Source organism: Agelaius phoeniceus, chromosome 1 (assembly GCF_051311805.1).
Source record: "Agelaius phoeniceus isolate bAgePho1 chromosome 1, bAgePho1.hap1, whole genome shotgun sequence".
NCBI classification, from domain to species: domain Eukaryota; kingdom Metazoa; phylum Chordata; class Aves; order Passeriformes; family Icteridae; genus Agelaius; species Agelaius phoeniceus.
The window spans coordinates 137,189,866-137,313,263 of NC_135265.1; the positions used below are offsets into that span (position 1 = coordinate 137,189,866).

The following is a 123,398-nucleotide window of genomic DNA, read 5'->3' on the forward strand; positions in this document are numbered from 1 at the left end:
CTTATAAATGCTGCTGTGAACATGTTTGTGACAACATCTCCAGAAGAACACCCACTGCTACCTACAGTACCATTCCTCTGAGTTACAGGAACACAGAGGACCCAGAAGCTGCCTGTGCAGTGGGATTTATGCACCACCTTTGACCATCCAATCTCCTCTATGTCCAATACTGAATAATCACCTGGGTGTTGAATATAATGTAGACCTTTATTCACATGATCTCTGTGTGGGTTCAACCTAGATGGTACTTCTACACTGAAATGATGAAGTATACATGATGAAGGACAGGGGAAGTTGATGTAGATGTTTCTGTCTGCCAGTGATTCCTTGCTTGGATCATATTTGAAATCTGATGTGTCTCCCCACAAAGGAACTGAGCCAAACAAAATCCATTTATATTCTCCAGCTACAGAGTCAAATAAACAAACACTTAGGTGACTTAATCTGGATTTTTCCCAAATGACACATATGAATCATCCAGAAAGTTCCTTTCCATATGCAACAAAATCCCTAACAGGCGAAACTATTAAGGTGTCAAATATAGAAAGCAGGCAGAGCATCAAAAATCCATCATTATGGGAGATAACATAGAGCAGCAGAAGAAAGGCACTTCTCCCTCAGCAGTATGAAAGCTGGTATACTAAATACAAGGCAATATGATACCAGCAGGAGTCTGCACTGGGTGGATGAAGTAACAGCAGCAGTGAAAGAAGAAAAGATCAACAATGGCAGGAGCAGGATATGCTGAAGACAGCAAATGCTGAAATGACAGCAAGGTCTCTTTTCTTCTTCACACAGAAACTGAGTATGCCTGATTTTACCCTCAGACCACTAATCTAACCTTGGATAAAAAACTATGAACAAGACAGGGAAGGGAAAACCTGGTATGTTAAAAGGGTACTTACTCTTTGGATGTCTCCTCTGAGGGTGGGGTGTCTGAACAAGATCACAGTGTAGAGACAGGCATTTCTCTCCTGTTCATCTACCATTACTTCTGCTTTCCTGAACTACTGGTTCATTTTTTTGCCTTACTATATTGCCTTTGAGGTTAATTTTAAATATTGAAACTGAGCCTATTTTTCTTACAAGACTATAAGGCAGAGAAGTGACCATAAATGCTGAGGCATTTTTGGTCAAGAATCATTACTTCTCACATTTGCTTATTATGTTTAGTATTTGCATACAGTATTCTTCTGCTTTTTAAAACAGATTTACTACTCAAAATTTCAAACTGAGAAACACAGACTTGGATCCAGAGGAAAAGCAGTAGACAGCAAAAAACTACACTTTGGTGATGTAGGGATTTTCTCACTCAGGTTCAGCAGAGTGAGACTTGAGATTTCACTTGAACGAGGCTCTCACTATCCGGCCCTTCAGGGGCTGCGGTGGGCGCCAGTTGTCAACAAGAGGGCTCATGGGTTCATTCTCAGGGTTCTTGGAAAGGCTACGGAGCTTTGCCATCTGCAAGGAAGAAAAATTCAAGCGTCCATGTGGAAGCACTGTGGACCTTACTGCCTAGGACAAAACTCTGAGATGCAAAAGGAATTTTCTTGCATAGTCACAAGCACATAATGACAACGATAGTCGCTAACAATGCTGAGATTACTGATAAAGATTGCTGCAGCCCAGGAGCTTGCACTTCTTCTGTGGATCTTCACACTCCATCCACAGAACAGTTCATCATCTGACCCTTACCTGGGCTTCTTTAGGATTTTTCTGTGATTCACACCCACAGTGTGGAAAAAGAATAGGGCCAGCTCCCAGCTGGAGCTGGACAGCAGGCAAATGCCTTGTGAAAATACAGCTATCTGTGAAGGAGGATCCAGACCTATGTCAGTGCAAGGCAGTGATAGAAAAAGCTGGTGCAGAAGTTTGTATTTTGATCTGTAAGGCAGAGATACGCCAACTGGATTATTAAGTTGAATCATGAATTCAGCACTCAGCTGCTGTTATTCAAATTAACCTAATTTCAGTGTTGATAATTGTCGTTAATTGTTACCATTTCATCCAAATTCAAAATAAATCTATTTTGAAAACAGCCATTTCAGTAGAAAGGATATACCCTGACTTGTGTTGCTGAAGCAGAAAGTGGTATAAATAGCCAAAATTTTTGACACAAGAACTAAAAACGTCACCTTATCCAGACAGGCCTTTTTTTTTTCTTCTGTAAATGCAAGTGGTACATTAATTTGTATGAGTGTTCAGGTTTGTAGGTTGCAGATTGTTTGATCTTGCTCACTGATAGCTTTTAAGAAGTCAAGGTCTGGACCAGCAATTTCTTAAACCAGGAAACCAGCTAAATATCAGTCTCACTTTCCACTTGATTGTAAAGCATGTAGAATGAACTGAGGCTTCCATGATGGCTGAATTTTGTTGCTCAGGGGCACTTCTGCCTTAGCAGCCTTTCTGGATCCCAAGAACACCACTGCTGAGGCTGTTCCAGGAAGTGTCCTGCAAGAGCACCTGGTTCTCAGGTCACTTTCACAGCCCATTTCAACAGCCCATTCTGCAGGCAGTTTCTCACTGTCCATAGCTAAAGCTTCCCCTATCAAAAAGTGCAAGTTAACACAGGGCTTGCAAATCATCACCCTGGCATACTGAGACACTGCTGAGAACTGGAAAAGGAGCAGCAGAACTGGCTGGAGTTTACCTGGTCTGAGCTGACTTCAATTGGCTCCCGCAGGAGAATCCAAGTGATGCACTCCTCACAAGGGGGTGTGGTGAATGAACCGTGGTAGGTCCAGTAGTCACGAGATTTGGGGAAAAGAATTGAAGGATCAAAGTGCAGAAAAGGAGCCTCCTTCCCCTTAGGGAAACAAAAAAATTCTCTGCAGTAACTCTAGAGATCTGCATCTTAAAAGTCATCAGTATCTACGTTATTATAAAGGAAGCAATTAAATACCAAGATTCATGCAAGAAATCAATCTCCTTTTCTTCTTGTCAAGCACTATCCCAGAAATCAATAACTGACATTTTGATTACTTTCATAAATTAAAAGAAGTTACAAACTGAATTGTGTGGGATTAAAGCAAGCTAATTTTTACATTTTTCTATTCTGGAATTATCAAAATTGTGTTTTATTTTGGGCCATTGGGATAAAAGTTAAAGCCTGTGGCATTGCTGGAACTGTTACCCTTTTTATCCAACAGGATAATGGCCAGGCATTTATCCCAGACTCATTACAGTCTCCTCTTCTGTCTGGAGGAATTTAAATCTGCACCTCTCTCCTTCCAAGATTTTGCTGTAATTATATATTCATGGTGACACTCTCGGTCTTTTTGTTGGTGCTATTACACTTAGTAAAAAATTAAAATATATCTTGTAAGAGTACTGGGTCCTAAATATCTTACAATTCAAGGTGATTACTACCAGACAAGGGAGAAAGCAGACATGAGACAACACTTCCTGCTAAGTCTGCCACCAAATAGGATTGTAACTCCACAGGACTGTGATGAGTATTCCTTGTTCCCTCTGGGCAACAAAAACTAACCAAGGAAGCAGTTCACTTCTCTATTGATATTTTGGATACAGTTCTGAGAAGGAAGACATATTATTCCTATTTCCCTCTTCTATCATGGAGAATCTTCTCTAGATTAGAACAAAGTGAGTGGCAGAAGCTGAAATTGTTTCCATGCATCATTGCACAAATTAAGAGTAGAAAGAGTGACTCCAATTGTATCCTCCTGAAAAGATTATGCTGTAAGTTCAATATGAATTTGCAAATAAATTCACAAAATTGTGCTTTTTCAGTAAATACAGTACAGTGACCAACTCCTCTGCCTGTAATGCATCAGAGCAATTGAAACTGCATGTGTGATAAATACACCAGCAATACCACCCATTAATTTTTCTGAAAAATAAGTAATCTTGGGAAAATGTCTGTGATGGCAGAAAATAAATAAGAGATAAAATACAACATGTGATCCTTTGCATATGCACTTATATTTCTCTGCTTTACTTCAACTGTTGCTTTTTCCAGAACTGCTACATGTAAATGGCCAAAAAAATTATATAGTCATTATGAGAGAAAGCTGAGGTAGGGGCATGGATAGGGTGAAAAAAAATAACCTTCAGTTGCCTCAGCAGAAACAACTTAATTGCATTTGAAAACTGAGTTGAAAAAATAAAATTAATATGACTCTTACAAAGGAGAGAAGAGCAGTCAGGCTCAGATCTGCACATCAATGGCAGCACACACATACATGCATTAAATGCAAGGAATTCTGGCAAATTTTTAAGAAAATGCCAACAAATTTGGTGATCTGGTAGCATGTTCAAGGTGAAGTAAAAAAAAAAAAAAACAGAAACAACAACTTTTAGCATTACTAGAATCACAAAGTTTATCATGAAGTAGAATTGCTAAAGTATACCTAGAGATTAAGTTTATTGTAAATGACAATGCTAAGTGACAATAGATGCAATATTGCAGTTCTCTGCAAATAACTCGCTTCAGCCACTGCATCCATGCAATAGGTATGGATTGGTGCCTCAGATCATTATTTTAACTGAAAAACAGTTTGGAATATATTTGCAATGCTATTTGTGCTTGTATCATAGGAAGAGAGAACTCAGAACTGGGCAGGAACTGCACCATGTAGTTCCTTTTATAAACACAGTACCTTCTTAAAACTAGTAACATTTTTAATCTCCCTTTCACTGACTGGGAGCCTGTTCCATAATTTCTACTAGTTTATTCTCATTTTAGGCTAACTAAATTTCTGACTCTGCTATGTGCATTTTTTTTGGCCACTGTTGTCTTCAAATTCAAAAAGCTTTTAAGTTCTTCTTGGTATTGGCCCACTGGCATATTTTTACAGAGCAGTACCAATAAGACTATCAACTATGTATGCAAGGATTGATTAAAAAATCATCTTCAACAAGAATACTTGCAGAAGTGAGGAGTTAAATATTTAATTAAGCAAAAGAAAGTATCATGCCCCACAGTAAAATGTATCATCTCTGGTGCTACGGTTTGGTGTCCAAACTATGCCAAAATATGAATCTGAACTACTGATTCCTGCTTCTGTGGCTTTCCAGCTACATTATATCACAAAAAATTGTTTTGATACCTTAGTCTTAATGTTTTCAATTTCTTCAAGAATTCTCTTCATCTCTGGTTTGGGAGTTTGCCCAACCTGTAATGCAAAGCACAAATACTCTATGTTTTTCATACTGTATGTTTTTCATCATGTTCCACAGTATTTGAAATAAATTCAGCACATCCCATCTGCCACATTAGGCAACAGCAGTCTCAGAGAATCGAGTAGGGACTGACAGAAAATTATGTGTGTTCAGAGAACATCCAAAATAGCAGACTCCAGTAGCTGGCTTTGCAATTTGGACATGTGTTGAAGGACCCTACAAGGCATCCTGCCTGTCTGAGGAATGGACTGCACACTCAGTGTCGCTACCCAGGGCTTAGCCCTTGGCTCCTGCTTCAAAAGCAACCCACAGCCCCCGTGGGACGTCTGAGCACTTGGCAAAGTCTTGATGGCCTGAAGGGCTGTAGTTCCTGCAGACACTTCCTTCTGCAGCACACACACACTCAGATCAGACTTGATGTAAGACATGTGATGAATTCATGTCTAGATGACCTCAAGCTATAAGGTAAACGGGTAACTTTATTGCTTGTGTTCATGACATTTAGCACTTCCAAAACCTTTGACATCTCAGAAGAGTGAAGGCAGTATGAGTAAGATGTACAGTTATTGCCATGTCTTGTTCCAAAATAGATTAACTTCAATTTCTCAGGAGATAATTCAATGCTGTTTTAGTAGTATCCCAAAACCCAGTAATGGAACATGACAAATTCAGAGAAAAACAACAGCTCCTTCATCAAAGAGCAAGAAGGAAACAGGGAAAGAGGGCCAGAGAAGACAATGATACTACTTACTTTTCTAGATCTTTTAGCTGACCTTAGCATGGTTAATAGGAATATAGTGATGTGCTTTTTAAGTTGTGTTTGACAACATAAAACTTTAGCCTAAAATAGACCAAAAGGAATTACAAAAGAATTGAAGGACATAGTCATAGGGGAGAATCTGGACAGGTGCTGACCTTCAATTTCGACTAACCACAAGAGAAAAGGTCAGGTTGGCTCACAGTGTAATAAAATTAAAATTACACTGCATCTAGTCTGTTCAGGGACACTGTAGCAAAATTAATTACATCCACTTGCTCTTGCTTTTACAAATGCCACTTCCTAGTGATAAAAAAATAAAAGGATACCTATTCCCTGATGGTGTGTTCAAGCTGAAATGCCCACCTGCTGCTGAAAGGACTAAAGTTTCTGTACTTTATCACTATTAGGCTTTGTGCTCGTTAGCATTTCTCAATGTCCTAAACCACACGTAGATCTGATACGAGGATTACTTTCTTTCTGTTGAGTTTATAGAAAATCAATCTGAAAATAGTGGTAGAGTATTATTTTGTTTAAAATTTTCTGTATTTCAAGGTTAGAGTGTTGAGTGGTCTTATTTCATCATCAATTCTTTCTTTTTGGAGTAGGTTCATTGAACTCATTTTGATTCCTAGCTTGTGTGGGAATCAATGAAAGACCAGAGAAGGGAATCAGTCAACATAACCTTGCTGACAGGCAGATACAACACCTGCTAGCAGCCAAAAGACACAAAAGATGAGAGGAAAAAAACCAGCCTATGCAGACCCTCCTCCTCACCAGTGCACACCACAGGAAGAGGCTGCAGGGCAGGAAAAAACAATGGTAACTTTTCTCCTGGCACTAGAGAAAGAGGAAAAATACAAAAAAATTACAAAGACTGAATATTTAATACTTACTTTCAGAAAAATTCCAACAACAGCTACACCATCAGGTTGTTTTAAAGCTCCAGCAAAATTACCGTGTTTTGGGTTCCAGTGCACCATATGTAACTAAAATCATAATTAAAAGTCAGTTCAATAAAAATCAACTAAAACTCAGTTTTAAATACAAGAAATTGTCAACTGCACAATCTGCACTTTAAATTAAATTAAGAAAATATTCTGGTTCACAGTAAGTAAAGGAATGGACATGAAAAAGAAAACTCTATGTAAGTATTTCTTACTGCTGTTCCCATGCTTTTATATGCTTATGCTTTCCATAAAGCATTGCTTTGCATCTAATTGAAGCATAGAACAAAGAAAATTGAGTTTACCACATAATATCAGACAATGCAACTATAAATAGTTTAATCCAAGCACATGACACGCACACATGCAGTGCATAAAACACCTACTGACATGCACTTCATCTCAAGTACATTTTTAGATCTTCAGGTTATGCAGATGTCAGCTCAGGGATTTACACTGGGTTGTATGCAATGCATACGTTACTGGTTTGTACCTCTTACTGCTCTCAGCACATTGTACTGGAAGGGAGTGGGGATATAATGTGACATTTCTTTCTCATATCTACTGTGGAATATAATGTGACATTTTTTTTCTCATATCTACCTTCAACAATGCTGTATTTTCAGGATATATTTCAAATTTTTCAAAAAATTTGAAAAATATTTTCAAAAAATATTTCAAAAAAATCCCTGTCCAGAAAATCTCTAGCTCATGCATAAAGCTACAAATGTGTGCAATCTCAGATTAAGCAACCAGCAGTGTGCAATCTCAGATTAAGTAGTGTTGGAACACAGTCATACAGGGGGAAAAGAAAGTATTTTTTAAAAAGTTTATTTAAAATAACAAAAAAATTGTCTTGAATATGAATTAATAATTAATCTATTGTTCTCTGTTTCTTTTCTCTTGAGGATAAGGATTTTAAAGCTAAGGATAAATCTGGAGCAACCATATATCTTTGGTTGAAATGTAGCTAAAGTACATATATTCCAGGCTTTCTTCTCCCATCAATGAGTACTGCTAACAAAAGTAACATAAAAAGTCTGTGCTTGAAGTAGCCAAGAAATAGTTTGAGGAAGCAGACTTTTTCTCTTTAGCTGACCACAGAAAGCAGAATACCAGCAAAGATTAGCTGTGGTTAAGAAACGGGAAAAAAATCCTAAGCCATCACCCACAGTCCTCTCTGTGCACATTGACTCTGAAATTATCTGCCTCAGTTTTGTCCTGTGAGAGGTGAGCAATGCTTCTCCAGGCTCTGGGCCTTGAGAGTGTAGCTGGAAGGCAGGAAAACAGTACTGCAGGATTTTTGTGGGCATAGGTATGTATTTTGAGCCTTTTCTCAATAAGGTAGAGGAAGGAGGCAGCCTTTGCTAGCAATTCTCTACCCTCAGTAGCTAATTCACTTACATTTAAGACCTGAAAAAGTCTTCGGGGGTCTAAAGTATTCATGAATTTTAACAAACTAGGACAACAGCCCTAGAGTGGTTTACATTAAAAAAATTAAAAACCAAATAAACAAACCCCAAACATTATATTTTATGTGGTTCCTGAAAATAAACCCAGCTATTTTAAAGCAGAGATGTTCAGAAACTAAAACATGCTCTGAATCAGTTTTAAGATGGATCTGATTTTGAATGTCAGCTTATAAAATGTGCTTTTAGTGAGTTTTTCTATTCTTTTTGAAACTAACTTGGTAACTCAAGCCAAAAAAAAAACCCCAACACTTCAGCAGCTCTTCCTATTTGGAAATAACAGATTTGGAAATAACAGATTGCTTTGTCGCAAATATTTTTGAAACATTGTAAGATACCAGCAAAAAAATCTCTGGCGTGAAGAAATCCGTGTTAGTAGATACTTGCAGGGATACATTTGTTGGCAGATGCGACTTTATCCCACTGCATGTTAAGCAGCATCCACGAGTTTCACTGGCGCAGAAAAATTAGTAGCTCAATACTTCCAAGAGGGAGCATGGTTAATGTGTTCAGATGATGCAAAACGAGTCAATTCCATCACGGAAGGCCGCTGTCGAGAGCCCGTCCTACCTCCGCCGCGTACTTGACGCCGTCTATGACGTGCTCGGAGCCGTGCTGGTCGCAGGAGCCCCAGTGCAGGTGCAGCTGGCGCAGGCGGTAGGCGCCGCTCAGCGGGCCCCCCCTCAGCACTGCAGTGGGGACACGGCGTCAGGCACCGCCAGCGCCCCCGGGTCCCCGCCTGCAGCCGGCCCGCCCCGCCCGCCAGGGTACCTGGCTGCGGCTAAATTGTGCTACCGGGAGCTCTGTTTGATGGGAAAACTGGAGCGGGCTGTGAGTCAAGCACAGAGTCAAACCCCAGCTGCCCAACCTTCCCTTTTCTCCTGGCAAGTGGACACACTACAGTTCCTGGTATGGAGAGAGAAATGGGGTGTTCACAGGTGATTCTTTTCAAGAAAGGGTCTTTGTAAAAAAGATTGGTGTTGGGGCCACTAAATTAACCAAAAGGTGCTTCAGAAAGTACTTCCAGTCCATGATTGGCATACCTTTTACAGGTCACCTTGTGCTGCCCAAGGTATATCCATGAAAGCCTACTAATAAACACCTACTTTATTCTTTAGCTCCGTGTAGTCTCTGTTCTAGGTCAGCCTTCACAAGGCATCAAGACAGCTAAACAATGGTTACAGACAGTTTGCTGTTTCTCAAAAACATATTAAAAATTTTAAAATTATCTATATTCTTGGAAGTGAGGGAAGACAATAAAGTTTAGGTCAAGTGAGTTAGAAAATTGTTCTTGAGCCACCAACAAGGGAAACTAAGAAGCTGTTACTTCTGCTGTGCTTAGCTAAATAATGCTGACCATGCATCAGTCTGACAGTTGACATCAACTCTGACTTTCAAAACATCACACCTGCTCTTTCAGCCTGGAGATTCTTTTGAGCAGGGACTGCTTAGAGGATAAGCTCTCAAATGTATTTTTCATTCATTACCTAAGGTTGGAATGAGTCGTGTTTCCTTACACAGAAAGCTGATAATGTAATTCACAACTGCTGTGCCAGAAGGCCTTGTTTAAATAGCATTCAAGTTTGAACTTCTACCAATAGCTTTGAAGTTCAAAGTTAACATTGAAATCCTCTTTTGCCCAATGGTCTCAAATGAATTCTTGATATCCTACAAGTAGGAATACCTACACAGAGCAAAAGGTTTAACTTTGCAGTTTCTCTTTTTAGTTGGTAGGTGTCACAACCATCAAGAGGAGGGCCAGAAGAAAAGCACTTTTGAGACTTAAGCATGTAGCTCCTCTTACTTCTCTACTTTGTTCACACATAAATAATCATAACTCAGTATAGCATTGAGTAATATTGAGTAAAACTTCTGTAGAAGGCTTCAATGGAAAAATATTTACATTGCTAATATTATTTCACCTTTAAATATGGGACAAAAAAGGCATAGAATCTAAGGCCCAACTCCTCAAAAGGATTTGGTCACCATTTTACAGTGGAATCAATGGGAGGCAGGAGTTGAATTTATTGTGATCTACCTACATTTAAAAGCTAAATCAGTATCAGGTTTGGGAACTCATATACCACTCATTTCTTACAGGTAGCCCTTTCCAGAGCTAAAATACTGTGATGCACTTGAAAACAGCACTTCATAACAGCATACAAATCTCTCTAGCATAAAACAAATCATCCTTTTAACATCCAAATGTGTTTGGAAAAAAAATTATCTTCAACTATATTTCTTTTTCCAATTAAAATGGAATCCGTGACTATTACTTATCCTCATCTCTTAGCACTGCAGAAGCCAACAAATGAAGGTAGTAAAGTGGTCTTTCAAAATTCTTCCTCATGGTCTTTCAGAACTGTCAAGTATTGTATTTTATTCTGATCATACATGTGCCTAAGAAACAACTGAGTCCTAAATTACTGCCCAGCAACCTGCAGAAAGTAAGGGCATCCAGGAGTGACTGCACACACTGAAAAAGCAGAGGTGACTGGGAGGGGAGAGACAGGGAAGAAATGTAAGGAAGGTGATTTAGAGGAAGCGCCACACCAAGGGCTGCATTTGGTTTGGCCAAACTGGAGGCAGACAACTTCCTGAGCAGCCTAAAACATTTCAGCCTCTAGGAAGCTGTAAAGAAGATAGAACAGAACCACCATGTGAAAATGTTCATTACCAATTTCCTTCCCGAGCTTTCAGTTATGGCATCTATTTTATGCAGAACTTTTGGAAGGGCATTCTGGCTTTTAAACAGAACTTGTCACAAGGGCAGGTAGTGATAGGGCAAAGAAGAATGCATTCAAACTGAAAGGGAGTATGGTTACATTGGATATTAGGAAGAAATTTTTTACTGTGAAGTTGATGAGGTGCTGGAACAGGTTGCATGAAGAAGCTGTGGATGCTCTATCCCTGGAAATGTTCAAGGCCAAGCTGGATGCATCTTTAGGATCCTGGTCTAGTGGAAGGTGGTGATGGTATGGTTAGAACTAGGTGATCATTAAGGTCACTTCCAATCCCAACCATTCTGTGTTTCTATGGTAATAAAAGTGCAATTTGAGACCACTGTGTAGAAACTGTGCTAGTGAATACTAAAGGACCATAAAAATACATAATTTAGGGACAGTCCTCATTCTAAACGGTTGAGATTATGTCTGAGAGACATGGAACAATAACAAGTAGCTGTAATGATAAATAAAGAAATCCAGGAAACAAGGGGCTCATCAAGATAAGCAGGAAAGTGATCTTTCAATGTACTATGGATATATTTCATTAGTGATATAGCTGACTATGAACAAAATCTCAATACAAGTGCCATCAAAGCAGATGCACAAAAATACAATGGAAAGTAACTGTTTTCCATTAGATTACTTTCCTTCTTGGTGAAGGACCAATCAATACTGTATGCTTTTGAGATGCCTTTGCATTATATGATATTGTGAATTTATTATTCATTTTGACAGTTGTTGCCTGTCTGCATCCAGAGCTATACAGATAGAGCTCTACAATCAAGTTTTGAACAATTGAATTTAGATCTATGAGATTGTTTGCTCTAATTAAATAACAAAGCCTTTTCATAGTTTTCCAGAAACTATAAAATGCTATTTACATAAACGCTATTTTCATAACTTTTTTAGGCTCTGAAGTATCTGAAGAATTACCATGCAGAAGAAATCAAGATCATAGTCAGCAGAAATGCATATACAAGTTTTTGGTTTACAAAGTGCCTCAGAGCTTTCTAAACCCCTCTGGGCACCACTCTTGTCCCTTACACAAACCCTGAAGATGTGGTGTCTGTGTTGAAGGAGGAGACATAGGGAGAAGTCCACCATCCAGCAGAGTATGTATTTCAGGGGTTCCCCTGCAGCTAACAGCCTTTCTGTCCCACTTCAGATCCACCAGAATAAACTCCTGGAGCACCTTTTTTACGTTCCCAAGTGACTTTTCTCTGCTGGCCTGCACAGGCTGGATACTAAAGGATGCTTTTTGATACCCGGCGCTTTGCAAATCCTAACAACCCCCAAAAAATACAAACCGACCTGATCGATCAAAAGTGTCGTCGAAGACGACGCGGCAGGTGCGCCCGTTGTTCAGGATGGTTTTCGCTGCCCCGGGGTCATAGCTGGCGTGCCAGGAGGCGAGAGAGGAGTCGTGCTGCACGTCCTTGCTGTTGATCTCAATGGGCGACTGCTTGTCGCCCTTGGCCAGGGGGTAGTTTTCGTGCCAGCGCTCGGGTCCTGAGGGACAAAGACAAAGAGACGTCGCCCCTGCTCAGCCGGGCTCATGCGGCCCCGCGGTGGCCCCGAGCGCGCTCACCGTTGTCGCTGTCGTAGCCCCACACGGACTGGGCCATGGCGGCGCCGCCCGCTCCCCGTGCCGCTGCCGCGGTCCCGTCCCTCCCGGCCCCTTTGGGGGGCTTTTATAGAGCGCCGCGGCTTCGCGTCCTCCCCGCGGGGCTGGGCAGGGCAGGGCTGGGGGCGGCCGCGGGGCAGAGCCGCGTTCTTCCCCGGGGCAGGCAGGGGCTGCCGGCGGGACCAGCCGCTCCCTCCGTGCCCGTCCCGCTCAGCCCGGGGACACAGCGAGCCGGCGGGAGGGCCCCGCAGCCCCGCAGCCCCGCAGCCCCGCAGCCCCGCAGCCCCGCAGCCCCGCAGCCCCGGGGCCGTGGCTCCCGGCTCGGGTGAGGAGAGGCTGCCGGCAGCGGACGGAGGGAGCTCGATTCTCCCTCCGCGGACAGCGCCGCGGGCGTGAAGCAGCCCCCGAGATTCTGGACGGGCTCCCAGGGCGGGCAGGCTCCCCCAGTGCCGCTTCCCTGCTTTCACAAATGCTCCCGTGCAACAGCTCAGACAGGCCCTATGTCTGCCTGGAAGGATGTCTCACAGCCAGCAAAACCACTGAGCAAAGGGACGCTCTGCCAAATGGAGGCCATTGCAGACCATTGGCTCAAGTCTGGGTTTGATGTTGTCCAGTCAGTTCTTCACACAGGGAGCTTTACACGGAATATATTTCTCATGTTAGTCAACTTAGCAGTGGGTATTTTAGTCAGGAGAGCATTTGGTTTTCAGATGATGGGGAGTTAGCGACTGAATGGTTGTGTTAGTTGGCTTTGTCTGCACATCTATTTTGGACTCTCAGAGCTTTTCTCTCAAATGCCAGCTTCACTGTGATCTCCCATAGCTTTGTCAGTCCCTGCTAACCCTGCTGCAACTCTGTCTACCTTGAGCTAAAAACTCAAATACATAACTCAAACTAAATAATATTCCAAGATAAATATTTGAGAGTCAGTCAAAAAGCATCACAAACCATGGAGGTGCAGTGAACTTGTTCAAATGCTCCTTGTACCTATCAGCACTGTAATGCAGCGTGGAAATAAACCTGCAGCTTTGAGAGGTTCTACCCTTTGTGTTGGTGAGGTACAAGAAAAAGGTTGAGAAGCTGCAACATGCAGAGCTTAGGACTAACTTGGTCCTATTTGATGTCCCAAAACCAGATGGAAGATACAGTTTCCCCTTCTAGCTGTGCTTTGTAGCTAAATTAATAAATATCTAAATATGGACTTTGTTTAGCATAACTAAAATTGCTTTATTAAATTTGTTTAGTAAATACTTCTTGCTCTGAGTATAATCATAAGTAGATGTCCTTAGTCCATTAAGACAAAGGTAGGACAGGATGTCTCTCTTAGGAATCTGCATTTGAGAAAATTTCTGTAGTGATGTACATAGTATTTTTACATGGAGAAGATACATCACATTGAAACTCAATGAACCTTAGCAACGTACACAATATTGGAAGAGGCATCCTTTTACTATCTTTAAAGGAACAGAGATGCGTTCGTCATCAAAGTAGCCTTCAAAACATGTAGTTCCTCATATCTTCTTTAGGCAGAATTCAATTAAGAAAATACGAGGAGGTGACTTGGATACAATGGTATGGAAGAATACATGGTTTTGATTTCAAAAGAGAACTTTGGGATGAAAGAAAAAAACATTTTTTTTTGCTCTGTCATCAATCAAATGGATAATGTCACGTTTATTGGAAGGGCAGGCATGTAAAATTGACACCTGTTGCAATTTTAATTCAGAAAGCTTAGACATTAATCCTTTTGAATTGGTTTTTACCTCATCTGCCTAGAGAGAAACACTTGTGAGCTCATAAAATTCAAATTGGAGCAGCTCATTTTCTGTCTGTATAAGCAGACAGCTTTAGTGGGCATGTTCATGGAAATCTCAGAGAGACTTCTAATCAACTTCATACACACAAAGAATGCTTATTTGAGCCCTTTGTGGAGGTGAGGAATATGATTTTTATTACACAGCAAAAGATGCAAGTCAGTTCTTCCCCTAGTATTTAAATTCATTTCTCAGTGTGAGAATTTTTACAATCTTTATTAGAGAGACCCATCCAACAGTGAAAGTCTTCATATTTTAGCTTTCCAGTGAGCTGGTCCTGTTGCACCCAGAGGAGCATCTTTTTGTCAGGTTCTGCACATTGTGCCTTCCAGGCAGTAACTTCCACACAAGTGACAAATGTTGGTACTTGCAGTCAGCCCCAGGTGCTGAGTCATCCCACAGTGCCTCACCAACTGCTTTCTTTTCCTGCTGCTTTCCTCATCAAAGGTAGAGCCAAAAGCAATAGTAGCATTACCTGCCTTAAGAGATAATCAGAATAACATTATTTTTGCATTCCTTAGGAACTACCTTTATTCTTTTCTTTTGATATTGTCTCAGAAATTCATTATTATCTAACTTGTAAAAAGTTGCTTTTCCAAGAAATAAACACTTCTGTCATAGAAATGCCATTTTAATTAAGAAAAGATCACAGCTTCAAACATTTAAGAGTGGTATTATCTAGTGCATTCACAACTTTATTACAGTGATTTCTTTCTATTTTGTAAACATTGGATATGTAAAAGCCATCAGCCATCTGAAATAGAAAAGGCAAGAGCATAACAAGTTCAATCTATACCATTCATGAAGAAGTTCAGGATTTCAGTAATTGCAGAAATGGTCTTGCCCAAATCTGGCACCCAGTCACAGAATGACAGTTGGGTGCCTGATGATAACAGCTTATTCAAAAGATTATCAAAATAGGTAAAACAGGGTGGTACTGTTGGATACCTAACACATAAGGTGCTCTTCATCCAAAAGAAGAGTTTGTACATTTGTTACCTAAATGAAAATTTGAAACAGAGGCTTCAGTCCAAATAACACGCTACACCTGTGGAACACCATCTGTTGGATGTGCAGTTCAGATGCTGCATCTGCTTCTGCTAAACAAAAAACATAATCATGCTTATCTCACTTACAAAAATACCTTACCTTAAGTCATAGAGACTTTCTTTTTCGAGAATGGAAAGCAGGAATAAGCAGAGTCTGGAAAATGGCTCAGAGCCATGGCTTTACCCAGAGCACACAAAGCATGGACAGGAGAATGATGCATGGAAAAGTGACTGGCAGCAGTTTTGAGCTCTGCCAGCCATGAGTGACTTGGCCAATAACTTGAAATAACTAGAACAACCAAAATACTGCTTCACCTCAGCATGCCAATTTCCAGCTGTCTCCAGGAGCCAGCATGAGAGCTAGGAATGTCTGACTGTGAGGGAACACACAGAGGTAAAAATGCCAGCTGCATGAAATTCAAGGATGCCTCTACTCGAAGCTAAGGTTTTCCAAGTTTCCCCATGTCCAGGGATATTTCCCATGGGTGATTTCATGCAAAGGGCTTTGCTGGAGCACAGAATGTGCCCACATTGTGTACACTATTAAATGAGCAAAAGCATTTGCTCAGTGCCTGTGGCCAATCTAAATATAAAATATATTCTACTATATTTAATAGCTTGTGGAAGAAAACAGTACAACAAAAAGGAATCTGATAATACACAGTATGGAAGGGGCAGCAGTGCTTTTTGACATATTGCACATTGCATGCCAGGCAGTGCAAGAAAAGCATGTCACTCAGTGCTTTTGATTGAGGGATGCCATGGTGGCATGCCACAGCCAAAAAGCCAAATTGTCATATGCCTCCACTGACATGCCATGCTATGGAAAACACTGTAGGAATGAATGGAAACCCCTACTGACAGCCAGATCTTACTGGAAGATCTGCCAAAGGAAAATAAGAAGCATATTGGGTTGGTTTTGCTGGTTTTATACAAAATGAGGTTTTTAGCTACATTAACACTTTTATTTGTGTAGCACCTCTAGACAAATGTTAGGCAGACTTTTACTGCATGTTTCCAGTTCAGAAGGTGTGTAACTCAGCAGTCTGCAGTTTGGACTTTAGGACCTTTCCCATCATCCTTCTGTTGTGGTTTAGAACTTGCATTAGCATTTGCAAAACTTAATATTTAGTCTGTGAGATACAATAAACATGAAAATAAGCCAGACTGTAGATTTAGCAAAAGGAACAAAAAGATGAACAAGCTTTCCTTGTAGCAGTCTACTCAAATGAGCACAGATTGAAGGACAAGTACTAGCATTAAAAAAAAAAAAAAAAGAAAGAAAAAAAAGAGTAAATTTATTATTTATCACATACAAATCTGATACAACAAAATTATTGTGTGTATTTCAGACACCTCTTCCAGATCTCAAAAACTAAACAGATAAACTCTGCAGGAATATGAATCTCCTCTTGATTGCCATAGGGCTTTTCTTGTATGCACTCATACCGAAATCCAAATCTGAGCTGGGCTGTCTACTTTTATGTGCATGAAGTCTGACACTGGCACAGTCTGACTTGAAATAATCCAAGTACAGAGTTTGACCTGTACTGTTTGCTTTTATAAGGTTTGTATGTGCCTGTTTGGAAATTCAAGCAGATTGGCAACTCTTCTATATTGAGGTAGAGTTTTATGTATGACCTTTATCTTGCATGATACTCTGGCAGTAGCATTTGCCTGGGAACAGTCCTAACCACGCCACAGAAATGCTAACATGGCTGGAGGAGTTCAGAAAAGTCCTATAAGAGGCATCTCAATGAAATATATCGTATAATTAATGATACACCAAACCAGAAATACTTCATGCATATTTTCCAGTGAGATACATCTTCCTCAAAGAGAATTTTATGAGAAAACCATGTGTTTCCAGCCCTTGAAATATGGTCTTTGCCGGCAGAAGAGTTTTCATCTCATAGATATTTTCCAGAAATTCTGTGAGATGTGTTTCCCAGAGTTTTCAGAAAGTCAGTCCTTCTGAATCCATACAATTTGTGCTCCTTTTAAAGGTCAGAGCATAACATCCCATTTCTATCAATAACTGTGTTTCACTTCAATGGAGTCAACATTGCACTCTGAGACCACAAAGCCCCTTTGAAAGAATCATCTGCCGATAATGAAAAGGTAACTGGATGTGTGTAAGTATAAACATTGTTATGTGCATTGCAAGTTAAGCGGTATGTAATAAAAAAGGACTCGGTATTAGAAAGCCCATGCTTGTTACACTTACTTAACAGCAGGTATTACCAGAAGAGAGGGGAAACAAAACTGTAACAAAAAGCCTTTAGTAACCTAGAAACAATATTGGCTGGGAGTGTTAACGTTCTTTCCAGAGCAGTGTAAGAAAACAACAATCTGATTCTATCATGAATTGACAGAAGCAGATTGAAAGAGTGATATGCAATGATCCTAAGATCTAATCTTTAAAAATCAATCTGGCAATACAATAATAGAGCAGTACCCCATTTTGCAGTTGGTAGTACATTACAGACAAAATCCTCAGATTCCATCTTCTGCATTCTAAGTCTCATTTATCTGAATTTGTACTGATGGATCTTGATGGACCCCAATGCAATATTCAGCTTTCTCTAATAGAACCACATACAGGCTTGGGCTATGGATTCTAAAATACATCTCTATTTTAAAGATGCAGTGCATCTAACAGAAATGTTGTTTGTCTCACAGTTTAGCACAACTCAGAACAGAGATTTGTCAGACCAAAAAAAAAAAGGTTCTGCTAGTTTGTCTTTCACTAGTCCTACCTTTCTCTGTCTTCATGTTCCTCAGCTTCTTTTTAAAAATTTCTCTGTGGTGTTACTCTCCATTCTCTACAAATGCGTTGGTTGCTTAATGCATCTTTACACTATGTATTTTGAAAAGAAAAACACAATCCTACTCTTTTCTTTTAATCACATGAATGGATGCCAAGATTTCATGGCTGGTTTAAGATTGATGCCAGACATATTTTAAGTGATCCAACCAAACATTTTCATTCTCATAGTAATTTCAGTGAACTTACTCACATACTCACGGCAGTGCTGAGGTACAGAAATATGTTTGAAGTACAGGGACAAAGTATTCAGATGTTTTCAGAGGTAAGTTCTTTACACTTGACCTTAAGGAAGCTTCTGAGTATCTATAAAAGCAGTCAAATATAATAGGCCAGTTTGAATATTCTGAGGGGTGTTTTTTTGTTAGTAAGCCTTTTATGTCATTGTGGAACTGTTCCTCCTAGGCAAGGACAGAATATTTTCCAGCATGAATTCTCCTATCTTCCTAACTTCCTAACTGTGTGCAAGGATTAGTAAGGGCTTTGATATGACAAACTAGAGGTAAATAAGGCAATTATGCTTCATCCTTGTAACAAAGACAGTGATCACTGTTGCACTGGGCTGCACTTCGGACTTTTTTGAAAACACTATCTGCATCATACCAAGGAGTGACTCTGAGAGGGGCCCACTGATATTTGCTATTTTACTGCTACTGCAATAATGGTCATGGCTTATAATCCAACACATAAAGAATTCAGTAATAGTGAACAATTAAATGCCTTTTATTATCCTAGCTTGGAGCTGCTAACCCAGAGCACACTGGTAGCCATCTGGATCTACAGACTTTGGCCCTTCCAGCAGTGGTGATTGTACATCCTCCCCAGATTGTCACAGGCACAGATCCTGGTCACTGTCATTGGAAGAGAACATGTTTTTGCCTGTGGAAAGTAGTTGAGAATATAAATAATTCTCTTTGGCTCTTCACATTTGCTTGGTGCTGGCTTGATGTCTTTCCCTCAATTCTAGTGATGCCAAGAAACTCTCCATATAGTCCACCATTCTAGACTTGTAAAATGTTTTTGATTTGCTCTGAACTAAGATCAATGTAATGTTTGTGTTCAGGTGCATTCTCTGAGGACATGAATAACGCACCAGTTCACTACAGCACAACCCAGGTACAAAATGAAACAGACCTCATTCGGTAGTAGACCTTACTGGTTAAGTTTAATAAATATGCTCAGCTGAAATGGAGAAATAAGGATTAAATATATGATAATGAAGAATCACAGATCAGGAAATGCCTATAAGAAGTCTCAAGCCCATCAATCCTGGCAGCTTGTATAGTCAATCAGCATCTCCCAATTTCTCAAACATCCCACATGGATAGAGGAAAGAATTCCTATCTATTAAAAATACAGATTCCTCCAGGACAGCACAACTGTAATGAAAGAGATATGACAAAAAATGAGGAGCCATTAAATTTAGTCCCATCTCAAACAGTTATGTCCTCTGAGGAGCTGTGGTTATTCACATTGCTGTAGCCATGCAGAGAGCACAGCACCCTATTCTCTACCTCACTGGACTGTGTTAAAGATGATTAATATGATTCTTGCAAACTGTTATTCATCAAAACAGCCACACGAGTGCTAGATGTTAGCTAACTACTCATTACAGGAACACCTTTATTGAAGGGGTAAATTTGGCCTATTCTGAGTGTCTCCATTGCAAAACATCACCAATCTATTTCATTATTTTCCTGCAGAGTAGTAGTTGGTAAGCAGCATGCTGGATGGAACAAACAGCAGATCAAGCACCCACAACAACCTGAAATACTTGTCAGTTTGTGTCCCTAAACACTGGTGTTTGTAAAGTTAGTTTTGCTATTCAGTCTTCTTCCATGTGCTTCTGGCTGGGCATTCCAGGTTTAACCACGTGCTTTTTGCAAAGGTTCTCTCAGAAACTACAGCAAAGTATTTTAAGGCATTAGACATGGAACATATTTTTCTAACCTTGCATCACTATACCTTTTTTGAGAGGGGCAATGAACCTAGTGTTTCAATTATAGGTCTTACACACACAATTGGGCAACAAGCCAACAATTTTCATCTGTGTATTTCAAGACCAATACCATTTGTTTAGCTATAAATTTGTTTAGCTATGTGTTCAGAGATGCTGAATGCATTGTATTTTTACTTTTCTGAGCTCATTAAAGGTCTGAGTTTGACAATGTCTTAGAGTATAATAAAATAATAAATTGCAATCTTGTAAAAAACACCAAAAATTATTTATTTTGGTAAAATAACCCATAATATACCCAAATCACAAGGAAATACAAAGAATTTTACTTCAATAGCTGGATGCATAGTCCATGAAGTCAAGCAATCCTTACCCAACACAATTTCTGAGAGTTTAAGCAATCTCATGTGGGCTAGCAATGATCTAACCGAGTGTCTTTGTTTCATCACAGACAGACAACACCTTCATTAAGCCCTTCCGGATTTATCAGCTTTGACAGCAGTCTTATGCTTTTGGCAATATTATGACTTTTCTTTTCTGGGTGCTAGTACACAGACTAACAACTAATAACACTGGCTGCTAAACATCCTGTCATACTGAAATACAGACATTCAGGATGTGCTTTTCCACATTAGATTTATATTTTATATAGTCAGTCATGCTTATATACAGATCCCAACAGCAAGAGTGAAGATAAATATGAGCCGTTTTGTTTTACAAGAGTTCTACTGTTTTTCAGAAAAATGATGCATTGGAAACTGATGTCTTTGCTTCAACAGCCACCACTATAGCTTTTGTGCCTCTGTGAAGACAAGACATCTTCCTGTGGAAGGAAACCTCCCTATGGATTACAGATAGAAGCTGTATTTTATATCATTCAAACAACTCTTAGCGGTGACTCAGAAAGACTAAGATTTGCTAGACAGTCAAATATTCAGTGAGTCACTTGCTTCTATGGCATAAGAGCTGAAGCTTTCATTTCTGTAGTACAATGGGGGAGGAAAGAGGAGTTCAATGGACCAGTAATACACTGTAGCAGTGAGAAATTTGTGCTGTATAGGACAAAGTGGTTGCAAGACTTTCCTCTGCCTCCAAACTGCTGCTGGACCACTAAGTGTTCTCTACAAAAGCCCAGCCTAACCAAGAATTTAAGCACATGAAGGACTTAAAGTTCATCACCAGGTCCTTTGTTTTAGCTGGAGTGCTTATACTTGTACACTTTATAGACACAGTTCAGGTAAATAACATCTTTACTTACTCCAGATATTGGAGGTTTTTTAAAATAGCAGTTATCTGTTTTTAAAGTCGCATAAAGCTTTGCATTTGAAGAAACTATGTATTTATTTAAAAAATTAATGTAACTTGGTCTTGTTACTGAAATAACTTACCAGATGTTCTTTGGGTGTGCTGGGGGAGACGTGGGAGAATCAAGCCTGAGCTTCCCTGTTTAGTCTATGGATGTCTCAGCAAGGCACTCTTTGCTCTCTGACAACTCTAGCAGATGGTAGAAACTGCCTGTCCTTTGTAAGACAGCATTAACCATACTTCTGAAAAGCCTTGGCATTGCTCATAGTCCTCCTTCTTCTCGGGTGCTTCCCTCTGTTATCCATGTGTTGACAGTAAAGGGCAGGACACATTTGCTGGCTCTCTGTGAAAAGAGAGAGCTCCCATGCTCCTTCACTTATTCTCAGTCAGGGTTTGAATCCTTGCTTATTTGCAGACTTTAAAAACTCTCTACACACAGAATAAGATTCACACAGAAGAGACACAGCCATTCTTCCTCAAGTTTTTATGTTAACACATGAATATTTGTAAACAATAAATAAAACAGCTCTGAAATCACTCCTGAGAATACTAAGCTTGCTTTTACAAGACAAAGGATTCTGTTTTTTTTCACCAACCCATCTGCCTTCTTCAGAATTTACAGCACAATCTAGAGATTAAAGCATCATCTATAAGTATGTAAATAAAATCAACATAACTTGGTGACATTTAATTGCGATGTGTTTGTTATATATAATAAGTAAACAGTCCTTCAGCAATCACAGCATCATTAAAGGAAAAGTATCTGTTCCAGAAAGTTTAAAAGATTGCTCTGAAATAATTGAAGACAATACTGTTTGTTTAAGATTTGTTTTTCTTTCTGTACTTACTACATGATATGTGATCTCTGAATGGTAATGCACTTTGGAATGGAAAATCCTCAACAGTTTAAGTTAGGCCTTTGGGAAGTATTAGCTAATTATAGTTTTTATAATCCACTTCATTTAGATCTAGTCTCCTGTTTGTAATAACTCAGATCATCCCCATTTTGCAACATCCCACACCATCACTTACTGGATACTCTTTTTATTCTGTAAATATACATGTCTGAACTCTCAATTTTATTAGTTTATCTTAACAAAGTGATAAGTTTTGGACTGCTGGCTGTTTCACTTTATTCACATGATAGTTTTCACCAAAGATAAAAATTCAGAGAACAGCCATTATCTATGCATGTTCTAATCCAAATTAATGAATTATAAAAATCATTGCCCATCCATGTTCAAAATTCCTAAGGCAATGCCCACATCTCTGACTCATTCTTCTTGTCATTAATTCTGGACATATTCTCTATACAGCACAATCTAACATTCCTGAATCTGTTCATAGAAAATAAATTGAATAAACAGGAACTCAGTAGCCTTATCTAGTGTTACAATATTTTTTATAGTGATAGAGAAGTATTTTATAACATTCCAGTCACAGAACCATAAAAAGACTCAGATTAGAAGGGACATGAGACAATCATCTAGTCCAACCTCCTGCAGAAATAACAACCTAAAAATATCTCACATGTATTTCAGAAAATATAATAAAATAGTTTATATTATTTTTACTTTGCATAAGAGCTGCTTTCATAATTAATTCTTAAAATGCTTGCTAAAATTTAATTTCACTTACTGATATAAAATTGGGAAAGAAGTAGAAGAACCAATGTTTTCAGTGGTCTCCGGATGAAATGCACTTTCAAAATGGTTGGCCATGTAAAAAGAAATATGTAGGGGTTAATGTATATGAACTATTAATGTACACAATATGCTGATGTTCAATAAGAGTAAAACAGCAAGGGAAAATAACATATCAGAAGTCCAAAGTCTTGAATTAGACAAGATTAGCCTTCCTGCAAGGACAGCAAGTTTTAGTGCAAAGGCAACAATAGCTTCATATAGCCAACTAAAAAAAAATTGAGAGCAGTATTTCTGTAAGAAAAACAGTGAACCCAAATTCAGTGGTTGCTGTATATGGCAGAGAGCCATACAAAGATGACAAAAAGAAGGGTCATCCTTCATAGACAATTAGTATCTCCATCAAAGTACAGAAGGATTAATGTAAAGGACAGAAGCAATTTGTTTCTGCCATCAAGCAAAGCTATGATAACCTTTTTCTGTGTATACACATTAGAGGTACTCAAGGTGTACAAGTGAGGCAGCCACAAGCTAGAACTCTGATCTCACCAGGCTGTCCTAACATACATTTCATTTCCATCTTCCCACATCTTCAGATCCAGCCTGGTCCCATATTATTCTACACAGATATTTTCCTATAAATCCTCCATTTCTTGCATCTTACAGCCTCCTCTTCACTTTTTTTTTTTTTTGTTCGGTTTCTAAAACACAGAAGCCAAAATATCTTTATTTAGATCTGTTTTCTTGTCACTTCAAAAAGCTGTCAAAGACTGATGTTATTGAGATCATCTGAGTGGTTTTAATCTTCCACTAAAGAAACACAAGGGTATAGTCCTTTCAAATAAAGAGTGGGCATTTTTCAAGACACTGTTACTGAGAAGCATGAAATTGGGGTAAACTGCAAAGAAACAAACAGAATATTAATTCTTCACAAAGGCAAATCTTTTTTTTCTTTAAAAAAAGATTTTTTAACCATGTGTCCTATCAGGTAAAGATGTTCTTCAGAGCTGAAGTGAAATGGTGGGGAGAGTCCTTCATGGTCTCTCACATTCCTGCTCTGTCAGCCTGCAATGGGATGGACAATGGCCAGGGAGATGGTAAGGAAGAGGGAGATTTTTTCAACATTTCTTCTTTTCTGAATAGGTAGGAGCATGAATGTGCAGGAGTGCCATCATGCACCTATCTCCATTCAGCAACACTCTTGCTTTCTGTCTCTTGTCAAACTGAGATCAACTCCTTGGCTGCTTGCCTCCATCTTAAGTCTGTTCACGTTGTTTCAGGTTTTCAAGGCCATCTCTGAGAAGAAAACAGATGAAAAAACTTACTTTAATCTGAAAGGAGACCTGCAGCCTGCTCTGTTGACCTGTTACTCACACAATTCACTCTGATGCTTTGGCAGTATACCAGAGTTTATTTTTTTGTACTTCTGTGAGAGAAGTAGGATAACTAGGGAGTACAAAGTGTGTTTTCATGGTAGCAGGGAGCATGGAATATGCTAAACTGCAGCAGAAACTCAGGGAAACTGGGCTAGCATGCCATATTTTTTGACATTTTGAGACACATCACAGTTTTATCAGAAATTTCCAGAAGCAGATGTTCATTTAAGAATAGAAAAGCTATCATGATTAATCGATTAAAAACAACTAATTCTGCCTCCTGTTTAGGAAGGGAAATCACAAAGATAGAGAGTAGGCATCACAAAGCTCACTCACATCCCAGTGGGATGCCCACTGTTGAAGATGGTTATGGAATATGTATGATTTCTTGCAAAAAACTTGTTCAATTTCTCTACAATTTTCATTAAATCTTGATCATTCCTTACATTCTCATACTTCAGTTTACACACTAGTATTTCCCAACTGGGATTCTTGTTAGTTGCACATCTAAAAGAACTCTACCCAGGGCTAATGTGGAGGGGCTTTTAGTGCAAATCCAGAAATGGAGTGTCTGTAGGTGAAAGAGTTGGTCTAATGTTTCTGGGGTACTTGTGAATTCTGTGACATTCCCAAAGCTATTTCTGGTTCTTAACAAATATGATTATTCATTTGCATATGCAGTAGATTTCAAACATGCCCTAGCGAAAAAGGAAAGGTACTAACAAGTCACATTGGGCCAGACTGTCTATGCACCATCAAACAAGTGGATACACTTATCATAGAATCATAAAATCACAGAGTGTTGGAAGGGAACCTTAAAGATCATCTACTTCCAACCCCTGTGCAATGAGCAGGGATATTTTCATCTAGATCATATTTCTCAGAGCTCTGTCCAACCTTAAGTTGAATGTTTCCAGGGATGGGGCATCTACCACCTCTCTGGGCAATTTGTGACAGTTTTTCAGCACTCTCTTTGTAAAGAACTTCTTCCTTTTGTCTAATCTGAATCTACCATCTTTTAACTATAACATTACCCATTGTCTTACTACTACATGCCCTACTAAAGAGTTTATCCCCATCTTTCTTATAGGCCTCCTTAAAGTAAATAGCTGTAGTGAGGTCTCCCTGGAGCCATCTCTTCTCCAGGCTGAAAAAGCACAACTCTTTCAGCCTTTCTTCATAGGAGAGGTGTTCCAGCTCTCTACTCATTTTTGTGACTTCCCTGTGTTAGACTTGCTCCCACAGATCCATGTCCTCCATGTGCTGGGGTTCCTAGGGCTGCACTCCAGTCTCCAGGTGGGATCTCATGAGAACAGAGGGGTACAATCACCTCCTTGCTGGCCAATCTTCTGATGCAGCACAGGATATGGTTGGTTTTCTGGGATGTAAGCGCACATTGCTGGGACATTTCCAGCTTCTCATCCACCAGCATCCAACTGTCTTGCAGTTTGGAAACTTCTCCAACTTTCTTGGCAAGACTGCTCTCAGTCCCTTCATACCCCAGTTTATATAATCCTAGGGTTTGTCCTGACTTAGGCACAGGACCTTACACTTGGCCTTGTTGAACGTCTTGAGGGCTGGCTTCTCAAGCTTGTCCAGGTCCCTCTGGATGGCATTCCATCCTTCAGATGTGTTAATCCTACCAATCAGCTTGGTGTCATTTGAAAACTTGTTGAGGGTGCACTTGATCCGTTAGCCCATGTCACTGTTAAAAACCATGAAACCGTACTTGTCTGCATATGGAACCCTGAGGGACACCACCTGTTTGTTACTGACATACATCAGGATATTGAATCCTTGACCACTGCCCTCTGCATGGTACCACAGCTCCACCAATTCCTCACTCAGCAAATAGTACACCCATCAAATCCATCTCTCTCCAATTGAGAGCTGGACGCTGTGGGGCACTGTCCCCAAGGCCTTACACAAGTCCAGACAGGTGACATCCATGGCTCCTCCCTTGTCCACTGGTGTAGCCAACTCCATCACAGAAGGCCACTGTGTTTGTCAGGTGAGACTTGCCCTTGGTGAAGCCATGCTGGAGGTTGTGATTCACCTCCCTGTCCTCCATGCAGCATAGCTGCCATGAAGGTCTGTTCCATTATACTCCCAGGTGGTAGGGCTGACAAGACAGTAGTTCCCAGGATCCTCCTTTATGCCCTTTAGGAAAACGGGTGCGTTGTTTCCATTTTCCAGTCACTTAGGACTTCACTCGACTGCCACAATTTTTCAAATGTCATGGAGAGTGGCTTGGCAGCTACATCAGCCACTTCCCTCAGGACTCTGGGATTTATTTCAACATCCCATAGACTACTGTATATTCAGGTTCCTCAAGTGGTCACAAACCTGATCTCTAACCACGAGAAGGATTTTACTCCTCTAGTTCCTGTCTTGCAGTTTGGAGACTTCTCCAACTTGCACTACGCTTGTGGAGTTTAACGTGGAACAAAACAAGAGAGAACACTGCCTGTGTAATAAAATCTTAGAATGGAAATCAGCTAAACTACCACTGCAATGCATAAATATGCTTATTTTCATAGGTACAAATCTGAATTTTACATTTGTAACAAAACTTTAATGTGTTGCTTGTGAAGGTGTGTTTCCAGCAGCTCAGCAGCTCAAAGAGAAAAATAGTTTAGAGTAGCAGCAAACTGAAATGATGATTTTTTCCCCCTGTTCCTTTGTTATTAAGAATTCTATTTGAGAAATTGTGAAAGAAGCACTGTATCCCTCACTGGCTCATAGATTTTATTATTTGTGACTATCATCAATGTGGACACTAAAATTAAAAGGTATGGCAAATTACAGGCAGAATAGTCAGCCAATAATATAGACAAATAAGCTTTGAATTAGCTTTTAAGCAGTATTGGATAAAAAAAAAAGGTTCATCAATAATAAAAAGAACAATAACCTTTCCAGTAACCATATACTTTTTGGTTTTCTACTTCTGTTTTGATAGAAGAGTTAGTATTTTTTCTACGCATTGTTTCAGAAGAAATAATGAATTTTAATGCTTCATCACTGAGAAAAGAAAAAAATCCATCTCAAAAGTTCTGTTGCTCCTGTTTCTCACTGGTGAATCTCACAGGTGACGAGAAACAAAAAATATTCTTAGCCACCAGATGCAATTTACAATGAAAACTGAGTTAAATATTCTGTAGCATTTTGACAAAAAATTCATATCACAAAAATGTTTTGGACAACAAATTTACCCTATAAAAATAGTTATGTTAGAAGATGTTTTTGAACTGTTCCATTTTACCCATGTTTCAGGTCAAAAGTATTCAGGCTGCAGCTTATTGCTATTCCTTCACTGTGCTCAAGCCAACAGCAGAGGGCACAGCTCCCCACTGAAAACCTCCAAGCTGGAGATAGTGTGACTCTGCCTTATTCTGATTAAAATACATTGTATCAGGAACAAAGTTTTGATTAAAACAATGCAGTTTCAACAGTCAGTGACACCTCTGAAAGAAGGCATTTCTCTTGCTATCTATTCAACAGTCAATTCTGTACAAAATAATGAGATTTAGTTAATTCCTAATGCAACTTCCAGAATAAATGCTATCACAAATCACTGAAGTATCATAGAATTATGGATTGGTTTGGAAAGAACTTTAAAGATCATCCAGTTACACGCCCCTTCCATGGGCATGGGCAGGGAACCTTCCACTAGACCAGATTGCTCAGGGCTGCATCCAACACTTGGCCTTGCACACTTCCAGATACTCACAACCTTTTTGGACAGCTTGTTCCAGTGCCTCACCACCCTCACTGTAAAAAATTTCTTCCTAACATCTAATCTTAACCTACCCTCTGTTAGTTTACACCCATTCCCTTTGTCCTGTCACCACACACCCTTGTAAAAAGAACTAAAATTTTTGGAACTACAAAAATTGGATACATTTGATTACCTTGCACAAAGATCTGCTCCATACATACAGTACCACAGATACAGCTCAAATTGATTCTCAGGCAATAGCAGTGACATATATATATATATATATATATATATATATATATGTACATACATACTTGCCAAAGCTATGTTCAAACTCATCCGCAGTTCCAGCTGAAGTGTGCAAATCATGAACATGTGTCATTCAAGCAACAATTTTCAGCAAAGTTCTGACACACAAATATGATTTTCAACTTCAGATCCAAAACTCTGGGGTCTGTGGATTCTTTTAAATGTGAAAAACAAGCAAGAAGAACAAGCCTGCTGGGTGAAAACCCCTAATGTAGGGAAGGTAAAATATACCAACATAACAATCTGTCTTTCTCTTTCGTATGTTATAGCTGTAAATCTGTGAGTCTGTTGTCACTATATATGACGTTTTCATGTTAAGATACAAAGTTAAAAGGAAAAGACAAAAACATAGAACTACCCTGTAATTTCTAATATTGTTTAATGTTTTGTCAGTATAATATACTGCAAAATATTTTTTTAATTATAATTTCCTGTCCACCTACAAATCTCTTCTGTTATCTAAACATACATATTAGTTGCAATTAAATATATTCCCTGAATATGAGGTGCATGATGACAACCATAAAGTTTTGTTGTTATTTGCTAGAAAATATGGACTAATATTCCTAGTACCCAGTTACAAGAAAAGATTATGAATCCTTCAGTATTTGGACACAAGTTCTTTCCTTGCTTCAGACTTTGGCTGTTCTTTTAATTGGGACAGGGAGTTACAGGCTGCAGTTCTATTGTTTTTATATATATTGATCTACTATATTTCCCAACTTAAAATATATGCTCAGTTAGCATTAAAAGCCTACACTATAGGCCATAGAAGATAAATTCCCCAGCTCAGAAGACACTTTCCCTGACACAGAGGAGCCAGGTTTGATCCTACCCACAATAGCCAGCTGTGCACACACAAACTGAGCTGTATTCTGACATCAGCAAAGCCCAGTGCATGCAGCAGGTGTGGGGTAATAGTAGGCAACAGCTCTTCCATAACTATCAGGGCCCTATCTCACACCTTTATGCCATAGACCAATGTTTACTACGACTTATTTTATTTTTGAGGTGATCCTTATCTCTTGCACCAGGATGGCCAGAGCTTCCTCAGATCAAGCAGTGACTGGTTGCTTGGAAGCACCCTCCTGTTTCACTCCAGAACTTTCATGACTTTGCAACTTTTCCCCACTGGTTACAATAGCTGTATGGGAAGATTGTCTAATACAATATTTAATTTTGACCAGACCATTGAAAATAATGGTATCTCGATTCTCTATAAATGTTAAATAAAAAAGGTCACTACAAGAGCTAATGAAATATTTAGTAAGAATATTTGCAGAGTTTTTTTCACAAATCAATACACTATTGAGATATGTAGTATCTGAAAATTAAAAAATGAAAAAATAATTTCAATGTAAATATGATAATATAATATAATATAATTAATATAATATTTTTCAGAAGAGCTTTCTAGGTTTTTTCTTGACTAGTATCCTTAAAATAAGACTATTTTTCATTCATTTCTATACTATGTTCATTTTTAACTTCACACTCTCAAATAACATCAGTAGGTGTCCTGCTGTGCATAAAGTTAAACACATCTATAATGTTTTGCAGGTTCAGAGCTTTAGACATTAAAATTTTGCACACATTCATCCAGAAAGCCAGGGATTGACTTCTATTTATACTGTGAAGGCTTTGCCAAGGCTATCACATTTCATTAATCCCAGTTTCCTGGAAGGGTGCTGACAATTTCACTGCAGAGTGGGGTAGCCTAAAATGTGTAGACAAGGATCAGTGGTTGATGGAATACAGGGCTGTGTTTTAAGAAGTGTATTAGCATTCATTATCCTCAGCCTTTCTATGCCCTGTGCTACTGGGACATTTTTGTGGCTTCTGTCTCAGCAATTTAGTCCCATAAGTTCTAATGTATTGGAAAAACATGACATCTGGACTACAAGAACAGTGGAGGAATGCACAAGAGCCACAAAAATAAACTGCTTTAAAGCATACTATTTTAACTTAAATTTTTTTAAAAATTGCTTCCATCCCTATGGCAATTTACAAAAACCTCTTATTTTTGGAAAAAAGATTTCAGTGCTCTTTGAGTTCAGGGTGAAGTTGCTGTAGAAAAAGCCTTGAAATGAGTTTTGTCAGCTAGATAAGGGATCTGAAAGAGGTTTCCCAAATGAAAGAGCTGTGCAACAAGCAGTAAGCTTTCAGCCACCCTTTCTAAGTGCATTTATTAGGACCTTCTTTAAAGTCAAACCAAATTTCTTTGCCATCTGGAGAAATCTGTGCCTATTGCACAGCCACACTGTAACTTCAAGAATTAAAAAAAATTGAGAAGTCTGTTCAAAAAAACACTGGACTCTTTTTCTTTGAATCCTGGCTCTTGGACTTTGCATGAGGTCAAGAGGTCCTTCATAACATTAAACTTACTCCCTGCATTCATACAGAAGAAAAATGAAAAGGAGTTGACAGAGAGTTTTTTATTTAAAGTTCTAAGAATCAGCAGAATCAGAATTAATTTTCTTTAATTAAGAAATACTTGTGAATAAATATTTTAACAACAGTGATAGGATCACAGCTAAAAGCTGAAGTGCACTTAAGGATGTAGAAACAGAAAACAGTAATGGCAGGAATCATAAGCCAGTTGTGTTGGGTTTCAAGAAGCAAAGCAGTTGTTGTGTCAGTCACACACAAGCTGCTGCATTAAACCAGGGTCTAGAATTACTTTATAGCCAGGCTGATGTGACAGTGAAAAGGTCACAGTTCCGAAATCTTGGCTCCTCTTCCCAGAGATCATTTTACCAAATCTCTGCCATCCTCACCTCGTACAGAAAGAATATTTTTCATAGTCATAAAATTGACATTGATTATCTGATCAAGCAAAAGAAATTGTGGTAATATTTCCATATTATATTCCCATTGCATCTGTATAACAAGATAATATTTATATTTCCTTTGGTATTACTCCTAAAACTTCATTCCTCTCTTAGAAAAATCAAAATTACCTTGCCTCACTCTTCTGTATTCTTTGTCACTGAATTTCTTTGTATTATATTGTCCATCTATCATGCTGTAATGCACCATCTGTTTCATACAAACCATAAATACATTTTCAAATCTCTCTGGGTTAGTCCCATCAAACTAGTCACTTTCTTTTTCAGTAGTTCAGCTGATAGTTCTTGACTGCAGGCAGAAGGTCTTTGATAACTACATATAACTCCACATATAAAGTTATAGATAGATATATAACTATAGAACTTTTATAAGTCTATATAATTAACTCACAGTAACAAACATAGTCTACAGATAACTGATGGCAGACAAGAAACTGAGGTGTCTCTCTCACCCTGCCATGAGTGTGAACAATTGCAAATTATTTGGTGCTCTAACTCTCTTAGAAGTGAAGGAACTTATCTCCTCCATTATTATCAGGAGCAATGATAATTGATATCAGATCTGGTCAAAAGTCAAAATTTCTGTTCTGCAAGATGAACATTCTGTTTCAAAATGGCTGATATCAGTTTAGTAATCTGACTTGGATCAGAGACCAAGCAGTCGAAGCTGTCTTTCAGCAGACATTTGTGGTGTTAATTTTTCTTTGAACATTTTCTATTCTGATGAAACAGAATTTCTGAAGAACCCAAAAAAAAGAACAGAAAATTGCAATCCACCTATGACTGAGAGGTACCTGAAAGTTGTCATATCCCTAATCATCACTGCAACAAGTTTTACAGGTTAGAACACAACTTGCACAATGGTGCCTGAAATTCCTGACGTCAGCTGCGGACATCTGCAAAGGCAGATATCAGTAGTTTCCCATTACTGAGAATAGCCTGTAAGAAAAACAGGAAAATGTCAACAGGTTCCAGTTTTGCAACTCAGGATGACAAGGCAAGCCTTACATAATCTATGATAAACTTTATTTTATATAGAAATAATTACTCCATACACTCTGTTCAAATGTTTACAAATATAGATAATACCACAACTACTTAACTACACTGCAGCACTTATCAAGTACAAGGTCCCAAAAGTGCAAACCTGCTTTTAAGTATGCATGAGACAGAGTTTAGCCAGGCAAAATACCATATGTGCTAGCAGAACTTAGCTTTAAAACAGCCAGGTATCAATCCCCAAAAGATTGCCTTGAAGATTCCCAGCAGTACAAAAATGGCATGAGATCATTCCCAAAACATCTGAAGCTGGTAGGACTTAGTAGGTTTTGGACCTTCTTTCTAATTAAGAGCATTGCTGGTTGTATTACTGTAGTATTTAATAATATATTGACCATTTTCTTGAACACTGATTGTTGTTTACCACCACTAAGAGCTACGGAGATTGACTATTTTTTAGTGATTTTTCAAAATCAGTATTCTAAAATCTTCATATAAATTTCTTAAATCACTGACATGGATTTTAAAAAAGGCTGAGCATCTACTGCTTTCTTTGTAGTTTTCGTTTTTATATCATAATTATCCTTTGGGTTATTTCATGTAAAGGTCTTTCGATAGTATATGAACAGTTAAAATTATTTGTATTTTAATTTGGCATCTAACTCACATCTCTTTTAGTATTTGTACTGAATCAAAAAGTAAAGATTTTCTGTAAAGATAAGGAAACCACACTGTTTCCTTATTACAACCTTATTACAACCTCTTATCATAGTTTCTCATGCCATTCTGAAGTCATGTGAAATCAATAAAGGCTGGTTAGAAAATGCTAATGTCTTTACTGTTTGAGCAGACATATAAAAACTGTTACATAAGCTAGAAATTCAGAACAAATTCAAATCAGAGCTCTTTCCTTAACAATTTTCATTGGCACCAGTAGCATTTTTTAAAAGAGGACAGCACCTTGCAAGGAGAAAAAAAAGGCAGGTTTGAGCTGCAGTTATCAAGGCAACAATGGTAAAAGTAATCTTTAACAGAAAACCAGATTTTTTAATAACATATTTATTTATTTTAATTGTAACAATAATAAGTTACATGGATTATATATCAAGTACCTTTATTATGTATACAATTCTGTGGGAAAGTGACATCAATTTAGTACTCGTACAGAATTAAAAGCAGAAAACTTCAATTACTTATTTTGCCTGGGACCTGAGCACTGGCACATGTTATACTCCATTGCCAGTGGAGACCTTCAGTCTCCTACAGATACTAAAGCTAAATATGTAAAAAAAAGAGCTTCTGTGCATCATTTGGAAACCTTCCAGATGCAAAGAGATCATCGGTGTTGGACTTTCATTCCACATGAAATTTAAGGATAAAGACAACCCCTTGGGTTAGTAAAAAGGGGACCTGAAGAGGGGGATACAAGATTTCTTTTTTCATTCTCTTTTTAAAAAAATTATATAGAAAGACTATTTACTTTTCAGGAGTACTTATATAGATTAGGAAATGCTTTCTAATTCTGTTGTACTAGTTGGCAACACCTTTTAAATGTCAGAGAAGATCCAACCTACTAGGACATGTTGGCAAGTGTTCTTGTGTCAATGGTAAAAGGTAATTTCCCAGTAGGAAACCTCCAGGATACTCACTGGTTTGGGGAGGGGAACACAGGAGGAGACTTTTTAAACATAGTTACTCAATTGTGACTTTTTTTTTTTTTAATCTATAGCTGGAGGTTTATACATATGCAAAAGTTACACTATTAACCCATATGAAAACACTCTGGACTCAGGGTTTTTTTTCTCTTTGGAGAGTCTTATTACTTTGATAGCAAAGGAGATTTCTTTCTGCAGATGTGTGTATTGCAAATGCAACTTCAGGTACATATTTCTAAGCATCATGCACAATTACAGGTGCCCATCACTACAGTGGAAATCAATACACTTTTATGTGCTTGTAGGCAAGGAATTAATGGTAATGACCAAAAAGCAATGTCAGTAACAGCTGAGTACACCTGGGGCAGTTCATACTCTAAATTCAGAAAACATCAAATACCTATAAATGTTACCTCTGTGAAGAAATAGACCTTTAAACCACTGTGATACTCTCTGGAGTAGAAGATGTATTCACATATATTTCACCTGAATTTGGAAACTGTGTCAAAGAGACTTTCAGATTTACTCTGACTGATGCACTCATATACATACCTAGAATTAAAACCTTCAATGACTTTGTCTTAACTGCATAAACTGTCAGGTTTTTTTCTCTAGATACTTAAAAATAATCTCATGTAAAAAGTGTGAATAGAGAGAAAACTGCTCTCACAGTATAAAAATCTTTGAAATCTATAACTTGGCTGTCAGGAGGACTTTATTGATTGATAAAGTTTTTACCATACTTCATGCAAGGCTGACTGGAGGACCCCTCCCTGGATCATAAATGTTGCAGCAGTTTCATTTCCATTCCAAGCTAATGAGCAAGGCTCAGAGCACACAGTGGATGGAAGGAAATATGCCTCAGAGGCAATGAAAGAAAAGACAAAGTCAAGTTTTTAAGGTCTGTTTACATATATCATCCATAGGAAAAAAAAAAAAAAGCATTTTCAGATAGCTTTGGTAGTTATTTTATTTTACAGAAGCAATACCGTCCCTGCATGTGCAAAGTTGACCTTGCAAAAACAAATTGGGCTATGTTGACTTTGCTTATTAAGCTAAATTTAGATAATCTAATCCATATTTAAATAGTGAAATAGGGCTGTAAGGTACAGGTATAAAAGTAAATAACCTCTGGTAGATGTTTGAAAGGTCACTGTACAAGTACATTGAGCTTGATACTACATCATCTGCTTTTCAGAGAGCCTGATCACCCAATGCCCCACTATAACTGTGGCTGGAGCTCCTCAAAGCTACAAGCATGCTGATCACTGCAAAGTGGAGACCTTCAGTCCTGGTTTGGTCCTCCTGGCTGTTCAAGGGCAGCAAAAAAGAAGGCAGCACAGAAGAAATTAATGAAGCAAAGAGGGGAAAAAAGTTATCTAGAAAGAGCTCCAGCAGCTGTTCCAGTACATTAAATGTATCTTCAGATAATAAAGCAAGGTCTGTTTGACAAAAATTTAAAACCATGTCTAAAATAACAGGTTTTTTTTCCAGTGCTTTAAAGTCCTGCTAATAGTCATCAGCACACACAAATTATTCATGTTCATTCTATGTAATGTTATCTTTGGCAGCTTTTTAGATTTTATGAACATTCCAACATGAGAAACTAAGGACATGGATTATACATTTTTCATCCAGGATTAGGAACACACGTCCAGAACTATCTCCCTTTTCTCTTGCCAGAGTGATCAAGTTATCTCACTTGATACAGGCAAGATAAGAAAGGGGTGTCCCCTTAGAATTGCTTTCAGTTTTAAAGAGATAGTGCACTTCAGCTGTGTATAAGCAGTGCATGATTCAGTGTTTAATAGTTAACTGTTTTGAATCAATAGTTTAAAGTATGTTGAAACAATAAAGATGTTAATTTGAAAATATAGCAATTCAGATTTAAAATTAAATGGAATTAGAAACAAAAAGGCATTGAAATCAGAATTTTAAGATTATGTCTATTACATGATAATTTCCATGTTCTGTTTCTATATTTTAAAATCTCCTCCTTGTATTTTAAGAAGATTTTAAATTTTCTCTTGTGATGTTGCTGAAACATTATACAAGTAATTCAGGACTAGTCTATTGCCATTACTAAGAATTGCTAAGCATATTCATTGGTGAGATGGCACATTTAAAGAAATTCTTATGCTTTCCAAACTGAGAGTTCATATTCCACAGAAAAAAAAAAGGGGAAAAAAAAAGCTCAAGATACAATAATACAATATACAACACTAGGCTAAACAAAATTCCTTTAAACTCTATGACATTCATGGCCATACCATCAATATTTTGCAGTAAATGGGACTATTGTGGGTAAATATTACACCATGTGTAACAAAGTGGTTGCACTCCTCAAAATGCTATTTATGTGGTACATTTTTAAAGGCATGCACTGCAAACTGTTAGCAGCAGAGTTAGAAAAATGTCTGTCTTTTGTAAGCTGTGCTTGTCCACATCTCTGTGTACTTACCCCTAAGTCTTCAGGAATCCCTGCAGTTCTGCCTACCCAAGGTAAAGCCTGAGTGAGTCCTGACAATGCCAGAGCAATTCAGCTGACCACCATAAATCTGCAAGCATTCACAAGCACATTCTCAGGTTCCTCAGACCCTAAGAGTGCAGAGTGGCTTTTCTATTTCTCACTGATTGTGGCATTCCTTTGTAATAGAACCAGCAAAATTGATACCGTTAATTGGTTTTTAGCTTTATCTCATTCACTGGAAGGCAGACAAGAATTTGAATGCAGCTGAGGTTTTCAGCAAACTGGGTAGCTTGGCAATTGTCACTGTTTTCCTGGAGGCTGGTTACTGACATACTGAAAACAAATATCTTTCTCTTCCCTTTCCTTATCATAGCTGTGATGATGAGGAATAGAAAAAATCCACCTTCGTGTTAAGCAGATGGAGTTGACTCATATGTTGATACAGCAAATATTTCCACCTTTGCCCATGCTTCCAGATGGATGTTTTACCCAAATGCCCATTTAAACCACAGACCCCTCAAGAAGAGCTGTATTTCAAAACATGGATGCTAGTGAACTTGTGTTGTTTCATTCACTTTTGTAACAAGAAATGTTGACACCTTTCATGTTTGTTTTCCACCTTATTTACAACAATATGGACTTTCTCAGACAGACTCCACAAGAACAACATAAAGCATTAGGAAAGAAATTAGATTTCTAGTCAACCCCACTATGTAATTTATGTGGGTTTTGTTTGAAATTAAGTACCTGCTTTAAATTATGTCAACAAACATCATCTGTTAGGGTTTTGCAGCATGTGTTGCTACAGATAGAGCTGCTTCTTTTACATTTGCATGCCTCTGACTATATGGCATTGGTGTAAGCATTTACAGTCTTCACACTTCCCCTATAAACTACAGAGAAATTTCAAATTCCTGTTCCAAACATACTTGAAAGCTGAATTGTTTTAAATAGAAAATAGCACCTCTGCTGTAATAAGCTTCATTCAGTGAGCCATACTCACAGGACCACCTTTTCAGCTAACCAACGTGTGTAGCCAGCAACTGGATCACCAAGGCCTTGGTCAGAGACTTGCTACCACAATGTAGTAGCAACAAGTATATCAGAACCTGTGAAATGAATGAAATTGTGTTATACCTGGTTGACTTGTGTAGCACTGCTGCCCTGGGCCATTAGCTTGTTAAGCATGATGACAGAAGTCAATACTAACTTAATTCAATGTTATGCATTTGTCAGAAACACAATGGAATCATACTGTGCCCTGTCTTTATTCCATTCCAAAACAGGCACTATTTTATGGGTAATTTTTCATATGAAACAGATTTTGAGATATCACAAGTAATTTACACCTGGAAAAAAGAAAAGGAGAAATCATTTAGTCTTATTCTCCTGGTTTGGAATTAAAGAAAAAAATTGTTAATTGAAAATGCAGAAGAGAGAGCACAAACTGCAGATAAGCACATAGCAGCTGAAATGCAATAGTTCAGCTTAGCCTTAGACCTCCACCTTGATGAAGGAATATTTCCCTTTTGTCAAAAAAGTGTATTTTCCTAATAACATCAAACTCTGATGCAGAATCATGAACAAAATGGGAGCTTATCCATGAACATGGGAATGAAAAACTCAGTATTCATAAGGATTCTCCACTTCTATGCTAATTAAAAGGCAGACAAGTAACATTCAGTCAGATATTCCTGCAATCCTCATCCCATTACCTTATTAAGCAAAGCTAGTAAAATACCTCTTTCTGTTCATAAGAAAACATAATAAAACAGTTATGAAGAGACCCATAATTCTCTCTGGTAACTGATATCTTCTTTATGAGCAATCCTGAAACCACAGTGCTTTACTCTGCCTTGCAGCAGCATCATCCCTTTAACTGCCATGAACCAAAGAATAATCATTTTCACTCCTCTCAATTCTTCAGAAAAAAAGCTGATGGTGCTTGTGGGAAAAATGAGAACAGGACACAGGTATATCATTTTGGCTGGTTTCAAAGCAATTACCTTCCTAATGATGGCAAAAAAATTAAACTTCACAAAGAGATCACAAGTGGAACACCATTGAGAAATGGGAACAAATTTGTTAGGCAGAACAGCAGCTTTCTATACAGAACCGTTTAATTTATAACCCCTTTAAAAATGTCTCTAACTGGCTTTGTCCAGTAATTTCTCAGATTTAGAGTGGACCTGAGCTGCAGAGCTGTGGGTTCAATCATTTGAAAACCTTTGCATGCTTGCACAAGGCTGACAGGAAGTGGGTAGCTGCACCTACTGGTTTGTCTCAAGTATTTGTCTCATTAATTTCCAACATAAAGACTTCACACTTCATCCTTAAGTGTAACTCCTTCAGAAATGACCTTTAATAAAATACAAGTGCAAACATTAGGTAGAAACAATTTTGAAAATCAAATAGACATGATTATGACAAAGAAAATGAATAAGTGATTGAGAGCCTAGGAAATAGTAAGGAAAAGGAAATGTCCTTAATTTGATCAAGAAAAGGCAAGCCAATTTCACAAAATGTCCAGACTTTGACTCACAGAGTAGATTATTTATGAGCATAAATCTCTTATTTAAAAGAGATAAAGTCTCTTATCTTTATAGCAAAGAAGGATAATAAAACACAAACAGGATTGCAGTTTAGGACATAAAGCTATCACTATATTCACATCTAATAGGACTTACTGGCAATATAAAAGAGTAAAAGAGATGGAAAGGGAGATTACCCAGTGTAGTAATTTGAATGGGAGAGGAGAGGAGAGGAGCTGGAAAAATACCACCAGGATTCCCAGTATACGACTGCCTATGTTATAGTAATGCATTTTAGCTTCCTTGCAGGCCTTATCAAAGTTTTTCTGCATTAGCAGAGAGCTCAAAAAAAAAATGTTTTTGGTGTTTTTTTTGACTGATTAAGTCTTTTGTAATGCTCTGAGGTAACCAAGAGAGCACACTGTAAAAACTGCAGCCTGAAATGAGCACTTCCCTTACCACCAATCTATTGCCACCTGATGATCCCCTTTCAGATATCCATTACCTTCACCTCCCATTTTTTCTTTCGAGAGCTACTGCTCACATTTGACAAATCTGTGAAATCTAGAAGCTGGAATATCTTAGAATCATAGAATGGCCTGGGTTGGAAGGGGTCTTAAAGATCATCTATTTCCAAACCCCCTGCCTTGGCCAGGGACACTTTCCACTAGACCATGTTGCTCAGAGCCCCATGAACATGGCCTTGAACACTTCCCAGGATATCCATTATGTCTCTGATATTCGTTGTGTTGGGCGATCATAACTTTTGCTTAATTTTCTCATACACATACACACATCAGGGTGGAAATCTAAGACTGAGCTGGGAAAAGTCCCAGACCAGACATAGCAGGGCAGGGGAGTAGCATATATCTGCCAAAACTCTGCCACACAGCCATGGTGACCCAGGCCAGGCCCACAACACCGAATTCAGCCACAGCGGAGCCTGCTGGGCCCACCCTGTGGGGACCAGTGCTGACTTTGTCAGCACCAGGTGAGACAGTTTCCTAAGCACCATTTTTGACCCTTTTGGTCACAAAAGCATCAACTATTGACAGAAAACCCGGTGGCAAAAGGACGTGCTTTTCTGAGGCCACAGATGTGATGCATGGTGCCGATTTGGCCTTATTGCCAAGAAGGAATCTTATTGACACTGGAGTTTTTGGCAAACTGCTCGTTAGCCTCAGCTGAACAGGATAAAGAAGTGAATGGGGCCGAAAGATTGCAAAAATCTGGCATGACTAATGCAATTAAATATTAGGTGAATTTGGGACATTCAGCATCCAGAGCAATGCAATAATGTGATTCGCTAACGGTTGGAACTTGCTGGTCTTAGAGGACTTTTCCAACCTAAATGATTCTGTGATTTTAATATGAAAGACCAAGACATGCACTGCCAATACTTTTAGAAGTGGCATCTCAGAGGATAGCTTCTCCTACCCTGCTAGAAACTTGATCCTTCAGCTGGAGGGTGTTAAGCAGGAGACAGCTGAGGCCTGGGGCAATCTGGTCATCTGGGCTGTCCCTTGAAACCAAACTGCTTCCTCACGATAAGAAGATACTAACCCTTGGCACCCCTGCAACGTGACATCAGGAAATGTTTAGATTTACATTTTAAAAATGTGTTAGGACAGATTTGGTAGTAGTGGCGCAAAAAGCTGTCAACAACTGATGTGATAGAACCACCCGTGTCTTATCAGGAGGTTCCCCATGAGGAAGGGCAAGGAGGGGACACCCATAGCCCTTTCTGTGCATGTGCTCAGGCTTCCTGAACTCGTCAGGGGAGGCCAGATCTGCATGTCCCCTCTGTCCCTCACCAAACTGTGTACTCTTGCATTGATCTGCACCATTGTAAAGTGTGGTCTAATAGCCTCTCAAGGTCCTTTATTCTTAATTATCTTCATGGAATCATCCAGGTTGTTTCTGCTACATATTTTGGAGTTATGGTCCCATGGATCCATTGTGTCTTCTGTCTGTAAAATGCATGTATTTAAGAGAAATGCCTGAAACAGCCACCATCCAGCTATTCTGAGTGCTTTTAGCCCTTGAACAAGTCCTGCAGGGTTAACGTTAAGGCAGGATTTCCCAAGGCTGTCAGTCAACAATCTAGTGGTTTGCATTTCTTTTACATATCCCACAACAAAGTTTGTAGCATGAATTCTTTTGTTATTGGGTCAAGAGAGAGAAAGGTTACAGGGAAAGCCTCCGGACAGCTTTAGATAACTATTGCAAACGAAAGCTCCGCCAAGACCTACAGAATTGTTTCCTATTTCACTCACTGTACCCTGCTTCACCTCCTAGGTTCCCCTGGCATGAACGTTGCTGTCCTATCCTGTGATCTTTTAGTTCTGCTTCCAAGCATTTGCTGTAGACATATTTATTTCCTTAACTGACATTTTAACTCATTCGAGAATATCTGATTGATGAGAGAGAGGTGGAGAACAGGTACTTGGCTCAAGCAGTTGCAAGACCAGACCCTTATGTACAGGAGATCAAGCTCTAGATATACTTCTGAAATCTCATTTCTGTGATACTACAGCAAGTTGTGTCAGTTGTGAAAGGAACATAGCTGGAATTCAAATAAATTATTCAACAGTACTATAATTACAAAGGACTATATATTAAGACTTAATTGTATTAAAGGCTGTGACATATATTGTGCTCTTACTCATGTTCTTCTGTATATCTGCAAACATACAGGGATACAGTTATTCCAGTGAGATGGTTAGACTAATAATAAGATTCAGCAGCTACTCCTGAGCTCTTGTTCTTAAAGGTTATGCCTTAAAATCTCTAAACACCATAACAGAATTGATCCATAGGGCTGGAGCTTCTGTTAATTCAGAGATCTTCTAGGTAGTCAGTTCTTCAAGGAAATTAAAAGCTTCTTTTTAAATGGCTAAACAAGGAGTTAAGTATCCATTTGAAAGTACTGACATAATGTGACTCCTGCAAAACCACAAAGAAAAGTGGTGAAAAGTTAGAAACAGAAATGAATTTCTGCACAAGGCTCTAATCCTAGACATGGCTCAGTCCCCTGGAGCAGACCTACCATTAAAATACAGCATTCTAAAAGCACCTTTCAGTGCTCTCTCTAAAACAGGTATGTGACCTGTGCTGGCATATAGTCAACTACCTCTAAATATCCAGTTTTCCATGCTGCAAACCTTTGCCCAAAGAGAAAGAAGAGGGGACTCAATTTCTAATCCTTGGTCTCACCCTCATGCTCCTGGCTCAGAGCACAGGATCAGCTCTTTCTAGTTTGACTGCATGCCTCACAAAGACAGTGGGTAAACAGCATTCACATAAGTGCTGGCTTCTGTGACACAAAAGCCACGAAAATCTGGAATTTCTGATGAAAGACAACATGAATGATCACATGCAAGACAACAGTGAACAGGACAAGCATTAACGCACCATTTTGCAAATAAGGAAAGGCACAAGAAAACGTTCAACAGGTTCCAGAAGATGCATTTTGGCACCTGTAATGAAAGTTAGGATGAATGCCAGTGGCTAAATTCAGTAGAGAACTCCAGAAAGCAGACACCAGGCTGCCTCTCTCATTTATGAGATATCTAAATACTGCTGTTGTGCAGGAATGCCACGCGCAGCCAGCTTGTGGAGACCCAATGTCCAGACAGACTGGGAACAAGGTGTCACACAGCCAATCCAGGGGGATTTAGAAAGAAGAGAGGTGGTGGTGAAGGCCTGCGTCACACTGCTCTACATGGCACCCTAAGAACATGTCAGAAATGTTAGTTGTGCCTATACTAACAGCTGGAGAAAGAAGGTTTTGGCCATGGTCAAGTAGAAGCTCCCCAGTGTGGTTTTGGCAAATGTCAGCTAGAGCTCTCTGCAAGAGAGCCTAAATTCACTAAACCAAGTGAGATGATGGTTTCCAATAGATTGTACGGAATAAAATATGCAGAAAATTCAGCTGCACAAACTCAGGACATGTTATGGGCCTTATTCCAGGACCAGAAAGTGAGTCCTGATTTGTTTTATTTGCCCTGAGAGGCACAGATAGTAAGTTCCCTGCAAGGCACAGCAGACACACTTGATTCCCCTCTGAAAAAGGAGGGAGTGTTGGTAGCTAGCACATTAATTCAAGAAGTAGGTGGCTCTTCCCTGCTCAGCCTGAGGCATCCCTATTGCCTCTGCAAGAGCCTTGATGGGCAGCCTTTGGAACAGCTACACTGTTTTTTAACAGGAACTGTTAAAACCCTGGCTTTTTGTCAGTCAAGACACTGATGTAACTTGGTAGTACTTACATGGTGAGTGTGATTTCATGCCTTGCTGTAAACTCAAAAAAAGTGTCAGCAAACAAGAATATACAACTAATTATAGTTATTTTTAGCCACCTAGCATCTCTTTTGGTTAGTGCTTTTATTTTTGGCTTAAATAGCTTTTCCATGGCCAAATGAGAAAAGTAACACTTAGTGCCAGTGAGAAGCATTAGCTCATGTGTGTTCCATGCCTGCCACAGTGCTAGGGAAAAGTGCTAGGTACTGGAAGTGAAGCACATCTTAGTACTCAAAGATATGCAGGCTGAAGTTGTCCCAGGCTGAGATGGCTACTGATTCTAAAGGGCCTTAAGCCATAAAAGAAAATTAGTTCACTACAGACATATATATAACAGTATGTAAAGCACAACTAAACAGGAATACACACTTTCCAGAAAACTAAATGGAGCTTTCTCTATTACAATAATAAGCCGTTCAGTCAGTCATGTTTTCCTCCTGCATGAATTACTGGATGCAAGATGCAAGAGACCTTAGTTGAGTTGTTTTTTTTTTTAAATCTCAACCCAGTTTATCAGGAACTTAGTGGGAATGCTTCTACAGGCACCTCTGAACACAATGCTGGGATGCAATGCACCAGTCACTAGGGAAAACTGATGCACAATCATGAGACTTCTGTATTATTTATGCAATATCACTCCTAAGCAGCATGTTTACCCAAGTGCTGTTCAGCTCTATCTTGGGTGTTCCCACTTGGCCATGGCTGCACTGCAGGGGTAGATTGCTAGATTACATCCTGATTGCCATAACCCAGAGGTGGGGGCCATGTGGGCTGTGTATACCCTCTGTATGCTGACACGAAGGAAGAAATCCAGAGCAATATAAATGACAGATAAGCAAATAAATTAAACAAAGAGATGCAGCCAAGGACACATTTGGCTTTCTGGGCTGTGGGTGCACATTGCCAGCTCACATCCAGCCTCTCATTCATCAGGACCCCTAAATCATTCTTGGCCAGGCCACTCTTGATCTGTTCATGCCCAGCCTGTGTTGATACCAAAGGTATCAACCTGCCCTGACACAGGTGCAGCACCTTGCACTTGATCTTACTGAACCTCGTCCACTTCTCCAGCTTCTTCAGGTCCCTCTAGGTGGCATCCCATCCTACAGCTGTGTCAGCTGCACCACTCAGCTTGGTGTCATTCACCAGCTTACTGAGGGTGCACTTGATGCCACTGTCTGTGTCATTGCTGAAGACACTAAACACTACTGGTCCCAGTATAGACACTCAGGGACACCACTTGTCACCGATGTCCAGGACATTCAGCCATTGACCAATACCCTCTGCATGATATGTGAGCTATTTTTCATCACTGAACAGTCCACCCATCCCATCAATCCCTCTCCAGTTTGGAAGGGTGTTGTGTGGGACTGTGTCAAAGGTCTTACAGAAGTCCTGAGAGATAACATCCATGGCTCCTCCCTAGTTCACTGATGTAGTCACTTCAGCCTAGAAGACCACTAGTTTAGTGAGGCAGGATTTGCCCTTGGTGAAGCCATGCTGAGCATCTCAAATTGCCTCCCTGTCCTCCCTGTACCTTAGCAAAGCTTCTAAGAGGATCTCTTCCATGACCTTCCCAGAAGAGAGGTGATGCTGACAGGTCAGAAGTTCCTGGGGTACTCCTTTCTACCCTTTTAAAAAATGGGTGCAATCTTTCACTTTTTCCAGACACCAGGGACTTCACCTGACTGATGTGACTTTTGAAATACCAAAAAGCTCTTTTAACACACATTTACATTCACATTTACAGTGTGCTTGTGTGAACCAAGGAGCCTGCCTTGAGTCCTTACAGTGATATTTAAATATAACTGAGAGAGACAGGTAGAGAAACCCTTTCTGGAACCTCATGCAGAGAATGAAGCAACAATGGTGCCATGGCTGAAATAGCACCACCATTCATCTGACTCAGAAAACTGAAGCAGAATCTGGTTTAAATAACTGATCAGATTTTCCATATGAATCTTGACTGAACCCTTTTAAAAAACCCCACAACTGGTTAATGATTATTACCTATGTTCAGCTGTATTTACTGTATGTGTGAATTTGTCCTTGCCCTGAGCTTGCAGCCAGAATTTAAGGCACTGGCATAGTCTGCCCTGCTGCCCATGATTTGCCCAATGGCTTTCCATGGGCTCAGGGATGTCCAGGTAAGCCAGAACGTGCCAGACCTACAGAGCCTGCTTGGTAGTGCTGATGTGGCCATGCACCATTCAGGCTCCCTGCACACAAATGACTGATTTCTTTTTTTCTTTTAATGCTTGGGGAAATTTCTGGCACGTGGCTTTTGGCATGTGTGAAACTATGTAACAGCAATTGCTTATGGAAAACAGGGGAGCATTTAAATGCACAGGTTCACATAATTATGTTTGGTTTTTTTTAATCTGAGTATCTTCTGTTATGCAAATTTTTTTTTTTCACAATCTTGTTTCACTTTTAAGAAAGGAAGTAAATCACTATCAACAGCACATCCTTAATACATGAGTTATATTGCATACCCTTCTTTCACAGGCTGAGCCTTCAGGACAGCATGGGTCTCATTCAGGATGCTGTGTCAGTGGGCAGGTGACCATTGCCTTATTCACAGTGACATCTATTGGCAAAAGCAATGTGCAAAGGGCCTCTTTTCCTATCAGAAGGCTTTTAGAGTACCTCTTTTATCTTTAGCGTTTTTCTTTATCTTCTCCAAATCTCACCACTCAGTTTTTCCTAGTCAGTTCAGAATTTTAGATTACTTACTACAGCTTAGTCTGTTATCATTTTCTCTAACCCAATATCCCTATTCTCAATCAATCATCTGTTTCTGACAGGGGAAGATTTTATATTATCAGCACCATTTGCCGGTTTATTAATGAAAATATAAAACATAAAAAAAGTTGAAGCTTCAACAGGACAAAGGGAAAACATAAATCAAGAAAAATTCTCAGAAAAACACCAAGAATGACTGGGTTCATTTTTTCCTCAAAATCACCAAAGTGCTGCTAAATAAGAAATATTGAGGCCACATTTCTGCCTATTGTTCATACAACTGTAGAAAGGAAAAGAATGGAAGTAGTTTTGACATTTAAACAGCTGATACTTCATTCAAAATATTTACAAACCAGAGACAGAAAAATAATTAAATCAGATCTTCACAAAAACATATATTTTTTCTACCTATTGCACGTAACCTATATGATTTTCATCTGATGAATGAAACTGTCAGTAGTATCTACAAATTACTCATATTTATCTACCCAAGTATGTGGGTGAAATTTGATAAAATAGAAACAGACACAGAAATCGACAGTGCAACATATCATGTCTGTTAATCAGAGGCCGAGAATCTTTGTTTTCATATGACAATCCAGTAGTCTCCTGTCAGAGATATTCCCTCTCCTCAAATTCTGCTGCACAGGAGAAGAGACACAGATCATACATGCAAATGTTTCACCACAGTAAAAACTTGTGCTTGGCATAAATGATGGAGAGGTTGACAGAAACAGGAAAAAAGCCATGAATTTAGAAACATTTTTGTTTCAGCATTTCAGTATCATCTCCTGTCTCACAAAAAGAGCAGACACACAGAGAAGGTCCCCTGTCATGAATCAGTTACTTCACAAATAAGATACACAGAAATAAGAGTATCTAAGAGATTAAATCACTGACCAAATCTCTGTATTTTGCATCTCTAACTAGAAAACAAGATCAGATTGGGTGGGAGAACAAAAAAATGTAACAGCTAGGTCAGAAGTTAGTTGCAGTCCATTTAGTAGCAGAGTGATAAGGGAAATTGTCACCATGGTTTTTTTAGACTAATTAATAGACAGTAAAAGAAAGAAGCTACATCTCTTGAGCAAGATTCCTCTGGTATTCATACTTTTATACTGAGCTTACAACCTAAAGATGCTGCAAGTTTCTCAATTATTTGCAGCTTTTAACATCTGAAGATTTATCTCATAATCTGTCCCTTGCCTATTTAAAGTTACAAGAATCTAAATCCAGAATTTCCTTTCCATTAAGTTTATAGAAACTGTATAACATATATATGTTTCATTGATGTTGTTTTATTCATGTCATATTCCACTTTTTTTTTTCTGTGAGATTTATTAATTGATGACTTGGTTTTTTTTTTCTTCAAATTCATTCTTAGAATTCCTTTAGGTCACATTTCATGTCTGGAAGCAACTGAGAGACAAATCTCTAAACCAGCAGAGAAAACATAGGTACATAGCAAATGAGTGTATGGCATCAAACAGATGTCTGGTGTATCTTCAGCCCGCTGTACTCCAGAAGGGAAGAGCGGTACTTCTCAGGTTTTTGTTTGACATAAAGAAAATTCCCAGCTGATGTTAAACATGTGCAACATTAAAAACATCATGAGAATGACAGCAAATGCTATTAGCATAGCAGAGCAGACTGCTTCCCTCCTGTGCCAAAACCAGCAGAGCTGACCCCAGGGCTCTGCTGTGGTTTATTTAATTCTGAGAATAAGTTTATGGGTGATCAACCTTCCAGCAGTCCACAATTCTTGACAGCTACTATTTTCAGCAAATACACTCTATGTTTTTTTTGGTCACTGAGCATTTCGTTCTTCTTAATATAAAGGCTTCAAGTGTGTGAGAGAGTTAAGAGTTGATCAAAGGGACATGTGGCTGCAGGGGTTTGGTGGGGTGACAACATATTTCAGCCTCAGTTGCTGTAGAGGACAATATGGAGCTCATACTTGAGATAAGATTCTCTGGGAGCAAATTGAGTGGTCTGTTTGAGGTTCAGTGTAGCTTGGGCACACAGGAAATTAGTGACTGAGGGTGCAACCAAGTGCTCAGAGCTGAGACTGTGTCCAAATTCTCACTTTACGGTTGTAGGGGATGGATAACCTGAGAAGCTGTTCCCAAAGAATTTCAGGTAACCTGAGAAGCTGTTCCCAAAGGATTTCAGGTAACCTGAGAAGCTGTTCCCAAAGGATTTCAGGTAACTGAGCATTTCTACTCTTTTTCAAATGTCACCACTAACTTTCAGCTAGGCCAATCTAACATGAACATGGCATCTCCACAAAAGGGGAATTATTTGAACGATGACTTCCTCTAAAACTTATCAGCATAACTATAAAAATCATCAATAGTTCAAAAATGCACTATCAGAAACTTGAAGAATGGATTACATGTCTTACCACTACCAAAAATATTTTATTTGGAACATAAAGACATACCTAATACTACACTACCCAAAGACAGACTTCAAATGATGGGTGACCATTTTTTCCAAACCTAAAGCTGCAGCTGTTAACTATAAAAGTATAGACTTCTCTGTAAAACTTTAGGTTCTTCAATAGAAAATACAAGACACATTCATAAAATCCATATTTTATTTTGATAAAGCCCTTATAAATATAAAAGAATTAATCAACTCCACTGTTTACAATATGTAAGAAATATGTAAAACTTCTGTTTACAATATGAAGAAGTAGCCTTATTTCTTTCTCTTTTGAGACCAACAAATCCTTTGTATCCTTCCTGCAATTTGTGAACATTTTTTCCACATTCTGTAGCGACTCACATAACAGGGAAACATATGAGATCCAATCCTAAGTCTAAAAAAGGGAGTGAAAACATACAACACACTCTCACTCTTCTTTTTAGTGCTGCTAAATGCCTTTTTTTTTCTTCAATGGTCTGTTTGTGTTCTTTTCTTCAGAAAATACTCAAAAGGCATTGGGACACCTTGCAGAATATAATAGCTATATTCTGGGGAGGAGAAAACAAAGAATTCCACATATCTTCAACTGAGATAAAATACCTATATCACTATGTCTAATTTATTGTTCTAAAACAGCATATAAAGTCAATCCCAATTGTGATTTCCCTCATGTTTGTTCATCTAAGATCAAATGACCCATTAAGGTAAAAGGCAGAGCATATAAAACCTATTTAAAAATTAACTAAAGGAGAGCAGTTATGGAAGATGAATTCCTCAGAAGTACTACAGAGACTGGTGTTAGTTGCTGACAGTAAAACCTCTAGCTGCCTCTTTCAGGTATCACTCACTTGATTTAACTATGTAGTTCTCACAGTTTGAGAGTAAATCTAATTCTATCCTAAGCTACATCCTATGGCATGTTCATTAATAAAAATATTTCGTGTAAAAAAACCCCAATTTTATTCAGATAAAAAAGGTTCCTGAGAGAAACGCTGGCTCAAGTCAACTTATAAAGACAGAAGTTTCAACGTATTGCTACTAAGGGCTGAGCTTTTTATTAGATGTTGACATGATTCCAATTTCTTTGGCTGTCTCTGACTATTCTCTTTGGTCTTGGAATACAAGTGCAACCACTGAAGTTCACCTATGACAGCAGAACATGAGCCAGCACCTTGACACATTCTACACCTGGGCAGTACTGTGCTCCACAGTGAGATGAGAGGTAAGCAGCATGTGGTTCACACTGCAGTGTGCAATGGTCTGGAACAACAGCTACCCCTGCCTCTTGATTTTAAGGGGCAAAAGTCTGATGCTATAGTCTGATGCTATAGGATATAGTGTAATAATCCCTTATGTTTCACCAAGTGCAACAAACTGGATTTAGGCACAAACAGCTCCCTCTACGCCCTTCCACCTTGCAGTTTTCAGGTTTCAGGACAATTTCATCTTGTGACATTGTGAAATTCAGGAATACCTACTCTACCTGACATGATCTTGCAATATACAAAATCCTTACTATTTGCTTTTTTAAAAACTATCAATCAGTACATGATTACTGCTATGAAGCAGCCAGAATAACAGGATCATATAAATATCTGTCTTACTTAAATGCTACTAGTCATTAGTACTTTTTGTAGGAAAGTAAATATGGTATTGCAGAAGTCAGCAATGAAATTCCATCATCCTTGAAACTTTTTTCCTTGAGAACTGCAATGTGAGGTTTATACAGAAGCTAAATGTTATGTGAGAGACCAGAAGAATAATCCCAAAACATCCTATACTTGATCAATAATACCAAGGATCCTGTTCAGTAATTTGGTGGCAAAATCTGGGCAACTCCTTCACCATTTTTGTCCCTTATGATTAGCAGTGACCTCTGTGTATGCAATGCTGATGGCTCAGTACTTCCAAGACAATGCACTCAAACCCAGTCAGACCTGTTAACATCAATGAACCTGTGATAATTCCAGACATACGTGTGTGAGAAATGACTGCATGGAAACCACTAATAAAACAACACCTATTGGTTAAAAACAACTCACAAAAAGAAATTAAACATCACAAAGTATAATAACTATTAAAATAAATTTGGCCTTTGGTCTCTGAGGGAGCCTACTCTGGATTTACTCCTTCAATTCCTTCTGACTTCTCGTCCCCTTAGAGGCTGGGGAGGCCGGAAGTTTCTCAGCAAGCAGCAGGCGGCCTCATCCTCAGCAGTGCTCAGGAGGCTGCGGAATTTGGCCAGCTGTAACCAAAAGACACATAAGGTTCAGCAGAAAACCCTCATGCAAATACTCATGAAAAAGCATGCAAATAATAAAGACACTTGTCACTTTTTTCCACCTGAAAGAACAGAACTGTATTTTATTAAGTCATGGGGGAATGGCAATTTCACAATTTCTATCCTTGTAAATGAAAAGGGGGATTACTACTGAGAAAATATCCCAAAATACATGAAACTGTGCATGAGGATTACTTGTTTCCTTTATTCACACTTTATCTTCCACAACCTGATCTAAACCAGGGGGTGTTTATACCTTTTTAGCTGGATTTCATAGTTTGGAGATTCTGAAATGTTTTTTGCCAAAAGATAAGATTATGTTTCTTATCATACAAGCATTCTGTGTATGTTTCCTTCTTCAAAGAGGATATTCACAATTAACCTGGAATTGCAGGTGTGGTGCTACAGAAAGCTTCTGCAACTAGCACTTACTCAAACCAAGAGAGATTCCAAATTCTTTCCTTGTGAAGAACTTATTCATAACTTCCAGGACCAGCACTTATTCATGACTCAGCATATGCTGATCTCAGCAGAAACCCCATCAGAGCTCCATGTCTAAACCTTGGGAAATCTGAGGATGATTTTTGACCTAAGTATAGAATTTTGTTTAATTCCTAATCTTTCCAATAGTTACTATTTCTATATTTCACTTTACTTCCCTCCTAGGTTATCAAAGGTAGGACATTACAAAAACCATTCCATCATAATACAGCATTTAGTTGTAATTGCATCATAATGACATTAAGAGCAAAAAATGCCAATGCTACCTTGCTTCACCCCATTCAGAAGCTAACGTTTGTTATTGAGGGTCCTGTAAGTTTCTAAAAACTTAAAAGCTGTTTTTAATTTCTTTCTACCTGAAAAGTGCAACAAAAAGTCTGTAGTAAACTCTAAAGCCCTAAAGAAATCCAAACTTGAGGAATAAAATTAAATGGTAGAACAATATCAGTCACAGTGCTGACTGAACAATCACAGTGGTGGACATTACTGGAAACAAACACTTTAGCTGCATGCATGTTTATATTGATAAGAATATAGCAATTTCTACTGTAATACATAAGATATAGCTAAAGTTTATAAAAAAATACTAATAAAGGATCACTATACTTAACACTTTCCCACACCATGTTCCCTGAGCCTGTTGCATGGCTGTTTGTATACAGAATTTCACATTTTAGAATGTATTTATTACAGATTTGCCCAAATAAGAAACTTTTAACCTGAGAAATGGTTTATCTTTGTAAAATTGATACCTTAAACAGGTTTCCAATCCTAGATCCAAACAGTTGCAGCAAGCCTTACAAAGCCAGATTGAGGGGAGTAAGGAAGAGATATAGATGAGAAAAATAAACACATTGAGCAAATAAATTACTTCAAATCCGTTGCAAACAGAAATTCGAGGTTTCCCAACAAGCAACCCATTCAGGGAACTGTCTTAACACTTAAAGCAAGGACTGAAGTCACCATTTCTGCTGAGTACATGTTCTCTACTCAGAAAAACCTTACACCTAAGAGGATCAGCCCGCTGGGTGTCACTGTTGCCAAGTTACGATACAGCATGAAGCTTTTACAAGAAATGCAAATAGACCCTTTTTTGTGGAATCACAGCTTTCCTAAAACCCCCACTTATTGCAACAGTATTCCCTCTTCATAATTCTAGTAAATTCATCAAGTTTTATGTATTTAGAATGGAAGAAGACATTTACTACTTGTCTGCCAGATAAAAATGCCAAAGACGAGGTTTGAGCAGGATATACAAATAATTAAATCAACTGGAATTCCAGAATTTCTAAGCATCACCAGAACTCTTTTTTTAGGTTCTGTATGGATTATTTTTGTTTCTTAATTGTTAGTGTATGCAGATTCTTTTTTTAAATGAATAATAAATAGCTGTTACAGCAAGAAAGGCAACTAAATTTGATAGACAAATTTTGACTTTTGAAAATCTTGTAACATCTGCAGTGCCAAGGTCTGCAAAAACCCATAATATTGGGTGGCATTTACAATTTCCATTCTTAAAAAAGCAACACTTCTATAGCAGTGAAAAATCCAAAGATACCTGTTCAGAACAAACACTTATGGGCTCTCTCAGAACAATCCAGATGACACTCTCAAGAAGAGGTGGAACAGTGAGAGAGCCAAAGTAAGTCCAGTAGTCCAGGGACTTGGGAAGCAGACAGCTGGGATCAAAGTTTGTGAATAGTGCTTTTTTTCCCTGTAAAGAAATAAAAGAAAAATACCAGGGCAATATTATTTAAAAGCAAGAGGCCAAGGTAAATAATGCCAAAGGAGGTAGAGCTTGTTCCACTATCAGGTGGGCTGGCAGCATCTTGGGTGATGACAGGAGGTCCTCATCACTGCCCTTCTGATGAGGTCTTACCTCAGAGACAGCTTTGCTGTGACTTTCCTTGAAGCCAGCAGGACACCATGAGAGGTGTCAGGCTAGAACAGGCTTCCCTAAGTTACAGATGACCATGAGATGGAAGTGGTGGGGAGAAGACAAAAGATGTTAGAATTTCAACATGGTCTCTGTGAGGCTGGCAGACTAACCCCACAGGTTACTGCCACTTGTTTCCCTCCTCACTCCTCCCAGGAATTACTTCTCTTTCCCCCTGTACTGGATACCAGACCACAGATGTCTGTCTGAACATCATGTTGGGAGTCTGGATAACTTCTCTTGCACAAGCAATAGGTTATTTCTCACCCTCTACCTCAGCAAAACAAGGAAGGAAGTATTTTCCTCATCTTTTTTACAGCTTTCCATAAAGTATGTTGTTTTTCCCCTGTTACTATCCTCATAGCAACAGATTTATCAGAGACTGGGTTTTGTGAGGAATTAGCTGTTTCCTCTGATCTTTTGCTGTGTTAAAACTATGCTTTGTCTACTTAGTTTCAACTTAAACAGAATGCACATAAACTGACTCAAATCAGGTATCAATCACTGGGGATAAGGAAACATGAAGGTACAGGGAGTAGCAGCCATGTTTCAAAAAATAAAAAACCTGACCAACAAAAGCAACTACCAATATTAGCTAGTATTCTTTTAGAAGCACTTGCTCACCTTGATTCTGATGGTGTCCAAGCGGTCAGTAATCTTGTTCAGCTGAGGGTTGCATTCACCAATCTATTAACACCAAAGAAAAAAGAAACACTGGAGCTCCAGAGAAAAGCAACAAAAATTAATAAAAAAGCAAATGCATAATGAAACTGCTTTATATAACTGGAGTGACTGAAAGATCTGATGCATCTTCTGTGCAAGCCTGTGACTAGCTGGTCCTTAGAAATAATACTGGTCATAAAGAAGATTCACTCCCTTGCTAATAGTATTCTGGCTACTCATAGTAATTACTTCAGCTACAAAAGAATTACAAACTTTTCACTACAGGGGTATAGAAACGATTTATCTTTCCTGTTTTAATATGTGGGACATTAAAAGTTACAGACTAACATCAGAAATTTAAACTGCTTCTAACATTGAAAACAATGTTCTTACGTGAGAACATTCCAAACTGAATTTGTGTGCTAAGAAATCCAGTGACACTTCCTCTGAGTCATTGTAATGCCAACTGGAAAGATGGAATTACTGAACTGCTGAAGCAGTTCTTTGCAACTGTTGCATGGAATGGCTCTCTGACTGTGCCAGCACCAGTACTAACTGTTCTCAGGAAGCTTTGTCATCCACCAGAAACCACAGAATTTACCAAAGCCCTATCTTTTGCCATAGATTGTGAGAATTCCCCATCTGCTTCTTCATACAGAATTCAGTGGAGCTGTTGCATGAATCTAATCTTAGAACAGGGAGAGAAGGCAAAAAAGGTATAAAATAATTATTAGGAAATTCTCCAGTTTCTGGCTCTGCATTATTTAATTATTATTATTTTCTAGAAGAAACTACCAGCTCAGAAACAAGCCATTAAAAAACCATTTAAATCAAGCTGTCCCCCTAAATGAACATGTTAGTCAAGAACAAGTTAGTGGGATCCAAATGGGGGCAGCTGAATTAAGTTCCACATCTAATGTTGTTTGGGCTTGCAGACTAGGCAAACTGATAAGTTTCACTGTCTTGAAAAATCTATTAAGCTGATATTTTTATTCTTAAAGAAAGCACAGCTTTCTATATTGGCAGCTAAACACTATGAAGGAAATAAGTATAAAACAAGTTTCTCTTTAGCAATACTTACACAAACCATCACTGTTATCTCTTTGGGCTTATAATGCAGATTTATTATGAGGGCTGAAGCATTCTCTTCTTACCTTCAGAAATACAGCCATGACTGCCAGTCCATCTGACTGACAAGCTGCCTCAACAAAACTGGAATACTTCTCTGCATTCCAATGGACCACATGAAGCTGAAAAGCAAAAGACACAGACAGCATCAACTCTCACTGAACTCAAGTAGTGGCAAATAAATATTACAACTTTACTGGGTTTGACACTCTCTTTCACTCTTTTGTATGCAGAATCATTCAGTGTTCTAAATGCAGATAGTTCATGAAATCAGTAAATATGTAGTTCACACAAATGGCAAAAGCATTTCCAATGGCTATGATTATTAAAAATTTAGTAGCAATCGGCATACCACAGTGCCTGTGAAATTGCTGTTGGGTCCCCAGATTTTGAACTGAGAAGTTAAGACAAAAAAAAGCCAATGGTTATATAACTAGAGGTTTAAAATCCATTTTTAGTAAAGCTGATTTTTAAAAGTGATTGGAATTCATGAGGATGTCATTAGTATTTTACTCTTTTTCTTTAATCAAGCTTTCAGCAACATTAATCATCCACATAAATAGCTAGAAAATAGGCAAATACACATTAAACTTGCACTGACCCCTTTTCCCTTGTTTAGCTTAAGGGAACATCAGCATTTCATTTTTGACACTTTTCAAATGTTATTTTCTATGACTACCAGTAGTGATGCCCTTACAAGCAGCTTGATTATCTCAGGTTTGAGCATTTGCATTTCCAACATGCATTATTCTGGAAGTGTCCTGTCATATTTGCCTAAGAAGCTTAAACACCACCCATCCAGGAGGGAAGAGGAAAAGCTTGTGATGTCTATTTCCATGCCACTTAAGTTTAAAAATTAGGTTTTGTAATTCCTGACCACGCTTCATTTACGGGAGCTCCTGGTTCCCAAGAAGTTCCAGGTTGTTCCAGCCTTGAGCAATGGTCTGACTGCCAAATGGAGAGAGCACACTCATACAGCACTTAAATCTAATGACTTCACAAACATTAATTACTTTCACAAATCCTCAATGGATTAGTAAATCTTATTACACGTAATTTTTAGTTAAAGATGCTCAGAAGCATGGCATGAGATTGGCTTCCCTAAAATTGGTGACCATCATTTCAGATTTTGAACTTCAAGAATGAGGAAAAACAACTCATTGAATGACTTAAACTGGGATGAACCCATGAAAAAAAGGACTTCTTTTTGGATTACAGCACCTACAGGACAAGTAAGAACAATTTAGGAAAACTGAAATCTGCTTTAAAAGATTTCCACATGAAGCAACATAGCTGCATGGCTGAAATAGGGATCTAGAAGTATGAAGATTTTTATTCTAAATATCAATCCTTGCTCAACTTCTATAAGTTTCAATTTTCCATATCTATAAAATGGAACTCTTACTTGGTCTTACATGACATCAATATGTTAAGCATTTGGACTCTAAAGTGCTGAAACATTACTTGCAGCAAGTAAGGAATCCCACTGTCGTCAATAATAATACATGTACAGCTATGATGACACCCATGCTGTCTCACAGCTTTAGAAATCCTTGAAGGAAAGTTGCTATGGATATTATACACTAAGCCAACAGGAGAACATAGTCCATTAAACCTTTCTCAAGTGCATTAATATCCTGGAGTTCATAGTGTCTGCTCTGCTCCCTATTACAAATTCACAGAACCTATGCTGAACAACTTTTAAGCAATTACATTTTTTCATACACAAAAAGGAAACAGATACTCTCAGTCAGAAATTACCTTTATTGTGGATTTGAGAAAAAAAAAAACACCATCAAAAACAACCCAACAAAGAGCAAAAAGGAAAGTTCCCACAGCTACTAAAAGCCCACTCCCACTCCCTTATAGCTTTGCCAAAAAAAAACCCAGAAGGTAACCCTCCAAAAACCAGAGCCCCCAAACAGAGTGTGAAACACTTCTGGGCACAGACCCATTCTCAATGGCTTGTGACTTCTCTAAGGAATATATCCTGTCTTACCACCGCGGTGTCACTGCAGCTTGTGAAGAGACCTTGATCAGACCGTATGTTGTCACAGAGAATGGAGCCATGGATCCCTTCTTCTTCCTGGGGGGCTTAAGGGCCAAACCTTGCAGTCTTCTTTACCTGTACATGAATTCTTTCTTCAATTCAGTCGATGCTTTTTCTTCAAACCTTGCACATCTTCCTTACAAAGGTCAGCACTGAAAACATCTTCATGTCTCCTTCTGAGGTATTTTCTTTTGTGTGAACAATATTCAGAAGCCTTGGTTTAAATTCTGAGTTTCTTATCCCAAAGCCAAAGTGACATCTAGAGAGCTTCCTGTGGACGGTTACCCAACCGACAGGTAACAGAAAGGCTTTTAGACTGGCTAGAAATTCAGAGATATTTTCTCCTTCCATTTGGTTTCTTAGATGGGAAACATATATTTTCTCAGCTAGAAATTAGGGTTTGGTACTTAATGGTTTTAAAGCACCTCTATTAATTCTTTATATTCCATCTCACCTGGTTCCTGTGGAAAACATAAGCCTTTAAACACTGCAAATGTCACTTTTCCCCATTAGTGTTAGAAAATCAATCTTTTTTCCTGACCAGTATCTCTTATAGCATTTCCAGTAAAATCTGATCACACCACAGTGCATACATTACATTTTTTTCTTCTGTAGTATTATGCCTTTTATTTGGCCATTTATTTTTACACTTTTTACTTCTTTTTAACCCCAGAAAACTCTGACACTGTCTGAATCACATGTTTTTAAAGATCTCAATCTCCTGAAAATATTCCATGGTAGTTCCATTTGCAAAGAGGAATCTCATACTGAGAACTTCCTCCTGCAGATTACTCAAATACAAAGGAGACAGAGCAGGAGTGAATGCTCTATGCCAGAGCAGATGGTGCACTTCTCTCTTTGGCACACCACCTCCACTGAAGCACAGTACCCCACAGACAGCAGGCACCCCACAGATATGAAGCCATGGTTCTCAAAGTCATAACCACCACATTGCTAAGTGCACCACAAAATGCAACATTCCTATGTCTTGCATAAACTTTACACTACATAGGCCCCAAATCCAATAATTCTGTGGTTTGTCACTGAAGATGACTTTGAAAATATTCTCCAAGGAGGAAACAATGAAAGACAAAGTTTAAAATAACTCTTGAACATTAAGTCTTGCTCTTATCGAGCTCTTGTCTTCCGTACTCCTTTTTTAATCCTCTGCAAAGCTTTCATAGAGGTTCTCCTTTGAGAAAGGACTAAACATGCAACACTTCAGGAAGACCACTTTTCAATAAAACGAGGGGAAGATAAAAAGCAGGAAGAGGAAGGGCAATATTATTCTTGTAATGGAAAACTAGTCACAAGCTTAGAGGTACAGATGACTCCATGTAAAGCCTTACCTCTGCCGCATACTTCATCCCATCCACCGTGTGCTCAGAGCCAGCTTCATCATTGGATCCCCAGTGGAAGTGAATCTGGCGCAGCCTGTAGGTCCCGCTGAGTGGCCCCCCAGTCAGCACTAGAAACCCAAACAGAGGAAAAGGCTTCACTGAGAGAATGGAGTCTCCATCCATATCCTCTAAACTCACACCAGACTTCAGTCTTCGGACACTCCTCTGCTCCTGCTCATAAGTTGTCTCAGACGGCTTTCCATTTCTTGGAAGTGCTACAGAAACCCTCACCTGTCGAGGATATGACTGTGAAAATTGTATTTATGGGCAGATTAGTGGGTTATGGCCCACTAAAGGGTATGCTGTTATTGTCAAAGTTGGATATTTCTCAGAGAATGGGAAAATACTTCTATTTTTCAACACTCAAGAGTTTCCTCTCTTGATTATATTCAAAAGAATCACTAAGAAATTAAGCTCAAAATATAGGTTTTATGGATAAGGAGCAGGATCATAAAAATTAATGTCAGCAGAATTTATTTTCATCTTTGAAATTTGGTGGAAAATAGGAGAAGCTTAAATTTTCAGAGCTCTTTCCTTCATTTGCAACTAGATCCAGTTATATCAGATAAAAGTCTGAGGAAAAGGAGCTTATACTAACATAAATAAAATTAGGCATGTGCATTGCACAACTGCAATATTACAGAAAATTAGCCAGGGCTGGAAAGCATGTCCTATGAGGAGCAGCTATGTACTTTGGGTTTTTCTAGTTTTGAGAAAAGGAGGCTGAGGGGTGTCCTCACTGCTCTCTGCTTCTGTGGAGGGGAAGCAGAGAGGGAGCTGCAGGTCTCTTGTCTCAAGTATCCAGTGACAGGACTCGTGGGTAAGGCTCAAGGCTGTTCCAGGGAAGATTTAAACTGGATGGTAGGAAGCATTTCTTTACCATGATGATGGTCAAACACTGGAACAAGCTTCTTAGAAAGGCTGTCAAAGCCCCAGGCTTATCAGAGTTTAAGAGGCATTTGGACAATGACCTTAACATCTTTTAACTTTTGGTTAGCCCTGAACTGCTCAGGCAGTTGGACAACATGATCATTGCAGGTCCCTTCCAACTGAAAGAATTCTATTCTATTCTATTCAAACTAACATGCATATGGGTGGGCTTTTCATTATTTTGCTTTTGCAAGCACTCACAATTTTCTTGTCAGACTTAGAATCAAAATATCTCTTCACAGAGCCTGGAATGTGAATTACACCCAGAGAGATTTCTTATTCACAGCAAAACAAGTCACTCCACTCACCCAGCTCTGTATGACCTCTGAGTGTTTGGGAATCAGTCTGGAATAGTTTACTGGCTCATTACAGAAATTTTAAGGGGAAATGAGGGTAGATTTAACCAGATTTTTTTTAAATTAAGAGCAGAAGGGAGGACAATAGCAATTTTTTCTCTTCTAGATGTAGTGCTAAACCTACACTTTCTTAGGAACAAAATCCACCAAATAAACATGAAAGAAGAATTTTTTAAGTTGCCTATTTGCTAACACAAGTAGCTTGGATAATGAAAAAGAAGTGGGACTGTTTATTCTGGGGAAAAATATTTAACTTCCTTAACGCTTCAACTCAAAAAACATGCATTTCCACAGCCTATAAACTTAGCAAACAGAGGAAATGGGGCAGTGGCAGTTTAAAATTCTTTCTTTTAAGGACTGTAAACTTCGATGCAAATGATCCCAGAAAAGTGTAAAGATCAGTGTTCTAACTGACTGAGAAAAACTAATTTGTAGAAATGCACCAGCATGAAATACTTATGCTGAAAACTGTGGAAAATGGCCTGTTGATCTATTTGTGCTGCATCACACAGTGATGGTAAAACCATTTAATTCCAACAGTAATTAAGGAAGAGGATACTCAGAAGTTTTTAAGGAAAATATCAGTATCTTGAATTTTTAAAAATATTGGAAGAAGATCAATAGAGCAATTTCAAAGAATGGAGCTAATGTGGTACCAAAGAGCATAAACAGACTTACACAAACAGTTACAAACTTGGCCCAGTTCCAATGTTGACCAAAGTGAGGAAATAGTTCATATGGGAATCAGTTAATAATGCATTAGAAGATGCTAATGTATTTAGTACCAATCAATTTGATTTTGTTTCCATGAAACCAACACATGGCAGGAGTTCTTACTTCACAGAGGTGCCCCAGAAGCCAAATTTGGGCCCTAGAAAATTCAGTATTTTTTGAGCAATGACCTGAAAGAAAACAAAAACAATACTGATAAAGTTTGTCAGTGACAACTACTAGGGAAAACAGTGAATTACTCAATTTATGTTTGTGGACTGAAGAATCTGGTCCATGCATAGAAGACATGGAGTCTACTGAAGGAGACTGGGTATTCCATCTGTAAATTATCTGATCAACATCTGTCAGTGCTTTGCCACAATATGAGCTACATCCATGGAGATACAGCCTGGGGAAAGCAGTGAGAGGAGGATCGCATTACTATTGCTTTGGTACCAGGAGAAGCCTAGAGAAACGTTGCTCAGGCCCTGTCACTTCATGGAAGGAGTTAAAAATGTGGAAGAGGTTCTTGGTGTATTCGCATTCATTAACATTTTTTCTTTTAAACTGTGAGGGTAATTAACAATTAGAACAACTTACCAAAGGCTGAGGTAGGTTCAGCATCGCTGGAAAATTTGAAATCAAGATTGTGTATTTTTCTAAGAGATGTGCTTTAGTTCACCAGCATCTACTAGGCTCGAAGCAGAGATTAATTCTGGGAAGTTCCGCAGCATCTGACACAAGGTCAGACTGATCATTGATGGTCAGCTGGTGGCTTTCAGGCAACATCCAGTGTTGACAGAAAGTTTAAAACTAAGACTGTTCAGGAAACAAAAACATGATGCTGTCTCCATCTATGTCTCTCCCTCTTGCCACTATGAGCTAATAAGTCCTCAGGACTAAGGGGTCATCAAAAAATTCGTCTCTCTCTGGCTTTGATGCTTATGAAAGCACCATGGTCTTGAATCCTCAGCTAAGCCTCACACAGCCACAAAATGATTTTATTGCTTGAAGATTCTGCACTCCTACAGCTTGAAGAGGTGCATGCTGCCTTGCCCAAAATCCAAGAGAAGGTTTCAAAGATGAAGGCAGTAACATTACAAAGACTATAATACATCAGAGAACTTCTAAATAAGAATTATTGTTTGCAAAAAGGGAAGCTACATACTCCTGGAAAAGACTTGGGCAATAATACTTTTCAGAGAAGAAAAGGGATTACTTGGGATCTATTTCACTTGTTCTGTATTGGCTCTTACTTGTCATAAGAAGGCTGAGTATAGGTCATAAAAAAGGGAAAAACATATAACCAAACCTGCAGCTAAATTCAGATAAGAGATTTGAGCGATTCGGTTGGAATGAACCTGTAATGAGACACAAAGGATTCATCTGCAGTGAGAAAGAGAGAGCAGCATTTGAAAAATTGTACACAACACTGTTCAAACAGGGAGCTGGCACTATCCAGCTGGTGGGGGTGGATCAAACCATTCCTGTAAGTAGGGAATCCCAACACTTTCTGAGAAACACAACCTCGAACTGGTGTCCAAATATGTTCCCACACTGCACCATGCTGAAAGGCAGGGGAAAAGGAATCTCTCATCCAGAGGAGCAAAGCCTTACTGTTTATTAGGAGTGCACATCCAACAGTAGACATGTTCAGGGTGTAGGCATTCCATTTAGGAATTGGTGGAGAAAGTTACAGCGCAAGAGTAAAGGAACAAACCTGATTTGTTGACGGTGTCATCAAACTCCACACTGGTGGAGTGCCCGTTGTTAAGGATGATTTTAGCAGAAGCTGGATCATAACTGGGATTTAGAGGACGGAGGGAGGGATCATACTTGGTTTCCTCAGTTTTGATGTCGATGGGTGACTGACGGTCTCCATTAGCGACAGGAAAAACCTCCTTCCAGTGGGCAGGCCCTGCAATGCATTGGAGGAGAAGTCTAAATTGCTGACAGCAGCCTCATTGTTACGAAAGAAAACTCTACTTGAATTGTCCTCATCTGCATCTTCTAAATTCAAAAAGGATGCATCAGGAAAACACAGATCAAAACATTCAGCTACTTTTGTTGCATCATATTGCAATAGCAGTTCTCCAGATCCCTCCATGTACCTTGCATGCACCTTTAAACAAGGCCACAGTATGTAGATAATTATTCCCTCAGTAAGACTCAGCTATGCACAAGACACATACAACAAATGCTCACTCAAATCAGGCATCCTGTATCCAATGGGCACTATGTCCCAATGAATTTCTGACATGCCATTTTTGCCTAATATCATGTCTCATTGTGTCTTTAAGGATTACCTCTTTTCTAGGCAGAATTTTTTATGCCTTATTCATTTACTGCAAAAGACCTGAGAACACGTCTTCCACCGATCACTCTGAATGAGATGGGGAGATGTCAAAAACTGTTGAGTGGTTCCTGGAGCCTGAGGGCAGTGCCTGGAACCTAAACCCTGCTGCAGCTCTGATCACCTCCTCCCAGCCCACCAACTGTGCACACCAGCTGTCACAAGGAAGAGAGACTGCCACCCTCTAATCATGAAGTGTCCATGCACACATACACACACACACACTAGTGTAGCACTGCCAAAATCAAAGCACAGGAACACTCAGGACAGTGGTGCCTGCATGAGGTTTGTATTTCTACTGCCTTCAGCTGATGAGAGTAGATCTTCCAGACACAGAGCCATTGACCCAACTTAGGTAGAAATTATAGGACTAAAGAAACTGTTAATCAATACCAGTCATCTCAACCTTCCTCTCTCCAAGCAGGATAAGCCAAATGTCACATGAAAAATTAATAAATCAATAATATGGATATGAGAAAATAGCAAATAACATCCTAAAACAGTAAGAAAAGCTTCACTGATAAGATGTGTGAGTTATCTGTTGTTACCTACTAAGCATCAGAGAGTTCCCAATAATTCACAATAAGAGTATATGTGCCATTGTTTAACCATATTTGGATAAGAGGGTAAAGAAAAATATGAACACCCTGGGGAATATATTCTATAAAGACAGAAAATAAGGTTTAGGATGAAAAGGAGGGGAGAGCAAGGGGAAAGAAGAAAGAAAAAAGAGAAAGGTGAAAGTCTGCAGGGCAAATGATCCTTCAGTATTAAGAAGAACACAGAACTTGTTTTCCCCCCAGGCTTATAATGGGTAAAAAGCAAAATAAATCAATTGAGAGACTGGATATATGAAATACTTAATATGAGCATCAGAACCTGGTCAAATAAAATCTGCATCACTGGATATCCTCATAACTAACTCCCTACACTGAAGATAACTGACCGCAAAAATTGGGTTTGGGTCTTTCTGCATGGCTTAGCACTTAAACAAAAATGATGACAAAAACGATGAAAACGTATGATGCAGTGGTTAATAGCCTAACATCAAGAGCTGTCAGGTATTTTTCTTTCTTCGACTTCTATTGAAATGAAACTCACAGGTGCTAAAAGCACCCATGCACGCCTGCAGTAAATCAAGGAGGAAGCGCCCACAGCCAGGGGCTGCAGCTTGCACAGCAACTGGGCAGAGAATGATTCCCCTCTGAGCAGCACAGAAAAACAGAAGGGGGAAAACTTGTAAAGAATAGCCTAAGACTTTAACCTCAGAACAAAGACAAAGGCCTTCAGTCTTGATTTTTAAAAAAGTACTTTTGTTAATTACTTCCTTAACTAAACTCAATAAAGAAATAGATTCTAAGGCAGAAGATAAAAATCCTACTGGTTTGAAACATAACACTGTTTAAACCTCATTCCTATCAGTTCACAAATGGTCATCAAAGCTATTCAATACTCTAACTACATACAGTTTAGAATATCATTTTAATTGTGTTTTGATCCTAATACCCTGTAGTTAGGGATGCAACACAAAATTTTATTTGAAGAAGCCTACTCCATAATTTATACCTCACTACCATGATTTGGAACTCCTAGAAAAAGTTTATTGCTACTTAATTTTAATAATTCTAACACTCCTTAACTGAGAAAAGCCAAAAATATACTTATGTGCTTAACTACTTGGTGTCCTATTGCTCTGTCTCAGAACTAACTATAGTTATTTGAATTAAATAATATGGATGACTTGTATTCAGAAATAATACAAAGTTGCCAAAAAGAGGACCCAAGGCTGTGATTCTGTCACTGCCTAATTATTTAACAGTAATATAATATTCAGTTCTAAAATGACATTATTGCTGGTTTGGCACTTGTTCTTGGCTCAGATGACCAAAATACTGGTTTGCTATGGTGTTAAACATCTACCAGTGACCAAACTACCAGACATCTGACCTTTCAAAATATACAGGAATGTATCAAGAAACTTCAGCTCATTTTATACCACTAGGTTATATCAACAACTATTACTTTCTAAGTAATCTACCAGCAATCTACTACAATTATCATGCTTTTGTCCCTCTAGGAAAACTGTGACTCAATTCATTTCTACAGACCCCAGCCCAATGCAAACTTTGTGTATGACTGTTGTAAAAAAAAAGCCATTGCTGTTGAAAGAGATACTCAAATGCATATCATACAATCAGATTAAAGCCAGAGGGGTCCCCAGGGTGAAATTTTTTTCTGAATTAGATGCCTCCATATTAAAATAATGTACACTAAAGTTTTCTAAATAAGCACTTTCAGGGAGTATAACTCATTAATTCACCTCTTTTCATTTTTTCCTTTACTGAATGAAAGTGATTAATATACCAGTTTTTGAACTTATGAAATCCTCTCCTGCTGTTGGGAAAATGTTCTCTTGCTAGAGGCAATTTTCTAGTAGCTCTTAACAATCAAAGCTATTGTGACTGAGATTTATGACTAAAAACTGAAGCATCTGCTCTGAAGATTTCATGCCTTTATTTTGGACACACCATTACCACAGGCAATGAATTGTCTGACACTTTCAGGTCAGACTATCGCTGCACGTACCACTCACCAGCATTGCACACAGCCAATTCATGAAACAGGTCTCACAGGGAAGGCAGTTAGGAATTTGGCAGGAAACAGAACTAACTATAGCACCTCACAGTGCTGCATTTTGATCTAGCTAAAGCTAAATATTAAAAATTTCATCAACAGGACAACTTGAGGCAAGCCTAGTGAACATACTACAGGATACAGTTGAATTCTAGTGAGCCTCTATATGTGCATAAATGGAGCATGTACAGGTGAAAAGGGGTTTGGTTTTTTTTTTCACAGTTTGTTATTATATATAGAAAATTCATTATTTTCGAATGGTCTGGCCTTGACAGGATCACATCCTTGTTTTGTCGCAGACATATTTTATGAAAAATCCTTTTGCCAGGATCTTTTATCCTGAGAAGCTGAGATGCTTCAGCTTCTCCATGTTTTGCTGCTTTGGAATGTGATCTGGAGAGTTGTTTACCCAGCATGTGAAATTGCTTTTACTTGATGACCAATGACAGCCACCTGTGTTGAGGCTGTGAGCAGTCACAAGATTTTATTATCATTCCATTCCTTTCCTTGCTAGCCTTCTGATGAAATTCTTTCTTCTATTCTTTTAGTAGTTTTAATATATCATTTTCTTTTAATATATATCATATAATATATATAATGAAATGATAAGTCAGCCTTCTGAAGCATGGAGTCAAGATGCTCATCTCTTCCCTCATCCTGAGACCCCTGTGAACACCACCACATTGTTTATTTCTAAAGAGAATCCATTGCCCAGTTTATCAATCACAGAGTGCTTAAATTTATAAACTTAGGTTTGCAAGTAATTTGATTGCATATTAGGTTACAGTAAGATGAGCTCAAACAAAGGTAATTAAAAATTCATTATGGGTAAAATTAAGCACCTTTTAAAAAGCAGATAATGAAATTACATAATTATTCTCAGAAAAAACAAGTATAAGGAGTTCTGGCTCAACTGAATCCTCTTAAAGGTCATTTACAATCTAAATGATTCTATGAATTAATATCCCTTTTATTTATAAAATGCCTCAACATTACTGTAGTAACTAGATCAAGAGAAATTTTTGCTGTAACAGACAATACATGTAAATAATTACTATATATTTCATTAAACAAATAGTTAACTAAAGTCAATTGTTTTCCCACTGTGGTCCCTTCCAACTTTACTCATTCGTTGATTTGCCTTTTAACTAAAGCAATTCCCATGTAAACAAAACAGGACTCAAGGGGCAAGAATATTCCCATCCTGATAGGAACCTTGAGCAACAGTGAAAAGCATGCATGATACCACACTGAAGCCGGTCTTCAAGATTTCAGTATTATGCCTCTACATATAAGCAACATCAAAACTGTGAGGTAAGAAAAGTGGCAAGAAAGCAAAGGCCAAGGTTTTCACAGAAATAAAATAATGCCTTCATGCATTTCAGAAATAGGTGCATCAAAGTAACCAAAGTAATCAAAGTAAAGAGAACTTCTGCATTAGGTGTGTGTGACAAGAGACTGGTAGCACAGAGGCTGCAGGTGTGGCTTGTGTGAGAAGCTGCTGAAGCTTTCCCCATGTCCAATAGGGCCAGTGCCAGCTGCTCCAGGATGGACCCACTGCTGGACAAGGCTGAGCTCATCCATCAGGGACAGTGCTATCACCTCTGGGTAACAGATTTAAGAAGGGGAAAAAGTTACTGTGCAACAGCAGCTGAAAGAGAGGAGTGAGAATATGGGAGAGAAACAGCTCTGCAAACACCAAGAGGAAGGGGAGGACATGGTTCCAGAGCCTAAGCAGATTCCCTGCACCACAGTGAAGACCAGGGTGAGGCAGCTGTGCCCTGTATGGAGGTCCACAGTGAAGCAGAGATCCACCTGCAGCCCAGGAGGGTCACAACTGGAGAAGGTGGATGTGTCTTGAAGGAAGTTTTGACCCCATGGACAGCCTACACTGGAACAGGCTCCTGGCAGGACCCCATTGGAAGCCCGAGCTGGAGCAGGTTTGCTGGCAGGACTTGGGGCCCCCTGGGGAATCCACGCTGCAGCAGTTTGTGAAAAACTACAGCCTGTGGGAAGCCCTCACACTGGAGAAATTAATGGAAGGCTGTTTCCATGGGTGGGACCCTATACTGGAGCAGGAGCAGAGTGTGAGTAGTCCTGCTGCTGAAGAGAAGGGAGAGGCAGAGACAATATGTGATGAACTGACCACAGCTGGTGCAGGAGAGGCCATAGAGAAATCCTGTGGAGTGAAGGAGTGAAGTTGGGCCTGTGATAAAGGGAGGGTTGGAGGGAAGGTGTTTTATTTTCTCATTGCCTTACTCTGATTTGATAAGCAACAAATAAAACTAATTTCCCCAAGTCGAGTCTATTTTGCCTATGAAAGTAACTGGAGAGTTACTTAACCTCTGAGCCTTTTAGTCTATTTTCTCTGCCCTGTCCAGCTGAGGAGTGATACAGTGGCTTTGGTGGGCACCTGGTCCAGCCAGTGTCAATCCCTAAATCTTTTAATTCTTTACCTAACAGTGAGCCAGTGTCCTTAATCATAGATATTCCATATATGCAGACATGTATGTTTTAATATTTGCCAGTTTACTTTATGCACCTAATGATTTATGTTGTGACTGTTGCAAGTAGCAATTGTAGAACTAAGAGTGAACACAGATGTCTTTTCAACTCTTCAGGCAGTCAACCACACTATATAACTGCACCACATTTAATTTATTTCACTTTATTTCTGTCTGAATTGAAAAAGGTAATCTTTGTTTCAAAGAAACTATTTTCAGGGCCACGAAGGCAAACAAAATTTTCGAGAATCAGAGCAATTTCCTTCACCTGCTACTCAATCAAATGACAATAACAAGAAAAATCAGTAAAATAAATGCAGTAGAAGAGAAAAAGTTAAGAAATAAAACTGATGCTAGGGAAGAGCACTGAAGTGTTTGATATCCATGCCTCCCTCCTCTAATGTCCTGGAAAAGGTGTGGTGAAGGGCATGGACCCCCACAGCTGCTGTGGGGCTCCAAGTAAGCAGTGAAAGGCAAACTCCACCTCAAATATATTACCATGCAGGCAGTAAATAGAGTTTTATAGGAGAGATAGGGCCCCAAGCATGGTCCAGGGCCACCCCAGTAGAAATTCTGGTGGCCTCCCCTCTCTATAGGTTGAGAATAGCAAACAAGAAGAGACAGGATAAGGGAGGGAAAGTGGACTTCTTATCTGGGCAGTGCAGGTGAAGCTCAAAGCATAGAAACATATGGAGAAAAAAAATTGAAAAACAAGACCCATTTACGTCTTCAGGGGAGGGGTAGGGTAGACTGCACAACAGCAGATAACACACCCAATCATTGCAACATCCCTGTGATCCACCACCACTACCCAGTTTGTCAGGAAAAGTACATCCATCCAGAAAAGATGGAACAAGAGGGCCAGGAAGGAAAGGTAGTACTTTCTATGCACAAACAGTATTCCAAAGTCTAAGTAATATGCACAAAGTCTAAGAATATGCACAAAGCATATTCTTATAGGCATTAGTATATGCAAATATATAGCTGTCTCACTTTACTGTCACAGCATTTCATTTCTTTATGTACAGACAATACAAGATATTCCACGTATTTTATCAGAGTTGAGCCTACAATTTACAAAAACACTTTTATTTCTACTTGCATGACTTGTGGGACCGTCTGCACACTGGAGCAGCGTTTGCATGACTGAAGATGCAAAACAGAGCCAAGTCTTTAAGCCTGCAGATGAGCCCATCTTGGGACTTCAAAGACTGACAAGATGAAGGAAACCACTGAACAACTAAAGTCCAAAAGCATCTCCTCTTAGATGCATAGTTATATATTTAAATAACCCAGTCAAGTAACTAGGATTTCCCACCGTGTAGTAGAAACAGAACAGAGTTGTAATCAGAAAAGCACTGCTGGTACAGCAGTTCCGATCAGTGCAGCTGTCAGCCACGTACTCGATCTGTGCACGCAACTGTTCAGCTGAAGGAGTGAACGAAATCCCAAGCGGGAACGCGGCACACCGGACCCGGAGCCAAGCCCGGCCCGGCTCTGCAGGCGATGCCGCACGCACGGACACCTCTCAGCCGCCTGCCTTGCAGAACACCGAGACAAAAATCGGCTCGCTGCAAAGCATTTCAGCTCACCCAGCTCTCCGAGGGCGCTGGGCTGCCGAGCCCAGCGGCGGCAAGTGCTGCCCGCAGGACCCCGCTGCCCGCCCCGACGGCCCCGGCCCCTCTTCCCTACCGTTGTGCTCGTCGTATCCCCAGTGCAGCATGGCTCTGTTCTCCTGCCGGCTCGGGACGGCACAGGACAGGACAGGACGGGCTGGGATGGGACGGGATGGGGCGGGAGAGGCGGCTGCGCCCGATTTGAAGGCGACGGGGCGGCGACGCCCCGATCCTCGGGCGCTGATAAGGAGACCTGCAGCGCTCCGGCCTCCTGGCCATCCGTGCCTGTTGTCGCCTCAAGCCCTTCGTCACCTAGGCTCTCCCCAGCCTCCCCCCAGCACCGTCGGGGTGGCCCGGGGACGCAGTGCCATGTCTCAGGAGCCCTCTCCAACAGAGGGAAGGTGGCTCCACCAGCCCCCGTCCCGCCAGAGCACGAATTGTGCGGCAGTGCCCATTCCTGGGGTCACCCCCGCCACTCCAGAAAGTAAAGCCAAGTCCACACCGCTGCATCCCCTCCCGTTTTTCTCCCAGGGGTGTAAACCAAATTCCCTTTGGAATAGGTCGCAGGAAGATTTCACGTTTTCCCAAGCGGGGCCGTGAAGGCAGAAGGGTGTCCCACAACCCACTGGGAATCTATACAAGCGCCGCGTGTGCCGGGAGCTGCCCGTGGCAGATGCTTGTGGCAACGCGGAGCTTTGGACTCAGCGCTTGGCCTGCGGGCACGCGCCAAGGAGCTCTCAGCCTTCCCGTGCTGCAAAAGCTGGCTGCGAAGGCGCGGGAGAGGCAAGCAGGGCCGGGGCCGAGGCTGACTCCGGGACCGGACAGGGACAGGGACAAGGACAGGGACAGCACCACTGCGGCACTCCCGCTCCCCGGCGCGGCTCCACAGCGCCCACCCGAGGCGGCTCACGCCCCCTGGCGGCCCCGCGCGGCTCTGTGGGCCATTGGCGTCACAACGCCGTGTGACGTCACCCGCCCGCGCGCCGCCGCTGCCGCCATGGGTAAGAATCGCGGCGGGGCCGCCAAGGCCGGCAGCGTGTTCCGCATCGCCCGCAGCGGCGTCCTCAAGGCCAAGGCCAAGGGCAAGGCGCGGCCCGTCACCTCCGGGCTGAAGCAGGTGAGTGCCACGGCGGGAGGAGGCGCTGGCCGGGCTGCGGCAGCGCCTCGCCACGGTGCGGCCCCTGCCCTCCTGCGGCGCCCGCAGGAGGCCTCGGCCTGGCGGGGATTCCTCCCCTTCGACCTCGGTGCGCGGCGCAGCAAGCGCTCGGAAGTGATTAAATCGGGCTGGTTTAGGGGCAGTGTGCCTCCGGGCACAAAACGGCAAAGTTGCATGATTATCACCTGAAAATTAGGTTTGGATGTGGATATCATCTGGAAAAAGAGGATCACAAGAAGTTCATTTGACTAATCCGCAGGCATATGGCACAGAAGGCATCGGGCTGTGCTTGAGGGGTGTCGTTTGGGAAGTGTCTGATAGTACCGCGCCTTGTCGTCGGGAATGCGATGCTAAAGGGCGCATCAGCAGTTCAGCGAGTTCGCGTTCATTGGACTGCATTCACTGCGTCGCTGAGGGTGTAATTCAGGGTAGAGTTTAACAAAATGCCTTGATCCAAACCGCTGGGCATAGTTAGTACTACTAACAAGGAGAAGTCCTGCTCCTTTCCATCACGTTCCTTGTCCCAGGAAGGGATCCTTGTGCCAGGCTCTGGGCTACATTCCCACAGCTCTTTTTGATGCTGGCTCAGGAACTCTACGCCCACTAGGTGACTCAACTTGCTAAATCAGCAGCGAAAGGCATTAAAAGTACATTTTGCATTTTTATGTGCTGGGTTGGTGAGTTGAACAAACGTAATTATGAATGAATGAATGCAGAGAGAAGCATTTTGGTGGGGAAGAACCAGAAAGGATGGACCCTTTTCTGATCCAGTAGCTGTTTATTTGCCTCAGCTATCAAGTAAAACTGTCAGTGAGATGCAGTGAACATAGCTAGGAGTGTGCACTGCTGGATGTTTTGCTCTTAATTCCCCTCTGCCCCTTTTTTGCCCCTTATATAGCTGTGATGCTCTGTAGATGCTTCTGTTAGCCAGTTTAACATAATAAAGCAATAGAAGAACAGAGAAGCAAAAATAATGTTGTTATTTTGGTGTCTGTAGAAGAGCACAGCCCAGAAGAGGGAGAGAGTGGGTCGTGGAGTAGGGAGCAGTGCAGGGCAAGAGGGATGGGGGTGTTTTCCTGTTGAGAGCAGTGAGTCATTATATGGTATCTTCTCAAACCCTGCCTCCAGCCTGCAGTGTGTGTTCTGGAAGAGTTCACCTGTCCCTCTAGAAAAACATCTGGTAATAGAAATAATAAAAGCAAATAGTGGCTTATTTTCTCCATTTGATGCAGTTGCAGTCTGCTGGAGAAACACAAGTAAATGGCTTTAAAAAAAGAAGGCCATTTCTGATTTTCTCCTGCAAGTTCCACTTAACAGATTAATCTGGTGGACAGACAGGAACAAACTCTAGAAAAAACAATTTCATGTTGCTGGCGTCACATCTCCTCTTAGTCTAGACTGTTCTGTATAATAAAGGGAGAAACAGGTTTAAAATCATATTCATGAAATGTCTGAGTTTTGTGGTCTTGAAAAGCTTATTAGGAGTAAAATTTTATTCTCTGTGTTTGAAGCTGTGTTCTTTAATGCATTAAGCCTTTGGGTTTAATGTGATTTACTTATCGTTAAGCAGTATAAGAAGATGCTCAGAAAAAAAAGTTGCTAAAATAAATTTACTCATTAATAGCTATAAGCTCATTGTAACTGTTCAGACAACTTTTGATGTAGGTACCCATGCTAGCTATAGAGCCTCTTTCTGTGGAAAAGTCCTGCCTGACTACTTGAGGATATCACTATTAAAAGTGACTGGAACCTTCTAAAAGCCCTGTGAAGCTGGAAGATGGTGACAAGCCCTGACTGAACACATGGTCTTTGTACATCATGTTACCAACAGTCCATCCACTCTGATCAGAGCTGGGGCTGTATTTCTTCAGTCACTGTCCCAGTGAAAGTGTTCATCTGAGCAGGCCTGTTCTATCAGCCTCATTGCCCACTGCTTTCTTAATACTGGTTTTTGTGGTCAGTCAGAAGGGAATTGTTACTGTATAGGTGCTCTGGAATTATGGAGGCTTTGAAAGTAAAATGAATGCGTGTAACCATTCACAGTTTGCTTCTGCCTGTTTAAATTGCTCAGAGATGAACTATGGGGGTGGCCATTGAAACAGCAGTAGGTATGCTGAAATTTGGGGTTGCCTGAAGACCTATGAGCATGCTTCTGGAATGTTTGCAATGTAATAGGTTATTACCTGGCTGTGATCCTGTTCCAGACTTTGGAAGCAGCAGGTGCTAGGGCTCAGATCAGCTGAATCTTATTTTGCTGCAGTGGTGAGAGTTTATGCCCTCTTGCATCCACCCTGCTCCTCTACCACAGACAGTTGTCCCCAGAGTGCAACACATGTCCATATTCTAGCACTTCCTCTTTGAAAGTAAAACCTTTGATGAAATAACTTATAAAGGCAGACTTGGGCTAAAAGAGAGGCTGAGGTGCCCAGAGATAGACATTCTACTCTGCTACAGCTGCAGAGTTTCTTTAAATACTGTGGCAAAACCTGCTAGACGTTGTTGGCCAGACCTACAGTACAAACAGTTAGGATGCAAGGTGTGATGATGAAAGGTAAGCTACTGGAAGAAATTCAACATACTAAAATAATTTACAAATTGTATTTGGTTTGAGGGGCTACAGGCTTGGCTTCTCTAAAAATCTGCCAGAAGCTTCCCTTATGTCTGAAAGGGCCAATGCCAGCTGGCTTCAGGATGGATATGCTGCTGGCCAAGGCAGAGCCCATCAGGTACTGGCAGTGCCTCTGGGTTGATGTAGTTAAGAAGCATACCACCAGCAGCAGTCAGAACAGGGGAGTGAGAATTTTTTAAAGAAACAGCCCTGCAAACACCAAGGTCAGTGAAAAAGGAGGCAGAAGTGGTGCTCCAGGTGTCTGAACTGAGATTCCTCTGCAGCATTTGTTTGACAACTAATTAAATTCATTTTCCCCAAGTTCAGTTGAGTCTGTTCTGCCCATGATGGCAACTGGTGAGTGGTCTTTCTCTGCCCTTATGTCTACTCATGAGCCTTTCATTATATTTCCTGTCCCCTGTCCAGCTGGAGAAGGCAGCGATGGAGCCGCTTTGGTGGGCACCTGGCATTCAGCCAGGGTCAGTTCACCAGAGCAAGGTAGGAAGGAACCCTTCCTGGGACTTCATTCCAGCTAAGAGGAGCTGAGGCTGGTGTAGCAGCACCTGTGAAGCCTGACTTTTGTCTTCTCTGTGTTCTCTTCCTGGGTCACTATGGGCTCCCATTCCTGTAGAGCAAGTTTAACTCTTAATTTTGAATTTATTAGTACATAGCTAGATGACCTAATGAAGTAACAGGTAAAACATACTGAAAAGCATGTAACACTGGCTGCATAATAATTGCACAAAAATGGGGCAGTTTCACATCAGTGGAATTTTTGCTAAAAATACTCATGTATGTATTTTTTTCTCTTCCAGATAAACATTAAAAATGCTGAAAAAGTTAGCACAATAAATAAAGCATTTGCTGAAGTTCAGAAAGAAATCCGGCAGCTTTCAAAAGGTACCACAGCAGAACCTCAGAACACTCAGAAGGTAATTTCCCTTTGTAAAAATCTGAGCAGAATGAAAAGAATGTTTGTGTTTAAAGCATTATAATGTGTCTCTTAGGCTGCAGGCAATAGCTCAGTTGGACAGAGTCTGGTGCTGGTAATACCAAGGTGCTGAGTGCTTTTAATGGCCATTTGCTTAAGAGTTGGACTTGATGATCCTTGTGGGTCCCTTCCACTTCAGAATATTCTGTGAATCTGTGAATTCATGCAGTTGATTTAAAGCTAGAATCCCAGTTTTATGAATTTCATTTGTGTGGCAATGCTGAAACCTAATTAGCATGTTCAAATTCTGTATAACTGCTAAAGAAGAGAGAAGAGGGTGGCAGCCATGCTGAAGCACACTTCAAAAGCATATTTTTAAATTACATTCTAGCTGATTTCTTATTTTTTTAAGTTAGTCCCAGCTTCATCCCCCAGATTTGAAACTTGTATCTCTACATGAATAGACACAAAGATGAAGAACCTGGCTGTTCCCCACCTGAAGCTCCTGACAGTGTTTTGAAAAAACAGTTCTGCCTCTCTTTGTTCCTGATTCCTAAGCCTTATATTGCCTCATCAGAAGGACCAACACCTGAAGCAGCAATTTCTGTAGTAGAGCTTTTGCCTGCAGCACTTGGGGTTCAAGACAGTATTTCTCTTGCCTTTGTCTAGTTTTTTTTTTTTTTAAAGCAGGCCTACTTGCAGTCTTGCACAAGAATTAATTCATAAAAGTTTAATTCCTGACAAATTCCTCCGTGTAAACTTTCTGCTGACTGATGCTCTAGGCACAGTTTCAGTGAGAGAAAGCAGTCCTTCAGGATGAGATGCAGATGAATTCATCCTGCTATTAGAGGAAGCTGGAGTTTGGAGAAGTGGACATGAGTTGTCAGTATGCCTGAGGTGATCAAGTTTCTGTACAGCTGGGAGCAACTAAACAAGTGTCAAATACCTTAAGGAGAGGCTGAGGGAAAAATGAAACATAAGTGACAGTGCTGCCAGCACAGGATGAAGCCAAGCTGGAATTTCAAGGCAGTTGGAACCAGTGGTCCTGTCCCTGCTGGCTTGTTATTTATTCCTCCAAGAATTCAGACTGTACTACTGCTCCTGTGCTAGTAGGGCTCTACACCACTCAGGCTGTAACAGTATTTTCTCCAAAGTTGCAGAGTATTGTTGAGAGCAGTTGTGTTCTAAAAGCTGAGCCTGTCTCAGTTGGGCCGTGTGTGTTACTGGTACGACGCTCCCAAAGCACAAAGCATTTTCTGCTTATGTCTCAACTTCAGTGTATGCTGCAATCCCCCCAAATTATTGAAGTATAACTGCAAAATTAGCTGAAACTAAATATATAAAAGTCAAATTGATCTTCTGGCCAATGGATATTTATTTAGTCTGGTTTGGTTTGGTTTTTTTTCCAAGGAGAATAAAAAGAAATTGTTTTCTGCTTTAAACTGAAACTCTTTTTTTTTCCAGGTTTCCACAAATCTGGAAGAGGAACCAGCAAACGTGGATGCTGCCACAAGCCTGTTATCTCAGTTGTAATGCAAAATGGACAATGAAGGGGTTGCAAGAAATGAAAGACCACAAATACTGATGGCTTTGTTTGCACAATTTTATTAAAAAAATCTTGTTAATATACAAGTATTGGCACACTTCAATACAAACTACAAACAGACCTTTCCTATCATCTAGGAAAGTGGAATGTCAGAAGTCAGTGTGAGAAACTTAAAGTGCTAAAACAGAAGGCACTTCACAAAATTGGTTCACTGAAACAGTTTAGCATAACTCAAGTTGATACTCTTCACTTTTCAACTTGGCAGTGAAAGCTTCAAAATTGTTTGAAAAGTTAAAAAATAGAAAGCTTCTTGGCAGTAAAGCTTTAAAGAAAATGCTGTTAACTGTGAGCAAGAAGACTAATCATTTTTTAAAAAATGATCAAAAAGTTGTAAGTATTTTCACTTTTCTTACTAAAGAAAGCTCCAAACAATTGGCTTAGACAGAAACACACTCAGGTGAAAAAGTGCCAGAATTTTTGATTAAGAGCCCTTTTTTCTTGTTCTTCAATTTGTTTTGTGAAGTAGTTAAAGGAAGCAAAAGGAAATATACTCCCAGAGTCAGTGAACTAAGTTATACATTCATTATTCAAATACTTAGGTTATGAAGAAGTCTAGATTGTTACAGTTAGAGGTAGATAAGTAGTCTGGTTGACATAATATCTAATAATTTAGTATCTGCACATCAAAGAGATCACAGACTCCTTCATTATCATCCAGGTTAAAGTTGTAGTCATCTCCGGGAGTAGGAGAGAGTCGTAAGAGAGGAAAAACTGTAAAGCAGGAACAGTTTAGTTTAAATTAAAACACTTGGAAAATCAGCCCTATCACATTTCAGTATGTTTGTCATAAGGGTTAGTCTTAATAATTAAAATAGTCTTGATAATCTGACAAGCTCACTGAGATACATACCATGAAAACCTGTACTGCATTCAAACTAAGGCAGTAAGTGATGTATCTGCCATTTTTTGCTTAGTATTTTAAGTCAGTTTGCTGAAGAGGAGTGATAGCTGTGGAATATGGGTTTAATTTCTTCTGCAGTAACAGAGTTCCTGAGGAGCTTTTGAAAACATTAACCAGAAAGCCAGAATTTATATTTATATTCCTTTATCTATATCCCTGCTCTAGAAGCAGAGCCTCTTTCCATGTTAACCACATACTGGCACGTTCACAGAATCCCATCTTGCCCCTTGGATCTTACAAGCACATCTCTTTCTGGATGAGCCCTGAAGTGGTCTGCTTGAGGGGCAGATTTTATTACAGGCCTTACAGAATACAGGGCAAAAGGAACAAAAGCAAGTTGAGTTCACCTCTTTGCCTGCCACATCAGTGAGAGTGGCAGAGAGGTAGGAGCACATGAATTTTGTAGTAGCTGTGGTTCAGTGCTGCACTCATATGGCCAAAGATGTGCAAGAACAGAAATGGGTGACACTTGTTCTGTTAAGTGTACCACAGATGGCCATATGTCAGTCTGCATCCAGAACTATATTCTGAAATACTTATTCAAAGCACCTGCACAAAGCTTTAGGCAGAATAGAATTAAACCAGATTTATATTTTAAGGCAGCACACTAGTCATCAGCTTGTTCTTTCTTTTTCCCTAAATTAAGTACTGGTGGGTTATTCATGCAAGTAAGTGCTTTTGGATTAAGGTTTTCCTATTTTGTCTGTTAAATAAAACTGTTGCAGGGAATAGAAAGGGGAGCAAAGACAAGAGTGACAGAGGAGGCAACATGGGAAAGAAGTAGTTTCATACTGACTCTTGGCATCAGATTTAATAGATGCCTTCTAAGTGCTGTTCACACATAAATCATGCTGCTACTTGTGATTATTAGAAAAGATACTAAATACTTACCATCAGAAGACATGAGTTCATCAATAATATCTCCACTGATATTTCCTGTGAAAGACAGGAGCACATGCTTTACGTATGTGGGTTTTTTTAGTCTGTGTTTATAGCAGTCAACACATTCTTTGCATTAAAACACTGAATTGACAAGTATACTATGGCTTGTGCAGTGTAGGAGCTGCAGAGGTAGTATGCCATGTACATGTAAAATATACTTATCTTTGTATCCCTCAGTTTTTCCTCCTCAATACATTTTTCCCACTTAACTCTTTAAAACCCAAGAGCTATATATATCATGGTGTACCATGATGCTTATCTGGTGGCAAAGAAACTCAATTGTTCAAAATTAGTATGGTCCTCAGTGGCTTCATCAGAAGATAAACAGAGACCTGTTTTTTCCTCTGTGTAACTCATTGGTAATTTGGTCACAAAGAAGGGCTCAGGGAACCAGTGAAATCTTTAAACAGGAACTACTGCTTCCTACCTGCAGGCTCCTCCATCTTTGCAATGTCAAATGAGTTTGGCTTGAGAATGCAGTTGACATCCAGAGGCAGCAAGCTCTGGTAGTCACTGGAGCTGGCTGAGGCTTGGGCACTGTCTCCAGACAGGCTGGGATAGAGCTCTGGTTCTGGAAGGCTGGAGTAAGGGGCTGCAGGGGCTGCGCTGTCCTGCTGGGCGCTGCCATCTACACAGACAGGAAGGAGTGTTAAAGTCTGTTACAGTGAAACAGAACACACAGCACCTGCCCCCAGCTTTGTCTTTTGAGGGAGAACATGGCCAATGTCTGAGATCAGGTGAGAGGAGTCTTCCCCTTCCACAGTCACAGTCACAACTTAACTAATTGTCAATTAATTAAAGGTCAATTAAAGGTCAATGGAGGTAATCAGGATCCCTCAGGAATGCAGTTGTAATACAGCATTTTCTTAAATCTTTTCCTATTACCTATTAATTTACTATTACTATGAAAAAAGTACCTGATATTCAGGCAGCCTCTTACTGTGGCTATGTGGAAGAAGGTAAGCAACCTTGTGGTACAATAGCTGGAACTGGTGCCTGCATTATCAATCTCATTAAAAGTACGCGTTCAAATCATATCCTCCTCCATCAGGAGGTTTGCAATTTTGCTCCATAATGCATTCTGGAGAAGCACCTCAGAATAATTAACAGGATTACATCCAAAACCTGTTTAGTGTAAGATGGTAAGATGTGAGGGAAGCATCTCTTTCATCAGACAGAAGAGGAAGAGGTGTCTGTAACCTCCTGAGAGCTGTTACTAAGGCCCTGGAGTAGTCTTTAATGGACAGCTGCTACCCTATGCAAATTCTTGATCTTGTCTACTACTTTTCTTAACAGTTTCTTCTTTCCCTCCAGCTGCCCTCCTCCCCCACCCACCAGAGGTAGGAAAACCCCGGGATCCACCTGATGATGTGTCCACAGCTGCTGTTGGCGGTAACTCCTGCCCTTGGTTGGGGTCACATTGTTCTGGGGGATTTGGAGGAGCTGCAGCTGGTTTAAGTGGAGTCACTGGAGCTGCAGGCTGAGATGGAGGCTGTGCAAGGTCATCAGGTGGAGGAACTGGAAACACTGTGGGCTTGGAGGAGCTTGATTCTTTGTTTATAAGCAGCACATGGATAGGTCCTGAACTACTTTTAAGATTGATCTGGTATTTATTCTGTCCATTCTGTCCCTGTAAAAATGGTGTATTATGAAAGTCAGCATTCCTTGAGAACTTGGAACTCTACAAAGTGATGAAGACTAAGATCAGCTGTTTTAGTCCTCAACAAAAAGAAAAAAAACCAAAATCCAACATCACCCAAGCTGCTAACTTGGGTCCTGCAGAGAACCTTACCATTGCCTGAACTGATTCAGCAGAGATGGACAAAGATAGTACCACTGATCAGCTTCATGGCTCTAGCCTTGGATGCTTTTACTGATATTAGACTGTGCTTAGCCTCACTAAAAATAGCTTGTGAAACTTCTCAGGTGAATTTCAGCCTTCTATAAGCACAATGGCTATCACGCTACATACCATGCTCTCTCCCAACTATGTAAACACTACTTAAAATCAATCGCTGTGACAACAACAAAAAAAAAAGTTAAAAGATGGACAGAAGTAAATAATTTGGCCTCCTACTTCAATCTTGCCAATTTAATCCTTTTGGCTAAAGTGAGATTGCAGTCTGTTTCTCTATCCAGTCTAGTACCATGAGACTAAATCTAAATTATATTAAAACTAAATTGAAAAGGTTTTTTCATAAGAGATCCATTTTAACAATATAACAGAGAAACTTGACACATAAAAGTCACTGAGTTCTCAAGAGAATTCATAGCAACTATGCATTATTTTGAAAGCTGCAACATTTTAAAAGCAAGAGAGAAGAAGAACCCACTTGTGTATTTTGGTTTTCAAAGAAGGTGGGGTTACCATTAGTCTATCTAAGTGTACAAAACTCACTTTTTTCTGTCTGGCCTCCCTCTTCTCAACCTAAACAATCCTAATCCTTTCTCCCCTCCCTCTTGGACATGGATAGAGATAAATCCTCTGCTCTGAAACAACTCTTCTTTGTCACTATTGCTCTAGAACACTTAAGTAAACGAGAAACCAGTACATACCATTTCAGGTCTAGGTACTTCTAATTGTGTACCACAAGGTGCTTGAATTGCTAGAAGTGTATCTCCTGGTTAAACAGCAATTTTAAAGAAAGTGTTAAGTATATTTTTCTTAAGTCTTCTATAGTATCCACTCAAATGAGATCTGGAAAATCTCTAAGGTCACTTAAAGTACTGCGTTATTTAGCATTGCATAGTATAAATCACAGAATTCCAATACTAAAATCATCATTGCAAAAACCTTTTCTCACAACAGTACAAGATTAACCATATTCTTTACCCATTTGTCTTCTAGTCGTATATATAACAAAAGGTGAAAATATTTAACTAGTTCCTTTTTTCACAGAATCAAAGAATCATTTAGGTTGGAAAAGACCTCCAAGATCATTGAGTCCAACCTTTGACTGATCACCAACTTGTCAACTAGACCACAGCACTAAGTGTCATGTCCAGTTGTTCCTTGAATACCTCCATGGATAGTGACTCCACCACCTTCCTGGGTAGCCTGATTCAATGCCTAATCAGCCTCTTGAAAAAATCTTTCCTGATGTCCAACCTGAACCTCCCTGGTGCAGCTTGAGGCCATGTCCTCTTGTCCCATCACTGGTTGCCTAGAAGAGACTGACCCCCACCTGGCTACGACCTCCTTTCAGGTACTTGTAGACAGTGATAAGGTCTCCCTTGAACCTCCTTTTCAGCAGGCTAAACAACCCCAGCTCCCTCAGCCACTCCTCATACGACTTCAACTAAACCAGCTCTCTGGCCTAGCTCACTTTATGACTTTGATGACTGGTGGTACTACAGAGATTTAACAGAAGGAAGAAGAGGTGTTAATGTTCATCTTCAGTGCCAGTACTTCCAAATATCTAAGCTCATGACTTCCACAGCACATATGACTGGGATCCAACAGCTGTCTGTCACACTCATCTGTGGCTTACTATGCACATGAAAATGTGTTGGTTAAAATCAGGGGACCACATTTACAAGCACAGCACTGGCACAGGTTACTTGCAGGTTACTTGCTTACCTGCACATGATTTCCTCTTTGTTCATAACTAATTTGGAGTAACACTTTTCTTTCTCTGCTTCCTAAGAAACACTTAGGTTAAGTACTATGTCAGCATCATGCCAGCTGCCTCCATGTTTTGTAATGACTAACATCTTTTCAGTAACAGCCCATTTTTGTTAAATTCTGCAGTAGTTTTCTAATCTTATGTTTTTATTTAAAAAAGTCTTCCTTGTGGCAAAGAAAGACAGTTTTGAGCCTAGCTGGAGGCTGAACAACAATCTTCCCTTGGGTGCCCCATGATCAGGAGATGATGTCAAGGGAAGTAACCTCTGCCAGCACTTCCCAGCAATTTCTTCCAACCACCTGTACAGGAATCCTTTAGATTTAGTAGCAATGCCCCATCATTGACCTTCTGCTGGCTTATTTATACAGCATCACAAGCTCTGTCTGGCCACAGCTGCTACCAGGAAATGATGCAAAATTTAGATCTTCCTGGTTCTTCTGGAGGGTTGGACCAACAACCAGTCCTGTCTCTGGTTCCATTAATGGCCCATGGCAAGCTGCTGAAAAGTATGAATACCAAAAAAGAAACCAAAAACCAGGACTCCAGCTGAGCTTCCATTCTATACAATCTATGACTACAATTAGAAAATGCCAGAACTTGGTAGCCATGAACATTATGAGACCTCAACCTAGTAATGATCACTATTGAGTATTTCTTAATTCAAAATACTTGCAGGAAAAAAGCAGGTTAGTTAGCAAGTCATTTTTCAAGGAATCACTCACTTTAGAAATACAGCCTAGCAGCAACTTACCATTGAAGCAGTTGCAGATATCTTCATGGGTGACATATGAAAATGTAATTTATGTCAAGGAACATTTTTCTTAAAACAATATAAAACTAGTATTTGCTGCCCATCAGAAGTTTGTCCAAACTGAGCCTAAACTAAAGCATTATTATTGTAAGAGGTGTAATCAAGGCATTATTTTTGACTTTCAGAAGATAGATAGATAGATAGATAGATAGATAGATAGATAGATAGATAGATAGATAGATAGATAGATGCTAAATTGTTTTCATGTTACCAATCAGTCATGGAAGTTAAAGTCATGTAAAGAAGATTTATATCTTCTTTTGTTGAAGAAAAACTTGAAAAAATACTTGCCTTACCTTGCTAAATGAGTTACATTATGCTTTATCCATTACCTACACTTTAACTGTTGCTTTAATTCTAGATCCAAAATGCACACAATTTATTTAAAAGGATATTGGTGGTTTGTAGAATCATCCATGACGTTCTTGATACTTTGCTGAAGCCACAATTTCTGCTGATCCAATTCTTTTTCTTTTAGCTCTAAATCTTCAATTTCAGCTTCCAGATACCTCAGCCTGTCTATGACTTCTTTTGTATTGCAGCCAGCACCTACTCCTCTTAAACAGGTATAAGGGTTCATGAAACCACAAGTAAAAATCTAAAGCAAACATTGAATGATAACTTCTTAAGACTATTTTCAACATTTGGAAAATCTACTAATATTCAATATGAAGGAAATGAGCATTTAACTTTCCAGTAGTGTTTTGACAGGAAAATGAAAATTCTTTAATTCAGATCAAATTTAAAATTTTCTTCTACAAAAACTTAGCTTCTTTTGGAATTGTTTTGCAGGCTCTAGCTCCTTCCCCTAGAATCCTTATCTTGAGCTTTTACCTTCAGGGACCTAAGAGAAAACAGGCATGGACTGTGGTAGGGCAGGTAGGTGGAGACAGTGTGTCCTGACAGCCCTCCCAAATTCATTCAGGGAGAATTTTTCAACTACAAGTGCTAGTTATAAAGTAGCACTACAAGTTTTCTTAAAGATTCTCTTCTGTGTGCTTTAAACTTGATTTTATGTATCACATACACAAGTTAAAGGGAAAACAAATACAGTTAATTTGCAAGTTTATTGTACTTCTACAACATCACATTGCTCATTGATTAGCAGTGTTAATTTTATGGTGTCATATCTAGTCAGAAGAAGTAGAGTCAATTTTTTTTGCCCTTAAGCATGTGAAAATTTGCAGAACTGACATAACTTACTTCCACTGAATGCTGTTTTTTGACTTCTTCTCAATGAGATCAATCCCCTCCAGAACGTTGGTGATATCATAGATCCTTCTCTTCTGCCTCACAGCAAGCGTATCAGCAGCCTGTAGAGAGAACAAGTATCAGCAACTTGCATGCTGAGGGAAAGCCACTCCCTTGGAAAAATGCCATCTAATGTAACTTCAAAAGGAGAAGGCTCCATTCTACAAGAGCCCAATACCAACAATGAATTCTAGCAGGCAGTGCTACAAAGCACAGGGAGCAGTCCCCTGGCTGAAGGCCAACAGGCTATCCCCTAACAGAGAAAGGAGCTCACAGGGGTTGCAAAGACCATGGTCTGTATCTGGGGCATATTCAGCTGCATGGAGGAGCCTGCCATGCTCTTTCTGGAGGACAGGAAAAGGTATGGAAGGCAGGCAGTGAGACCTTGCAGTGGGACAAGCCTCTGAAGCTTGAAGGATATAATAAGTTTATCATTCCTTCCACTGACACTCGAGGTATTAGAGCCTTTGTTTGGATTCAGTGGTGCTAGGATACGAAACAGGGCTGTAATTTCACAAGGTGGCTGCAGGAGAGCTGCAGTATTTCAGGCCAGCATTGTCCCTGCACAAATGCTCCTTGCAGGGCACAAGGGCTCACTCCATGCCCCACTGAGCACCAGCACCCTGGGACAGCTGCCAGGGATGTTGCTGCAGACACACAGCCAGCTGTGCAGTGCATCTGAGGGCTGCCACACCTCGCCCCTCTGAGCAAAGCAGCATCAGGCAGAGGCAACCACTTCATGCTTCACCTCTTCCTCTCCTTTTGTGTAACTGATGCAAAGAATTAAGATAAAATAAACAAGTGAGCTACTCATGCCTTCCACAGCTGTAGTTACTTGGGATAGTTAAATACAAAGACTACATAGGATTGTATATGTTAAACAAATAGAAGAAAAATAAAGAGAAGGGTAGGCAAAGAGTTCTGAATTTGAACTAATGCAAAAATGCAAATAATTTCTACTACAGGAACATGATGATTTATTTCAGTTTGTTCCAACAATCTATTAAATGTTCGCTTTTTGTAAGCAGCCTACATGAAAGGTACAGCTTGAGACAGCCATAACCTGGAAGGAAAACCAAATTTCTTTGCTTAATAGTACAATTACCTTTTGCTACTGAAATAAAGTTGAAAGGATAAAAAGAAAGAACAGAGATTATAAAAAGTACTCCTATAGACATGAATTACATAAACTGCTCTTTCTCCTTGACAGTGATGTACCCACTAAACACTGTGTTCACTGACACCATTAGCAGCATTTATCTTTTGTATGGCCTTCTGTATGAGTCTTTTAAAACATTTTCTTAACTAACAAAACAAGATGCATGCAAACACATATTGCACTTTAGTTCCCTCCAGGAAGCAGGGTCTCTGATCAACTGTTTCAGTAGGTATGCATCTGCTATCTTAATCTGCTATTTCTGCTGCATATATACACATATGTACACACTGCTTCCAAGGACTGCAAGAGAACCCTAAAAATCTAGCAAGTGACAGAGCTGATGCCGTTTGCATAAAGCTGAATCAGCACCCCATACATCTCATGGTCTTCAGTTATTCTAGAGGCTGTTTACATTATTCAGTGCAAGGAATGGACAGCACACACAGATGCTATTCAACTTCCTGCTTTTTTCCCACTGCTCCACATATTTACCTAGGACTTAGTATACTACCCATGGCTTGAACAATAAAGAAACTGCTCTGGAGACAGATTTCATTACCTCTTGAAATTTTCCCAAAGGCCTGTCTACAAAACATAAATGCTTTACTAATCTTAATGTATTTTCAAACTGTACAAAAGATACCAATGTACAAATCTGGAGCTATGAAACCAAAGCTTAAGATATTAGGGAAAAAAAAAGGTCACTTCTTCTGAGTGTCCAATTTCAAATGTTTCCAAGTTGAAGTAATTGTTCCACTTTAAATGCTATTGCATTTTGTATGCCCAAACCACAGTTCCCATGAACACCAGCAGCAGATTCACCACTACCAGCTCCAGATGCCCAGGAAAGGGCCTCATTTCACAGGAAAATGAACAGCACAGCTACATAGGTATTTGACTTGACTACCCTGCATACAATTCAATCACTTCTGTGAAATTCAACTACTTACAACAGGAGTTCCAACACAAGCTGGGGCCAGTTCCCAAGCTGAGAAGTTTAATCCTGACATTCACTAGCTTTCTGGTACAGACCTTGGAATCTAATTATCTTTTAAAAATTTCACTTTAAAAAGAAATTGAGAAGTTCCTCTCTGACACTCTAGCAGTTATCAGTGTGATACCTTCTGCCAGGTACATGGATCAGAAATTAAGTTCAGTCCTCCACATAAACAATTCACTAATAATTTAAATAATTAAAAGAGCTTCCTGACACAAATCTGCTGTCAAAAACACTGTTAAAACTCATATCTTCTTAGCTTGTGTAAAGAAAGGGACATCTGCAACAAAGGCCCTGCTAACATGGATGGACATAGCTTCCACATCCAGAGCTCTTTTATAAAATCCTTCTAATGTTAAGCTGCTGAACTCTATCCTTATTGCTCTAATATCTCCTTATACTTTGATTAAGTATGTATTCAAAACAAGTATTCATGAGAGCATAGACAGGTTCAGAGCTGGAATAAAGTATCTAAGCACAGAGCTATGGTTCTGCGTACATTCCAGTCGTGCAGCTCCTGGAATACAGAAAACTCACTGTACAGCACAGGTTCAGCTGCAGGCAGGCACACATGCCCGGAAATAACGAAGAAAGGCCAGGAAAACTGAGAGCTTGTAGCCCCCCCACCAACTTGTTTGCTCCCTGGGAGCTGACAAAAGGCAGCAGAAATCATCAGCTGTAAATGTGCTTGATTAGCCCTAGAGAGAGGAGGAACTCGATAGAGCACCACGGCAGAGTCCTTACTGAGAGCCTTTACAAAGCACAAGGGCCAGCACTGCCTGCTTGCTCTCTCCATGTGTCTGTCTGTCAAAGGAAAGAGGTCCTGCATCTTCTGAACTCTGCCTGTACCACATGACAACATTTTCTCCCTAAGAGGGCTGTCAACAGTTTGGTGAAAGTTTTAAATTGAATGGTGCTCTTGCCAAATTGCATGTAGAAGTACTGAATGTCATTGCAACATAAAGACTAAGGGACTGTAAAATCTAATAGACAGGCTCTTTCTTTTTCTGTGGAGTACAGCAAGTGTACGGCAGTTATTTGCTCCTGACCACTACACTTCTAAAACAAGTAGATTTTAGTTTATCTCATGTTTTGCACTGATGATCAGAAACACCATTTAACCATCAATAGAGCAGGGATGGTATGCTAGAAATGAAGCCCACTTTAAAAATTAGGGCACAAGTATCGTACACTATGAACAGCATCCATTCAGGTAGCTTATCCCTTATTCACTCATCTTGCTCTTCTTCTCTCTTCCCTGCAATTCATGGGCTGCTGCAGATAGAAATTTAGTTTTCTTTCCCTTCTATATCACCCCTTAGCGTTTTACACTTAATTCCATAACTAGATTTCTTTATGTAGGGCTATTCCATGACAAGTATGTCATTATTTTAGAACCGCTGTTGGATTTTAAAGTAAATACAAAATTCAAATTTCAAGTGAAGAAAATTCTCACTTCCATTCCCACAATTTCACAGATGCTACCAGTGCCCAGCACTAAAACATTTTCACAGCTTCCTCTTACACCCTGCTAAACTATAATTATAGAGGTATTAAAGATCACTAGAAAATGTCCCATAGAACAGATTTTCCTTCTCAATTGCTAAATCACAAAGCTGGAAATCTACCTGTTTTCAAAGTTTATTTTCTTTCTAGTGATGGTTTTGCTACAGAAATACGAATCAGCAGCACAACATCAGACAGTCAATACCAGCCAGCAGGGAGACACTTAAAGGTGTCCACTGCACAAATAATTTCTTGGAATGCTCTGTTCCATTTCAAGGCTGTCCTGTTCTTCAGTTTCCTGAGCACACTGGCTTAACACAAACACACAAACTGGTCTTCATTTTTGCTTAGATATATGGATTATTTAGGAGAAAACCAGTTTCAGAAATTTAAGTTCTGACTCACTGCTTATGAAAGTACCAACAGTTTATGCACAGTTAGTATTTTCTTCCAACAAATTGTAACATTTAATTCAGAAACCAGTCTCCAATAGGTCTTGAGCAGAAATGGCTGTGATTGGCTGCAATGCCCACTTAACTCTTCTGGGGCTATCAACTCTTTCATTCCCTGTGAGCAGGTACATTTCTCACTAAAGAGAACAAGAAGCATTGCTCCATCCCACTACACAGACCAACTTTATTGTTCAAGTCAATCCTCTTTGGCATTTAAAACCAAGCTTTTGGGCCTGATGTCTTTCAAACTGAAGTTTTGCTTCTCAGATTGACCTGGAACATCTCTCAGGACATGACAGACACTAAAGGAAGCTATACAACAATCCCAAAGATCCAGACATCTTCATTCTCTTTTGCTAGATACAGAGACAACTAATATTAAGGGGTTCATCAACTTGTCCAGACCACAGCATAACTAAATGAAGAATATAAACCTATCAGCATCCTTCCCTGTTCACCCTGAAGTTTCATTGGCCAGAGTAACATCATCAAAGTGCATCCGCTCTTAACAGGGATGCACAAAAAAAGCTCTGAGAACACCATTCACCTCCTGGGGCCTATTAAGAGTAATCAAAAAATAGGTCAGTTTTCCAGAAAGGACTTCAGGCAGAGCACCAAGCCAGCCTCTTGCTGCACTTTGCTGAACACTTCACCACTTAGGTTAACACCTTTGCTCCAATGCACTGCACACCCGACAGCCCAGAGGGCCCGAGCTCCAGGGAACTGACACAGTGGCAAGGATCCCTCCTGCAACACTGGGCCCCACCAAGGTGGGCTGGTGCCAGGGCATCACTGCAGAGGCTCCAGACATTGCAGCCCAAGGCATGCCTTGGAGGCAGCAGGCTGGCTGCAGAGCTGGGTGACAATGATTTGTCACTCCTATGCCAATTCAGCTTCTTTCATTCACACATAATAGAAAGCATAAGGCGGCAATGGTCTGTTTTTCAACATGGTTTTCTCTTGCTTAAAGGAGGCAGGTGGGCAAGAAACAGGTTTAAACAGCAGCCCATGCATTGAGTCAGTGCACGGAGCAACACAGGGCAGTCAAAGAAATCACAGAATTGTTAGGGCAGGAAGGGACCTCTGGAAACCATTTAGTCCAACCCCCACCAAGGCAGGGTCTCCCGGAGCAGGTGCACAGGAACTCATCCAGCTGGGTTCTCAATGTCTCCAGAGAGGGAGACTCCACGACCTCCCTGGGCAGCTTGTTCCAGTGCTCTGCCACCCTTAACACAGAAAAGTTCTTCCTCATGTTGAGGTGAAACTTCTGTGCTTTAGTTTATGGCCATTGCTCCTCATCCTGTAACTGGGGACTACGAAAGAATCTGGCGCCGTCCTCTTGGCATGCACCAATAGGATATATATATATATACACACACATATATATATATATATGCATTGATGTTTTCTTTTCAGACAAAACGGGCCCAGCTCCCGCAGTCTCTTCTCATAAGAGATGCTCCAGACCCCGCACCACCTTTGTAGCCCTGGGCTGGACCCTCTCCGGTAGTTCCCTGTGTTTTTTTCGACTGAAGAGGCAGAACAGGGCATAGTAAATAAGACCACTCTCAGTAAGTTAAACTTAACACACGGTGCCCCTTACACCCCTTTATAAAGAGCCGGAATGCGTGTTTTAGCCGACCGCGGCGGCTGTCAGCCATCACCGGGCACCCGCAGCCCGTCAGCGGCCGGGGGAGGCCCCACCACGCCGGGCGGGCGGTAGGGAGAGAGGGAAGGGAGGAAGGAAGGAGGGAGCGGGCGGCCCTGCCCGGCCCCAGCGCTGCGCCGCCCCGGCTGCAGCGCGGCGGGCCCTGTGCCCGGCCGGGCCCGGCGGTGCCGCCGGCCGCCCCCCCGCCCTCGCACCGCTTTGAGGTCCAGCACGCCGTCCTTGGCCTCCTGAAGCAGCGACACGAACTTGGTGGTCAGCAGCCCCAGGCTCTTCTCGTGGCGGCTGCTGCCGCCGCCCGCCGCCTCGGCCGCCGCGGCCATGCCGCCGGCGGGGCCACGTGTCGCGACCGCCGCAACGGCCCGAGCGGGAGCGCGGCCCCCGGCCCAGCGCGGCGGCGGGAGGGGCGGCCCGCAGGAAGTGACGCCGCCGCCGTTGCCTGGACACCGGCGCGGTCCGGCCGCGGGGCTGGGGCTGCGGCGGGGGACGGGCCCGGCCCCCTCCGGCCGTGGCGGGGTGGGCGGCCCCACGGCCTGCGAGAGAGGGACGGCAGCCCTTGGCTGGCTCGGGCCGCTCCCGGCTCTCGCTCAGGACCCCGGACAGGTAGAGCAGGCCTGGAGTCGGCCAGATACGTACCGCGAGTCTGCCTGTCCCCGCCTCCATAGCTCCTTGTCGCTCATTTCACCGTTTGCATTTGATATAAAAGCACTTAGATTAATTGCAGACGCTGTTCTCACACTTCCCAGACCAGGCACAAGACATGCTGATGATCTGGCCAGGGGAACAGGGAATTTTGGATCCTTACCCAGCCCTTTCCACTGGTGTCCTATATATTACTTGGCCTTAATTCAGGTACACCTCTTTCCCCCAGAAAGGAGCAGACCCACAGCTGCCCATCACACACGGCAGTGGGGCACGGTACTCCGGGTGTGCCACTGCACGCAGGAGCTACACCTGCACAGGCAGTCCCATGTTCAGAGCAACATGTGCATGGTAACACACTCTGCACCTGGAACCACAATCCTCCTGGTCTCAAGTAACACAAGGATTTCTTGATTCCATACTCTCATTGATTGAAACAGATCATTCTCTAGTCGGGAAATGAAAACAAAGTCTAGTAATGGAATTGATTTTAAATTGTCATGATTAATGCATGAGAGCATGCTTTGCATCTGACAAGATCAGTGTTCACATTTTGTTATATTTTTATTTAATTAAATTTATTTACTATATATTTTATTTTGTTATATATTTTATAAGTTGTCTTTCATTTATTCATTTACCCATTTGTGATTAGGTAAATTTGGTGCAGCTTTCACCTGCCCCATGTCTTAATTATTTTACCATTTTGAAGGTAAAAATCATTTCAACACTTATTAAAAAGTTTTAAGGAAGCCATGCAAACATAAAAAGGGAAACAATACCAAAGATGGAGTCATCTGCAAGAAAAACAAATGTTCCAAGCACTACTAACACATGCATGTTCCCAAGTACTGTAATATGAAAGTCCTGAGCCAAGAGCAAGGAATAGAAAGAATTAATCTTAAAACTGTTAACAACTCCCTATGATGAAATCAGAAAGTTTCAGAACAGCTATTTTGGAGTTAAAACTCAGAGGAGATATTAAGAAATTGAATCAGGGCAAAAATAAGTTCTTTTAACTTCCTGGTGCATTCCAGGTATTCAATTACTTCACCCACAGCATAGCTTGGTCAAATAATAAGCAAAGAAAAAAAGAAGTTCCCCAGGAAACACTTGACCAACATGCCAGAAAAGCACTCTGAAGTGGTGCACGATTTCTGCACCAATGATAACCATGAAAGTGTTATTGAACAGCTTTCCCAGGTGAGCATTTCCCTCACATATTGTGGATGGAGTAAGTTAGAGTTTGTTCTTACACCCTGCAAACCATTACCAATATTTCTTAATTTTTACATATTATGAACCAATGGCACAGATTCCAAGCAAACAGTCCTTAACAGCTCTCTCCTACCTTCCCTGAGAATACCACAGTGCAGGCACCCCATTATTGCTGATGGCTCACTCCTGGTGTTTTCATGGGTCAGGTGTGGGAACTCCATGCAGGGAGTCAGAGCTGAAGCAGGTGTCTGCTTTCTGTCCCCTCCACAAATTTGGAATTTTACCCTTTTCTAAGACAGTGCAATCTCTAGACAATTCCCAGCCCTACACACCTCCCCCTGTGCAAAGCAGAGTGGGCAGGCGTTTTCCCAGGCTCTTGCAGGCACCTCATTCTGTTGTCAGGCTGCCTTTTTTAAAATTTTGCTTTGCTATTGCTATTTCCATTTTTAAAACAGAGTTTGTTCCCAGATTTCAATGTTGTGCTTTGTTAAAGACTAGTAACTGATCATCAGGATGTTGTTTTTGCTGCCACGGCTTCTGCTTTTAACTTGTGGCCACGTTTTCAAGGCCTTTGTCATCCCTTAAGCTGCACCTCATAACAAGAAGCAGCTGGTATCAAGCTCTGGCTCACACAGCAAGCTTTCATTAACAAATTAATAACAAACCCAACAGGCCTCACACATTTACTCAAAGGCCAGGGCTTTTTACTAGCACTAAATAAAGTTCTTTTAAAGGGCTGCTGTGCACCAAAATGCACCATGAGTTACACTGTGCCAATGTGCTACAGCCTGGGTTCTGAACGACTGATGGCGACGTCGGCTTAGGGGCTGCTACGGTCACTGGAGCAACAGGACTGAGCTGCAGCTACAGCGAGGTGCAAGGGGAGAGCAAACAGCTCCACCTGGTGTAGCAGCGTGTTCCCGTGATTCTGCTGCTCACGGCTCCCTTCACTTCTGCAGCATGAAAATGCTTGAGGATGGGGTTGTTCAGTAGCAGTTTAGGATCTTCTGAGAACAAGCAAATGAAGTAAACACCTGAGTACTGTGGAGATAGTAAAAACACCCTGAAATAAGTGTAATATATTAACATAAGGGTTAATTTTTGCTTCCTTAAGAAGCTCTTAGGTTATTATCTCCTCTATTTCAAAAGCCTGGTAGGGAGCCTATTGCTGTGGAGAAAACCAAACTACACTGCCAAAAAAGCCACTCTATAGTGCAGGAGTTGCACATTCTCCAGCAGTGGCAAATTAAAGATGTTTTCAGGTACAAGGAAGATGGAGAGAGTCTATTTACAAGGGCATGTTGTGACAGGACAAGGGAGAATGGTTTTAAACTGAAAGACAGGTGTAGATTAGCTGATAGGAAAAAATTCCTTACTGTGAGGGTGGTGAGGCACTGGAACAGGTTGTCCAAAGGAGTTGTGAATGCCCCATTTCTGGAAGTATTCCAGGCCAGGTAGGATGGGGCTTTGAGCAACCTGGTCTAGTGGAAGGTGTCCCTGCCCATGACAGGGATGTTGGAACTGGATGATCTTTAAGGTCCCTTTCAAAACAAGCCCTTCTGTGATTCAACATTTTTGGTTCTCTCATTACAAGAATCTTTACGTCACTGAAGCAAAGCTTCAAGCTTTTGACTTAGAACTTTCCAACTTTCTTTTCTCTTATTAAACATGCTAATTCCTAATTTCATATGATGCTTTTCATCTATACATGTTATGACCCATTTTGAAAGCAGTTAAAAATATACAAAGGTTAGAAATAACTATTTATTATGAAAATAATGTAAAAACATTTGTCTGCTCCCTGAACTATCAAAATATACAATGAAGACTTAATTCTCTAGAAAACAAGGAAAAGTGCTTTGTAGTGGATGAAACTTCTTGTGTAATATACATTTTCAGCATAAATATTAATAATCTTCAAAGTCTTGCTGAATATCATTCAGTGCATTTGTAAGTCGTCGTATTTTATTTTCCATGGCTTTTTTATTGTTTGCCATTTCTTGCAGAAGCTCCCGCATTTCTTCTTCAACAGAGTAGACCTGAAAGAGCACAGAGACATGAAGTAGAATTCTTGCTTTGTTTAATACACCTAAACCCATATAATCTTGGCAATTTTTAACACTGGTAAGCAATGCAAGAGTTACATGCTTATGTTTGAATATGCAACACATTACTCTTGATACTGGATTCAGAAGCAGAATTTCTTCTTTAAAAAATGTATTAATCTGCTAGGAGGTAGCAAGTACTGTATCAATACAGAAAACTTACTAAGGAAAAAAGCACCAGTGGTCATGTTAAGGAAGAATGCAGTAGATGACAGAAACAGTAACAGTTAAGGTTGGCATAGGTGAGTTAAATGGATTATCTGGCATAGTCAACATTACTCTTGCCTGTATGGATAAGGAAATGTTTAGCTATTGATTCATAATAGCTGTATAGAATGGCACTGCACTTTGCTTGAATATAAAACATTACAATGGCACAAGTCTAGGAATTTTCTTGCTGCACAAAGATTGAGTACTAAACCAGGACTGTTTCCATCCAGTCAGCCCAACAGAGTCAAACAGGAGACTTCCAAGCACCACTCTTGTAGCAGCTGTAGAATAAAAATGCAAATACAATAAATGTATAAATTGAGTGTTAAAATTACTTTTTCATTTGCTGCTTCAATTTGTTTTTCCTTTTCATTTTCCAGGTGCAAGAGTTCTTCCTGATGTGCTGCCAAAACTGACTCAAGTTTTTTTCTGAAGGCATTATCCATTTTATGAAGCTTTTCCACAGCAATCCTAAAAAAATTATTGAAAAAAAAATCATAGTCCTGCAAACAACTGAAGTATTTTGCTCTGTCCAGTTCTGCCTTTGATAAGGTTTTAATAATGTAAGCATGAAGACAATTATATACTGGCATCAGAAGTGTTCCATCTGCTCAAGTACATTTTCTCAAGTACATTTTCTAGCTTTTTTAGGACCTCTGGCATTCTCTAAGGAGAGGCATTTAATATCACTAGCAAAGGTTATGAAGATTAGGGCTTGCTACTGTCAACATGGGCAAGAACTCCACCTATTTTCAAACATCTTATGCTTTTGGTTCCCAAGAAGTGAATGAACTGTGTGATCCTGTGAACAGCCTGTGAGCCTGTGTCTCACAGAAATAGGAAAGTGTCTCCTTCACCACAAAGAAGCATTTCTTTAACTGCAAGCAAATTCTGCTTATAAGGGATAATTCTTAAATATGCAGGAACAAAATGCAAGGCAATTTAATACAATTAATTTACAACAAAATTTTGAAACAAACCAGAATTATTTAGAACAAAAATTTCAGTTTCACTATTGATCTTCTGACAGTTTCAAACCCCAATACTATTGACTGTTTGAGGTGGTTTGTTTTGTTTGGCTTTTTTGTTACTGTTGTTTGTTGTTGATTTGTTGTGGTTCTGTATTTTCTTTTTATGCAGTCTTATTAACTAGCTGGTATTTTCTCAAGAATAGTTGTGAGGAAGGAAGAAAAACATGAGAAGGTGGCCAAAGAATAAAGTAAAAATCATCAGTTTAGCAAACTTCTCCATCATTCCAGAAGCATATGAAATAATTTTTCAGATTATGAGTACTAGTTTCTGTATCATCTCATATTTAACTATTAATTGATTGAAGAAATTGACAGTAAGAGGAACAAGAAAATAAATTTTAAATCTTGCTATTTGTATGGGAAAAGAATGACAGGTAATTTAGAAACAGTCTGTCACAGACTGAAACAGTGATTAACAGACAGCAGTTGGGCAGGAGTGTTGATCTGCTGGAGGGCAGGAAGGCTCTACAGAAGGGATCAGGGCAGGTTGGATTGATGGGACGAGGCAAAAAATAACCTCAAATATGAGGTTATTTTCAAGGAAAATGGAAATAATGATGTTCAGATGCCAAATGCTCTAACTGAATGCCAATTCCATAAAGTAAGTCACCTCTACAGCAAGAAATCCTTCTAGGCCCAGTTTGTAAATGAGCTCACCAAGTAGTTAAAAAGGTATTACACATTCTTTCATCCCATAATCAAGCATTTCTGCACAGTTATTAATAGTGCAACTCTACTGGAACTGAGTAGTCACAAATAAATTATTAAAGTGTTTACCTTTGAGTTTGAAGACTTTCATTTCTCTCTTCAATCAGCTTCTTCTCTTTCAAATCAAAGTTCTCCTTCATTTGTTTAACCTGCACCTCCAGCTGGCTTAACAGCTCTCCTTTACCTTGCCACCTCTTTTTCAGTGCACTGAAAATAAAATGCACATACTTACAATGAATGTAAATACTACTTCTTAGGAAGGCAGAAGAGTTTCTCATGCTTCCATTTTTCCTCATTTCTGTGGGGTTTAATAGCAAGCAAGAATAACTTCAGAGCAGTATTGCATACAACAATCCCAAAGAATTATTGTGATATTTATGTATTACCTGTGTGCATTCTTAATGTCATCAAGTTCTACTTCTTTTTCTTCTAGCAGTTGCTTTAATTCCTCTTTTCTTTCACTTTGCCTTTCTAATTTTTTCATTAGCCTTTCACATTCAGCAGCTTTTTCATCCAACTGTATTTGAAGCAGTTTCTGAGCTTCCCGATTTTCTTCATGGTGTTTTTTGATTTGTTTATCTTTTTCTTGTAAGCCCTTTAGAAGATAAATATTTTAGAACACACAAACTCCCTTAACTTTATTGTTACCCCTTAAGAGTATGTGTTTAGTCTATGATGGAATAAAGCAGAGAACAACATAAAAGTTTACTCTTCTGAATCTATGAAAAACACTTAGTAAAGTGGTAGTCAGTTACTTAATCTTCATCTGAAAGAAGTCTGAATTTAAAAAAAGTCATCAAAACATTAATCTGAAGTTGAAAGCAAGATAAAAAAGTTATTTTGCACTCTTATTCTACATAAGAGCTGAATAAACAACTTATATGTAAGTCACTGAGCTCACACTCTGTAACAATGACTAATGCATCTAACTGACTGACATAACATGCTATAAAACTTCGATCATTAAGCTGAAGTTTTTCTAAATGAGACAAATGGAATTATTGGGACAAAACATATTACTTCTGCTGCCAAAATACTATTTTACAAGAACAAAATAAATAAAAAATATTTATGTTGTAAAATAAACGTCAAGCAAACTTTTCAAAATTATTTTTCCTTTTCTTTTAAACACTCAGAATTATGCTATCCTACTTTCACCTCTTGCAAAATCATTATCAAGAATACACTGAAGCAAGGCAAAGAGAAGGTCTGTACATAAATATGGTTCAATGAGAGATGCAAATAGTATCACTGTGCATCTATTTAATAAAAAGCCCTCTTCTGCTCTCAATGAAATGGTCACTGACAGTCTGATTGTGATTTTTGAGTCAGAAAACTCTAAGTGCAGACCCAGCTTTTATCAAAGGGTTTGTGATAGCTAAAATTAACACTTGCAGTGAAAGTTAAGGACAAAAATTGTCAGATGTGGCACTTACTTCTTTTAGTCTCCTAATTGTTTCTGTCTGATCATCCACTATTTTGTTTTTAATTTTTATGGTATCACTGTCCTGTTCCTTTTGCTTTTTTAATGTGTCAATCTCATTTGTTAAAACTTCAATTTTTGCCTCCAGTTTCCCCCGATCTTGTGCAAGATGAGCTCCTGGACAAAACAAGATATTGATTTCAAGATGTGGAATGTTGGGAGATTGGGCTGGGGGAGGCAAAGGTAAGAACCTTACAAACCAAAGGTTTGACTGTTTTTCTCACTGTAGGGATTTAATCTATATAACATTTAAGAGGAAATGCAGAACTGAAGGTCTCTGTTTTATCCTTTATGAAAACTTCTCTGAAAAACAGTTGACAATAATTCTTACAGACCCCTAAAGACCACAAGGTGGTGCTGAATCACAGGAATGAAAAATGCCCAATTTTTTTCTCCTAACATTTAACACTGTTTTAAGATATATACTGAAATTTCCATATTAGATTTCCCTACCAGACAAGAAGCATTACATAACATTATTTACAGATCCTTGTTTTTCTAGTTTCACGTTTAAAAGTTCTTTGTACAACTTCATGGCATTTTCACATTTTCAGGAAAGAGATTAACTGTATTCACAGCTGACTCCCACAACTGCTGTTACAGATCCTGTATCAGCCCATGTGCCACAGAACATTTATTGTTGCACATCATCTTTACACTGGGTAAGATCAGGAAGGCATCCAAGGACCGTGTCATCATTAAAACTCTATTGGAGTGTTTATTTGACATGTAAGATATTGAACACCTTTTTTTTTCTTCTGCAAAGGAAAAAAAAAAACATTATTTTACCCTGTTCTGCCAACTCCTGCCCCCATATTTTTCTTTCCATTTTTAATCCATCAATCACAGATTCCTGGGCTGTCAGCTGGGAAATAAGTTTTGTATTTTCCTTTTTTAGAAGTTCAACTTGAATAGCCTTTTGTTTGTCCTCCTCAATCACAGTTTCAAGTTTTCCAGTTTGACACTGTACAAACAAACATTGGGAAAAGACAGTAAGATCATTTAAAACAATATGCAAAATTTCAAATTAATACTAAGGGGTAATCCCAGAAAACTGTAAAGCTGACTTCTAAATACCCACTCTAAAGTATTAATGTCATCATAAAAAAACAGTTTAGAATTATAAATGCACAAGTCAAGAAAAGCAAAGTAAAGTAAAGATATTAAAAACTGAATCAGAAGAAGACAGAAGCTGGGATATATTTTCACTTCCAATGATAAATATGTATCTTCAATTATCCCAGCTACATTTTGTTTTACAGATTACAGCTATTTCATATAGGTATTTTTCAATTTTATTCTTAAAAGCGTCAGTGACTGCCAGAATCGTATTCTGTTTAACAACAAAATGTTTGGGCACCCTAACAACAACAACATGTAGAAGGGAGATTAGAAACAGCTGTGTAGGGGTTGTATTCCACCCAAGTTTTAGCACAAAGCTGGACTGGATCACACAACCATTCAGAAGTTAAGTCCTTTAAATTAAAAAAAAATATTTACAGAGAATAGTATTAGAATATGTTACCATAAAACAACCGTGCCCACAGGATTTAAGATTAAAATCTGACAGTAGATAACAAATAATACTAATATTATACAACTAGGAGATACTAAGCTGCGAACAACTACACTGCATTATTTGTTCAATTACTGTTTTACACTTCATGTAAGTGACCAGTGCAGAAGCATGTTCCATTTCTTTGAATTTATAAGGGGTCAGGGCTCTTAATGTAGTTTTGATTGACCAACTGATATGTAAAAACTGCTACTGCTCAAAGGGCAAGGAGTGCACTTTCCAAAACATGAGTGAGTCGACATTTTTCTATATGGGGAGCAGTGGTTGTGAGAAATAGAAGTGCAAGATGCAAGAATAAAGGCTGACGTGCACTACTGCATTTCAGTGCAATAGGAAACCTGTATCTTTTAGTTAATCAAGCTTGTATGGAATCATTAACTTTTATAGAAGAAACATCACCAAAAAAAATCTGTGTTGTTGAAATGTTTTGAAACAAATACCTTTAGGTTCGCTGTAGCTTCTTCATTTGATTTTGTTAATTCTGCAATTTTTGCTTTCTGTTCTTCCACTAAATTTGTCAGGTCTTGGATCAGACTTGCCATGTCTTTTTCCCTTTGTTCCAACTCCAACAGGGCTTGTTTGTGTTCAACTAGATCAGCAGAAGCTTTTTCAAACCCCTGTTTTACCTAAAATTTTATAAGACAAGACTTGAAAAATGCTAACATTTGGAAAAAAAAGTGCATATATAAACATAACTGACATTTGAATTTCAAGTGAGGACACAGAAATTCATCAACTCTATAGGAAATTAGTGAATATCTGAAACTGGTTTTTTCCTGTTTATTTGTGAAACTACAACTTGAAAAACTGGTTCTACCCAGCTGCTTATTTGTAAAAAAACCCCAAACCCAACAAAACATAACAAAAAACCCCAAACAAACAAACAAAAAAAAAAACCCCAACACACGGGAAAAAAAAATATGGGTGGATGGGAAGCAGAGCAGAAAAACCATACTTGGGAGCTAAACACAATGCCTTGATTTAATGTCATTGTTAAAATTAACATTAAAATCACAAAAGAAGGACAAAGTTAATTCAAGACTTTTTTTCTTGTAACAGAAAGAGTTGAACGGTAAAACCCCTGTCTATTCTCTCTTCTCCCATCTATTTAAAACTTATTTAAAACAAAGAAAACCAAGTTTAAGGTAAAGAATTTAATATTTTATTTAACATATAAAAAATGTAAATACTAGCCACAGAAATAAATTCCTTGAGGAATTTAGCAGGTAAGTTTTCAATTTGAGTTTCAAAATATATATCCAAAATTCAATTTTGAAAATTTACACAATAAGGAACTATATTACTAAATACATTTGTATATATATATTTACGATAACCTTATTAAAACACAAACCAATAAAGAGGTTTTACTGTAATTAAATATATTCTAATTGAAGTCAACATATTTTAAAAGAAATCAGTAACATCAGACAGAAGGGGTTTTTAAAATTTCTTTTGATTAAGTGATTAAGTTCTACATATGAGCAAAAATGCTGGGGTTTTTGAATGCTGACTTGGCATTTGCTGTCATTGTTCTAATGACTGATATTTCAAACCTTTATACCAGTATTCTTGCATGAATCCTTGGAGCAAAGATCATAGGGATAAAAAACCAACCCAACAAAATACCAAAAAACCACACCCAGAATATCCACCCAAACCCAACACATTTAAGAGAACTACAACCCCACCTAGTGTGAGATTAAATGTTCTCTTAGTCTTACCTCTTTAAACCTTTTTGTTTCCATAGTTAAAGCTAAACGAAATTCATCTTCTAACTCTCTGTACTTCTGGTTTGACATGTTAATTTTCTCCTGCAATTCTCTAACACACTGTTCATGCCTCTGCTCCTCTTTAGCCATTTCTTTTGACAAAGCATCCTGAAATTCAGGTCCATTTAAAGCAACTCGGGTTCCAAGTTCTTTCCTGAAATTACCAAGCATACACTTGAGATATGAACTGCAGGATCTCACAATGCTGTTTTAATTCATTTCCTTGGTCTTACTGAACAAGGATAATGAATTACATAAAAAATGGGATCAATTCCTTCATCTCACAGACAGCCTTCAGTCTCCTCTGACAATGGCCCCAGCATGAGGAAAATTCTGTTGACTACTGTTAAAAATACCCAAAGGAATATCCTTACTTTTTAATTCAAACATTTGTAGAAACTATTCAATTGTGCTTTTGCTGTGGTTTAGCACTTGTATGCTTTGCTGTTAACAAACATCTGGAAGTGACACTGGAATCAAGGAAAAGCCCCATACAGCCAGACATCCTATTTTGCAGTCAGTCATTCCTTTCACCTTCACCCAACAACTGCTGCTATTCACTCAGACCCAAAACCTGAAAAGAGCAGCAACAGGGATCTAAAAGGACAATGTTGAAGCAAATGTACCCCATACTTCAACGCTACTTTAAAGCAAAAAAAAAAAAAAAAAATCCACTGCCCTTCACATTATATCTTTTGGAGCTTTATGAGGTAATTATTTAAAGTTCTCAAAATAAAGCGGTAAGATTCTTCCCATCTAAACCTGCCATTTTCTTGGTGACTGAATACATTTTCCCTTGTACAATTTAGCAAATTTAACTAGCTTATTTTATTAATAACCTTCCTTATATAATACTATACCTCATGGTATTCTTGATATAGTTTTAACACATATTTGATTGTATTAGCTGAACACCACCAGAACTTAGCCTCAAGTATTCTCCGAAAAAGGGAAATTTTCAAAGAGGAAAATAGCCAGGCAAGTAACTCACACACCACCCAACAAGCAAGGTTCTGCAGAGGCTGCAGAATACTTTGTGTTTTTGTAGCACATGCAGCTCTTCACTCAGTAATTCAGATATGATTTTAATTTTATCTGATTATTCCTGGATTACAGATCAAGTATTTAAAATAAAGACTTTGGCCATATTATAAGAGAAAAACCTTTCATGTGAAAGGCTGGAAGTTGCCTACACGAACTTATGAGTCAGGAATCTACAAGATATTTCTAAATGAGCAAGAAAATGTGTGGGAAGACATCTACATTTTCACAATGACCATCTCTCCCACTCATCAAAAAACCCAAAACAAACCAAACCCAAACAAAAACGCATCCATACTTTAGAACACATTTTAAAAACCATGATGGCAACACAAGCATCTCTGCTAACTTGTGAAAAGAAAATAATGACTCCATACCTTTGCTCTTGCTCTCTTAATACAAGAAGTTCATGGAGTTGTTTTACCTTTTCCTTCTGTTGTCGGACAGATATTCGAAGTAACTGTACTTCTCTTTCATTTGCTGATGCTTTAAGCTCTGCTTCTTGCACCTGTTTCATCTGTATCATAAAGACAAGAGCAAGATTTTCTTAAAACTGTATCTAATTGTCATGTTTTATACTAGAACAAAAAGGAACAGGTGCCTTCTAAGAGTTTTTGTTTGGGGTTTTTGTTTGATTTTATTTTGTTTTTTTCTTAATATATTGTAACACTTGAAGAAATTTAAGATAAGATGTTTAAAGTCTTAACTTCCTACAACTCCAAAAGCAACCTTGATAAAGAACCAGCGACATTTACCTAATTTGTAAAGAACTTCAAGGCGTCCTGCAGAAGTGGAAGAAGAAGGGTATTGGCAGAACAATTTCTGCAATTAGAAACTCTATTTTTTTTAGTACTTGTATTAGTTTCAAACAAAACATTTTTAGATGTATTCAACATCAACTGCATTTTTTAAACACTCCACTTTTGTCAAAATCTCCATCTTTCTGATTAGTACAGTTTAGAGCTGCTGAACAGAGCTGCTTTCTAATGATTTTACAAAAAATGTAGAATTGGTATAAACACCAGATGGCATACTCCACTTTTCCATTCGATGCAAGCTTTTATGAGTAATTCCATTTTATAGACTTAAGCCTTTTAAATACGAAACTCTTTTGTGATTCAACATGAAGAAAAAAGATATGAAAAAAAGTTATAAAAAAGGTTTTGATTACTCATTAAATGGTAATTCAAAATCAGGACAATTCAAAAGGCTAAATTTTTATGTTCTACATGTTAAGCCTTTTCATGAATAATTTAATAAGTAACTTAGACACATCACACTGTATTCCTTTGTTTTGTGGAAGAAGTGAAGGAATTCTCTCCTAAATTGAAGCACTTAAAAACGTCAAGCAAGAACACATTTTGACGAAAATGTCAAGGAAGAACAAGGGAATAGGGTACACATTTAGAGGCATAGTAAACTTACTCATCTTGAAACCCTTCAAGAAGTCATCTGCTAATGCTGACTGAAGGCCTTAAATAGTGGTGGCTACATGGAGTAACCATAATTTACCTCTGAAAGTAATTGCTGGGATGTACAATGAGAAAGCTCTATGGAATATTCTAGAATTTCTTAATCTTGGAATTGATAGAATAGGCCAAAGGTATATTAAATCTGAACATTGAAAAACAGGATTTAGTTTTGAGAGCATCATGATTATTCTTTGAAACATAATTATTAAGGAGTATTTGCTACAGGATCTTAAGGACAGGAACAAAGACTTTCCCTTAATAAAAACAATGTTGCTACCACCAAAAGGGATGACTTATTTCTACAAACTCATCGAAAGAAAAATAAAAAGCCTCATACATCAATGAGGTGTTTTCATTCTTATAGGATAGAAAAAACCACACACACACTAAATTTAGTACTTTTTAAACTGACAGGCAGATATCTGATCTAAACTGAAGATCACTTCTAGATTCCATAATAGCTCCAGGGTATCTACAGCTAAGGAAGAAATGGAAGAGCCACTCAAGTCCCCAACCAGGAGCCTAGAATAGAGGGTACTTGGATGGGTTTGTCAGGACACTCCCTGATTTTCATTCCTTTCAGGGAACCTAAACATCAACACTTCCTAGAGCACCACACTATCAGTTCAAAGATTTTTCAGGATGGATATGTTAAGATTCATTTTCTCTAAGTTAAGTGACATAGGAATGGACTATCATAGGAATATAAACGAACAAAAGGAGTATATATTGGAGGACAGTGAAAATTCAACAATTAATTTCTCAGAAAGAAATAGTGGCAGTATCTGGTCCAGCATCTTGATCTTATATATTTGTATACTCAACAAAGAGCCTCTGACTACAAAAGCATCATTATCTTCTCCAGCTGTAAAAATAAAACCAAAAAAATCCCAAACAAACAAAAAACACAAAACATCACACAAACTAACCAGAATCTTTCATGTTCTCAGCAATTACTGTTTTGTTCTGGTTGCAATTAAAAGCATCTAATTCTTTAGACCAGTGAAACAAATAGAAACACCAGATTTCCATCCTAGTAGTAAGATGTCTGTGGATTTTAGCAACTTTAAAAACTTGTCTTTATCACTCAATGTTTTCAGAAAATATCAACTCCCAGTGTTAAAAGTACATAGGACTTGTTCTCCTTTATCTTAAGGCCACCATAAAATTTATATTTAAAATTTGTATTTATAAAATACATTAACTGACAGTTTAAATAGATACCTGTTATTAACTACAACTATGCAGGAAAAAAAGCCCCAGATTTTATTGTGGAAAACTCAGACTCAAGGTTGGTAAAATCTAGTATTTCTCTGTATTCAGGACTATGGTAGCCACCCTGTTGCCATTGCATAATTTACTCACGAGAAATATTTACCTCTGCTGCTCGCTGCTGCAACCTCTGTGTCTCCATCTTAGATAGTGTTTCTTCTAAAGCTTGCATGGCCTTCTGATATTCTGCTTCTTTATTTCTTGCCTGATTTAGCTCATTAGTAAGTCTTTCAGTTTCACCTTTCAACTGTTGGACATCTTCTTGCAGTCTTGCTTTGGCATCTCTCTCTTTCAATACCAATTCCTTTAACCTGAGAATAAACGCAGTGAAGTTGTATTATAAATGTTTTACTTGTAAGTTTCATGCCAAATACATTGAGAAAAAGGCATTAGTAGCTATTGTAGCTACACATCTTGTTTTTTACTGTGTTTTACTATTTATAGCACTGTCATATAAAACTGTTTAAAGAGACATAAACTATTAATAAAGTCATGTGTAGCATTACTATATGGAGATTCATTTTAAAAATCCTGAGATGGAGACAACCTCATAGATACATCTTCTAGGAAATGACATTCCAGTATTACTTTGCTTTACAGGAACATAATAAGCCTCTTAGAGAAGATGGTATAAATGTAGATGGGTATAAAATAAAGGTAGGAAGTGAACCTAAAACAAAAAGGGAAAAAAGGGAAATATTCACAGTCAGTCGTGGATGGTAAGTCAGGAAGCACGTGGCTTAGTTCTTCCTAAAAGAAAATGAGGCTTTGATAAATACAATACAGTTAAGAAAAAGCCAAATGGAGCAGACATGTCCAAAAATAAGGAGATCTTTGGAAAAAAAAAAAAAAAAAGCTGCTGCTCAGAACACACAAGGATGATGACATCTTCCTCTCTGATGATGTGCTAGGCTTGCCCTGCACAATACATTGCCTATGGGCCAACTCTAGCCTGCCAGAAACATTTTTGTTCTAATGTGCTGTGCAGAAAAAAGCAAAGAATGCTCTAGATGTATGTGGAAAGGGAGACTGGGACACAGAAGGCAGAAGTATGATATGGGAGTGCTACTAGAGCTTGAACTGAAGGTCTAGTTATGATACAGGTTGTTTGGAAAGTAATGGCTAGAAACAGAGGAAAGTGGCATACTGATACTGTTCTGTGACAAGAACAGGAAGAAAGTTGCAGAAGAGAATTTCACTAGGTAATACTCAGAGAAATTTTAGCACTACTTCTTGATGCCTTATTTTCCAGTATATTGTTTAAAGCTGTCCTTGTTTCTTAAGCCTACAAAATGAATTATTGGAAACTAAAACACCCACCATAACAAACTCTTAGACTATAGCATTATTTCCCTACCTGTCTCTAGTGAATAAAGCCATACTCTGAATATTCTTTTCTTCTTTTGCATGCTTCTGTAGCTCACTGACACGCTCTAATAATTTCTTCTCTGCTTGCTCTGCCTTCCACCTCCTTTCTTTCTCCTGATCCAGTTCTTGAATCAGTGCCTTAGCAAGAATATGATAAGCATCAACTTACTAGGAAACATTCAAACATAGCCAAAAATGATAAACAGTATTTATAATTGTAGAACAAGACTTTTTTGTCTTTCTGGAATTCATGGATGACAGAAAAAAGTGCCAGCAACCAGGCCAAAAACTCCCATAAAGGTGAAATAAAATACATCCTCTCCCAGCTGGCACTACAAGAACTCCACTACTTTTGATAATATCTACATGCAATTATTTTTGTCACCTCCAGTTTTAGTTTGACCAGGAGACATATGTTTGGCTTCAGATGAAGATGTATTTAACTTGAAATGATGCAAAACCTACTCGGTATGTTGATTCCTCTATGTGATTTGAATTACATTCTTCTACTTTTTCCATATTGCTCTGTCTTCCAGTTATTATTTCAGCTTTTCTTCCCACTACTTTAAAATGAGAGTCGTTCTCACTGGAGCACAGACACTTCAAGGAACTCTTCTTCTCTTCCTTATATGCAGAGCTTAAAAAGTGAATTCAGACACTTTTAAATGAAAAAAATGTACAGTTTAGTGCAGCAGCTAAATACTAGAGAGTATTTAGAAAATAATTTGCAGACCACAGAAACAGCTAAATTCAAATATTCAGCTCTAAAAAGATACTTACAACTAGCAGATGCTACCTAAAACCATCTCATGATCGCATAAACACAAAATAATTTGAGAAGAGTACAGTAGCTGTAGAGCTGAAGTGGCTGACTGAACAAATATATTCCAATTTGTGTTGCCTTCTACTCATCACTTCTGATATTTACTATACAAATCAAAAATCACTATGGCATCCTCAGCTTCATCAAAAATATTTATTCTTGAGCATTGTTCTGACACCATGAATCTTTTAATTACTCAGTTCCATCTGTGGAGAATTCTTTTGCCACCACAATTTAAAATAAAGATGGAAACATAAGCTGTTAGGATTTTGAAAGTGTTTGTTTTGGAATCTTCAGTTCAATTTCCTTCTCACCTGAAGAAAGAAACAGCACATGTTTCTCATGTGGAGAAACAACTGAATGAAGCCTCAGTAGCTACTCATTTTCAGGGTACTATTAATTAACTTGATTTACTCAACCTACCACTTTTAGTGAAATGCTTCAATTTAAAACTATGTTCATGTTGACAATATTCAGTTTAATTAATTTTGGCTTTATATAGTAAACACTGAGATACCTGTCAGTAATTTTCTTCTTGAGATGACTTGCACGACCTTTTGTAGATAAGGCAGTTTTACGGTAAGTGGGGATCTTGCTTCCTTTCATGACCTTTCTGTTGTTCTCTTTTCCACTTTCATTGTCACTCTCAGAAGTTGGATCTGTGTCTCTCTTAGCTTTGAGAGCACTTGGAGCAGCTTCCTGTCTTGAACTATCAGATACCTAAGAAGACATCAAAGTTTTAGATACAAATTTTACAATTTCTGATTGGCTAACACTTATTCGGGTGCAACTTTTTAAAAAGTTCATACAAAATAATTTTGACAAAAACTAAACAACTGCTTCCAGTTCTTTACTTTTACAATCCCTTCCCTCCTTGCTGAAATATTTTATATTGTTTTGAAACTAAAGTAAACCCAGGATGCTTGAGAACGTATAGTTGTTTCCATTTGAAATACCTGAAGTTTGGTAAAATCCTTAGGCGGTTGGGGAAAAATGTAAAACAAACACAGCACATAAAACCAAAAAAGCCTTGCAAACACCAGTACCAAGCAAACCTGACAAAGTTATGTTGTCTACGTTAACAACACAAACTAATATGTGACAAGCGTATCAAGTTGACCTACTGGTGAAATTAATTTTCACCAACTGTATAATCCAGGCACTTTGGTGCATTTCATGTTTTACTCTGGTTCAGCGAGTACATAGATGGTTTCAGGATTAAAATAAAAAACAACATAAAAAGGATTTTCTAATACAACATGATTGGATAGCTCTGCTAGTCCCATACGCTATGGTTTTTATTCTGTATGGAATGATTTATGATTCATGATACAAAGTGCAATCTTCAATTTTAAAGACTCATTTTTATTTTATTCCCAGCTTCTCAAAATGATTAAGAACACATTAGCACAGTCAGCCCATAATACCAGTAGAAATGCTCTAGTCTGGTTCAGCAAATTTTTCATTATCAGAAAGGCACATCTTATCTTACAAACAAAACTTGCTGTGCAAGCACGGAAATAAAAAAAATCACCTTTTGCAGTATCTGTAAAATCTGATCTTCTATTTTTCTAATCCTCATCTCACTGTGTATTTTATCAAGCTGGGTCTTTTCGGGTTCAGAAGATGAGACAAGCTCTGTGGAGGAGCTGGTGGCACCTTGCACTGGTATCATTGAACGCTGCCGAAACTGAGCCAGCGCCTGGTCAATGTGTGGTGTCGCCAGCGGTAAGGGAACATTGTTCTATCAGAAGATAAGACAACTCTGGTAGCATTAATACACTGCATGCAATATAAAAATAGAATGTGTCAATTTTAAAACTAGTACACACAAACTATGGCACCTGATCTTGGGTGGAAGGGCACCCACATGAAACCAAAGAGCCCAAAATGTCTTCTAAACACTGCAAATCTGAACAGTTTTCTTCTGCCAGGTCCACTGGTTCACCAGAAGTATTTCTTCCATCTAGAACTGTTAGCTGGGGCAATGACTGAAGAACAGTTTCTCTATAACCTTAAGAAAAAGACCACATTTAAATTGAAATCAACTTTCCAAGAAGACACCTGGTGTATTTTAGGTACCTCATCATCTTAAATGATTCATTGCATTTTTAATGTAATAAAAAAAGTAGTGAGTTATCTACAATTGTCTCACCTTTCCCCTCCCAAGGCTTTCAACAGACAACATTACAAATTATATCAACTGGGAAGCTGCCTGCCTAGTTCTGATCTACACAGGGATTTCCCAGCCACCATCAGCACACTGCAATTGCACAGACATCAGCCTACTGCACCCAAACAGTTGTACCAAGTGGAAGGGTAGATGAATGTAATAGAAAAGCCAGTTTTGAAAGGGCTTAAACAACTTCATCCTTTGTCAGTGAATGAAGTAGTTATGAAACCATAAAGCACAGAAGTTAGCACTTTTCATTTATTAGAATTTGGGCTGCTGAACACTACAGTTTTGAAAGTGCCACCAAAGACATAGATATGAAGAGGTACGTTAACACTTGCAGAAGAAAAGTAGTGGCATTTTCTAAGTTAATCAGATAACTTTAATAGTCCTGTTACTGTTTCTGTAGTGCCTGAATGTATTTGTAAAACCTGATGAGTGCATTTAAAAACATTACTTAAAACCTTATTTAGCTTTCCTCAGTAACACCTGGTGTTTCTTTTTAAGTGTACATACATTACACCTGTATCAATTGTATGCTCATGATATGATTGCTATTTTGTATGGCTGTAATTCCTACTGTCCTACTCTTTAAATTACGTTTGAACTCTTGCAAAAGCATCAATCCTCCACTTCCACCTTCCTGTAAGAGATTTTCCTCTCTTACACACAAAGAAAATTAAAAAAACCTACACCAATATAAAATGCTACAATTTAACTTGTTTGAACTTAGACATTTGAATGAACCATAACATTTTAATGGCCTGAAAAACCTACCCCCAAACCAGAAGCTCAAATGCAACTGAAAGTGATGCATCCACATGCATTCTCTAACTTGTCTCCAAGCTGCCTAGTGAAACACCTGACACCTATTTGGATGACAATGCTAATTACTGCAGAGGATCCAGAGTCTGTCACTGCTAACCGAAGCAGGGGGAAAAGAAGGAAAAGCTAACTGTTACTTATCTTTCTCTTGCAGTCTCTAGCAGTAGCAGACTACCTATTTGTGTCTGCCCTCTGCCTAAAAGTTCAGTATCTCTACATACATTCTTTGAGTTCTCCACCTTTCCAGCTTATAATATTAATACTCCTGTTCTTTCACTAGACCACATGGCTCAGGGCCCCCTCCAACCTGTCCTTGAACACTTCCAGGGATGGGGTGTCCACAACCACTCTGGGCAACCTGCTCCAGTGCCTCACTACCCTTCACAGTAAAGAACTTTTCCCTAATATCTAATCTAAACCTACTCCAGTTTGAAGCCATTCCTCCTTGTCTTGTCACTACATGCCCTTGGAAAGAGTCTCTCTCCTTCCTTTTTTTAGACTCCTCTCAGGTACTGCAAAGACACAATTAGGTCACCCTGAAACCTTCTCTCCTCCAGGATGAACAATCCCAATTCTCTCAGCCTTTCCTCACAAGAAAGGTGCTCCATCCCTCTTATCATGTTGGTGGCTCTCCTCTGGGCTCACAGGTGAAAATGTTGAGCCTTATCAAAGCATACAATTTACAATTTTAAGAATATGCTGTCGGGAAAAAATGATTTTTTAAAATGGCAATGAATTCATTTTGACAGAATTTAGATTTCTGCAGGCTGGCCAGTTTATGAATGAATTTGCAAGCTTCAGAAAACGGCTCACAGCTTAAAGGAAATCACTGAGCTAACGAGCACAAATGATCTCCGTAAGATCAGATCCATACCTGCTACATGACAAACGGGATTGGCTTTTCCGTTTCTGTCCAGTGTGAGGTTTGTCAAACAGCGCAGCCCCTTTGTACACTCAAGTAAGTGATTAATATTGCTTACACAGTTGCTGTGAAGGTCAATGCGGCTAATTTTATGTCTGGTTCCATGAAGGGATCGAAATCCTGGAAATTTCAGGAATAAAAACCCAAACAACCACAAAGTCACGTTTTCTGCTACAGTCCTAGACTATGAGGTTTAGAACAAACAGCATCTTGTTGAAAAATATTCAGTAAATAATGTATCATAACTAGAAATGAGAGAACTACACTTGCTCCATATTCCTTCTCTACACATTAATTACCTATGCTACTCTACCACAGAGTACAACACTTAAGCTACTTATGTGAGCTAACTTTAAAGAAACAGATTAATCTCTGACTGTTAAAAAGCATGTAAAAATAAACCTTTTCCTTCAAGTTTCATTTTATAACACAAGCTCACTAACAAAATTGTTATCAATGTTCTTTTGATTTTCCATTACAAGTTCTCTTGATTTTGTAGCATGAAATCATAAGAACAACTGACCATTTCAACAGAGATATATAAGAGAACTTCCATTTCATATGCAAAGTTGCATTTTTGTTCTATAAAAATGAAAGATATGAATATTTTGGAAGTAAGTCTGAAATGTTTACTGAACTACTTTCTGAACAAGCTTGGCCTCACCAAACACAGAAGAATAAATTCCAGTTCAGAGCAATCTTTGGTGTTAAAAACTTTAAAGCTGAGAAGAGCAGCAATTGCCACCTGTATTGGTATTATTCAGTGAACTGGCACTTGAAGTGCTAGAAACTTCTCAAAATACACTTGGTCAAGTTTTTCAAAATTAAAGTGAGACAAATGCTTTGTATTGCACAGCACATGGCAATATTACTTACCAGAGAGATCATGTATGCGATTATATGACAAGTTCAGCATAGTTAAATTAAAGAGTTTTTCCAGTCCTAAAAAAAAATGAGGGGAAAAATAGAAACAGGAAGATTTTCAGAAAAATGCACTGTTTTCATCAAATCCAAAACTTGCAAAGTGAACCTTTAAAGATCATAACTAAAAATTATTACAATCATCTATAATCATATTACAAAAAACAGGTTTTCCTTCTAAATTTAAGCATTTTGCTATGATAAGGCTTACCAAGACTATACATACTCATCTTAAAATTCACTTTATAAAATGGCTAGCATACTAACGCATACTAACTCGGTATAACCTTAATTATAAGCAAACATTCCAGAAGTAAACCTTAATACGACTCTTAGAAAAACCTTCGTAACTTGCTAAATGGATAGAAATAAACACTGCAGACCCTCCACTTTGGTTAGCAGGTTGCAGGATAAGCTCAGGGTGCGCAGCTTAGCCAGGGAACCGAGCCCCTCGATGCGGCGAATCTGGTTTGATGACAGATCCAAGTGCTGCAAATTCCGGAGGTGGTCGAGCCCTTGGATCCTGGCGATGAGGTTACAGTGGGCGTTGAGCGTGTGCAGGTCCGAGCTCAGGGACACATCCCTCAGGCTGCGGAGAGAGGAGCCCACCGTCAGCCGGCAGCTCGGCCCTGCGCCGCGGCCTCCCCTCTCCCGGCCCGTCCGCACTCACCTCTTAACGCCCTTATCCAGGAGGCTGAGCTCGCCGGGGATCCCCGCCATGCCGCCGGGCCCCCGCGCTGACCGCATCTCGCTTCAATGCTCCCTTGTCTCCCACGGCAGCGCTGCCCGCCTTAGGCCGGGACAAAACGCCTCAGGGCCCCGCCTCACGGCCCCGCCGCCGCCGCGTCCCGCTCCCGCCGCCGGCAGGCGCGGCCGCAGGGAGGGGGCGCTGCCGGAGCCCGCGGGGCAGCGGGGGACGAGCTCCGTGCTTCCACTGCACTCCCTGCCGCTCTCCTGCCGCCCTCTTGCCGCTTCCCGCCGCTCTCCTGCCGCTTCCTGCAATGGGCCCAGGAAGGGGCCGGGTTTAGAGACCGGACTGCTTGGCATTCTTTTCGAGGGGACGTGCGGGGGGCTGTGGTGTTTTTTAGAGCTCACCCGGTGTTAAGAGTGTCACAGAAACACAGAACATCCTGAGGTGGAAGAAACACACAGGGATCATCGGCGGCCGTCGCCGGGAGTCACACCGTGTGCCTGAGAGCACTGTGCAACTCTGGCAGGCCTGGAACTGTGGCCACCTGCCTGGGGAGCCTGATCCCGTGCCCAGCCACCAAGGGATAATGTCAGTGAGGTTTTCTGAGATTAGGCAGCTTTGTCAGAAATAAAAAAAAAATCCTTACTAAGATGCTGTTTTGGAGATTCTTTGAATGCCTTTCTTGTAGTAGAAATCATACGCTAGGATGATCAGTGAAAAAAGTTGCGTCTGTACTTTAGGATTCCATTGAGTTGTGAAAAATGCATGTATTTTATGATTGGCTTTTCGCAAATATTAAAATGAATATTATATGTGTTGTGTTAGAAAGTAATGCTGTATTAATTCTCTTAAGTACTGTGTTAAATATAGTTTTAGGTTATAAAAATTGTTAAAATAGAAACGATGCTATGTAGGATACTTTTTTTTAAAAGAAAGGACTCGCAGCGAGATAGCAGCCACAGGACACCTAAATCTTTCAGAGAAGAAGAATTTATGGCCCTCTTATCAGAAGAAACGAACTTCTTCCCGCCTCGAAGGTGCTGTTAGGATTGGAGAAGAAGTTGACGATGACCAGACAGAATCCTGTATTTGAATGGAATTTATGCATCATGTATGAAGTGTATGAATATGCAACAGGCTATTGCTTTTAAGGGTTAATCCTTTGTTAACGGGTGTCCTTTTTCGGGCTCGTGCTGCCCAGGTACCCGGACGTCCGTAACTCTTTGTCTTTATTGTCTCATATTGTCCTAATTCAATTTGTCCAAATTATTATTACTCTAATTGTATTACTATTTTTATAACCATTTTATTACTATTAAACTTTTAAAAATTTTAAAAACAAGTGATTGGCGTTTTTAACAGAGTGTAACATTGATTTGTTGTAAGAGAGTGATCCAAATCCAGCTGTACGAAGCAGAATAAGAGAGTTGGGAGATTGCTGGATATCACATAATATGTGTGCATTCACAGAGAAGGAGACTCAGAAAATAAAACAAGAAATTACTTATTTTAACCATGTAAAACATATGCTATGCTGAATTTCCCAATCATGAATACTAGATAATTAATATTTTAATTATTATGAATTTTAATCATGCATGGTAAATGCATACTTAAATACATAATACAATTTAGGAAATTAGTAAATGCAATTTAAAATGTATGCAAGTTTTAGTAAGTAGAAGTGTGCTTCTTGTAGAACTACAATTTTTGTAGTCTGTAAGATGAAAGTAGTTGGAGAGTACTGCAGGGATTTGGAGAAAATGGAAGAATTTTCTTATGGTTAGGGGCTGCTCTGGGGCTGTAGATTCTGTCACTGACCATGCTGCAGAGCTTCTTTGTGGTGAAGGAAACTCACTTCAGGTCATTGGAACAATTAAAAAAGTCTGTGCACGTGCTTGTTTTAGCCATAGGATTCTTACATGATGGCATATTATATAAACTAATTTTCAGATTAATTTATTTTGTATTTGAGTGGAAATCCTGCTGTTCAAGACTGGCGTGAACCACTGTGTATTTCAAGTTGGCCCCTGTAAAAGCATGAGTTTTGTTCACTGCACTGGTGAGCTTTGACCTGCAGGAGAAAACTGGTTCTGCCACTTGACTGACAAAAAGTAAGAACTTTGCAGTTACGAGTTTGGGCACTTACACAACCCTTAGGGTTCATGCTGAGCTTCTTTTCAGTTAGTTTTCTTCTTTCTGCCCATTTTTCTCTGCATCTTTAAAAAAAAAAATTACATGTTTGGTACAAAAGTATTTTGTGTATGGCATCTCCACATTTGATTGAAGAGAAGCTCCTAACACAAAATATGCAAGAGATTGATAAGTATGTAGAAAAATCAGCAGCCACACCTTAAAAGACACATGCCACACCAGTCAGAAGTTCCAACCTTCTTCTTTCTGTTCCACAGCTCCCGTGCAGAAATGAAAATTATGATACAGCTTCTTTCCTTCCCTCACAGCAGTGTCTGAAGATTAATGCCATCTTAGGACATGCTTGAGTATTAGTCTATCAATGTATGTTCAGAAAAAAAACTGGGAATAAAACTGGTGATTTTCTTTCTAGGGCAGTGTTTAATGAGTGAAGTATAAACAAGCTCCAATATACCCAGTGACTGATGAGATTTTGGCAAAGCATACTGGTGATCATTGGTTATCACTGTTCCTTTCTGTGTAGATGGTGGAAAAATAGTGGCAGTCTGTTCATCTAATGTCCATGTCACTGTCAATAATACATGGAAGGTTGATTTCTTTCCTCACATTGCCATAACCTTCCTCTTTCCCTAGGGTTGATGTTGAAGTCACATTTACTCACCTCTGTGGTTGTCTCTGAAGATGTACATAAAACAAAATGAAATCTGTTGATGAAAATCATCTGAGAAATGAGCATTTGCCATGCATTAATTTTAATGTTGTTTTCTTTAAAAATACCTGCAGGCCTTATAATTTCTGAAGTACATATTAAACCAACATGTCCATGATTTGCCAGTGTTTCTTGAAGTATTTGGTTAATTATCTTCACACAGGAGACATCAAAACCCAAAGTATGCTTTCTTTTCTGAATGATTAAGCCAAGCTTCCCATAACATTTCACTAGCAAGTAGGGCTATGACAGACTGCTAACAACAAAGTGAACTCTGCTGTGAAAAACAAAAACAAAACTCCAAAAAAATGGGAAGAGAGGAAAACAATGACCCCAAATATGTGCAAAGAAAAGGAAAAGCCAAGATGCAACTCAAAAGAAATATAGGTTATTTTGATGGGGTAAGTTTTATTATAGGATCAATTGTTGGAGCAGGGATCTTCGTGTCTCCCACAGGGGTGTTAAAACATTCCTTACTCAATGTTGGCGTTGCACTAACAATCTGGACCGTGTCTGGGCTGGTTTCTCTGATGGGTGCCCTCTGCTATGCGGAGCTGGGAACCTCTCTGCCCTTCTCCGGAGGAGAATACAGCCACATCAAAAGAGGCCTTGGATCCCTACCTGCCTTCGTGTTTATCTGGACATCAACATTCACCAAGCCAGCATCAAATGCTGCTCGAGCCTTGCTGTTTGCTGAATATGCCACACAGCCATTCTATGGCATTTGTCCTGCACCAGATGTGCTGAAGAAGTGCTTGGCCTTGGCCGTTCTCTGGTCCCTGGGGATTTTGAATGGCCTCAGCGTCAAAATGTCTGCATGGGTGCAGACAGTTTTCACTCTGCTGAAGATGATGGCCTTGTCTGTGATTGCTGTTGGTGGCATAGTTCTCCTCATTACCAGGCAAAAGGAGAGTCTGGCCAGGTTTGAGGACATGTTCAGCTCAGAGATCCCCAACGCCTCACAGATTGCCGAAGCCTTCTTCCAGGGGCTGTACGCGTACGGCGGCTGGTGGTCCCTCAACTACATGGCAGGTATTCTGCTCCTCTTTAGATTTACTTCTGCAGTTCTCATTCTTGTGTTCCTCAGCTTGTTTTGGGAAAACTTGTCTCTGCTTCAAGACCACAGGGTCCTTCTCATTTTACATAAGTGTTTGTTGGGGCTGGTAGAAGAGGCATTGTTCTCCTCTAGGGAAAATTCCTGGTTTTTGTGCAGAATGAAGCTGACATTTTCAGGAAAGTACAAGAGAAGTCATAATAGTTAATTTTAAATCTCATGCATAAACAGAATTTTCCATACCTTAAACATTTTTATTTTGTCTTTCTCAGTGTCCATGTCAGTGTATTTTTAGGAAAGTATCAAGTTAGCCATGCCAAACTGCATATGCATAGGTAATTTCTGTTTAAATATCTGTGCCTTATCTGAGGTTATGCAGCTGGTTTGAACATGGTCAAATTAATTTTGAGTTTTGTTACAATGTAGTAATTTTATGGGATATATTTTCCTGGGAAAATAGACTTTTGAAGTCCAATAGAAGGTAAAGAGAGGTCTGTGGAAGGTGGCATAGATTTTTTCATAGAATTTGTACTCAATTTTAACATTCAAAAGGTTTTTGAATATCTGTTTACTTCCCTATTCTGTATCTGCTGACATGGCAGTAATAAACTTTTTCATCAAAGCTACAGAGATGATGTTCATTATGTTAGGTATTCACATCACAAGTTAAATCCAGTAGAGTTTTATAGTATCATCAGATTCATGGAATTATATTGTAAGCAAGTGGATATTGCTGTTATATCTTTAACCATTTGTATCCATTGACCTCTGTCATGTAAAATATTAAATAAACGGAATGTGTTAAATGCATACCACAAAGTTCACTGGTGAGGATAGTGTGAAAATTTGGTTAATGTTTAAAAACCTGACTGTTGTCTTTATAATCCAGGTACTCCAGCTTTAAAAATAGGCTGCAATTAAAAAAAATTATAAATCAGTAAAGTATGGTTTTGAAACCTCAGGTATTCCTTAAAGACAAGTACTTGGCTTTGTAAGCCTGAGAAAATGCAAGACTTCTAGTAAAATACAGATTTATTCTGATCAGTTAGCAGTACTAATAAATGCCATACACTGGGCAGCACAGCTGTTTAGACATATGTAACCTATGCAATTGTTCCAAACTGACCTGAGTTTCCTATGCTTCATCAATAACTTCATTTCTGTGAACTTCAGCTGATGGATCAGGTGCCAGCTGGCTGGCAAGACTGCAATAAACACCAAAAAAAACGGAAAGATAAATTTAAATTGGAAATTTTGGTGATTATTCTCTTCTGAGCTCAAAATTGCTCAGTGTACTTTTTATATCTGAAATAAATCCCAAATTTTCTGATAGTATCTGAATTTCACTATTTTGGTCCTTTGGTCTTGTCTTCATGCACTACAGCCAGCACAGGGATCATGGCTCAAGGCTGATGTCCTGAGCAGAAATCAAATGTAAAGGAAGGAGCAGATTTCTGTCTCCTAAAAAGAGTTTAAATAAGCTGCACATTTCACTTTTCACTTCTTCCCTCTTATCAGTTATTTGCTGGTAATACTCAAGAAATTGTCTGTAAATGCTGAGGGAAGTGGGAAGTGGTGAGGGAACAAGAGGAAGGAGTGAAAGAAATTAAAAAGAACCTTTCTGATTGAGATGAGGGTGATTGAGATTAAGCTTCTGGAAACCAGCTCCATCTTTTGCTGGGACTATGACATGCCCAAGAATGTGTGCCTGTGTCTTGAGTTATATGCCTGCAAAATTTGGCTTTTTTCTTGTTTGGTAAGAGTAGTTCTAAGCTATCAGGCTTAGCACTATTTCTCTAAAAAACCTTTTTCCTCCACCATCTTTGCCCTGGAAAAGATGATAATAATCAAAATCCATCTGGGAATGGCCCCCTTTTAAAGTCACTGCATTATTGCTCCTATGTCTATACCTTTGGTCTTTTCTGTTACTTCCGATATAAGAGCAAAGAGAAAGGTTATGAGTAGAAATATGCAAATATGCTCATTAAGTTTAAGATCAGGATTCATGAGGTGACATGAGAATAAATAATGTGACTTAAGAGTCTCATGTTTAAGCTAGTAATTTTCAAGTAAGGCTAATTGAAAAATTTCTACCAAATCACTTTTCTAATGTAAGTCAAATATGTGATTAATCAAATCAAAGGGAAATTATCACTCATTTTTATCATTTTGTGAATCAATCAGCTCTTCATCCAGCCCTCCTTCCAAAATAGTGAAAAATAGCTAAGTAAAAAAATATTGTTTAAGAATCTTTGCTATTAACCTGTTTGAGAGCCACTGTAGGACTTCACAAGCAGAGAATTTAGCAGCCATGATTAGGGACTGGGGCAGGACTTTGGCATCAGTCTTGTCAAACTCTGCACAGCTTCAGCACTGAAAAACACTTGCAGAAGCTACACTGCTTGCTTCATTTGTTGTTTTAAATTGTATTTTTCAGAGGAGATGAAACGCCCCAGCAGAAATATCCCCTTAACTGTGATGACTGCTGTTCCTGCAGTAATTGTTTTTTATTTACTAGTGAACATCTCATATCTGACTGTCCTCACACCTAAGGAAATTGTCTCCTCAGGTATGTATTTCATATTTTTTTAATTGAAAAGGACTGGCCCATTGACATATCCATCTGATGTCAATGCCCTGGGTTACTTCTGCTCACCTTACTTCACAGTCCAGAAATTTGGGTTAATTTTCTTTTAACAGAGAATTCTTTAATTTTACTGTATGACACCAATTGGATGAATGTAGGCAGATTGTTGAAATTGTTGGCTTTTCCCTACACTGTCTAAAAAGAAATCAGAAGTGTATTAAAACCTGGAAAATGAGGTGAAAGTCAGGTCCCAAGTATAGAGATGATCTTTGTTTTCCTGTAGTTTTAATCCTATCTCCTCCTTCTTCCTCTGTCTCATGGAGTCTCAGACTAAAGCCATCACTCTTTAGGAGGTGGACAAGTCTAACATGTTCAAGAGTATAGAAAATACTATGGACATAAAAATGTAGCCATTTTGGGTGTGTATTATTCATGATAAATACTGTAACTTCTCAGAAGAGCCTATACAAAATCCAGTGTGTATAAACCCTTTCTCAGATCCTGTATCAATAAACTGGCCATGTAAAGCTCCAAAGGGAACTGTATTTCTCCTTGACTGTCCCAGCAGCACATTTTAAATCCCACTGTAATGACACTGAGCTGTCAGACCTTGCCTACAGGCCTGACAAAAACCATACCTCATTTGGATGGATTAATCTTTTTTTTTTTTCCTATGAAAAAAGCTCACTAATATAAATGAGAACAGCATACCTGTCACTCAGTAACCTCATATTGTCACTCAGTAACCTCAGTGTCAGGCTGTCTGCTGGGAGAGATGGATCATTTGTATGCTACAATGAAGGAGGCAGCAAATACCAGACTATCCATGAATAGCAGCTGCCACCTGGCATGACCAGCTTCATGCATACCAGGGGAACTGTGTTTACCTATGCCAGCTCAGAAGATAAACCTAAAATTACAGCACTTTTTCAAACATTTCTTTGTTCCTTCCCAAATTTTTTTTTTTTTTTTGAGGTTTAGGGCACTGTTTTCTCCATTTCTAACGACTTCCCATGCTGCACAGGACACTGCAAGACCTATGTTCCTCATGGTGTTTGATTATAGACCCACTAAATATTGTTCTCACTATAACAGCAGCTATGGCTAATCTCCATGCAATATTGAATATCTCTTGTTTAGAAACAATCTTTCACATTTCCCAGTTCCACCCAAAGCAAAATCTCATTAATAGCACATTTGTTGACTCATCTCTGAATGTAGATGTGTTCCTGTTGGCAGTTTCCTGTAACAGCAGATTGTGTCAGCACCATGGTGATGTCAGGGACCAAGGAGTTAATTTTCTTTCCTTGCCCAGGTGTGTGTGTTTGTGATGCAGGATGTGAGATGTGACTCACTCCTGCTGGGCAGTCCATGACTGTGGTATTGGCCCCAGCAGGTTTCCCTGGCTTGCTCTGGCAGGCAACTCCTTGCCGTCATCCTCCCAGGAAATGTTTAGTTTCTGAATGAAATACCTTTAGGATTGGATTAGTGTTTGACTACTGCAATGAAAAAGCAGGCATTGCTGGTAAATAATAGGTGCTTCATGTTTTTAAGTTTTGTTCCTGTTGAGTATGTCACTTATTCAGAAGATGGTATTTGTACTACACTAAATCTTTGCTTTCTTGCAGTTGCTGTGGCAGTCACTTGGGCTGATCGAGTGATCCCCTCCGTTGCCTGGATCATTCCTCTCTCTGTTGCTGTCTCAATATTTGGTGCCCTCAACTGCAGCATGTTCACACTCGGTCGATTAAGCTATGCTGGAAGTCAGTCAGGACATTTACCTCTTTTAATATCCATGCTTAATGTCCACTCCTATACGCCAGCACCAGCCATGATTTTTTCAACCACCATTGCATCCATTTTTATTATCCCCTCTGACCTTATTATGCTAACAAATTACTTTGGATTTTCTGCCTGGCTTATGACTGGATTGACTTGTGCAAGCTTGATTGTACTTCGATACCGGGAACCTCATCTACACCGACCATACAAAGTAAATGGATCTAAATTAAAAATATTTTTATAAATTACTTTTTGAGTCCTGGGTAGCATGCAAAAGTTATAGAAGAAGTGCAAATCTAAAGTGGAGAGTCACAAAAATACGAATAATAATCTCAATGCTTAGAGCCTCATTTGAAAATGTTGCTTCACTATAAAAAGAAGAGAAACAAACAGATGGTCTCTGCCCCAGAGAAGTTGAACACATGAGATGGTTCTTTGCAGAATGGGGGAGATGTGCAAACAATGTGGAACCATACCAGTGTGGAGCAATAACAAGAACAGTTTAGGACCCATTGCCCTTCAGTTCATTGAACTTCGATCTGCTCTCATCTTCCCTGACACAATCACAGCATTAAAGATAGGTTGAATTTCCTCATACTCCAGCAGTCAGAAAGCTCGGGTTAGAAGTGCATGTTCATTGTGAAGGCTTCCAGGCACCCAGCCCTGAGTGTCTTATAGGAACCCACATTATGATATGTGAAAAAATGGATTCCCAGTATTGCCTGTCTCTCCCCCTTGACAAAAGAAGGAGCCTAAACAAATATTTTTTAAAAGATTCCTCTCTTATAGGCAATTTGAGTCAGATGACTCTTGTCCTGGGTGAATTCATAGCAGCATGAGAAATGGTACTGTACTGTGGCAAAGAACACATTGTTACTCTAATGAATGAGGCAGAAAAGTCACAGTTGGTTTGTTTATTTCCTAACCCACTTTTTTTTCTTTCTCTTACAGGTGTTTTTACCAGTTCCATTTATGATGGTGGCAATGTCTTTCTTCCTAGTTCTAGCTCCCATAGTCTGGTCTCCAAACATGCAATATGTTTATGCTTTCCTGTTTATGCTTGGAAGTCTCATTATTTATCTGCCTTTTATACATTTTAAATTGCATTTTGCATTTCTTGATAAAATTACTTGCCACTTACAGCTCCTGTTAGAAGTCTGTCCTGCTGATGGACCTGCTGAGGGCAAATGTGAATAATGGCAGATATTTAATCTCAGTACAACTAAGAGTCAACAGAGGATTTTGTTTAACTGAGGCTATAAACAGTACAATTTAGATGTTGGTGTGATACATAGATGTGCACGCATGCATATACATATATAGATGTATACACATATATTGCAAACATGCACATATATGTATGTATAGGCACAGAATCACAGAATGAGCTAGGTTGGAAAAGACCTTTGACACCATCAAGTGCAACCTATGACCAAACACCTCCTCATCAAATAAACCATGTCATTAGCATAATAAGTTAATATGTATATGTTTGTTTTTGTTTGTATAAATGCATAAATATATATGTATACTAATTTAATAGGTGCAAAGGATCTCTCTTAAACTTGAAAAATCTGTAAAATGCTCTCTCCTGCTCCTGAAAACACAGTTAAAAGTTGCATAGTCTTGCAAAAATAGAAATAAGACTCAATCACACAAGCACAAATAATTATCAGTATTATCATACAATAAGTGAATAAATACATAATAGCATAATTTTAAAAATACACTCACACTTTGAACTAAATTGTCTGGATCCTTAGTTTGCAGTAGCTTATTGATTAGAACTTCTGGTTTTAAAGACTTTATATTTTCTTCATGTACTACTTTTTTTGGCATTAATTTATTTTTAATAAAAGCCTTTGAAGACTATCATAAATTTGACTGATCATTTTAAATAGCAAGAAAATTGGACATGGTGCATCTTAGCTATTTTAGAACAACACATAAAAATTCAAGGTAAATTCTTACAATGCATCAAGTAAGACAATAAAAATTATTTATCCTTTTCATCACAGAAATAAAAGCTAAAGATATGTAGATTCCTTTACTAAATCATTTACATCTTAGCATCAATATTACTTTATTCCTTGTTTTCTTTTTAGTGTTATTGAGAAGTAAAAGCTTTTTTTAGGCCTCCTCCCCTCCATTTAAATTTTGTTTATGAAAACAAGATAAATGAATTCTTTTTCCTTCTCATAATTGGGCCATATAAAGTTCACGGAATATTTAATCTTAAAAATAAATTAAAAGTACATACAAACCATCATATATGTAGGTGATTATTAATATATGCTGCTATTTTTATAATTACAAACATAAAGTGATTTTCCAAATCTGGCAATGAAAGATCAGCAGCACAACCAGCAGATGGCCTCAGCCGAACATCACTCGACTCCGTGATCTCTGGTCTGATGGATCTTGTGTTGGTGAAACTGTGTTACAGGGCACTGGATTATAACACAGTGAAATGAAAAAAAATCTTGCTACAATACTCTATTCACTAACGTATAACACTTTTAGAAATCAGAATGACAGAAAAAGAATTTTTCATAGCTACCCAAAATCTAGGGTGGCATCAATAAAACCAGGAATCAACTGAAGGTTTAAGAGGATTTCACTTGGCACTGGAATGAGCCCCCAAACTAAAACAAATATATGTAGCAAGTCGCTTTTCTCAAGGTGATAATGGACACAGAATGAAAATCTGAAGAAAAAATTATACCTTTTAACAAGCTGTATGAAGAGAGGTTCATACAAGTGAGGACTGCAATGTATACAGCTGAGCTGGAGACTGGATCCTGCTGAACACAAGAAAGGAATCAATGTTTAATTTCACTTAATAGTGCTATTGGAAAAACATTTCTCTTGCTCTTTAAATTCAAAACACCATGAGACTCATCAACATTGTAGAGGAGTTATATTTTAAGAACTGAATTGTAAATGGAAGAAATTATTTTACTGTGACTAAAGCATCCATCGGTGATTTGTAAATACAGGTGTGGCAATGCCACAGATTTTCAAATGAACTTTCAAGTAATTTATTTAAATCTATATTTTAATATGTAAAAGAAAAGTGGAAGTTGTAAGGAAAGAAAGTTTATGTAACAATAATACTGTGTTGTACACCAGATGATTAGAAAAGCAAGCATCAGGGGGAAATTGTTCACTTGGGTGTGTTATTTCCATGTTATTTCTTGTCAGTTTGTCAACTATCTATTTAATTCCCTAATGAGTTGGGTACCCACTGATAACATATGTCAGGGTATGTTTTTGTAATTGGAGCATGTATTTGTTAATGATACAAACTTCAAATATTAAGCTTTAGCAGTTCCAACCTGTCAGGGAACTCAAAAGTCCCAATGAAATGTAATATGAAATAAATTGCTTTTATGTATCTTTCTGGAATGTGAAGTGATAGTTTTTATTTTAACAAAAATCTAGGAAATGGCACATAAATGTACAAGATGAGAAGATTTAGAATAGATCAGAATTAAAAATGTCCATGCAAGCTTAAGCCCCTCTGCAAAGGCACCTTTCAAT

General features: G+C 39.2%; 6 protein-coding genes across 14 annotated transcripts in view; 2 read left to right on the top strand and 4 right to left on the bottom strand.

Annotated features, from left to right (window-relative positions):
* LOC129125334 (carbonic anhydrase 3-like) overlaps window positions 1–12,876 on the bottom strand; it is a 13,172-nt gene extending 296 nt beyond the window's left edge. Inside the window, exons 1-7 of one of the 2 annotated variants that reach the window (XM_054640736.2) lie at window positions 12,630–12,876; window positions 12,353–12,550; window positions 8,886–9,004; window positions 6,796–6,888; window positions 5,070–5,135; window positions 2,651–2,806; window positions 1–1,461 (exon numbers count right to left, since the gene is read on the bottom strand). The exon at window positions 1–1,461 is cut by the window's left edge and continues 296 nt beyond it. In XM_054640736.2, coding sequence (XP_054496711.1) covers window positions 1,342–1,461; window positions 2,651–2,806; window positions 5,070–5,135; window positions 6,796–6,888; window positions 8,886–9,004; window positions 12,353–12,550; window positions 12,630–12,666 — 789 coding nt within the window. In that variant the 5' untranslated portion in view covers window positions 12,667–12,876 and the 3' untranslated portion in view covers window positions 1–1,341. Of the gene's footprint in view, window positions 1,462–2,650; window positions 2,807–5,069; window positions 5,136–6,760; window positions 6,889–8,885; window positions 9,005–12,352; window positions 12,551–12,629 lie in introns of both variants that reach the window. The other variant, XM_054640744.2, reaches the window with a different exon arrangement.
* Window positions 12,877–48,796: 35,920 nt separating this feature from the next.
* LOC129122496 (carbonic anhydrase 13-like) lies at window positions 48,797–70,087 on the bottom strand. Of its 5 annotated transcripts, none has more exons than XM_054636396.2 (8): window positions 69,781–69,910; window positions 62,318–62,515; window positions 60,672–60,788; window positions 58,550–58,668; window positions 55,177–55,272; window positions 53,984–54,046; window positions 52,982–53,137; window positions 48,797–50,886 (listed from the first exon to the last, which is right to left on the bottom strand). In XM_054636396.2, exons 1-8 carry the CDS (start codon window positions 69,809–69,811, stop codon window positions 50,773–50,775), a joined length of 894 nt encoding a protein of 297 aa, XP_054492371.1. In that variant the 5' UTR covers window positions 69,812–69,910; the 3' UTR covers window positions 48,797–50,772. The 5 variants fall into 5 exon arrangements, with proteins under 5 accessions (XP_054492371.1, XP_054492404.1, XP_054492378.1 ...); XM_054636429.2 differs by lacking the exon at window positions 60,672–60,788 and adding an exon at window positions 60,565–60,597 and having other exon boundaries at window positions 69,781–69,908; XM_077188307.1 differs by lacking the exon at window positions 48,797–50,886 and adding an exon at window positions 50,986–52,219 and having other exon boundaries at window positions 69,781–70,087.
* Window positions 70,088–70,362: 275 nt separating this feature from the next.
* On the top strand, window positions 70,363–76,031 carry RBIS (ribosomal biogenesis factor). Its single transcript, XM_054636441.2, has 3 exons — window positions 70,363–70,821; window positions 74,284–74,400; window positions 75,864–76,031. Exons 1-3 carry the CDS (start codon window positions 70,378–70,380, stop codon window positions 75,930–75,932), a joined length of 630 nt encoding a protein of 209 aa, XP_054492416.2. The 5' UTR covers window positions 70,363–70,377; the 3' UTR covers window positions 75,933–76,031.
* Window positions 75,989–90,064, bottom strand: E2F5 (E2F transcription factor 5). Of its 2 annotated transcripts, none has more exons than XM_077188304.1 (9): window positions 89,953–90,064; window positions 83,489–83,598; window positions 82,679–82,842; window positions 82,226–82,267; window positions 80,405–80,469; window positions 79,211–79,478; window positions 78,276–78,476; window positions 77,798–77,842; window positions 75,989–76,716 (listed from the first exon to the last, which is right to left on the bottom strand). In XM_077188304.1, the coding sequence occupies exons 1-9, from the start codon at window positions 89,977–89,979 to the stop codon at window positions 76,607–76,609; spliced, it is 1,032 nt and encodes a 343-aa protein (XP_077044419.1). In that variant the 5' UTR covers window positions 89,980–90,064; the 3' UTR covers window positions 75,989–76,606. The 2 variants fall into 2 exon arrangements, with proteins under 2 accessions (XP_077044419.1, XP_077044417.1); XM_077188302.1 differs by lacking the exon at window positions 89,953–90,064 and adding an exon at window positions 89,514–89,745.
* Window positions 90,065–92,926: 2,862 nt separating this feature from the next.
* Window positions 92,927–111,878, bottom strand: LRRCC1 (leucine rich repeat and coiled-coil centrosomal protein 1). 3 transcript variants are annotated; one of them, XM_077188288.1, is made up of 19 exons: window positions 111,549–111,878; window positions 111,262–111,467; window positions 110,834–110,899; window positions 109,910–110,077; window positions 107,882–108,051; window positions 107,572–107,781; window positions 106,555–106,757; window positions 105,680–105,851; window positions 105,204–105,352; window positions 103,953–104,157; window positions 101,480–101,619; window positions 100,014–100,215; window positions 98,730–98,915; window positions 97,503–97,677; window positions 96,667–96,830; window positions 95,617–95,825; window positions 95,300–95,437; window positions 93,827–93,962; window positions 92,927–93,215 (listed from the first exon to the last, which is right to left on the bottom strand). In XM_077188288.1, the coding sequence occupies exons 1-19, from the start codon at window positions 111,623–111,625 to the stop codon at window positions 93,084–93,086; spliced, it is 3,108 nt and encodes a 1,035-aa protein (XP_077044403.1). In that variant the 5' UTR covers window positions 111,626–111,878; the 3' UTR covers window positions 92,927–93,083. The 3 variants fall into 3 exon arrangements, 2 of the variants coding, with proteins under 2 accessions (XP_077044403.1, XP_077044409.1); XM_077188294.1 differs by having other exon boundaries at window positions 107,572–107,739; window positions 111,549–111,874; XR_013184729.1 differs by lacking the exons at window positions 92,927–93,215; window positions 95,617–95,825 and having other exon boundaries at window positions 93,828–93,962; window positions 111,549–111,874.
* Window positions 111,879–114,740: 2,862 nt separating this feature from the next.
* Window positions 114,741–121,052, top strand: SLC7A13 (solute carrier family 7 member 13). Its single transcript, XM_054648426.2, has 4 exons — window positions 114,741–115,464; window positions 117,924–118,055; window positions 119,702–120,066; window positions 120,807–121,052. Exons 1-4 carry the CDS (start codon window positions 114,741–114,743, stop codon window positions 121,050–121,052), a joined length of 1,467 nt encoding a protein of 488 aa, XP_054504401.2.
* The last annotated feature ends 2,346 nt before the right edge of the window (window positions 121,053–123,398 follow it).

Bases quoted from the DNA above. Each gene is read 5' to 3' on its own strand.
- LRRCC1 (XM_077188288.1), bottom strand. From the start codon at position 111,625: ATGCGGTCAGCGCGGGGGCCCGGCGGCATGGCGGGGATCCCCGGCGAG. The intron at 110,900-111,261 runs GTCTGCAGTGTT...ATTTTTTTTTAG, and splicing joins CCTGCTAACCAAAGTGGAGG to GACTGGAAAAACTCTTTAAT. The intron at 93,963-95,299 runs GTAAACACTTTA...TAATTTTTTTAG, and splicing joins GAAAGTCTTCAAACTCAAAG to GATTGCTGTGGAAAAGCTTC.
- E2F5 (XM_077188302.1), bottom strand. From the start codon at position 89,639: ATGGCCGCGGCGGCCGAGGCGGCGGGCGGCGGCAGCAGCCGCCACGAG. The intron at 79,479-80,404 runs GTATGTACTGGT...CCATTTTTACAG, and splicing joins AAGTACCTAGACCTGAAATG to GGACAGAATGGACAGAATAA. The intron at 76,717-77,797 runs GTAAGTATTTAG...CCTGCTTTACAG, and splicing joins TGAACTCATGTCTTCTGATG to TTTTTCCTCTCTTACGACTC.
- SLC7A13 (XM_054648426.2), top strand. From the start codon at position 114,741: ATGGGAAGAGAGGAAAACAATGACCCCAAATATGTGCAAAGAAAAGGA. The intron at 115,465-117,923 runs GTATTCTGCTCC...TGTATTTTTCAG, and splicing joins GTCCCTCAACTACATGGCAG to AGGAGATGAAACGCCCCAGC. The intron at 118,056-119,701 runs GTATGTATTTCA...GCTTTCTTGCAG, and splicing joins TAAGGAAATTGTCTCCTCAG to TTGCTGTGGCAGTCACTTGG.
- LOC129122496 (XM_077188307.1), bottom strand. From the start codon at position 69,811: ATGCTGCACTGGGGATACGACGAGCACAACG. The intron at 58,669-60,671 runs GTACTAAATACA...TTGGGTTTCTAG, and splicing joins AAACAAAATCAAATTGATTG to TGCTGACTGGGGGGCCACTC. The intron at 52,220-52,981 runs GTATCTTTGGAT...TGGCTTTGTAAG, and splicing joins TAAGTGTTTGTTCTGAACAG to GCTTGCTGCAACTGTTTGGA.
- RBIS (XM_054636441.2), top strand. From the start codon at position 70,378: ATGCTTGTGGCAACGCGGAGCTTTGGACTCAGCGCTTGGCCTGCGGGC. The intron at 70,822-74,283 runs GTGAGTGCCACG...TTTCTCTTCCAG, and splicing joins TCACCTCCGGGCTGAAGCAG to ATAAACATTAAAAATGCTGA. The intron at 74,401-75,863 runs GTAATTTCCCTT...TTTTTTTTCCAG, and splicing joins AACCTCAGAACACTCAGAAG to GTTTCCACAAATCTGGAAGA.